This window comes from Vicugna pacos, chromosome 7 (assembly GCF_048564905.1).
Source record: "Vicugna pacos chromosome 7, VicPac4, whole genome shotgun sequence".
Classification (NCBI taxonomy): domain Eukaryota; kingdom Metazoa; phylum Chordata; class Mammalia; order Artiodactyla; family Camelidae; genus Vicugna; species Vicugna pacos.
The window spans coordinates 40,261,035-40,397,992 of NC_132993.1; the positions used below are offsets into that span (position 1 = coordinate 40,261,035).

The following is a 136,958-nucleotide window of genomic DNA, read 5'->3' on the forward strand; positions in this document are numbered from 1 at the left end:
ATGTTCAAGCACTGAGGATTAGAAATTTCCCTTTAAGTACTATTGTGCTACATCCTGAAAAGTTTAATGCATTATACAAATTTTAATGTATAATATTTTCATTGTCATTTAGCTCTAAGCATTTTAAAAATTTCTATTAGATTTTCTAATGTACTTGGAGTCAGAAAACAAAATCATATTGTTCAAATTTCTGTAAATTTTTAGACATGTTTCGTTGGGTTTGAGACAAAAGAATATTTTACTTGTCAGGTGCAGAATTGTTTAAAAGCTCCATTAGCTCAAACTTACCAGATTACACGTTTAAATTTTCTCAGGCTTTACTAACACTTAACTGCCTTTCTATAACTGGCAGAGCCGTGTTGAAATCGCCCATCAGGATGGAAACTTTGTCAATCTCTATTTATAATTTTACCAATCTGATGTATTACTCATGTATTTATATTTTTCTAGATTATTTTCTTAGATGCATAAAAACTTATGAAGATTGTGTTTTCCTGGTGGGTTAAAATTTTTCTATTATATAGTGACCTTCCTTGTCCTAAATTATTCTGTTGGACTTGAATTCTATTTCGTCTAAATTTAATGATGTTCTTCCAGCTTTCTTTTGGTTAGTGTTACAGGGTCTATACTTTTATATCCTCTCACTGTCAATCTTTCTAGATTCTTCTTTTTTTATATATATAAATAGTATAAACAGCTGTATTTTTCTTCTTTTAGTTCAATCTTACAGACTTCTTCTTGTAACTGATGCATGTAGTCTACTTTTAATGTGATTCTTGATATATTTTGACTGGTGCCTGCAACCTTAATAAATGATTCATCTTGGTCTCTCTCTTCCTATGCTGTTTTTGCTTCTCATTTTTCCCCCTTTTTATATTTGATAATCTTTTATTCATTCTTTTCTTCTTCTGTTTTTGCTCCTCTACTGGTTTGGGATTTTACACTCCTATTTATATTTTGCTTTTGCTTTTTTTAACTCCACAAATTAGACATTCATATTTATTTAAATAATAATTGTTTAGATTTATAAATTGAAGTATGTATGCATTTCTTACCTTTCCTTCTTGCATCTGAGATCAAATATCTTCTAGGATCATTTTCTTTCTACATGAACCAATGTTCCTTTAACGAATGTCTCTTAAAGGTAAATTACTTCTGTTTTGATTTGCCTGAAAATGCCTGGCAAGGCAATTTTCTCAGTTGATAATTATTTTCAATCAACCAACTGAAAATATTATTCCGTTGTCTTCTGCCTTCTATTATTGCTGCTAATACTTCCTGTCGATTAAATTGTCTCTCTTTTGTAAGCCATGTCTTCTCTTTCTAGCCGCTGTAACAGTAGCAGAAACAGACAAAGCGCCTGAACTCATACCAGTTACTGCCTAAGTCTACAGGAACACATTGGTAATAAGCAAACAAACATACATCACAAGATTTAAATGTTAGGAAAAAAGACAATAAAGCTGTGTAAAAAGGAAAAGGAAGTGACTGTGAATTTTATGTTATTCGTGATGGTCAGAAAAAATGACTTTGGCAAGGAGCTCTTTGAACAGAGACCTCGCAGAAGTGAGGGAGTTAGCTGTGTGGCTCTCTAAAGGCAAAGCATCCCAGGGACAGAGACTAGCCATTGCAAAGGCCTTGGCGTGGGAGTAAGCTTGGTGTCAGGGATACAGGAAGAAAATCAGTGTGGCTGGAGTGGAATATACAGAGGGCAAGAGTGTTAGGAGGAAACGTTGGAGAGGCAGCACTGAAGCAGATTTACGGGCCTTTTAGACCATTTTAAGGTCTTCGGAGAGTTTCAAAGAGAGGAGTGTTAGAAACTGAATTGTGTTCTCCCCAGATTCATATGTTGAAGCACTAAATGTGACTGTATTTGGAGACAGGGCCCTTTAAAGCAGTAATTATTATTGAATGAGATCATAAGAGTGGGATCCAAATCCAGTATGACCAGTGCCCTTAAAAGAAGAGGAAGAGACACCTGAGAGGCACACACATAGTGGAAAGGCCAGGTGAGGACACAGGCAGAGGCAGCCACCTGCAAGCCCACGGGAGACTGCAGGAGAAGTCTGCCCTGCTGGTACCTTAATCTCAGACTTTCAGCCTCCAGAACGCAGAGAAAGTGAATTTCTGTTGTTTGAGCCACCCAGTCTGTGGTATTTTGTTACGATAGCCCAAGCAAACGAACTTAGGGAGTGACATGACCTGACTTCCATGTTTCTTGCAGGCAGTCCTTTCTTCCCAGCCTCTCCGCGTCACCTTAGGATGTCTTACTATTACTCTGCCAGAATTTCATCTCTTACCTCCAGCAATCTTGGAATGGTCCAAACAGGGACTGATTCTTTGTTGTCTTTTTTCAATCTGCCATTTTAAATCTTGCATAAAGATTTTGTGTGTGTGTGTGTTAGGATAGTTACTTTAATCAGTAAACAAATTTTAGAAAACTCAAAAGAAGCAGAAAAGCCAATTGTATTTATCCATAATTTTGCTCACAGTATTCCTTTTAATTCTGATATTTTGTTTCCTTCTTTTATTATTTCTTTTCCTTTTGAGAAGTTCCTTTAGAGAAAGATTTAAAGATAAAAGATCCCTTCATGTTTTTGGCATGGGAAAGCATCTTCTCTAGTTTCCAAGACTGTCATATTTTAGCCCTGTTTTATATCCAAATAGCCATTTCACTGAGAACCTGCAAACATGGCATTATATGCAGATAACTTCTTCAGCTCTCCAGGAAGCCTGATGAACAGCCTACTTAAATGAATATTGGCTATAGTAACAGATTCGTTAAAGATTTCTTGATGTAGCAAGGTTATGAATTTAATAGTCTTTCTAGTTTATGAAAATCTTCTAACCTACCTGGTAATGAAGCAGCAGACAAACAACATCTGGGCAGATATTTATCTTGTTAAGTTAAACATGCACCTGGCCCCTTAATTATCAACTGTAATTGACAACTTCATCATCGCAGAACACTTTTCTGTCCATGCCACAGTGGTGCAAGTAATTAGGTAATAATTAATGATTCTTTAAGTGCATTATTTCCTATGAGTTCAGTTTTCACTGTATGTATATTTAAAGACTCTGTTTTACCCTTATAGACAATGTTAGAATGAATGAACATCGCCCTGCTTACCCTGGGTATCTCAGAGGGTCAGCTATAATCATTTCTGACCTTTTTTTCTATTCCATGTAGTGCTTATTTTATTTCATTCAGCCTTACCAAACAACCATAAAGCATTAGAGCTAATTATAGAGACCAAATGAATATACATTCACAAAGACACTCATTACCATGTTATGCATAATAAGGAAATATATAAATATATAAATGGCCAACACTGGAGAAAGGATAAGTAAATCATGGTACACGCGCTGAACAAAACAGCATGCAAAATTTAGAAGCAATTTTGAAGACTATAAAAATGTGAAAAAGTTATCTTAAAATAACAAATTATCTGATTATAATCATATAAAATACATATGATAACGGGAAAATCATGAAAAGAAATATGTAGTTCAGTAATGCCCACAAATAAAACTTCCTTCACGAAAGTATAGTAAAATGCATGTTTTCTTTTTAAAAAATACTTCACTTACATTTTTGAATAGGTAACACACGCCCACAGTACAACATCTAAAATATACAGAAGGACATGCATTGAAAACTTAATGTCCACCTTGAAACTGTCCCTCAATGACCTTGCCCCATTCCCTAGCAATAACTTTTGTGGAAAGTAGTAACTTTTACTAGAGTTTGTATATATTCTAGACAGTTCATGCATTTATAAGAAATACATATAGATTTTTTTTTCACACATATTATAGCAATAATATCATACACATTGTTTCACACTTTGATATTCTCACTCAATTCCTCTGGAATAGTTCCATGTCATTACATAGAAAGTTACCTAATTATTTTTAATGGCCATCATGTTTTATTATATGAATTCATCATAATTTATTTAACCATTTTGTATTCACGTGCATTTAGGTTTATTCCAATCTTTTGCTATTGGAAATCATGTTCTAGACAAAAGCCAGAGTGATTCATTTAAAATTAAAATGAGCTCAGACGTCTGATTTGAAACTAGCATTATAAAGTTAGAATTTTTCCCTTCATCTCGTAAGTCTTTGTAGAGTAAAAAGAAGAGCAGGAAATACAAACACAGAAACTATAAACATTTTTTGTGGCAGTGGGTAAAGAGAAAAATCCCACAGCTATCTATCCAGTTCATAGGGGAAAAAAAAGTGAAATGAATTTATACACCAAATCCTGGATCATAAGAAAAATTTTACCTTGATACAGAGTCCTTCCTATTCTTCTACAGAAATCTCTTATAAAAAGCTCATCCAGGAAAATTATGTACACTTCAAACATTAGTAATCAAAGAAGTATGCTTCTGATAATGACAGAGTTGCTGGTTTCAAACCAACTTTCCCACTAAAGGCAACTAGAAATATTTGGAAATTTTTTTTAAATATGTATTTGAAGTTCTTGGAGAGCTACAAAACAGTGAGGACTTGAGGAAACAAGATCTTGGCAAGGAGGGAAAGGTATAGTTCAAACGGTAGAGTGCATGTTTAGCAAGCACAAGGTCCTAGGTTCAATCCCCAGTACCTCCTCTAAGAAAACAAATAAATAGAACCTAATTACCTTCCCTCACTAAAAAAAAATTAAAAGAAGAAAAAGATCCTGGAGAGAAAAATTTTCAATGAGGTGAGCTTGGCATTAATTTCATACTGCTTTTCTGATCAAGGAATTTAATGACCCACAAGTAGTGGCTAAGAGTCACAGAGCCTGGGCAAGGATTTTCTCCACTTTCATAAGACTGAGGGAAAATGAGGGGTGGAGGGGTCCTAGAAAACATTCTGGGATTTCTGTTGAAAGCCCTAAAAGACCTATACTGTAGGAATAGAGATGAACCAGAAATAGACTATCCTTTTACAAAGACTGAAGCCCAGATTCAAGTTAATTTAATATCTAATTGGATTAAAATAATTGTATCCTACCCTAACTGCCTACAAGGGGCAAAATAAACCCTCTCTAGGCATAGACAGCACCATCCAGAGCATCTAGAATGTTTTCATATTCAATATAGGGATTTAGTTAAAACTTGTAGCTACATCAGAAAATAAAACCAGATGGTTTAAGTCATGAGGAAAGAAAACAGGCAATAGACCCAGAGTCACAGGTGATTCAAAATTGGTTTTATCAGACACTGCCTTTAAAATAAGTGATTATTGTTGTTCAAGAAACTAGGTGACAAGATGGTAGATTTCATTAGAGAACTGTAAATAGTACAATAGAAAAAATAGAATTTTAGTGGCAAAACTGAAATTAAAAACTCAAAAGATGTATCTGACAGCAATATATATATATATATATACACACATACATATATAATGTACATAGGTATATAGAGAGAGGTCTTTATCTATCAGTCTATTGAGAGAGAAAGAAAATCAGTTAACTAGGAAGAGATCTAATACTGAATCCTGTTTACTACTTTTCCCATCAATATTCAAAATAAAGATCAGTCCATAATTTTTTATTTTCTCATTTATCTTTGAGAATGCTTTTACCCTTACTTGCCTGGCTAACTTCAACCCGTCCTTAAGATGTTGGGTTAGATGTCACTGCTACGTCCCCAGTGTCAAACCCACTGCTATCTGCAAACACACAGGTGATCAGACAAACAGCAGCATCACTCAGTGCGAATGGAGAGCAATCGGAGGACCGAGGAGGCAGACACGAAGTGGAGCAGCGTTGATTGGCAGCAGGCTGCATAGGAGGGTGAGAGCTGGGTAAGAAAATAGGATGGCTTTGATGTTCCTGAAATGATTGTGTTGAGAGGGTACGATACAGACCAGGAGGAACTAGAAAGAGAAGATTAGGCTGGGAGAGGAGAGAAAGAAGGAAATACCGAATTAGGGTTTTAACATAATAGTTTGAGGTGCCTGTGGAACAGCCCAGTGGGGATGCTCAAAAGAGGCAAGGGCTCAAGATATGAGAACAGGGGCCCTTGCTGTAGCTTCTTTCTTGCCAGAGTTAAATCTGTGCCCTTAAAGGGGCCATCCAAAATTGTGTGGAACCCACGAATGCCCTCCTCCTCCCCACCACACCATTCTGTCACACACACACACACACACACACACACACACACACACACTCCTCTGCCTTCAAACTCACGCAAAAAATAGCTGCTGAAAGAAACCTAATTTTTAAATGGAGTTGGGATGAGGTGAGGAGGTGGAGAGAAAGTAGGAGAATGAGAATGACAGTAGCATAGCAAGGAAGCTACTTTCAGACCCTACCTTCACTCACTAAGGAAAGACCCACCGAGCTGGTGCAGTAAAGCATTTTAATCTGAACAGCTGGTGCCATCTAGTGGCTGATTCTTATAACTAGTGGGACTGATACCAGCTGTGCGGACCAAAGCAGGCAAAGGCAGCCAGAGGGGAAAAAACAGGGGAGTTAGGGAGTCAGGAAAGGAGGCGGGTCATGATTGGAAAGGCAGACGTGAGCTGTTCTTCTGGGATCCAAGATTCATACACCCAGCTTGAACAGGGTAACTGGACTACATCCAGGCTGCCCATTGGCGGCCTTCCATCTGCTTCAGCCCCTCTCCACGGAGGCTGGAGTCTCAGAGCCACCTCGTTGCCCTGTAATCCTCCCCTGGTCCCTTTTCCTTGCCCAATTAGAAGATTTCTCATGTGTGGTTGCTGTTGTGCCTTTCGGATGTTTTCCTCCTGATTATTAGTCTTTATTACTAGTGCCTGGATATAGTATTTCTTGTTTGGATATCCAACAACTTTTTAATTAGAGAAGCAACAGGAAGAGATATTAAGCTATATTAATACAACTGAAAACCCAGCACAGCTAAAAGAAAGATAATCTCATAGATAACAGCATTGTTGAAAATTACGGGAACAGCTTCCAGTAAATAACTAAATGGAAAATCCCAGAGAGGGTCAATTGTTGTTAGTTAATATTTGCAGCAAAGTACAGCACTTAATAATGCGGCTGTTTCTCATCCTTGTGGGAGGCAAGTAACAAGAGTTGGGATTTCCACTTTAGACCATAATTCTGGTTCATTTTTAAGGGCCCCAGATCCTGCAATAATGAACGTAATGAAAGTTTGTCTTAGAAGTAAAATAATCCTCTCACCATCCACTCCCAGAAAAAGGATCTCTGAGATGCTTCTCACCTCAAGGAATGTCACTAACATGACCTTATGTCAGGTCATGAGATAGACACTAAAATAGACTGTTTGCCAAAATGACCACAATTATTCCCCTCCCTAGATTTGTTCTTTGAGTCTGGGCTGGCTTTGACTTGTTTTGTCCCCCCCAAAATGCAGTGGAAGACACTTGCCAATTCTGAGCCTGAGCCTCACGAGGCCTTGCGTGCCTCAGCTCCATCCCCTGGAACCCTACCAGCTGCCAAGCAAACAACTCCGGGCAGCTGGTGGAGCTTGCAAGAACACACAGAGCAGAGACAGCCACCCTGCAAGGCACGGCACATGTGGGAGGGCCCGGCCAAGATGAGCAAAGCCACTCACAGATGCAGGGGAGGACCCAGCGAAACCAGAGGAACCACCCAGCTGATTCCAACCCAAATTGCCAGTCGTCAGAATCATGGGCTGAACAAATGGTGATTGTGTGAAAACTCTTTGGGGGTAATTTCCTGTCCAGTGATAGCTAAATGACATGATGGCTAAATGACATTTTGGAAAATTTATATTTCCTGACTGAATAGGAAACCCCAATGCCAAAGGAAAAAGGGAGGACATCTGAGGGCTGGGCCAGATGAGATGAAGGAGGCTGGGTCTTCTCACACTTGCCCCTTTCCCTCTGCAGTCATCCAACCCTGGCTGCCAGTAACCTTGTGTGATCTTCAGTACATTCTAGTGAAGCAGAGAGATGAAATTTTAATAAACTACAATTCCTATTGTTCCCACACTTACATAAGTTGTTATCTATTTTGTACCTAATTTATTGTAATAATTGATTTTCCTTACCTTAGAATTATTTCCATTTTCATTTATATCATTGTTTACAACCAGACCAATTTTCATCTTAATGTCTCTTTCAAAGATACTGCTCCCCTGCTCAAAATTCCTCAAAATCTATTTCCTACCACATAAAAATGCCTCTGAGAACAAAATTAGCAAAATAAATTTTTAAATTAATTAATTGGACTTTATGAAAATTTTAAATGATTGTTCTTCTAAAGATATTATTAAGGAAATAAGGACAAGCCGCAGACTAGGAAAAAATATTTGTAAATCACTTCTCTGATGAAGGACTTGTACGAAAAAATGCGTATTTTTTTAAACTCTCACAACTCAATAATAAGAAGACCCAGTTTTTAGATGAAAGGATGTAAACAGACATTTAATCAAAGGAAAGATGTCGGAGCCAGCCGACAATCGATCAGGTCCAGAAACCTGTGCTGCAGGACTGAGAAAAGGAAAGACGTAACAAAGAGACAGCAAGACAAGACTAAAAGGTGGGGCTGAGAGGGTCTCACTCTAGCCCGCAAGACGCTAGGTCAAGAGTGGACGACGAGTTTATTTCAGGTGGTTCTTTTATATGATTTTAACCCATTAGCTCATACATTCCTGCACGTAGGCAATAAAGCCTAACCTCGTGACTCGTATACATTCAACTCAGGTGATACATTCAACTCAGGTGATTGTTCTCTAAAAGGATCACTGATTTATGTGCCAATTGTATCTCTCCCTCCGAAGGTCTTTTGTAACTTAATAGCTCAAAGATGTTTCCTCAGGCATTAGCGCACCTGGTGCATTCTTTAGTAAAAGAGGTGGCGGGACAGAGATTGTTCTTACTCAATTGACCTTTGAGCCGGGCGCCCCGCACTGTGGGAGTTTAGGCCCAACCTTTGTGCTCGGCAGCCTCAATCTCAGAGCCTGGCGCCCTGCACTTTGGGGTTTTACGCCCAAGTTTTGTGCTCGGCAGCCCTCCGTCACGATCGGCTCCCCGCAGAAAGACATTGAGTAGCAAATAAACACGTAAAAAACTGTTCATCAGGATAACTCATTAGGAGTGATACAGAATAAAACTACCATGGCTATCACTACACATCTATTAGAATGACTTAAAAATAAAACTAACACTTGAAAAAATACATACACCCCAATGTTCATAGCAGTATTATTTACAGTTGCCAAGATGTGGAAGCAGCCTAAGTGTCCATCAACAGATGACTGGATAAAGAAGATGTGGTATATATATATATATATATATATATATATATATATATAAAATGAAATATTACTCAGCCATACAAAATAATGAAGTGTTGCCATTTGCAACAACAGGGATGAACTTGGAGGGTATTGTGCAAAGTAAAATTTGTCAGACACAGAAAGACAAATACTGTATCCTATTACTTATATATGAAATCTAAAATATATAGCAAACTAGCGAATATAACAAAAAAGAAACAGACTCACAGATATAGAGAACTAGTGGTTACCAGTGGGGAGAGAGCAGCAGGGGTGAAATATAGAAGTAAGGGATTAAGGGGTACAAACTATTATGTATAAAACGAATTACAATGATATATTGTTCAACTCAGGGAATATTGTCAATTTTTTGTAACACCTGTAAATAGAGCATAACCTTCAAAAATTGTGAACCATTATATTGTACACCTGTAACATATAATATTATATAATATTGTACATCAGCTATACCTCAATTAAAGAATAAAAAACAAAAAAAAATTTAATTTAAAAAATTAAGTGGGGTATTGTAGTCTCCAAATATTATTGTTGAATTGTCTATTTCTCCCCACGTTCTATCCATTTTGTTTCATGTACTTTGCTGTTCTGTTATTAGATGTGCATATATTTATCATTATTATATTTCTCTGATTGACTCTTTTATAATTATGAAATGTCCATCCTTCGGTCTATTTTGTCTAACATCAGTATAGCCACTCCAGGATTCTTGTGGTGGCTGTTTGCATGACATATCTTTTTTCATTCTTTTACTTTCAATCTGCTTATTTCTTAGAATCTAAACTATGTCTCCTATAGGCAGAATACAGTTGGATCATGTTTTTTAATCCAGCCTGGCAATCTCTGCATTTTAACTGGATTGTTTTATTTAACTTTTATTGTAAGATAAATATGGAAACTATACCCCACAAAAAGTAGAGCTTTAATAAATTATGATCAACTAAATACCTGGTAGCCAGTGCCCAGATCGATGAAGCTTTCCTAAACCATTTCAGAAGCCCACCCATGTGGTGTCACGGTCAGTCCTGTCCCGGATCCCAAAATGAATGATTATCCTGGCCTTTACAGTGATCATTTCCTTGGTTTCTTCGAAGTTTTATTACACAAGTGTATATCCCTAGATACTATAATTTAGCCTCTCTTATTTCTTTTTATTCTAGTAAGTTTCTCTGTGAAAGCCGCATGGTTTGATTCAAGCTGGCCTGTGTGAAATGAGAATAGACTAGAATTCAGTCTTGCTAAGAAGGTCTAGAACAAAAATGGTAGAATTTAACTCATATGTGGAATATTTTAAAAATAAATAAATAACCTAAGAAACAAAATAAAAACAAACACAGAGATACAGAAAACAGATGGGTGGTTACCGGTGGGGGAGTGGCGGGGGGTGTAATGTGGGTGACGGGGATCAACTTTAAGGTGATGGATGGAAACTCGAATTTTGGTGGTGACCATACTCTCCTGTATTCAGAAGTCAAATTATAATGTTGTGCCATGGAACTTATATGTTATAAACCAATGTTACCTTAATAAAAAATTAAACTGTTTAATTTTAATTAAAAAAGAAGAAGTTCTAGAAATTTAAGAATTAGAGAATCAAATGTCTTAAAAGAACTGCAGAAACTAAATCTCCGTGGTGTACTAAAGCCTGCGTGAACGGAGTCACAAAGTGAAAACACGGCAGGAAATGAGATGTGGGCCAGAGAGGAATCAATGAAACGAGGGGAGATGATTTCCCCAGTCCCTACACACTCCCTGCTCTCTGCCGGAGATAATGCCTGTTGTCACCATGGAGTGCCAGCCGGAAATGGTGTCTGAAGGCAGGGAACAGACGAGTTCTATCCTCCACTCACCAGACTCGGGTTTAACCATCAGAAGCAGAGGTAGAGAAAGTAGCCACCCAGCTGAAACCCAGGACCGAGCAAAAGCCTGCTGCTAAGAGACAGGAACCAGGTCAGGATGCCGATGTAAAGGCCACAGGGCAAGCTGATTTCTGAAGTTAGAGAGCAGAACAAGGTTTTCAAGAATCAAATTGTTAATCAGCCTTTTAGAGAATCCCAAAACTAGCCAATGGAGATCAGGGAATACCTATCCCCAAGAGCACCCCCTGGTTCCCAAAACAATGCCGTCAGGAAGTGAGCAGCGGCAGCCTAGCAGCACCTGGAGGAGGGGAGTCCTGACTCTTGCTCTCAGGTGCAGCGGTGGAAAACAAGGCATGAGGGACACCCCTCCAGGGTGAAGCTTGAGGTCAGCGGAGTATGGTGAGTGATGGGTTGGGGGCAGAGGAGGGTACAGAGGCCACAAGAATCTGGGAGCCCCATCCTTTCCAGAAGCAGCTAAGAGCATGCACTGCCTGCAACGTGCTCCTGTTCCCCACAGACAGCTGTTCTCAGCTGAGCCAGCCCAGCCCAAGGACTGCCGTCTCCTGAACCAAGTCTGGCCATCTGAAACTGGGAACAATGGGAAGGCACTGAGATGGGGTGGAAATCCCAGAAATTGTCATGGCAGTTGGAGAAAGCACTGATGTAAAGAGCTCTAACAACTAAAGGAGGAAAAGTTAATGGAAATGTCCATGGCACTGGAGGGTGTTGGCCTGGAAGGCACCTGCCTATCCAGCCCTCGAGGCACCACTGTGCTGCCCTATAATCACAGATCCTGGTGCCACTATCAGACATAGAGCCCGGGAGGGTCAGACCCTGGGGGCAATCATCCAGCCTGTGCTAAAAAGAAAAAAAATCAGCTTAGCAGAATCAGCCTTAAAAAATCAGCTCAACAGATTTTTTTAAAGAAAGCTACTTTTCTCTTTTACTTAATTTTATTTTTTTATTTTTATTTTTTATTGACGTATAATCAACTTACAATGTTGTGTCAAAAAGAATGCTACTTGTAACCCAATCAGTGCCGGGTGGTGTTAGGGATTCAGAAGAAGTTTGGAGCCACAACCTTCTTCAGAAACATGTCGGTGCTTCTCGAGGAGGGAAAAGCCAGCCTTTAGGGGCCACTTTGGAAATTCAGGGCCAGGGAATGTTTTGATCATCACAGCAATTAGAGTTGGGGTGCAACAGGCATTTACTGGGCAGAGGCCAAGAACTGTAGACGCCTTGCAATAATCAAGGCAAGTGCACATTGTAAGGAGTTGTCCCACATCATCCTGCACAACTTTCCCACACCCTCACACACCTTTTGCCTTTGCTTATGTAGGCAAAACCATCTAAGTTATTACTTAAAACGTGGGCCAACTGTAGTGACATTTAAACCTGGACCAGGAATACTCCTCTTCATAATTAAACACAAAGTATTTGGGGCATAGTTTCAAAACACGTTGCATTTTCCCAGGAAGGCAACTGCTTTGCCAATCAAGGGAGGATAACACTCTTATCAAAAACTTCACTGAGATTTCTTCCTCTGTTTAGAGAATCATGTCAGTGGCAACAGCACTGCGAGTGGTGTCTGAGTCACCGGCATGGCCCTGAGTCTGCATTTGCAGCTGCTCAGTTCCTCGTGCTGAGAGGTTCAGGGACAAGCACCGCCCTCTTTATGTCTGCCAGTGTCAGCTGAGAGCATTTCTTACTGAATATATGTCATTACAGTTTAACGCCCCTTTCTTTTTCCTTTCTATTGCAGTCAGACCATCATTAACACTTTTTAAATTAAGTAAATATATTAAGTGTATATGTACACATGTATATATGTATACATATATATGTCTACACATATAGACACACTAATACACATACACACACACACAAATACTATGAATTTCATTGTAGGAAATTAAAATGGGTGCATCCATCATAATGAGCTACATTCTGTCACAGAAATGAACAGCTCTGGGTGATCTCTGTGACTTAAAACAGCCCAAGTTTATTTCTGGCCGAAATTGCGAGCCCACACTGTGCTTTGCTCCAGCAGAGGGCATAAGGACGTGGCAAATCTCACAGGGCTCCTCACTGCTTCAGCGGCAAAGCGCCCCGGCTCCCTTCTGCTGCAGCAACTTGGCCAGTGTATGTCACATGCCTGTACTGACTTCAAGGACCTTGGGTGAAGGCTATCCAACTCTGTTCCCAGAAAGAGAAGGACCAGAATATTCAGAAAAGCCTGCATGATGACCTGAAGTGCTATGTAAAAGGAGAGTCAAATCAGGATCCTTTACGGCCGCACTAGGAAGATCTTACCCCACACAGACTGGAGAGAAATACCAGGTTCTAAGGTCAGCCTGCATCCCAGCGATCCTGGGAGCCTTTGTGGGGGAGGGGAGACATGGAAGGTGGATGCTGTTTGGTTACGAAAACAGGACATTTCAAACGCAGACTGGGTGGGAGACGAGAGAGCTGGAGCATGAACTATGTAAGGTGCCTACTACGTGCAGGAGCTGGACACTGTCTGCAAGATTTCTACATGGAAGCCATTTGCCTTAAGCCACACGCTTTGGGATTCCAGGGCAGGCTTGGCTATCCCCAAAGCGCAGGGCTTTCTTTCAATTACCCAGGCAGCCACTGAGCAGGAGAGCAGGCTGAGCAAAGGCACAGGGGCTGGAAAGGGCATGAGGCTTGACAAATGGAGAGAGGACTACAGCCTGGGCGTGGGGGACCATGAAGAGTAAGGCTGGCAAGTAGGGAGGGAAAAGGGGCCTGGAATCGCTTATTCTTGTGAGACAGGATTTGTTGTGTGCTGCTGGGGCACAGGAAGATGAATAAAACACTCTGCCTGGGAGAGTTCACAGGCCAGAAAGAGGAAGTGGTAGCTCCTATGTCTACAGGCCTTGGGAAGGCATATTGGATCAAAGGACAGTGTGGTTTTGGAATGTTGGCATTGAGGATAGGACAGATAGCTATGCCGGACAGGTCGTGTCTGAACCCCCAGGAAAGCCAACTTCTCCTTGTCCCCAGAACCCTCTAGCCGGCAGCCACAGGTATTCACTGCCAGCAATGGCCAGGACTTGCCACCTACCTGTTTATGGCATTCCTGGTCCTCTACAGGGGCCTGTCTCCTCTGAATCAAGAAACTCAATACAATTCTGCAATGGTTTAAATGTGGAAAGCCTAAAGAATGTTCCAAGATCCCAAATACAGGCGTTGGAAGTGTCTGAAAGACATCTGGTGGTCAATGCCATTGTTTAAAATAAACATCCAGTGCAGGAGTTCAGGGGGAGTGGACACTGACTAAAGTCTGAACCACTTCAGAATCACTGGACCTCTGGGAGAAAGGCTGGACCGAATCACTTCTCCGCACAGGGAAGTGTTTGTAGAATTGTGGCAAAGAAATCTGGTGACATTAACTAGTTACCATGTTTTATCTTCACTATAGAACTTATCTGAATTCCTCTGATCAGCCATTCTTTGTTTTCTTGTTTCTTTCCCTTCCCACCAGCCTGTAAGTGCCAGTGATAACAAGGCTGTCACATTTGCTGCTGTGTCCCCGAGGCCTGGAAGAGCGCCCGGATCAGAGAAGGCACTTGTCAATATGCGTTTGTGGAATGAGTGTCTGTCTCTAATGTGCTCAGATCTAAACTAATCTTCAAGGCACTTTTCCCCTGACCCTGAAACTAGACATCATCTTTCCTGGGCCTCTTGGAAAGCACATGTTTGTGCCTGGATTCCCTAGAAGTTGAGCCTGAAATGTAGTTTCTTGAGCAAATAATTTGCGAAGGGGCTGCCCTTGGGAAAAACTGTAGAGGAGTGAGGAAAGCAGGGAGGGAAAGAGGAAGGCGCGAGGCAAAGATAGCATTTCACGGAATCGGCCTCCTCCTGACCCTGCAGGGAGCTCTGGAGTGTACACTGCACCACAGAGGTTGTCCCACCCAGAAGCCAGGGGCTGGGCTGTGGGACCCCCACATTAGTCGGTCTCTGGCCACAGGCAACGCCAGGTGGGAAGTGTGGAGGGAAGGGTGGCGTTACCTGGTCGGCATCCCTCAGCAAGCGCCTGGAGAAGGGCAGGTGTGCCCACTAGCAGCCCACACCTGCAGCAGCTGGACTGGCGAGGGAGCCGTGGGCCGGCACCGACGGCATCTGGGCACATCTCCCTGTTTGCCTTCCTTTAGCAAAGGAGAGACCAGGATCCTTGGCTCTTTCACCTCTGTGTCCCCTAGAGCACGGGAGGGAGGACACGGCAAACAACTGAGATGAAAATCTGAGGAGGGAATGAACGGATAAACACAAACACTCATGTTGACAACTAAGTGTGAAAATTCTCAGACACATGTGCACTTTCTAAAAGACACCAAATATACGTTTCTTATATTTCTGTGACCTTCAGAAATAAATTTCCTCTATGATTGGGGAAAAAAAATGTAAGTGTATGCTTCATCAATAGGAAATGTGGAGAATTAAACCCCACTGCAAAACCCTCTCTAGGCCACTTTCTTCCCACAGTGATTAAAGATATAAGCTTTTCTACCTGATGTTAATGAGAGTAAATATTTTAACTTGCTCTTGCCCCTCATTATCTCATTTATGAGTCATTGTGTGGAAACAAGCCTGGTTGGCAGAAAACTGTTCACCAGGGAGTGCCGCTATGATTTCCAGGAGGGATGCCGGTGTAGATAACCAAGTGACCGGCAGAGGGCAGTGCAGACACTCGCACTGATTTTTTTTTTTTTTTTTTTTTTTTTTGCCTCGACAAATCCAGATGGGAGAATTTGCCCATAGACATTTTGGGCCAGGGGAAGAATTGACCTCCCTTTCCCAGGTTTTTTATATTTGCTGCTGCTTCACCTGCTTCAGGTTAAATGACTGGTTGTTTCAGGACGTGGTTTCAGTATTTCTCTGCTGGTGATGCAAATGAATGAGGAGGTAGGGCCACGACCCAGGCCTGTCTTCTGCCCTCCCTAAGCTTCCACGATGCCTGCCCACGGGCCAGGGCCCAACCTCAGGCGTGGGGGCTCGGGGAGGCTCAGTGCAGCCTGGGACTGCACCTCTCCTGGGAACTCAGTGTGTGGTTCCATTCATGGACAGGGCTCCATCCGGTCCTGGGGGTCCAGTCAGAGCTGAGGAGCGGACATTCTGGGGGCCAGGGCTGGGTCTGACATTTTGATCTTTTGATTGCACCATATGAAGGCAGTGTTTCCTTAAACTTGCCTAAAGATAGAACCCATTCCATCTTCAGCTCTTCTCTTCCCCTGCATCTCTTTCTCTCCAGTGGAAGGACTGCTTTCCAGCAAAGTTCCCTCCTGAATACAAATAAGGACTGAAAAAGGATGGGTCCCTTTCCACCACCATCCCCACTGTTTCCAGGGCCTGGCTCTCACACCTGGCAGTACCCCCACCTTCCTCCAAGAGGCAGGGATGTGGACTTGGTTCTCATGAGAGAACTCTCCACGGTTTCTACCAATAATAATCCTGACCCCACCCATCCTGGAGAGAGGGAGGACTCCCAACTCAACCCCCTCCCCAAGCCAGCTGCCTCTTCTTCCCACCTTGCGCTGTCTGGGTCTGGACTCAGCTCTGGAACCAGGGGTCAGGCTGGGACGGGGCCTGGATTTTGGTGAGAGAGGCCCGTGATTCCTGAAGGGGCTGGGGCCTGCCCCTAATACCTGGGTCAATAAGGACTGCAAAGTGACCAATCCCCTTTCGAGCCAGCTGTCTGTCCTGCCACCGTTGGGTGACTTCTAGGTCCCGAACCCCTGGGAGGCTGGGGTGAGTCCTGGGCTGTAATTGGGGAAAGGCCACTGTGGTTCCCACAAGCACTGTTTCCCACCCCTGTGGAGCCTGGGGCGAGGGGCGCCTCCTAACAGACCCCTCCTCTTCCCAGCCGGCCACTGGATTCTGTCCTAAACAGCATAAAGCAGTAACAGTTTAGGGATATATTCGTTTGCCTGCACATTTTCTGCTTTCTTGATTAGAATGTATTCTCTATAAGGAAAGAGAATTCTTAGCCTTAACTCATAGTTTTAGTCCCAGACACCTAAAGCACGTAGAACTAAATGGATGGGCCGTCAATGTTTCTTGTGTAAGTGCTCAGAATTCAGTGCGGCTTCAGTACAGAATTGTATAAGAAAGCGTCAGACAGGCATTTAACTAGCTTTGGGCTCTTGGAAAGCTTTTCAGAAGAAAGTGAAGAAGTCCTTGCTATACTTTTTCTGCTTCTAATTTTTTTTTCTTTCCCCGTTTCTTATTCTTTTTGCTCAGGCTCAAGAGCAAATTCTCATGGAAATGTTTACGTCCCAAAGCCCTCCCCAGCTGTATCAGATGACGCTAATAGTCAAGACACAACTTACAAGGGACTGAAGCCTGAACCCCACCTCACATGTGTTGAACTGACTGTGAGCATCTGGGGATCCAGCTCAGGGGATGTTAACTTAGAGACACATTCAATCTGGATTACGATGAAGTAATGTCGTGTGGCTTCTTCCTTCTTTTATAATACCAACAAACCCCACCTTCCTCCCTCCCTTTCCCCTGCTGTTTCTGGCCGGTTTCATGTTGGCTGCAGCAGGTGGGCTGTGGTTCTCTTTTACCATGACAGTTTCTGATTGCCATGTATGGTATGTTCAGAGTTAGATAGCTCCTCATTGTAAACAAACTGTGTTAACTGCCCGAAGTAGCTCTTATAAATCAACCTAACATTTATCAGAAAAAAAAGTTAGATTATTACTATCTATCAGGAACACCTCTGTATTCCACTTGGTATTACATATTGAGGTAGACGGCCAGAGAGCACATCATACATGGAAATATTCTCCAGTGTCTGGCACCATGAGTAACAGTGGAGGAACACATTTTGACATGTATGGAGCCAGAAACTCTGTGAAAAAAATCTTCCAATCATCAGATATGTAAAATTTTAAGGGGAGGATGCTGTTCTCACTGGTGCCGAGTCCAAACTATCAAAAATAAAACACATATTTGACTAATCAAGTGATTGAATTATATTTCAATTATATGTCTAGAAAATTATGTAAAAAGTGTTGTCCAATAAAGAGATGATCAAAGAATACACAACTATAGGTAAAAAATATCACAAATAATATAAATATTACATTATTTTTCTGGATATTTAAAATATTTATGATAGTTGTCAACTTTCCTCATTTAAAAATTAATTTTTACACTTAATTTTGAATTTAAATTTGTGCATTTTTAATAAAGGAGGTCCCCTCAAAATTATATGTTTCAGGTCCCATAAAACCAAGATCTGCCTTTGTTCAAGTGGAATAAATTGGCCACACAAAGATTCAGCTCTCAAGTAGATACAGTGTCTTGGAACTGTCTGTGGTGCTGGAGCCAAGTTCCCTTGGCTCTCTCCATGGTACTTACTGCACAGGTCCCTGCCTGTGCCAATAGATTGTTCCCAGAGATGAAGAGCTGGGATTATCCACTGAGATCATGGTTAATGCATAGGAATGGATGCTTCTGCTCATGGAGAGAGTGTCTAAGGAGTAGAGGGCTGACAATCCCAGATGTCTCCTTTCTGCCCTTGATCTAGACTCGGCATGGCTTGGAGCTCAATGTTTTTCTTGAGCTGATGCTCTTCTGGTGCCCCTGTCTTTTGAGTTCCCTGACTTAGGTAATTTGCCCCACATATCCATCATCGACCCCCATCTTTTCCAAATTACCTAATTCAAAGCAGTGTGCCAGCTCAGCCAGTGAAACTTCAGTCTTTCTTTCCCTTTGCTGTGCATTGAATTGTGTCCCTACCACACCCCACCTCCACTCCCACCAAAGACACATTGAGGTCCTAACTCCAGGTACCTGTAATGTGACCTTATTTGGAAATAGGGGTTTTGAAGATGCAATTAGTTAATATGAAGTCATATTGGATAAGGGAGGATCCCAAATCCAGTATGAGCTGTATTCTAATAAGAAGAGTAGAAGACAGAGAAACACATAGGGAGAAAGCCACGTGTGACTGAGGAAAAGACTGGGCTGATGCAGCTACAAGCCAAGGAGTGCCAGGAATTGCCAGCCACACTAGAAGCTAAGAGAAAAGCATGGAGCAGATTCTCTTTAGAGCCTTCAGAGAGCATTGTCCTGCTGGCACCTTAATTTCAGGCTTCTGGCCCCCAGAACTGTGCGAGAATTCAGTTCTGTTGTTTGAAGCCACATAGTCCATGGCAATTTGTTATGGCAGCCCTGGGAAAGCAGTGTGCCCATCCTGGAACATGTGCTTTATTTCAAACCTCGGTGCATTTACTCCTACTGGTCCCTCTACAGGGGATGCTCTTCCTGTAGGTGTCTGCAGGGATCCACAGGAGACGGGCTGATGAGGCCAGGAGGGGCAGGCTGTTCAGGTGCTTACATGAGCATTAAGCATCTTAGATAGGCCTTCCCTGGCTGTCGCGTCTACAGTAGCCCACCTCAACCCCAGTACTCTCTGCTGATCAACTGCTTTATTTCTCTCATAACATTTTCCTCCATCTGAAATCACCTCATTTCTTTCCTTCTTTACTTGCAATCTAAGCTCCTGAGATCAGGGCCCTTATCTGTGACACTCACCAGATTGATGCCCCTAAGCCCATCCTTTATAGAAATTTAGAAAACAGCTATTTCAGAGGACAAGAAAAACTATCTCCATGTGAGCATTTACAAGACCACATCCTAAAAGTTAGAAGAGCTCTTGGTGACTGAGTTTTACGTGTCAAATTCATAATCTTGCATCCAGAATGGAGGGGGGAAGCTGTATCTCTGTTCAGACCAGAAGAATGCCTGTGATGGGCATCCACCAGGGGGCAGTCTAAGGTAGTTGGGAGGCTCAGAGGCACCCAAGTTGGGTTCACTTAAGGACAATGGACAGAAATTTAAAGATCAGAGGAGAAAAAAAAAAAAAAAAAAGGTGAACTACATGATTATATCACCATTCTGATGATGCCCCAAATGAAAAAGATTAAATAATGTAAGAGTCACGCAGGAGCAGAATCCACTCGGGGAAATGCAGTCATGAGGGAGCAAAAATGATGGAAGACACCAGTAGTGATGCAAACATGCCCTCACACCTCACACCTCACACTTCACACCTCACACTTCACACCAGAGGAGGTTCCTGTGGGTGAGCATAAACGGTTCCCTCAATTCTGATTGGGGACCCTCTAGAGTCAGTCTTTGGTCCAGGTTGGAGACTGCACCCCCCAGTTTGTTCCCAATGTCATGCAGTGGGACATCAACAGGATCGCTCAGACTGGTTTTTCACAAGTGTGGACAAGCTCAGTGACCACCACCCAAGCCCCTAACAATGCAGGGAGTTTGAGACTATGGGACAAACTAGTATCTGCCAGCCTGTATTCATTCTCTCTTCCAGCTTTCCTCAGGGGTACATGACATCCCCAGCCTTGAAATGTGGCATGTGATTAACTGTTGCCCAGTGAGATATAGGTGGATGTGAGGCTTCTTCTTAAAAGAAAATAAACTAGGAGAAGGGATCTTCTGCCTTCTCTCACATCCTCCTACATCCGGTGACATCCAGACCTCCAAGAGCCATCTGGGACGGTGAGGTGACTTTGAGACTGAAAGTCACATGCTGAGGATGGAGGAGCTGAAAGGGAGAAGCATGAATCCTTACAGAGACTGTAAAGCCTCCATACCAGTTCTGGAGTGCCTGCCTCTGGCCTCCTTTAATGTGAGAAAAATTAACGTCTTATGTAAGTCACCTTTTATTGGGATTTCCCTCTTATAGCTCACTGAACTCGATCCTAGGTGATTCAGAGATGGTCTTATACTTACTTTGATTGAAAATAAATGGACTGTATGTTTATGGGATGACTTCCTCTTGGACATTCCTGCTTCCTGTCCTTAGACAGTGGTCTGGGAAGAAGCACCAATCCAAGCTCATGCTGCTGATGCTCCTGCTTGTCCTCGCCGCCCCCCTACTCCGGGCTGTTAGTTAATCATTGTCAAACCCCAAGGTTCACAAAAAGGAGTTGTGATGCCCGGCTGGTGTCCTCAGCTAGAATGTCTAGAGCAACGGCTCCTAAAATGTTGTCTGCAGATCCCCAGTAGCAGCACCTGGGAACTGTTTAGAGCCAAATGATCATGCCCTCCCTCAGACTTAGATCAGAAATTCTGGGGGTGGGCCAGCAATCTGTACTTTTACAACCCCTCAAGTGATTCTGATGCATCCTAAAGCTTGAGGACCAATGGGTACCCAAGAGGAATTGCTCACACTACCAGGACCCAAGAGCCTCATCAGAAAAGGTTGAAGGCATTCTTTTGTGAGGCTTGAGAGAAAAGAGGGCTGGAATCATTGGTGAGTTTGGAGGAATGGATAGAGGACACAGGATTTAATTAGTGTTCATAAGGACTAAGTCGTTAGATGCCAGGAAATCCAAGTCTAAAATGGAATTCAAGCCTCTCCATTTACTTTTGGTTCTTTATCTTTGCTTCGTGAGTGTGACCTCTCAGAATGAAATGTATGAAACCTCAATTTATCATGGTCACATCAATGAGATTATTTTTCTAAGCACAGGGAAGTCGTCTGTGTGAGCATAGTCTGACACCCAAGATTAATGTTCACCCTTTGAGAGTAGGTTCCATTTCGGAAAGACCTCAAGATACCGGCTAAATAAGTCATGTGACATAGCCTGATAATTCCCCTGCAGACTGAAAGCAGAGATGGGCCTGGAGAGGAAAGAGCCGGGGTGATCTCAGGAAGCAGAAGCAGGCAGTCTCCCAGCTGGGGAACAACCCCACGAGATATGCGGGAGCTTTCAGCGCCTGGTGTGTCTGGCTGTAGGGCTCACGTGCAGCTGGGCTGGGATTCATCAGAGTGGCGCCCCCTGGATCCCGGACAGAGCTGGCCCTGCAATCGTGGTGGCCCTCAGGCGTGCGGGGGCAGGCATTATTCTTTCAGTAGTTTTTAATACTGCTGTTAATTCTAGAAATTCTCCAGACACATGAACCTGACCTCCCAAAGGTAAAACCCAGGAAGGCCAAATTTCCAGCCTCACGGCAGCTAGAATACAACCAATTTGACAGACTCACGTGAGACTGATTCAGAGGTGAGCAACTAGAGGAAAGAGGCTGCACGTGGAGTCAGACTGCTGGAGACAATGACAGCAAAGCTCTCTGCTTTCAAAAATGGTAATTTTGAGGTGGAGTCTCTGGTACAGAAGAGACACTGCCCCAGTCAACAGCTTTGTCTTCAGTTCCATGGCATGATACGGCTTGAGACACCTTTTCTGGTTTCTCCAGCCTCAAGAGAATTCCGTGAGCTGCCCAACATCTTTTTTCCTAAACTCCTTTTCTGATTTATCAGTCCAAATGATCTTCTGTTGCTAGTAACAAAAAATTCTGAATAATCTAAAAATGGGCATTGGAAGTTGTAAAATCAATAGACCCTCAAGGAAATGGGTGTTACCTGGAATCGGTTATCTGGTCTGGCGGGGGCTGATGGCTCTGAGTATCCAGAAGCATCGGGGGATGGGATGCTGGCAGCCTGTCATTACCTGTGGAATGAAATGTTCACCGCAGGCAGGCTTTGGGGGTATCTGATGGCCACGCTCATAAAATAATCAAGTACTGTGAGGTGAGCTGCTGCCACTTCTAGGAACCCAAAACACCCAAGTGACCTTGATTCCACTGAGGCTGCATGATCCTTGAGGGTCCTTTTGAGGCCAGGACTTTGCTCTTCCAAGTCCATTCCAAGCTCACTCAGGCCCATTCTCATACTTCTCCATTGAACTCTAAAGGGCCACAGAGCCTTGTAGACTGGATTACTCTGGGGGATCAGATTTTCTCCCCATCCACCGCCTCTCCTCCCTGCCCTCCACTCCTGCCAAGTTACAGCCACCAGGGAAAACGGCAAGACATTTATTGAGTCATCTACAGCAGTTTCACACCTTTAAAATCCTGGACGAGGGAACAAGCACAGTGCTGACGGCCACAGCAGCAGCAGGAGCTCTGTGGGGCTTTTCTTTATCGTAGGAGATGAAGCCCAGGCGGGCCCGGCTCCCACAGCGAGCCTGGAGCCACATCTGGGATGCCAGGGGCCTTCCCACTCCAGCCCTCACAGGGGCAAAGCTACAGAAGACAGACGGGAGACAAGATGCACATGGCCAAGCAGACACACCCCAGGACGTCAAGTTCAGGGAAAGAACGACGGGTGCACAGCCCACTTGAGGGTGTCCCAGATCCTTGCAGGGTTCCCATGGGGGTAGCGTGGAAACACTGACATCGCCCACAAGGAAGCCGCCCCATTCTAACCCAAGAACAGTCAGTCAACTGATGGGAATAAACCTGGAATTCTGCGTCCATCAGAGCCCACTGGCCTTCCCCTTCCCCCTCAGTGCTGGTGGTTTTACAAATGGGGCAAAGGTTAACCCAAGAGGGCTCAAAGCAGTTGACAGCAGTTGACAGACCCCTTTCCAGGGTCCTCACCCCAGGAATCAGCTCATATCTATATCGTTTCCAAAGTTCTTTCCCATACAAGAGCATCTCACCTCACCCTCACCCCTGGCCTGTGGGCAGGCCTTAAACCATGTCCTCCCATTTCTCAGACTCGGAAGCGGAGGCCTGGAGAGGTTCAGCCGTGAGCACAGAGCAGGTGGTGAAGCCCAGGTGAGAACGCGGTTCTCCCACATCACACCGACGCCACTGTTCCTCCTGCAGCCTGCAGTCCTGACAACTTCCGTAGCCAGAGCCCCTCTTCTGCACAAAGCTGAAGGTTTTCTGTTCGGAAGTGTTAGTTGGGGTCTTGTTCTGGTTCATGTACGGGACTGGACGCTCATCGGCCCACCTCCTCCTTCAGGTTTGTAAAGATACTGGATTCCGACATGGCACAGCCACTGCGCTAAGCCCTCCTGTGAGCGCTTCCCCATTAGCCCAGCGGGGAGGTCTGACCTGCAGCTCTCCAAGCGTCCTCCCGGCTCTCGTACTCCGTGAGTCTCCCCAAAGATCGATGAAGAAGGGGTCCAAGCCAAACAGCATGTCAGTGGCCAAGCTGGGAGACGGCCAGGCCTCCCGCTCCCCGCTCAGGGCTCCTCCAGCAGGCGTCCACGGCCACTGCGGCCAAGAGGAGTTTATGATGACAAAGCATTCGCTGCTTTCACTGTGCAGTAGCCTTGAGGGGATCAAGGGCACTCACTGAATGACAAAGAAAGGCTCTTCTAGCTTTCCTTCTGGGAAGGGGGAGGGTCAGATGGAGGAGGTGAGTCATGCCCTTGGTGGGTGATGATGGACTTTGGGGTATTTCAAGCCTTGGGCTGGGCTCCAGGTCCCTGGCTGTAATCCCCAGAGAAGCCAGTTCAGGGAGGGGTAGGGTCAGAGAAAGAATCACTGCAGGCCACTGGATGTGCCAAGGACGGTCACGGAGCTGCCCACTGAGACAGAGAATGTCGCCTGGCCTCAGACAGGCTGGGGACCACCAGAGAACCCCTGAGCACCCCGACTCCCACACTCCCAGCCCTCACAGGCTTCCTGGAGGCCTCTGCACCCCTGACTTGGAGTTCCATTTTCCCAGGGGCTGGAGTCTCTCTCTTGACACTGCGTGTTCCATGTCATGACGGAGGATGAGAGATTTCTTCACCCCAAGGGAAACTCAGCCTCCCCTGGGTGAGTCTTATCCTTTAGGATTGCATGGAACAAAGACAAGCCCCTTTCAGAGACATGGAGTCTGAGAATTCTGCTCCTCTCCAGCCTCACCATTCCTCAGGCCCTCAACCCCTCCTCGCTCAATGTGATTTCTTACCCGTTCCTGGTCGGGGCAAACAGCGCAGTCCTTGCCTGGGGCCCATTCCCAGTGGATGGCTGGTGTTCAGATGAGAATTCCAGAGATACGATGGGCTATACAAACAATTTAGTCTTATTGCCCATTCTATAGATTTGAAAACAAAGGGTCAGAGAGGGAAGGGCTTCACCCAGATCCCATGCTATCCCCTCACTGCCTTTGATCCTGAAGGACAGCTGCCTAACCTCCTGGAACATTCAAAATACATTGGGAGTGTCTGCTCACAAGGCTGGTAACAGCTCGTTCAGAGAGAAAAGCAAATCCACAGGAACCTGGAACCTCTACGAGGACGCAGGCCCGGGGCTCAGGTGTCAGCATGGTGTGGGGGTTCAGGGTGGGTTTTGTTTTTTGCTATTTTGTGATGACACGGCTATAAAATCAAAGCCTCTCCTTCCATGGTGAAGCAGACCTGCTGGTGGGGGCAAGGATGAAAATTAAGGTCCATCCTCAGGGGACCACTCCTAGGCTCTGGGGGTGGCTGCTGCCCACCCTGCTCCGGCCGGGACATGGCTGGGTCTGCACATCGTGCCCAAGGCACCTGTCCAACTGTCCCTGGACTGATCCTTCCCTCCAGCTTCCACTGTAGCGTCCACATGGGAGAGACAGATGTTCTACTTCTGAGAAAGGGAACATGCATAGCGCTGCCTCCTTCTCCACACAAAAACAAACAAAGGCACTGCCGAACCTTAGATGACACATGTAATGATGATGCGTGCCCTTTTACCTGCCTTGGCTTTGAACTGGAGAACTCCCAAAGCACAGAGCTCGAGAAGCATCACAAATGGGGAAGCCGAGGCCCAGACTACAGAGCGCTATGACCAGTCTCAGCAGTCCAAGCTCCACTGGGGCAGATTCTGTCTCTAAATCCCAGCCCGTGGCTCCTTCCAAGCAGCTCAGGCCCCCCACCAGTGTCCAAAGTTCAGCAGACACCCCGTCAGGTAACACATATGGCTCCCAGCCGGAGGGGAGGGGAGCAGAGGCAGGCGCAGGACAGAAGGGCCACCACACGCCCCGTGGCCAGCGTGCCCGGGGAAGGGCAAGCAGGCCCTGTTCTCCCTGTGGCTCAGCTGAGCCCGGGGGTCCAAGCGCCTCACTGGGACATGGGGCTGGTCTCTAAACCGAGCACTGAGCCCTCCTCCCATCACTTCGAAGGCCTCTTCAAGAACAGGTCCCCACGTCCCCGGGGCCTCTTCCTTTTTATAAAACCAAGCAAAGCAACATTCTTCCTGCCCCCAAACTCTCCACGTGTTCCAGAACATGACCACAAAACAAGCCCACAAATATACATGGACAGGAACACCACACGCTGACACTGAATGAGGCAGGCCCCACACGCAGGCCGCGGCCCGCAAGCACTTTCCTCCACCTTCCCTGAACCTGGTTCTGTCCCATTTCAAATTCTTAGGCTATGGGCGAGCAACTTGTGGCTGGGTAGCCAGGACAGGAGTCGGGGTGCAGCCACTCCCCCATCAGCAGTTTCTGCTAACAAGCATGGCAGGTGTGGCTTCCCCTCCCAAATCCTAGGACATCCCGGCATCCATGCTGACTCAATGTCGAGCACACAGAGGACATTTTTGCAGAGGTCTCAGAGAGTTCTCAGTAGTTGAGCCCAAGGAGTTGGGGGCCAGGGCTCCTCATCGTCCATGGGAACAGGGGGTGAAGGGGAGCCCTGGGCCCTGGACTTGGGCACATGGAGGTGTAAGGTGCTTCAGGAGTCACTGATATCACAGGAAGGCGGCTGGTTCATCCAAGTCATGGCTTTGACTTCAGGGGAAATGGGAAGGGGGAGGGCTCCGGGGCTCTATGTGGTAGGTGTGGTTGGGGAGCAGTATCTCTGAGGCGTCCATCTCTCAACCTTCTGTAGCTGATGCCTCGGGGCCAGAGGGGCAGAAGGGAGGCTACCAGATGAACCCCGCCCACGTGGAGTCAGGGGTAACATAATGGAAATGGTGCAGGTCTTCTTCCATGGGTCCCTCCAAACTCTTTCCATCTCCATTCCAATCACATCCACATTTCTGGCTCTCGGCAATTTTTCTTGGGCCACATGAAAAGCACCGGAGCTTTCTCTGACCTTAGCCCCAGACCCAATCTGAGGTCTCTGATTGGAAGAGCCCTGGAGCTGTCCCACTGCCCCGATACCCAGGAGCTGGGCAACTGGACACCAACATGTTGGCGAGCATGGGTCTGGCCTCCACTGCAAACCTCTCTGGCTATCCAAGCTGGACCTCTGATGGCCTAAGGGACCAGGCCAGCCCTGCAAAGGGCCCCAGAGGGGAGAGCCAGCTCAAGGAGTCCACACTGAGAGTCAGACACTGCAAGGGGGTGCTGTCAGGCAGGCCCCACCCCAAATCCCCCAAAGCAAGGTCATCAGCCTCAGCTCACAAGGCCTCCCACCCAGGGTCAAGGGATCACTGAGGCTGGTGGACATGGGGCACGATGGCGCTGAGGATCTGCTTGAGGTGAGCAGGGACACTGGGTGAAGGGGTAGGGATGGGACAACTTTTCCAAAATTAAGGAGTATTTACATGTCTGGGGTCAGGGCCCAGGGGCCCATGGTGATGGCGCCAGTGCCAAAACGGGGAGGGGAGATACCCATCTGTGCCCTGCATCCTTCTCCCCCCTCGGGGGTCCCAATTCCAGTCCAGGGCCTGCCCGGAGGGAGAGAAGAGGCCCAACATGCGTGGGCCAGCGCCCGCCCGCAGCCCCGGCCTGTGCGCGGAGCAGAGGAGGGGGCAGGGGGCTCAGGTGGCCAGGTTGTCTGCCGGGAGGCCAGACATACGGATCTGGGAGCTGCTCTTGCTCAGGATGGAGAGCTGGGTGCCCCCGTTCACCCCGCTGCTGGCCAGAGATGGGTGCCGGTGCTTGAAGTCCATGGTGAAGTAGCGGTTCACCTTCCAGCTCCGCCACTTCCGCTTGATCTCCGCCTGCACCTGCGGGAGGGACGTGGGCGTCACTGCTGGATGGACGCCCTCTCACGCCTCACCCACCTGCCTGCGTGCCCTGGGGCTTTTTCCAGGTGGGCACTGCCACCTCCCACACCCCCTCTCCTGGGCTCTCCCGAAATTGCCTCTTGCAGCCCTGGAGGTCACCCGAGGGAAAGGCAGGCCCCTGAGGAGCTGATTGTGGCCCCGTCCCAAGTCACTGTCTGAGCAAGGCCTCTATTGGCATCTCGTGGCCCACGGGCCTCCGCTCCTGGCTCTCAGTGTCCCACAGGCAGAGACTAGCTCAGGCGGTGTTTCAGGGAACCTTTATGAAGCAGGCCCTTAGGGCACATAGGTCACGGCCAGAAGCCTGGCCCTTGCTGCCCACAAGAGTGGCTGCAGAAGACAATCACCTGGAGAGCTTTAACCCCCAGATGCCCAGACTGTACCCCAGAACCATTACATCCAAACCTCGGGGGTGACGCACCCATGTGTTTTAAAGCTTCCTGGGGATTCCAATATGCTGTTAAGGGTGAGAATCACTAAATAAAGCACTCTTCTGGGTGAACACACCCCCCCGTTGCCCACAGCAGTACGTGCGGGGCGTGCCCAGTTTCAGTGTCCACGCGCCCAGCCCCTCGTCCAGCACCTTTGTGCAGTGCCGGCAACCCTTCCCACCACAGGTCCTAATAAGCTCCTTGTACTCCCTCTCAGCTCTCCCAGCCGCTGCCTGCAGGGCTGTCTGCCTCTTCTTATCTATCCTCATCTGACCCTTGTGTAGGTTGTCTGAGCCAATCTTCTATTTCTCAGATGCAAAAAGGGGAGGAACCACAGGGTCAGGCAGCCACCACCCTAGCATTTGGTGCAGTGAGTTCTAAGCCATCCACCCATCCAGCCCTTGCTCCCATCTCAGCACCTCTGTTCTGTGCTCTGTTCAAAAGCACCACCTTAAAAGGCTAGCGCAGGAGACCCCAAGACCACAGCTCCAGAAATGGAGCATTACTAGAAGGTTCCACGCCTCTCCCCAGGGTCTCTCCAAATCTCCACAGTCCGCATTCTGCAAGGGATGGGCTTGGGCAGGCAGGCTGGCCTGCTGGGGGCGGTGCTGAACTTCGGGCAGCTCCCCACTCAGCATCCCCGCCCATCACAGCCTCAGGAACTGGAGGTGCCATTTCCTGTGCCCTGTCCTTCCTCATTTTCAATTCGTCTTTACTAAGGTGTGTCTTACGGAGAAACCCCCCCGCCCCAGGAGGGACTGCGCTCAGCAGTTGATGCCTTTACGGGTGGAGCCCCACGCTAATGGCCTCAGCTGCACAGCAGGCAAAGGGGGACAGATTCTGGCACAGGGGGAAGCTGTCAGGAGACCCCAGCACGGCTGCCGTCCTCCTTCTGTAGGTGCTGGGAGTCTGGCAGAGCCCTGGTCTGGAAGATAGACCTGAGTGGCCAGCAGGCCATGCCTCTATCTGTTTCCCAGTAAGCCACACCTCCACCATTACGGAGGCCAGGATCTTACCTCTCCATTCAGAAAACAGTACAGAACAGCCACCACAAAGCCCTAGGGAGAGAGAACAAACAAAACCTGAGAATGCTAGCAAGGAACCTCCCACGCGGGGTGTGTGGGAGGCAGCGGGAGCGGGGAGTGACACCAGGAAGCAGGGAAATAAGATGATCTGGATGTGGGCATCTGTCTGGGAACCTGGGGTAAGATGGGGAAGGTTCTGCTCCACCAAGATGGCCACATTCATGAAGTCAAGTGGCGGGTGGGGAGTTCCCTCCCAACCACAGCCCTGGCTTTGGATTGCACATTCCCTCAGTCAAATTCTTCTTGTCCACAAAGGTCAGCTCTATCCCACTTTCATGCCCCAGAATGTTCTCAGAGCTTCTCAAACAGCCTGCAGGGTAGCACTTCTCCAGGACAGAAGAGACCTGTCTTTGTCCACCACCACCTCCCCACTCCCGCCTCCCTCAGCCAGACACTCAGGCTCACAGGTCACACAAAACACCATGTAAGTGCCTGGCACGGAGTAGCTGTTTCTTCCACACATGTTCTTTACTTGTATTCTGTGCATTTAGAATTCCTGTGCTTAGACAGGAACCCCTTTGTCAATAAACCCTTTGCCTGAACAGGCAAAATGGCTTTGAATTAAAAAGGGGGGAGGGAGAGAGTCAACTCAGACACACAGTGTAACTTTCTGACCGTCAAGGTCAAATCCCCCTCCAAACAGCTGGGTTAGTGAGAGGCGCCCTATCCTGGGGACACTCAAGGGTCACCTCTGCCTTCACGGACCCACTCCTGCACCCATCTGTTCACTTAATCTCTATGCATCCCGGCACTGACTCACTCACTCCTTCACTCACGCCTTTACAGCCCCATCTACTTATTCCCTCATGCATGAGTCACTAGTCCTCCTGCTCGGCCACTCCCTCGATCATTTATCTACATATCTGTTTGTTCATGCCCCTGTTCAGCTCATTCAGCTCCCTGTGACCAGGTCCTGTGCTGGGGACCCCAGCTCGGGTAAGACAGAGCTCCCAGCACTCATGGGATGCGTGGTCTACAGGCTGAAGTCAGGATGTGCACAAAGAGGTCTCGTGAGGGTGATGATGGGGGCGGAGAGCTGCCGTCTCTGATCGCAGAAGGGAGGTCTGGCTCAGGACACCCAGACACGGTAACCAGAAGACATCAGTGTGTCTTCTCATTGGAGCCCAGAGGGTCGACAGCAGAAAGGGCTCTCCCAGCTCCCTTCTAGTCTCTACTATTATCCCAGAGACGGAAGCACGGAGTCTAGGTTAAAGATGTGTCTGGAACCACCAACAAGGTAGAGGCCAGGGCCTGGTTCCCCACGAGTTCTGCCCTCCACACGCACCACACCCACCTGGAAGGAGCCCAGCCCCAGCTCAAACACGAGTCTCTCCCTCTTGCTGACGTTCTCTGGGGAGAAGGCGAAGACCGTATAGTGGATTCCAAACAGTGGGATGAGCAGCAGAGTGGACCGGGCGAGCCGTCTGTTGGGAGAGAGTGAGACATCTGCTCTGGGGGCCGCCAGGGCTGGGGGCCAGAGCCATGGAGGGCAGAGAACTCCAGTCCCAGCCCCCTACTCTCCTCCAGAGCCGGGGCCCCTGTCCATGGACCCCCTCAGGGTTCTCTCCCAGTGCACGGGCCTGGGAGAGACGGTGGCTGACAGGGCCCAGGCTTCCAGAACTCCCAGGGAAGTTCTGGGGACACATTCCCCCAGGCTGCAGGTGCCCATCCCTCTAGGACACACAAAGCCTGTAGATGAGCACACGTGAGTAGGTGATTTACATGGGCCTCTTTTGGGAGGTGCGAAACTCGGGAAAAGTGAAGTCGGGGCAAAACACTGGGATAGGATTTGGAAGGACAACATAATGTGTCCTCAAACAAAACAAACATTCTTCTGCTCTGAGAGGAAGCTCTCTGTTCCTGGAAAGAGCAGCCCCTAGGGGGCCACAGAGACAGTCGGCTTTCCTAAGCCTGGGGCTAGCCAGGGGCCCTGGTGGAGAGTGATGGGGAGGTGCTGATGACAGGGAGGCAGGTGGGGTGCAGCAGGAAGATCACAGAAGGAGAGACTTGGGAGGGATCCCAGGAAGGACTGACTGACTCTGGGCATATAGTCACCATCGAGCAGAGGGACCTGCCACGTGGGAAACCATAAGAGGGAGAGAAGGCTGTCTGCTCGGGTCGGGGTGGAACGGGGAGGGGAGAAATGGCCCAAGGGACCTTGGCGTGCCCTGAGAGGCCAGCTCTTCAGGGGCTCCTCTGCTTGCTCCCACAGAAGCCACGGAAAGACACCAAGAGTAGGCACCACGGCACACGTTCTTCTAGGTCCTGCTCTGTTGGGGGCAGGGGGACTCCCCGAGGGTCTCCAAGAGTGGGGCCCCATCTTCGCCCACCCCTGCAGTCTGCCCCCTGGGCGCTCTGAGAGGGGAAGCAAGCAAGAGATTCAGCCTCACCCTCTCCCGGCAGAGCTCAGTCCACCGGGGTGGAGAGCTGGTGTCGGGGTGGCTGCTTGATTTGGGGCAGTTACAACATGTGCCCCTCCCTGTCCCCCATCCCAGCCTTTCTGGAAGAGAATGTTCTGTTGAATGTGGGGGCTCCAGGTTTCAGGAGAAGCAGAAGCCATAGAGGGCCTCAAATGAGTGAGGTCCTTGGCTTTCCGGTGTCTACTCAGAGGCATAGGACTTGGGGTGGCGGGAGGAGCAGGGGAGGGGACGTGGAGGACAGGGAAGGAATAGCCAGGGAGACCTTCAGGTGGACCAAGGCCAGCTCCGGAAGGAAGAAGCCTGTCGAGTGCCAGTGGCCCCTGATTCTCCCCCTGCTCACAGGCAGCCGGTTCTGCAGGACCCCAGGAGTCCCTGAACCAAAACTGGTGCCTAAAGGACCCAAGTGGGTCCCACTCAGAGCCCAGACACAGTCCTGGAGTGGTCCAGCCTCCCATCCTTCCTCTCATCTGTCTGTCCTCCCTCGGACGTGGCTCTGAAGGCAGGCGTGGTGCCTCATTTATCTCTGTTACCTGCCCTAGCCAGCACAGGCCAGGCCCAGGGCTCACACTCGGAAAGTGCATGTCCGCAAAGGGATAAACAGAGCATATGAGCTCGATACGAACGCCTTGGAGCCCTTAATGCTGAGTGTGACCTGGGAGCCCGGGTCCTGTTCACCTCCGGGCACCCAGAGCCACACGCCAGAGGGCAGCAGGGAGCGTTGGCAGAAGAATGAAAGTCTGAATAGAAAAGGAAAGTGGCCTGGAAATGCAGGCCCGTGGACATCGTGGGGGGCCCTCTGTGATCCTGCCGAAAAGGGGTTACTTTAAAAGAGCAGCTTAACTGAAGGAGCTGCAGATGGAAGGCAGCCCGGGGACGTGCCTGTGGTCCCTGCCCTCCTCCCTCTTTGCCTCATCTCTCCCAGATGGGCCTGTTTCCAGGGGCCTGTCCCTGCAATTGGAAAAGTACCCTGGAAACCAAAAGGCCGAACCTCTCCAGTGGCTGGGACAGGCTCAGTATGTAAGAAGCACAACCTTCCAGGCCCTTCCCAGCCCCAGGCAGATCATGGCAAATGCAGCAGCGCATCCTACAGGGCAGTCCTAGGCAATGCTTTCCCTCCCTGGCGGCCCTACAGCGGCCTGGGAATAACCAGGGTTTCCTGCTAGAGACCCAGGGCATCCCCATGACTACTTTTGGTAGGCAGGGCAGTGGAGGCAGATGAGGAAGTCACCAGGGCCCGGAGTTCTGGGACCTCTGTCCTTCAGAGCCGATGGGAAGCCTCGGACTGGGGACACACGGTGTGAGCCTTGGGATCCTTCTTTGAGGAATCACGGACTCGCCCTATGATCTGATGAACCCAGAGAGACAGTGACCCAGGGCCTTAGCCTCTGTCCTTCTGACCCGAGAAGACATCAATGGGCAGAAGAGGCCTAAAAAGTACCAAGAAGAGTTTCCAATGGTCAGAGCCGCCCAAATGACAGTGGGCTCCCCTACTTTAAACGGATGTCCAAATTGAGGCTGAGGCTCTAGTTAGAGATGCTCCAGGACCTAGTGCTTAGAACTGCCTGGGTTCAAATCTTCATCCTGCCAACTACGTGGCCTTGAGTGTCATTTCACCTCCCAGCGTTTCAGTTCTCTCACCTGTAAAATGAGGGTAATACAAGTACCCACCGCACAGGGTTCCCGAGGGGAGGAAGTCACTCAGCACGTGAAGGCGAGAGAGGTGCATGGGGTGAGGGTCCTGCCCCGGCAGGGGGACAGTCTAAATGAACTCAAGCTCCAGGCCCTTAAGCGGTAACAAAGACTGGAGCCCACAGAAGTGTGTGGGGGGGGGTTGGGGAGGACCACGCTTTGTGGCAGCAGCCCCAGAGGCTTCAAAACTGCTTTCTCCTCAGCTCCAGCCAAGCGCCAACTGCTCCCGCAACGGCCACAGCCCCATCCCCACAACCTCCCCTCCCGCCCCGGGCCATGAGCTTTCGGAGAACTCACAAGACACACAGATGTCAACATGCAACAGCCGGGGAAGGGCTGGGGGCTGGAGGCCCAGGCTCGCTCTCCGCTCTCCTGAAGCCTGGGCAGCGGTGGCAGCATGCGTCCCCCTCCCGTCCAGGTCACCCGGCCACAGCCACGCCACGCACACTTACAGAGTAATGGTGGACAGTTCTGACATCTTGCAAGAGTGCTGCTGAGCCCGCTGTGGCTGGCAGTAGCATTTCTGCACGCAGCTGCTGGGTGTGACAAGATCGGCACTTCTGTCAGCCGGGGGCATTGGGCAATGAAGAAACTGAGATGGGATGAGAGCAACGTGGCTCATGAGGAGGGCAGAGAGGCCGAGGGTGTGGAGGCAGGGCCAGGGGGTGAGGTAGAGGAGGAGGAGGAGGAAGTCGAGGGCCGAGACACAGTCAGCTCGGACACAGAAATGCACACCCCTTACATGTACACGTGTGTGCACAGGCACACATGCACACGAGCACTCACACTGGGAGACCGACAGGTAGGGGGGGTTCGGAGGGAACACTGGTGTTCAGAAGATGAGGACTGGCTGGTTCCCATGCAGGACCAGGAGCTGTCTCCAGGGTCAGCTCCAGGCTTAGAGCATGGCCTTGCCGGAGCTCGCTCAGTGAGATGGGCAGCTGGAAACTCATTTCATGGACCTCACACTGGCCCAGACCGGCCAGGCCAAACCCAGAATCAGGCCAGTTCTGGGTTTGCTTGAGAAAACCGGCTTGAGTGTCCACTGGTCCTCCCCCTCTACACCTCTCCCTCTTCCGCCTGGACCTTCCCCTGTCTGAGCCCCCAGGCACGTCCATGTGGGCCTAAGAGGGAGCAGAGATAGGGTGGAAGGAGCAAGTTGTTAATTAGTCTGACCTGTGCTATCCAATGTGACGGACACCACACATCTGCCACGTGAATTAAAATTAAATGAAAAATCCTCCTCCTTGGTTGCCCAAGCTACACTGCAAGGACTCAACATCCACAGACAGTTAGTGGGTCCCATGCTGGATGGCACAGATCTGGGGCACAGCCATCACTGCCGAGGGGTCTACTGCACAGCACTGGCGCGACTTCTAGATAAAAGTTCAACGGGCAGGGGCTGAGGGCTGAGAGGGCACCTTTTGAACCTGCCCCACTGCCTGAAGGAAACACGGCATCTTAAGGAGCCGTCCACAGCTGGGCCTGGGAAGCCCGTCCAGCTCTGCCTCCCGCCGCGTGAGGCACAGAGCGCCTGCCTCCTCAGAGAGGTCTCGGGCTGAATGTCCATCTCTTCTAGCCTCCCCTGGTCCTGCCTGTGCTTGGGCTGGCTCAACTCATTTCTTTTCCTTCTCTGACAAACACATAAGAGATGCATTAAGAGCTACGTCGTCTTGTCAAACTGCAAACGAGTCGCCCATTTCACACGCCCTCCTCAGGCACAGTGCAGTGCTGAGCTCCTGGTACCTGCTGGTGAACTGAGAGATCTAATGCCCATGAGAGCAGATACGCATGAAAAGGCCAGACCTTTGGGATTTATGGATCGTAATTTGTGATTCCAACTCTTTCAGAGTAAGCCTGAAGGTCATTTTGTTTAGGCAAACGTTTGAATCACACACTTTAAAGATGGGGCAAGTCGAGGCCCACCCAGTATCCTTGCCTCAGCCAGGTCTGTGGCTCTCACTTAATAAACAGCATCTTTCAATTAACACCAGGCTGTGAGATAAGCACTAATGGCCAGTTTTACAGAAAAGGGATGTGAGATATGTTATGATGCTCTGCTCCCCAGAGTAGGGTCCCTAGACCAGTAGCATCAGCACCACTTAGAAATGGAGACTCTCAGATACCACCCCAGACCTGCTAGTTCAGAATCTGCACTTTAACAAAATCCCTGGGTGATCCACATGCAAATCAAGTTTCCAGAAGCATTGTGGTGAGGAAGTCATGTATTTGAGAAGTTTCTTCATGTGCCTCAATGAACGTCAAACGTCTGTTTTAATATACATACAGAGAAATAGATGGACACATGTAAGTATGTTTTTCTCAATCATTAAAAGAGCTTAATCTGGTATTCAGGCACGAAAGTCATCCTAGTCTTCAAATTTATTCTCTGCCTTGCCCAGACTGAAATCTTGAATGCTCTCCCCTACAGCCAGTGGCCTGATCCCTCAACCTTGGCCTGGGTGACGCACAAAAACCAGGGTCCAGGTGCCTGAGCGCCCAAACCTCAGATGTCACCTCTTACACATCAAGCTTAAACCCTCATCCTGAATTCTAAAGCTTCAACTGTTGTCCTCTGAGGCCTCTCCTCCTTGAGCCCCCAGATTGTCCCTGCTTTTCCTGGGCTCTAGATACAGTGAATATAGACTCCTCCAATTTCTTCAAAGTATACTGAAGGCCATTTAGTGGCAAGTTAGCTGGGAAATCAGACCCTGGTAAAGATGTGTGCCTCTGAGGGGGATAGGGAGGGCAGATTAACAGGGGGACGTGATGCCTGGGATGGCTCTCAGGAGAAGGATCTGGGGACAAAGTTAAGGGCCCTTCTTCCCAAACACTCCCCTTCCCCCAAGCTTCCAACGCCTGTTCGAAAGAATCCAATGAAAAGAAATAAAAAGGATAGAGGATGTCAGAAAAGCCAGAGACGAGCATGAAAAGAAAGAGACATTGGGATCTTTTGAAAAGTCACTTATAACGAGTGAAAAAGAAAAGAAACTCAATCAAGAGAAAGAGATAAACTGAGGCTGGCTGATCAGCTCAGTCCTGACTGGACCCAAGGCAGGATAAGAGACTCAAACAAGGGAACTGGAGGAGGCCAGCTGGAGAGCACCATCAGCCGGAATCTGAAGGCTGGGGGCCCCCACAGCACATGCTGGGCTCACGCCCACATTTGGAGTCAGGGAGCCCAGGCTCCCAGGCCTGGTTCTGCCAAGGCTTTGCTGTGCTTCTATAGGAAGGTCGGGCTACCATCTATAACCCCAAGGAAAGGCAGGCTAGTCTTGACTCCAGAGTGGGGCTGAGCCCTCACCAGTTGCGCCAAACCAAGTCAAGCCTGAGTTCATGCTGAGCCCTGACCCAGGTGTACACTCTCTGCCCGGCACTGCCCAGGTCCTGAGCCTGGCCACTCACTCCACCATCAGGTGAGACAGTGTACGTGGCTCAGGGCCCCTGCCCCCTGCAGGAGCCCTAGCCCCTGGCAGGTCCTTCTGAGGCTGGGTTGGAGCACCGTCTTAGTCTACAAAGGAGGACAAACCCTTATCATCTGAGCAGCTGGAACCAACCTACAAGAAATGGAGTGAATGCTGGTCTGAGGGCACAGGCAGGGGGTCCTCTCAGGCTTTCTTGGGGACTCCCAGGCTTAAATTTGTTCTGAAAACAGAGGGGAAAACCAGATAGCTATTGTAGGCACATCTAGTTATGAACACATAACTAGTGGCCCAAGGGGACTCAGTATAGCCCTGAAATCTCTTGTTTCCCACCATGTCCTGATCTTTATAATGCCCCCCATAGCATCCCCTCCCCCACAGCAGACACCTCCTAGCTCACAGCACTCTAGGGTGAGACAGTTTTATGCAAGACTGGAACCCACTGGGGTCTCTTCTTCCAGGAAGCTTCGTTTATGTACCTGTTTAACACCATCTTCTTGCCTGTAAATTGCTGGAGGACAGGAATGATGGTGCGATCAAGCTTGGAGTCAAGGGCCTGCTGGCTATGGCTTCCCTCTTTCCCACTGGATTCATCTCACTTCACTGGTAACTAGCTCTCTCAGCTGTCAAATGGGGATTATATTTAATCCAGATTTGCTGGGGATCTGTGAGTATTACACGTGCACGGACTGAATGGCAAGTGTTTTTAAATGTTCTGCAGTTCTCAGCAGCTTTGTCTCTTTGATTATCCCTCACTTTCACTTTCTCCTTGACCCTGGAAACACTCAAATGTGTTGCTGAACTTAATGGGATCAAGCTGATCCCTTGTCCTGTGTCAGCCCGCCCACCTGGCTGGCAGACCACATGCATCTCAGGTTTAAACTTTGGGGCTTGAGATGAGCACAGGTTCAGCTTTCTCTTAAAAAAAAAAAATCTGCTGAGATTCCAAGGGGATTTTTTTTAATTTATTGTAGTATAGTCGGTTTACAATATTGTGTCAATTTCTGGTGTACAGCATAATGTTTCAGTCAAGGGGATTTTTTTTACAAAATAAAAGCATACCAACTATAGGCACACCTCTGAGATATTGTGGGTTCAGTTCCAGACCACAGCAATAAAAAAGATATTGCAGTAAAGTGAGTCATATAAATGTCGTGGTTTCCCAGCACATGTAAAGTTATGTTTTCACTATCCTTGTAGTCTGTTAAGTGTGCAATAGCATTATGTCTTAAAAAACCTGTGTGTATACCTTAACTAAAAAATACTTTATCGCTAAAAGAAGCGTTAATCATCTGAGCCTTCAGTGAGTCACACTAGTAACAAAGATCACTGATCACAGATTACTGATCACAGATCACCACAACAAATATGATAATAATAAAGAAGTTTGAAATAATGCAAGAATTACCAAAATGCTACACAGAGACATGAAGTGAGCAAATGCCCTTGGAAAAATGGGGCCGACAGACTTGCTCAGCACAGGGTTGCCACACATCTCTAATTTGTAATAAAGACAATGTCTACGAAGCACAGTAAAGGGAAGAGGAATAAAAGGAGGTGTGTCTGTAGCTGGGTCTTTAAACATTTGTACTTAAATGTATAGACCAGGTGCCAGTTACAGATGGTTCTCATCTACGTGTTAGGAAGGCCTAGCTGGACTTTCTACCTTGAAAACTCTGCCCCACACTCCCTCCCTCCAGACCCCGGGGTTCGCGCTGTCTGGGGCGGGGTGTCTGAGCCGGGAAAGCGTGTTCTGGGGTCAGTAAGTAGAGTGTCCCTGTTCAGGCTGCAGCTGAGCCCCTGTGACATGTCCCTGTAAAGGCAGAGTGAGGGGAAGCCAGGAGAGGCCCCAGAGGAGAGGCTCCAGGGGCCTCAGAAGGAAAAACAGATCCCAACAAAAAGCAAGCTGGAGGGCAGGGGGGTGGGGGCGTAAGTGTGTGGAACCAAGGCTGCTCAGAGCTCGAAGGCGAGACAAGGCTGACTTCTCCACCTGCGGGCTTCAGAGGCCCGAGATAACTGTTAGTGTGGGAGCCAAGCCACCCTCGAGCAGGCAAAACGGACCCCATTCAAGGACGGGTTTCTGACACTGGACAGGAAGGTGAGGGGTGCAGTGGGGCCCTGTTTTGCGGCTCCTGGAGACGAAGGCAGGAATAATCTCACCGGGGCAGTGAGTTAATTGCAGAGAGCCGGCCCCACTGGCTCCTCAGTGCAGGACCTCACAGACTACATAATGGATGAACGATCTTCCACTACAGAATATACACATATAAGCAAAGGTTGGCAAAAATTTGCAAAAATATGACAAAAATAAGACAGTAAGTGGACTGCCAAAAAAAGGGGGGCGGGGGCAGTCAATGTAGTCACCCTATACCCGGGGAAAACAGGCCTGACCCAGCCAGGCCCTGTGCCAGCCCGCTCCCAGGGGGAGGGCTTCCATGAGAAGAGATACCCAGGCTGAACCGAGGGACCAGAGGCAAGTTCTGCTTCCCTGGGGAAGCCTCAGGGAGCCTGAGGGAAGGATCTGGGACTGGTCTCTGAGCAGTTCCTGCCTCTCCCTCTCTCTCTGAGAATGGCTGGGTTGAGGCGCCCCCTGCTGGACACTCTCTGCTGCCCCACTTGTCCACTGGGAGCCATCAAGGTTCTGAGCCCCAGGTTGGGATCTCAGCCCCCACAGATGCCATGAGATACAAGAGTTCCTTCTAACCTCTCTTCTTAAACTGAGGATGCAGCACATATGGCTTCTACCCAGAGACTATCCTCAGATTCCCCATGCCTACCTGGCCCCTCCAGGAAACCACTGGGGACCAGACTTCCTCCCCAGCATCAGAAGTGAGCCCACACCCCACACACCCAGCTGGTCATGCTCCGGATCACGAGGCGAGAAGGGCGAGATGGGAGACGCTTGGTCTGATTCAGAATGGGTGGAAGGCGGGGAGACAGGGGGACAGAGTAAGCAGGGATAAGCCGTTAGGGACATGGCTGCAGGAACACTGGTAGGAAAGAAACCAAATGGCCGTGGAAGTGGAGAAACCCTACACTCAAGGGTGCGAGGTTGCCCATGGATCCCATCAACCCCAAACATAACAGATGCATCTCTGCTCAGGGAGGATAGAGTTGGAGGAAGAAGACCAGACCAAGAAGCAGAACTACCCCGAGGGAAGGCGGAGAAGAGAAAGAATCTCTCTTCCAGTACCCAGACCAGGGACACTGTCCACCTGACTCTCCAGCAGGAGTTCAGGAACTTGCACACACTGGGCTGGGGTGGGGACATCAGGCAACACTGTATCCAGCGGTGCGAGTGAGCTTCCCACAGAACCAAGATCCCCAAAGGAAATCCCACTTCTAAACAACCAAGACTCTAACTACCTTAAGGAATCTGGCATTTTCCATCTTGATTTTCCTAGTGAGACACATGATCTAGCTCTTCCTCTCTCTCTTTTTCCTTTCATGTAATCACTATGCAGATTAGGGGCTCCCGGGCTGGCTGAAGGATAGCAGGGCAACTACATTTTAAAGGTACTTTAATCCGAAAGAAGTCTTGCCAATGCCCAATGCTGGGGTACCCCGTCAGCAAAGCCTAGCCCTTCTCCTCCTGCGACCAGAGCGCAGGGCCCACACAGCGGGTGGAAGTGACCATGGCATTCACACAATGATACTTACAAGTAGATGCTGGACTCATTGCCTCCCATGTCTGGAGACTGAAGTTTCTGCACGAGGATGACAATGATGCCGATGAAGAGCACAAAGTTAACCTGAAAAGCAAAGGAAAAACAGATGGAAATGATTCTGAGCAAGGACTCTCCACATCCCTGACTCTGCATTGGCTGTTATTCCCCCCAACAGAGCCTTCCCCACATCCAGTCAAGATCTCATCTAGACAATACCCAACATGGTAGCGTGAGAACACTCGGGTATCTCCCCAGCTTCCCACAATATCACTGGAACGACAGAAGAGAGAGATGAAAAAGAATTCCATAAGAGCACTGAGAAATAGCAAAATAGATTATCACGAGCAAGCCAGAAAAGTGAGCAATTTCTGGAAAAGAACAAACAGGATCAGGGTGATGGAAAAACTACAATGCCAAACAGCTAGAGAAGAGGCTGTTGCAGTGGTGAGAGCCGTCCTTTGGAGAAACTCCAAGTTCAGAGTCACTGAATATGGAGAATCACAATGGATGACCGTAGGCATTATTAATTAAAGGACTGCCTGGGAACAGCAGTAGCATCTACCTTCAGACAAAGGTCAGGGACGGAAGCTCTCTAAACAAAGTGGGAAGCTGTGTGTATGGTGAGAAAGGAGGAGGAGGAGGAGCAAATACACAGAAAAGAGTCACACGAGGAGACTACATGGCAACGTCTTCTGGATGCAGCGAAGCAGCGCTCAAAAAGAAAGAAGGTAGAGCCTAACACGAACTTAATAAAAAGTAATTAATACTGAAAATGAAAAAATTAAGCACCCAAATCAAAATCTAGGGAAAGAGTACCACTAATTTAACTTACATAAGAAGAGAATTAAAGATAAAAATTCATTAAAGAAATACAAAAGTAGACATGATCAATAATAATAAAAATTTTTGTTTTGTTTTGTTTATTTTCACAGATCAAGCAGAATGATAAAGCATCCTCCCGGAGGACAGTCTTGCTTTCTCCTACACACCCAGTGTCTAATCAGTACCTGGAATTTAGCACAGTATATACTGTTAACTGCATATATTAGTCAGTCCAAAAGGAGAATATGCAAAATTTAACAAATTTAGGGATGAGAAAGTGGATAAGATAAGAGATGCATAGAATATTTTAAATCACAAGGAAAAAAATATAACAAAATGGGAAAATACAAATTAACAAATTTAAATCAAGAAGATGTATAAGATCAGAATAGAGCAGTGACCTCAAGAGAAATTTAAAAAGTAATCAAAGATGCGTGCATGAATGGGTACCAGTCCCGATAATATTACAGGCCAGTTTCACAGTATCTTTAGAGGAAGATGTAATTTACATACTACTTCATTATTTAAAAGCAAATAGAAAGAAAACCTCCCAAATCACCTATAAGGCTAATGAAACACTGCTACAAAACCCAAACAAGAACAGAAAGCACGTGCTTGTGCAAACACACACACGAGCACAGGTACATACCTAAAACCAGAGAACTTACAATGAACAGTGCAAAAACTACATACAGAATATTAACAAACAGAATATAGCAGTGCATTAAAGGAACAGACCATGGCCATAAAGGTTTAATCCAGGAATGAAAAAAAATCTAGTAATTTTTATTTAACAGATTTTAAACAAGGAGCTACCTCTACCCACCTCCATAAGATTGGTGAATAGTTCAGTAATCAAAACATCAACAAAGACATGAGAAATGAGCCCTTTTGTACTCTGCATGCAGAGGGCAATTTGATATGTGTGAAAATGTTAAAAAGTACACACCCTTTGTCCTAGAAATTCCACTCCTGGAGATTTACTCTTAAGATATATTCACATGTAATCAAAGACATGCACAGATCTATTCATTGCAGCATTGCTCATCATAAAGGTGAACTGTAATATAATAAATGCCCACCACTAAGGGAATGATCACTTCAATTAATGTCTCCAAAACACATCTGATAAAATTCGACACCAATTCCTGATTTTTAAAAAGTACATACTGAAACAAGCCAGGAATAGAAACTTTCCTAATTCAGTGAAGGACAAGGGCCCAAAACTACAATAAACATCATTCTCAATAAAACCAAGAAATAAACAATATAAATATTGGAAATGAAGAATATAATGTATTTTCATATACAGATTATGTAATTTTCTGTGAGAACCAACTGAAAAGAAGTAGGAATCAATAAAAGAGCTTTGAAAGGTAACCAAGAAAAGAAAAAAAAAAAACAAAACAAACTAATAGTTCCCGAAACACCAGCACAAATACACCCACTAGAAAACACAACGGAAGAATAGTTCCTAGCCACAACGCGAGCATAAACTGAGAGACACCATGAAGGTAAATTTAGCAAGACAACTTAAAAAAAACTGTACAGAATGACTCTGTGAGAAGAACTGAATAAATGGAGAACTATGCCATGTTCTTGGAAGGGAAAGCTTAGTATTTTAAGAAATCACTTCTCCAAATTGGTTCATAAATTCACAGAGTTCCTATAAAAATCTCAACCAGGCTTTTTTTGCAACTAGACAAATTTGCAACTTGACAAATTTGAAAAACCATCTGAAAAAGTCATGTGCAAGCAAATTTTGAAGGAAGTAAAATAAAGGGATATTAGCACACCGGATATCAAAACACGCTACCAGGTTACCGTAACTAGCACAATGGAGTGTTCACTGCAGAAATAGCCAAACAGATTAGAATTGTGGAGTAGGAAGTCTGGAACTAAACGCAAGTAGAGTGCATTGAATGTTTATGATAAAGTGACATTTCTACACAATGGGAAAATAATGACCTATTCAATAAAAAGAATTGAGAGGGTGGAATGTCTATCCATTGGAAAAACTAGATAAGATTAGATATTTCAGATCAGCCAGAGAAATAAAATTTCAGCTGGGTTAAAAACACATATGTAATAATCCAACCTATAAAATCATTACGAAACAAGTAAGAATATTTTTATATCTTAAGGTTAGGAAAGGCCTCCATAAACAAAGAATAAGGCTCAGAATTCACGATGAGAAAGTCTGACAGTTTAACTGTATAAAATTTAGGTAGTCTTTGGAAACACACTTACAACACATATTACAGATGAAGCACTACTCTCTATCAAACAGTAAGAAAGATAACAACTGGGCCAGAAAAATGTGCAAAGAAATAAACAGGTAATAACCAGAATAAAAACAAATTGTCAATAAATGTTAGAGAACAATCGCTCTGCTACACTAGAAATTTGGAGAAATGCACATTAAAACAATGAGCTGCCATTATTCCTCGCAAAGCTGTGCAAAAATTCAAATGATTGACATCACAAGTGCAGAAAATGATATGGGATACCCTTTTTGACCCAGCAATTCCAACTCTAGGGATTAAGTCTACAGAAATAGTCACATGTGCTCAAAACTATGCACAGAATGGTTCTTAGTAGCATCTTTCACAAAGAGGGAAAATGGGATAAGATAAGTGTCCAACACTAGCCAAGAGCAAAATAACTTGTGCATCCATGTTGTGGAATATAATGCAGCCACAGAAAGGGAGGAGGCTGGTTAGTATGGTGATTTCTTTATTTCTCCTCCTCCCCTGCCTTTCAGCTCAGGCCCCTGTCCCTTCCCTGCTCCTTGTCCCAAGGACACTCACCATTATGGAGCCAACCACAGGGCCTTTGATCACCCACCACAGAGCCGTGTTGTCATTCATATCCCAGCAGCTGTAGGACAGAGAGAAAGAAGAGAGATTATGCTTGGGCCCTGGGACCCCTGCAGGACCGGGTCCCTGGCTCCATGGGTGGTGCTTCCTCCCCTGCCACACCGAGGGGCTGGCTGGAAGGAGAGCTCTCGGGCAGGCTGCACACCCAAGCCCAGCCCTGGTTCGAGTGCCTTGGTCCTTCCCGCTGCTCCCCTGTCAAGACAGGGATTGGAGCCGAAGAGTCAGGGTCACCACTGGGCTCCTAGGCAAGGACCATGTTCCCCCTTCAGACTTAGAGCTCTTGGGGACACTACCTCACCCTTGACACTTCTCCCCTCCCTTACAGGAAAACAGACATTCAGAGCCGGGCCCAGAAGAAAAGCAGGGCTCTGAAAGCTTGCACATTCTCTGGCTGGGTCCCGGCTGAGATGTGGCTGGGTGGGCCCACCTGTAGTGGGCCTAGGGCTAGAGGTGCAGCCAGGCCTGCCAATGGATGCTTTGTCTGGGACAGTTCACAGGAGGTCAGGGCAGACACTGAGAACCACCCGTAAGAGCCTACTCGGGGCTCTGGCCCCGGCTCTCGGGCATGTACTCACCCTGTGTCATCGAAGTAGAGCCTCAGCACAGCCCACACAGACACACACACAGTTGGGGTCCCTGGAGGCAAACAAAGCAGCCCCATGATAATAGGAAAACCAGTGTCCCTCTCAGATTTGAGGCTTCTGAGGGCCACTGTCCCCCCTCAGATATGGGGTTCCGACCCATGGGACATGTCTCCCTCTCAGACCTGGAGCCCTGGGGACCCTAACTGTCCCTCCCTCAGGCCTCCGGGGGGGGGGGGTCCATGTCTCCCCTAGACCCTGGGCTACTTCGCCTCTCAGAAGGACTCCTGCACATGTCACCTCCCTCAGGCGGCGGGCTTTCTACAAGAAGAGCAAGAAAGGGTCCAAGAACCAGGAGTGTGCAGTCAGCCCCGGGGCAGGGCGGTGCCTCCCTTATCTGACCCACCTCTCCCTGATGGGGACCAAGGACATACCTGGCCATGAGGCCTGAGACCTACCCCAGCCAATGATGATGTACCAGTAGAAGTATCTCCTCTCCGGGAAGAAGGTCTCCACCAGCAGGGTGAAGAGGTACAGGCCCTCGATGAACAGCCAGAAGTAATTGGACACGACGCAGTAGTGGAAGAAAACCATCACAGCCTTGCATTCCACCTGCAGGGAGAGCGGGGAGGGCGAGGGGGAGGGAGGCGTGAGCCCCCACCGAACCCTGAAACCCAGCCCCACAGGACCGGTGAAAATCCTGAGGGCTCTTCAGCCCTGGCGTGCTCGGGCTTAAACACCCCATGGTTCTGAAAGACTCAACATTCTTGGAATAAGAGTTCAAAATTTGCGGTGTCCTGTGAGTGTGAGTGGAAGTTGCCCATGGAGGCAGCTCTGCACATGTCAGAAAAGGACAAGGTGGGAGGTGGGCACAGAAACCCCTCTTCTCTCCAGGCTCATGCTCCCCAACTTTCCTGCCCCTTCCCCGGCCCCCACAGGAGAGGTGAATAAGAAGGACCCTGCAGGAGGTTCCTTGGTAAAACAAAGGTCTTCATTTCAGCTATCACACAGGGGAAGGGGATACCTCTGGGTCCCCTTGAAATCTCATAGAGACCCCCCTCCAAGAGTGCCCTCTCAGGTCAGGGCCCTGTGCTCTGTCTGGGCTGTTCTTTCCATCAAAGCCTATCTTTTCTGCTTGCCTCCAAAGGTATGAGACCTGGGGAGGTGGTCTGGAGAGAAACCCAGCCAGTCAGCCCCTTGGCACCATCTTCAGCCCTCTCTCTGAGCCCAGTTTCCTCCTCAGTCTAGTAGGACTTGACATTTCCACCCGAACCCCCTCAACTGCTCTGCCAAGGACATGCACAGGCTGGGGGACAGGAAGTGACGTGGCACTGAGGGTCTCCCTGGCTACTAGTAACCTCGTGGTCATTCCTGCACTTCCATGTTCACTGAGGACAGAGCCTTAACCTGCAGGAAAACACCTGGACGGTGGGGCGTTGCAGGGAGGGCCCGCCCCGGCAGGGCCCGCGCACTCACGGTGGAGATGAAGCAGTGGTTGCTGTCCTGCTCGGCATAGAGGATCCAGTCCTTGATGAAGACGGAGATGGCCCTCAGCATGAACGACACGAACAGGTTCATGTGGATGAAGTTGCGGGTGCAGTGCAGCTTCCTATACCAGCGGGCCAGGGGAGCAGAAGCCTTGATGTGCGGAGCCCCATGGCCTTCCACCCTCCACCCCGGGGTCCACTCTGGGCCGACTCCACAGCTTCATCTCAGTGGGGTCCTCCACCTAGACCACAGCTTCTTCCCACCTCTCTAAACCCTCACTCTCTTCCAGGCCCCTGCCACCTGGCCCCACTATTCCATGAGGCCAGACTCCTCCCTCCTGTGACCTCTCTTCACCTAGACCAGGAAGGTAAACTGAGGAACGGAGGTCTCCTGCCTAGGGTCTGCCTTTCTGTGTGCCTTCTCTGGGGTCAGATTTCTCATCTCTTATCCCAGGGCTGGGGGAAACGCTTTCCCAAGGGTCCTCCCAAGGGCTGACATCTGGGGAGGGAGTGGGGATGGGAGGGATGGAGCAAAGGCTCTGAGCTGGGGTGGGCCACACTTGCTCGATCGCTGCTGGGGGGTCTCACCGGAAACGACACAGGATGACCATGGCAGTAGTGAGGGTGACAAGGGATGTGCTGTAGCCAACCGTGTACAAGGCCTTCACCGACAGGTAGTAATAATCCTGGAGCAGAGCACAGGACATGCAGGGCTCCACGTGGGGCCGGCCCCCCGTCCACACCTCTGGGCCTGCTGCCCAGCTCCTCTTTCCTCTCTTTTCTTGCTGATCATCTCCTCCACTGTCCATCAGCGCCTCCACTGACCCCCCCAACCCCCTACCCACAATTCCCCACTGAGCTGCTTCCCCTCCTCTGCAGCGTCTACACTGTGCAGCAGCCCAGTAAGTGCTTGGTGAGTGCAGGACCACGGACCAGTCAGAAAGGGCACCAGCCTCAGCCTGAGGATGGGTCCAGGAGGCCCCCTGTGGGGCCCGGCATTAACCCTTCAATTGCTGGGCCACAGAAAAGCTGAGTGTCTTGGAAGAAAGAGTAGCCAGGGAGGTAGGGGACACATGGTGGGGGATGGAGGAGCTCAGGCAGCAAACTAATTGTTCCTCAGCCCAGAATGAGTGCATGAAAGTCTGGCGTGGATATACAGCAGGCACTCCTGAATGCTGCCTCTGGACCCGAGCTTCCTGTAGTTCTATCAGGAGTCAAGGCCCCTGGTGGAAACATCCTTCCACCCGCCTCCTCAGCCTCACCTTCTCTGCCTCTTGGTTGGGGGCAGACACTCACCTGGTCCCCAGTCTCAGATTCATACTCATCAAACCCACAGGCATCAAAATAGTGAGGGAATGGCTCTGACCATCCATCCTCCGTGCAATTCCGGCTCACCACCCTCATGTCTGTTGCAGAACAAAAACTCAGTGAGGCACAGAAATGATTTCAGAGGGCACTGAAATTCTTTTTTTTCGGGGGAGGGGGGTAATTAGGTTTATTTATTTATTTTTAGGTTTTTTTTTTTAATGTTGGTACCGGGGATTGAACCCAGGACCTCATGCACGCTAAGCACACACTCTAATACTGAGTTATACCCTCCCCTTAAAGGGGCCACGAAATTCTTATTAGAAAATTACGTCTTAAGTGGAAATTCCTGTTAATCCACGTGCCCATCTGAGAAGCATGGCACCAGAAGGTTTATGAGGTCCTCTACTGTCTGAGGGAGGAGAGTGATTGCTCAGCCTTTACACAAAGGATGTGGGGGGGGGGGCAAGGTGCAAAAGATCTCTTAACAAGGGGTGAGGGGACTGAGCCGGGCTCAATCCAGCCTCCTTCCCAGAAAGACCTGAACCCCTCCCCTCAGCCCTGGGTCAGCTCTTGTCAAACTTCAGTGAGCAGCAGAATAACCTGGGATCACAAATGCAGATTCCAGACCCCAAGACTCTTGCCCAGGAATTATCTTAGATGGTAGACGGGCAGGAGTTCGTCACATCCTCAGAGAGTCAGTTCTGGGTGATGCTTGGAGCTCTGGGCCTTCCAGCAGCTGCAATATTCCGCACCAAGGGGGGACACAGCTTGCTTTATTAACAAGGACCAGACCGCCATTAACCTAGCACCAGATCTTATTAAGATATACATTTCAGTTTGAAAAAAAAAAAACCCTTTTGCTTTCCCAGGTTTAGAGATCTGTTTCCTATCACTAAGGTCAATTAATTTTCTTTTGCTTGACTTTAAAGGCCATTTTGTAGGATACCAGAGGGGACAGGAGTCATCTGCTGGCTGTAGAGTGGAGTCCAGTCTGGTTTTCACCCCACTTGGGGCCTTTTAGCCTTTCATGATTGCTCACTTCAACCTCCCCACTCCTGACTGTCTAAGGGTAAACCATGGGTGTCTAGGGGAGGGGAGAAGGCAGCAGCCCCCTCTGCCTCCATCCCAGCCCCAGAATGTGGCCCCAGACTGACACTTCTTCCCAGACGGATGGTGTGTTAGGACACATGAGGATGGCTACTTTCACAGGATTCAGGGGCCAAGAAATTGTATACAAGAGACACCTGCAGAAAAGGGGCTCCAGCACCCATGTGACCAAGGCCACCTCTGGGGAGATCAGGAAGAAGGCAAGGGCAGAGGCCAAGACAGGAGACCCCTCCACTTTTCCAACCTCACGTCTCTGCTGATTGAGTTGGAAGATCTAAAGGCAGTTCTTTTTAGCCAAGAGTCAGAAAAGCACTTCCTGGGACTCTGAGAAGCAGCAGAGGGTGGGTGACCCCGCCATAAAGAGAGCCGTGCCCAGAGTGGGGAGAATGGCGGCTATCACTTCTCAGATTCTGAGTCCTATGACACAGGACAAGGAGGACGTCTGGCAGGCCCAGGGAGAGAAGGGGTTACTTCTGTTTCTCAGTTTGATGCCAAACAATTCCTTCTTCCAGCAAATCTGTTTCGGGCTGCTACTGGCAACCTCCTTGCAAGTCCCTCTGAACATTTCTTTCAGAAAGTCTGCACGTCCTAGGGGATCAGAGCCTTGGCCAAGCCTCTTCCCCTCCCTGGGTCTCCTCTCTGCTTTGCCCATATCAGGATGGTGGGAAGAGGAAAGGAAAATTGCTTTAAAAAACACTTTTTTTAAAGTATTCTAGAGAAACAAGCCATTTCCTTTCTTTTATTTTCCTTTTTTTTCTCTTTTCCTTTTTACAATACACTGTGGGCTCAGAGAAGTATAAACCTGTTTGTTCAGAACTAGTCCATGAATCTCCCACTCGATTGTTCTGTAGAAATTTCCGGAAGATGGAGTACTCTCCAGATTGTCAAAACCCCACAGTGCACCTACTTCACTAGGCTGTTTTGCCCCAGCAACTTTGTAGGAGCACAGAATCTTAGGGCAGTGGTTCTCAAAGTGGGTGCCCGCCCCAGACCAGCCTAGCAACATCACCTGGGAGACTGAATAGGAACGCTCATGCTTGGGTCCCAAACCAGGCTGACTAAAACAGAGACTCTGAGAGTGGGGTCCAGGAATTCTGTTTTTAAAAGCTCACTAGGTGACTGTGGTCACAATTAAAGTTTGAGAACCACTATTCTCCATGTGGGAACGAAAGCTATCAGGGGCCATTTAATCTAGGAGTCCTTCGCTGAGCTCTGTGCTCCCCTGAAATTGGATGCGCACTGTTCTGTATGAGCACTTGAGTGCAAGTTTCCATGGAGAAAATCTACAACTTTATCAGAGAAGGAAAGCAGTCTGCCAAAGATCACACAGCCACAGAGAGGCATAGCCCAGCCTAGCATAACGTGTAAGTCCCCAAGCTCACACATTAGCAGATAACCTCCCTCCAGCCAGTCCACAGTCAACCCCAGCTCATCCCCTTCCTTACCTGAGAGATCCAAGGAGTTACTGTCAGCGAAACCAAATTCTCCTGCAAAACGGATGTGGGCATGAGTCACAACACCCAACCATCAGCTTGCCAGGGCCACGCACTGTTGGCTTTGCACCCTGGAAAGCCAAAGCTGCCCCTGGTCTGGAGGACGGGGGTTGGGGGAAGGTGGAGTCTCAGCTAAGATGCAGCATCTCACTCAGTAGCTGTACACACCTATCTGACACACTGCACCATCCAGTACCAAACTCACTGGCTTTGTATTCTGTGATGATAATGTTGGCCCATGACTCAGTTCTCCCTGCTGGACCACAGGAAGTGGAAATGAAACACAGAGGATGGGAGGACCTCTGGAGTGGGAGAGGAATGGAAAAGGGTAACTGGGCCTTTCCAAGAAAACGGCAAAGAATAGCAATATGGGTCCTGGGCTTGGATTTCTTCCTTGGTGCTCAACCCTTGATCTCAGCCCCCAAAACACTCTCATTAAAGGGAACCTAGGACTCCAAAGACTTCTTCCTCAGACATTTTTTTTCTCTTTCTATACTGACTCTTTATTCCTATTTCCACCCTTTTCTTAGGTTGATTCCTCTGCTAGCAGTGAACTCCCATTTCCCCTCTGCTTCTCAAAATCCTGTTTCCAAGGTCCAGCCACCTCCTCCAGGAAGCCTCCTCTGATCTCTTCATTATTCTGCCTGCATGCTACCTGGTTAGGTCTCTTCTACTCTTGAGCTTGGCAAACATTCCAACTCCAAGGCCACTGGAGATGTCAGTATCCACGTGGGCTCATGCACACAGTCAGGCCTGCATGTGTACACATGCACGTGCCTGTGCACGCAGGTGGGCTTCTTTCCAAACCCCTCCCATTGGCAAGTCTCATCCTCCCAAGCAAGCCCATGAGCAACCTGAGGCCAAGGGCTGTGCATTCCCTCTTCCTGTGTCCCCCATCTCCAGATGGCCAAGAGGGAAGGGGGAGAGGGAGAGAAGAACCTGGTCCCTAATGAGCCTCTCATCCCACCCCCACCCATTCCCAGCAGTCAGAGCTGGGCTCCTGCTGGATGGACAGATGGACAGATGATCAGCAGTCTGTCCTCTCCAAGGTTCCTCTTACCGATGGTTTCTGGCTCCCAGACTGAAACAGAAAGAGAGAACACAGAGGTAAGCAAGGAGGCTAAAGTCAGATTTCTCCTCTCTGGGTCCTGCCAATGATTTCTCCTCCCTCCCATTCCCAGACTCTGGAGAGAGGCTCTGCGGGGGGCCCAGAGGCATAGGACCCCAAGCTGGGGATGGGCCAGACACTGGAGACTTCTACTATTCCCCAAACAGAACACAGTTCAAGAGAAATATCAGAGGCATTTGTAAGGAGAAAGATCGGAGCTCCTATATCCCCAGTAGCCTGCAAAGCAGCAACTATTACAATGAGCACGAGATTCAGCCCTGGGAACTAAGAAATTAGATGACAATTGCCATTCTCAACTTTCTAAGTATTTAAGGCAAGTCTCACTAATCCAGCTTTGTGAATGGAGATGCTAAAAGGCCCTGCCTTAATGAACCATTAAGAAGCAGGTGTAAGTAACACATTCATTGTGCAATTGCCAGAGGGTGGGATAGAGTCTGCAGGAAACTTTATCTTAAGGAAATCTTATTTTACTGTTGATTCATTTTGCCTTTTTCATGTGGTTGAAAAGAAGTAGTCTTGCCATGGTACCTGACCCAGAGTAGATCTAGTTCCATAAACTTTAAATAAATGACTGAGCGAAAGGAGTACGTGAATAAAGGAAGTGATTAAGCTGGTTTCTATAGGAATGAATTAGAAATTGGGCTGAATCACCGGGCTGCCACGGCCCACCATTCACACTGTGTCTCTCACTTCGGCACTTCCCATCCTGCCCTGGGTCACACCTAGTCCCCACGTTGTCGTCTGGATGGGAGAGTTTGCCACCCTCCTGCTGGGCTGGCGGGAGATCCGGAGGTGGGAGGAGAAGTGGGGGGAGGCATGGTGGGGTGTATCCCAGGGAAGCCCTGCTTCCTCTGGTCTTGGGAGGGGAGCCAGAGACAGATGCCTGGTACCCCAGCAGACTGCCACTCCCTGCCACCTCCTGCAAGAACCTTCCCCTCCAGGCAGAGTCCAGGTTGTTGCACTTCCAGGTGTGAAAGAATTTGCCTCTGCCTCTGGCAGACAGGCGAGGGGACTGAGGCAGGCAGGATTCTGTAGCGGAGTGGAGCTTGGAAACTCTGCTTCTCGAAGGACACTAGCTAAAGCCTTAGGCAGGGGAAGGAGGAAACCAAGGCCCAGGTCTCGAGGAATCTGTCCATGGCCACACACTTGCCTCAGACCTCCTAATCCCCTCAGGAGCCCTCGCCCTCTGTCCTTCTCAAACCAAGGCCCCAACCAGGGCTCAGCAGTCCCCATGTGGGTGGTTCTCAGCACATCACCTGCTTGGAGCCCAGCCCCGCCCTCTCTCCCCAGGCAGCCTAATTCAGTGCCCTCACCTAGCCACCCTGCTTCCCATGACACCCACAGGGGTGAGCTGGAGGGCCAGAGTCTGCCTCCAGGCCCCGCGCAGTGTCAGTGTGGACTGGCTGGATACCAACCTTCTTTGGGAGTCCACGAGGTCTCCACGGAAGGCAGGGACAGGACTGGAGAGCCCACCAGACTCATAAAAAGGAGAGATCCGCCAGAACCCTTTCCCCTCAGGCCCCCCACCACGGAGAGGTGGTCATTCAGACCTTGTGCTTATCGGCAGAGCACTGCCCTCTCTCCCCTGCCCCAATTCCCGTAACCTGAGTCACAAAGCTTAGCTGCTGCCCGCCCAAGGACTCCCAAGTAGGTGTGGAGCCCCTGAATATCTCTAGGACACTTCAATAGGCATGCTCCAAACTTCCCTCCTGACGACCCACACCCACCCAGCCCTCCCGTGTAGGCACGGTGCCCTCACACACTCATCCAAGCTAGCACCCGCAAGTCACTGACCACCCCACTCCCACGTGTGCCGTGTCCTCTCTGAGGGCAGCCCACGGGCCCCTGGGGAGACCCCCAGCTCCTCCTCACAGCTGTATAAGGGCAGCGAGGACCAAGAACACACCTTGTTTAACAACCACGAGTGTGTGCTGAGCCACTGTGAGGGTCTGGGGCCCTGCGCCCACACCTCGGTGGGACATGGCGAGTGTCTTGTGTTTTGTGGCCGGCCACTTGAGGGCATTTTGCTGTGTGTCTGTGTGTCTCTCTTGGCCTCTGAGCATCTCTGTGCGCATGATAATGATAATAACATCAGCTAACACACACCGCTGATCACTAAGGCATGCCCAGTTCCACTAAGTAACTTCCACTTGCGTCTTCCATTTTTCTTCAAATGACCCAACTTTTTATTTCACTGGCCAGCTAGTTCAACCCAGTCACCATGCCACATTCCCATCTGACAGACTACAGACAGGGAATAGGGGTACAGAGGGGTGAAGGCCCTGCTCAGGGTCCCCAGCTGGGTAAGTGAGGGAGTCCACATCCGAGAGCCCAGCCTGGCCCCACCCGTGATAATGCATATCCACGTGGACTCGCCACGTCTGAGGGGGTTTCTATGTCCCTGTGTGCACAAGGCTCTGTGATTTTATCTCCCCACCAGCACATAAGCTCTGGAATGGGAAATATCTGTCTGCAGAGCACCCCATGTCTCCCAGGAAGGCCTGGGGTCCAAGTGTGGGGAGCAGACTGGACTGAGCGTGGCCTGAAGAGCCCCCAGAGGGAACCCACCTTGGTCTGGGTTGAAGATTCGGAAGAGTTCCGGGCAAGTGACGAGGACCATCTCACCCACGTGGGCAGGCTTCCAGCAGGTAATGTTGTCCCACATCCCAGGGCAGCCTGTGGGGAAAGGAGCCATGGTGAGAAGGCGTCCAGCCCCGCACATACACACACATCACCCTGCACCAGCTCTCCCACATCCCCAGGCTCTATCACTGTGGGGTCCAGCTTTAGACTGACCTTGGTGGGCCCCCCTCTCCCTTGGGGAAGGGGCAGGAACCGGCTGGCCCAAGGATGCTGCTCCACAAAGGTGGCGTGGAGCTGGGACCCAAAGGAGGAGCACAAATTGGCTGGGTGGGGAGGAGGGGGGAGTCAGCTAAGTAGAGGTCTACACGGCCAAGTCCCAGAACCATGAAAGGAGCATGAAGAGACAGGAGGCAGGGACCACCCCAGAGGCCACTGTGGTGGGGGGCACAGCCCAGATCCGGCGAGTGCCAAGGGACGGAGAGGGGCAGTGACGCACTGACAGGTATCTGAGAATCATTAAGGCTGGTGACTCGCTGGACGTGAGCTGTGAGGAAGAGACAAAGCCAAGCTTGACGACCAGATTTTCAGATTTAGGGGGCTCAGTGGACCCTCCGACTTCTCTGCCCGCTCTCCTTCCAGCTCTGCCAGCCTCTCTGTGGAGTTCTGTGTGCTCCCCATCACCACCTCCTCACCTCCCCTTCACGCTTCACCCCTTGTCTGACTCCATCCTTCCTCTCCGCTGAAATGCCTTTCACCTCACCACCAGCCACCTCTTTGCCTGTACGGCCTGGGCCCCGCCCGGCCCCCAACCCTGACTGAACGCAGGCACTCACATCTGCCCTATCCTCAGCCCCTTGCCCACTCACCTTACACGAGATCACTGAGCTCATGGCCTTAAGGACAGAATTATACAGACCGCTCCCAACCCCAACTCCTGCACATCCGGAGGGCTGTCTCCCGTGGCCAGTGGCCTGCTGGATATGTCTTACTTGAAAGGCCCAAGACAATCCACAGGCAGCACGTCCAAGATGCAACCCAGCATCTCCTCTGAAATCTGATTTCCTGTCTCAGCCCCAGCTGGCACCCTGATGTCACCCTTGCTCTGCCTCCTTCTTCATGCTTCATAGCCAACTGGTCACCAAGTGCTCCTGGTTTGACCTCCAAATATTTGTGGAATCCATGCCCTACTCTCTCCATCCAAGGGCCAACCACCTTTCACTGGGAGTATGATGTCAGCCTCCCCAGTGCTCTCCTCACTCGACCCCACACAGCTGACCGTGATCTTTTCCAAAGGAAGACCTGGCCGGGACATACAGCCCCCACCACCAGTAAACACCTTCCAGTGGTCCCATCACCTCAGTACCTTAACAAGGTCCCCAAAGCCAGGCCCTTGCTTTTCCCTCAGGCACATGGGTGTGGGTGAGGCCGTGGGATGAGAGTTCACCCAGGGAAAGGACAGGACGTGAGAGGAGCATGGAGGAGGGAGCCCCACATTTTTCAGGTGGACAGAGGAAGTGCACGGAGTGGTGAGATCATGACAGACGAGCAGGGCAGGGAAGGCAGGCGGCAGGCAGGGTAGCATGTCTGACAGCAGAGGACAGGGCTTCAGGAACGGGACCACATCCTGCTAAGTGGTCTATAAATAAGGGCTTTAGAGAAGGCTTCTCTGTCAGGTAAGGGACCGCCAGCGCGCATCCCACCCCACAAGGCTGCTGGGGGATTCATGAGATCATACATTTAAAGCTCTCAAAAGAAAGGCGGCATGTTCGCCATTGTTATTACCATTAATTTCCTTACTTCAATTAGGTGTCCATGGGAATCATTCCTCTGAAAGTGGCCCAGGCAGAGAGATGAAACAGAGCCCCACCAGGTGAGAAGACAGGCCAGCGGAGGGCCACTGACAGACACAGAGGAAGTCAGGGCATGTGCTGGGCAAGGGTGGGGGCCTCAGGAGCTCACAGTCTCTCTGTTGGTATCCATGACTGACTTTGGGGTCCTGTTTGGACCAGAAGCCACCCAAAGCTGCCAAGTGCAGAAAACCCTATCTCTCAGAATTCAGACCTGGCTATTTTCGAGTTCACACCCTGTTTCATTAACCTGTGGTGTCTGCTCCCAGAATGACTGACTTTGAGAGCCAGGGGCACCACAGAAAGCTCTGAGGACAACAAACTAAGACCACAAGGACACTGGGGACCACAAGAAGGGAGATGGGTCCCAGGCCAGTCACCGATGATTCCTGTCCATCCACCACAGCAAGACTCCATGATAACATGTCCTTGAAAGAGACCTAACGGTACATCTCCGGCCACAATGGCCTGTGTTGACCACAGAACAGCCGTGGAGCATGGCCGTGTCTGGCCCACGACCTGGGAGCCCCAGCCAACAGATGTTCCCTTAGTGGGGAACATTAGGCCCTGGCACAGCCAGCTGCTACTGCCAGCTGACGTTCCAGAGGCCCAGGACACATCAGATTGAGCAAGCACAGTCACCAGGGTGGAGGGGCAGGAGGTACACAGGGCTCCAGTGAGGATGGTACAGTCAGGGAAGGGGCTCCCAGGCTGGAGGCAGAGCAGGGATCCATCCTCTTAACCATTTACTGAGCACCTACCATGTGCCAGGGCCCATCAGGCCCTGGGCCACAGTGGTGGGAAGACAACTCTGAGAAGCTGCATTTGCAGCAGGGTGTCCCCTCCACACTTGCATGGCAGCCGCAGACGAGTTTTGCCAGGGGCTCACTGCATGATTCTGGCATGTCTCTACCCACCTCCAGCCTGACTCAGTTTCCCTTTGTGCACAGCAAAGGTTGGGTGTCTCGGAGGGTCCTCCCAACTCTGAGTGACTAGAGTTCAAATCTAGAAGAGATTCACTCAAGACCTGCTGGGGTCCCAGAAGGATGGCTAGGAGGCTGGGGCTGCCTCCCTGGCCCCACTGCCAGAACAAACATCCCCCAAGGGAAATCCGCCAAGGTCCCCTCACCCCACCCCTTGGCCTGCCACACTCTGGAAGCCGTCCTGGTTCCTAGTTTGGGTCCCCTCCAGAGACAAAGGGTCCTACGGGCAATTCCTGTAGCACCAGGGCAGGTAGGAAGCCTAAAACTAGAACCTATAACTCCAGGGCCCAATCCCAGGGTCTGGGTTTAGGGGACTGTGATATTGTGACACAACAAGAATTATACATTTGATCTTCGTCCCAGATTCCTGGCAGAGAGCTCCTAAAACCCCAGGAATATCCTGCATGGTGGGGTCAGAGGAGCAGCTTTTGCTGTTTATCAGCCCCTCTTAGCCTTATCTGAGTACATGCTAATCAAATGACTCTTGGAAGATGCGAGCTGGTCCCCAGAGGACGCAACGATGTGATGAGAGAACTGGCACTTTCAGCTCCACCCCTCAAACTCAAGGAGTGGAGAGGGCCCCCCCAGAAACTGAGTTCATCACCACTGGCCAATGATTTAAGTGATCATGTCCACACAATGGAATGTCCATAGAACCCCTAAACAATGGGGTTTGGAGAACTTTCGGATTGGCAGTCATAGCTATGTGCCAGGAGGGTGGCACACTCCAAACCCCCTGGAGACAGAAGCTCTGGCACTTGGGGTCCTTCCGGACCTCACCCTATGTACCTCTTCATCTGGCTGGTCATTTATATCCTTTACAAAACCTTTTACAGTACTGGTAAGTGTGTTCCCCTGAGGTCCGTGAGCCATTATAGCACATTCTCGAGCCTGAGGAGGAGGCTGTGGGAAGCCTCATGTTTAGCCAAGGCAGACTGACGTGTGAGTAACCTGGGGACCCACAGCTTGCACTTGGGATCTGAACTGGGGGAACAGTTCTCATGAAACTGACCCTCAGCCTGTAGCGTCTGAGCTAACTCCACGTAGTTATTGTCAGGTTTGAATTAAATTATAGGGACATCCAGTGGGTGTCCATGGAAAACTGGAGAATTGCTGGGTACGGAAAACTCACACACTTGGTGTCAGAAATGTTGCAAATAGAGAAACAGTTTTGCTTTAGGGGACAATGTCCCTGACCCCTTGGGGAGCTCTCACCACCCACCCATCCCTTTGGCCCGCATCACTGGGGCCACAGGAGATTCAGGTCACCTCCTCGGGGCTTCCCAGGATGTCCTGGGCACATTTCTCCTACAGTTATTGCCTCCTGGCCCAACCCAGACAGGAAGAGAGGTGAGGTCTGTCGCTCTCCCGTTCTTGACAGGACTTGCTCCAGCCTCAGGAGCCTTGCAGCCGAAGCCTCCCAGGAGAGCTTTCCAGGGAGATGAGGGCAGGAGTGGGGCTCCTGAGAACGCCTTGGGTTTTTCCAACTAAAGACAATCATTTTCCCTTCACGCCCACAGAACACGTCCAGCTTCCCTCTCCCCATCTGTTTCAGACTCTAGTCCCAACAAAGCCTAGTTCTGTTGGGGCTGGAAGGTGGAGATGCCTTTTCTCCTCCTCCCTCTCCTCCTTTTACCTTTTTTTCTTCTTCTCACTTCCGCCTTCCCCTCCCTCTTCTTTCTCCATTTATTCAAGAAATATTAAGTGCCTACTATGAGTCAGACACCGAAGAGCAATACTGGAGTGAATAAACCACTCTGGTCTCTCCCTGAACAGGGCTTATAGTCAGGTGCTCATGTGAATGAGTTTGGATTTAATGAAAATGCTAAGAGAAGACCTTGGACGGTATATTACTCTCCTACTGCTGCTATAACAGAGCAAACTTAGTGGCTTAAGATGACATGATTTCTTACCTTTCAGTTCTGGAGGTCAGAAGTCTAAAATGGGTCTCACTGGGCCAAAATCAAGGTGTCAGCATTTCTTCCAGAACCTCTAGGGGAGAATCTGTTTCCTTGTCTTTTCCAGACCCAAGAGGCCACCCACATCCCTTGCTCTGTGGCCCCTTTCTCCATCTTCCAAGCCAGTAGCACAGCATCCTCAAATCTTTCTCCTTCCCTAACCCTCCTGCTGCCTCCTTTCACTTGTAAGGACACTTGTGGTTATATTGGATCTACCTGAATAATCCAGGCTACTCTCCCCATCTTAAGATCCTTAACTATTCCTGCCAAGTCCCTTTTGCCATTTAGGGCAACACACTCCCAGCTTTGGGGATTAGGACGTGGGCATCTTTGATGGGGGCATTATTCTGCCTCCCATGGATGGGTTTGAAGACAAGAGTCACATGATCTGATTCAGTTGTGTGGAAAGGTAATAGATTTCAAGAGCAGGAAAGTAAACGTGGAGACATGTCTGTTGGGATATGGCAGCCATCCAGGGGGAGGTTGGGGAGCTCAATTTGGAGCCATGGCAGCCGAGATGGAAAGGAGGTCTGTGTAGGGGAGTCTGGAGGCAGGACTCACAGGGCTTGGTGAGCCAGGCACTGTCGGAGCTCGCCCATCTCATGTGACTGAGTGCTCACCCGTGGTAAGTGGAGGAAGTGACAAACAGGTCTCAAGAACATTCCTCACAGACTCCACACCCCTTCTCTCTCTTCCTTCTCTACAGCATCGCTGGAGGCCACATGTCGAGCGTGGCAATGTTCCCAGACGGAAGGAGCCTGGATCTCTGAAGGACCAGGCAGAGTCAAACTCCACCTCCCACCTCTGACGACTACGCGGGCCTGTGACACGTGCAAGCCATAAATGTTATGGCCGTAAGTCTCTGAGATGGTAAGATTCATTTGTTACTGCAGCATGGTCTAGGCTACCCTGACTAACGCAGTGGAGGGGAGAGAGGCATCAAGTATGGCACCTGGGTTTGAGTGTTTGGATGGCAGGCTGGACAAGCCATTCACCACAGTGGGGAGGCCAGCTGGAACTCGAGTGTCACCTGGGGTGTGTTTAGCCTGAGACAACATGAAGAGCCAAGTGGAGCTAGATTTCAAGTAGGCAGTTAGATAAAAGGCTGGCTTTCAGGGCAGAAGTGAGAACTAGAGACAGAGCATGGGGCGTGGTTAGCCCAGGGATGCTAGGTAGGGCAGTGAACCCAGATGATGTGTCCAGTGAGAGGGTGCAGATCTGAGAAGAAAAAAAGAGAAGAGCCTAGGACCTGGCCCCAACAGAACAAGGGATGCCACCATTAGAAGAGGAGCCGGCAGAGAAAACTGAGGAGGGTGGCCAGAGATACAAGGAAAAGCACAAGAGGCTGCTGACACAGCAGCCAGGAGAGCCTGCCTCAAGGAGGAGATGGTCCAGTGCACCAGCCACTGTTAGGAGGTCGAGAAAGTTCCTCCCCTCTTCTTCCTCATGCAGAGGAGGTCGGAAGTCCGAACCGGTCCTCTTCCCTGGGAGAACTCTCCACTCGGACACCCCCAAGCCTCCTGATTCACTTTCTCTTGGGCCCCAATTCTACACAAAGCCTGCCTCCGCCCTCCTGGCTCCGTCCGTCCCACCAAAAGCTTCTATGGAAGTTGGTGGGAGGAATTCAGGCATCGGGGGACTCCTGCTCAGGGCGGAGGAGTGGGGAGAATGCTGGACGCAGGGCTGCTCCCACTAAGACGCTTATACACAAAGCCAGGAGAGGCAGTGCCTTTTGGCGGCAGGGGAGGAAGAGACTACTTGGGCAGGTTGAATGGAGAGAGAATGCAAGAGCCATTAGCCTCGACTGGAGCAAAATAAGGAGCTAATCTCAGGTTGTCATGGTGATGATTCTGTCCAGTTCCACACAGTGTTCAAAACCCGTGAGACCAGGGACACCAAGGGAACTCAGACAAAGGCAGAGTCCTCCCTACGAGAAGCTGCCCGAGGTGCCTGGGTATTGTTAGGACAAGTCCCTCATTTCAGCGTGCAATCCAAGGGTGAAAAATGACTCCATTTACTGAAATTTACTTTACAGCCAATGTTTCTGATCCATAAAATGAGGACCAGCTGTGAATTCAGTGCTGGGAGCAGGAGGGTGGGCTGTGGAGAGAGGAGTGAAAATACAGCCCTCCCCTCGGGAAGTCAGTGGTTCTCAAAGTGTGGACCCCAGAGCAGGAGCAGCCCTGGGAGTCTGCCAGAGATACAAATGCTCAGGCCTTGCCGGACCCACTGATCAGAAATTCTGGGGCTGAGCCCAGCAATCTGTGCTTTAACAAGTATTCCAGGAGGTTCCAATGCAGGGTCAAGTCTGAGACTTGACTAAAGGAAAACAGATTTGGAGAGAAATGGAACCCTCTGTCAGATCTGGAAATGCGTTCCTCAGAGAGAGGGTCCCTGCGGACCTCACCCCTTTCCCATGCTGGGTGCCTGTTCAGTCTCAGAGCAGCTGGGAGGTGCAGATAAGAAGCTGATCTTGCTCCAAGGATGGGGAGCCTGGACCCAGCCTTGCTGTGGTTCCCCCTCCCTCCTCCAGGCCTCTTTTCTGGTAAGGGTGGAGAGAGGTGCTGGGACATGTACTCTGCACCCTGGACAGGCCTCAGAGGCTGGGTCAGAATAGCAATGAGCAGGCTTTCTTGTCTTCCCTCCAAGCCTCTTCCCTCCTGCCCCTGCCAAGGCTGCCGCGGGCTCCCTCTTCCATCTTCTGCAGAGTATGGGGCGGGGGACCCCCACGGAGGACCACACCTGACCAGCCCACTTAAATGCAGGGAAGGCCCCCAGGCTGACGAAAGCCCGCAACCCCACAAAGAGGAGATGTTGGCTAGACTCACCCCGGGCAGGCAGGCCGCCTGGGCTGAGCCAAGAGAACAAAGCGACCGGCCCAGCAGGCAGTGCCTGTGAGCTGCGTGGGCCTGGGGATGTTCAAGAGCGGAGACGCTGGTTCCCACGCACAGGAGTCCTTTCTTCTCTCTGGGCACAAAAGCACTGCAGCACAAAGGGCCTTCCCTGGAGGGGACGGCAGACCTGGGTCCTGTCCCAGAGCTGGCTCTGGCCCTCAGCTGACTTGGCCAGTGACGGCCACCTCTGGTCTCAACCTCTCTGGGTGTCACATGACAGAGCCGGACTTGACGTTGTCTCGAGTCCCATTTAGCCGTCAGGGGTTTGGAATGAGGGATGAAACTGCTAAATATACCCACCCTCTCCACAACGGTCCCAATAAAAATCTTTAAAACACACCAAGGATGTTGTGGACAAAACCACCCAGTCAGAAATCTTGCTTTCATCTCCATTACCTTACCTGTATTTTCTACCCGCTTCAGCTGCCTGCTGAGCTCCGGTGTCTCCTCCAGCATATCTCTGAACATCGGCTTCCACTCTGAAGGCCACTATATGCATTACCCTCCCATGTTCTCTTTGGGATGGAGGTCCCAGGACCAGTGAGGGATAAGGACTTGAGGGGATGCAGGAGCGCTCCTATCGTCCCCCCAACTACACACACATGCCACAGACACACGTCACCTCTAACACGTCAGTGTCCTCATTCCAATACTCACTTAGTTGGATTTAAAAGATTGTGGAAACACACAGGTAATATACATAAATATATATATATATACACACACACATATATATATATATTTAATATATAAAAGCATTACTGTGAATTCACAGTCACAGTCACTGAAACAAGCTGGCAGATTTTCCTTTTCATTTTCAAGTGTGTTGCAGGGACATCGGCTGACCCCTGGCCAGCATTCTGTGCATGGCACATGTGCTTAGGGACAGGCGGGGCGGGGCAGAAGCCGTGCAAGGAAGGGGCTGGCCTCTCTCAGTTCACATCAAGCACAGATACAGACAACACATCGCACAACTGTGGTTCTTCATTACAGTCTGACTCTTGGTTCCCGGCTAGGTTGGCCTGGACCCTGGGGGCTGCTCTCTGGCTCGGGTTGACATGAGCGTCCTAGGGGATTCTGTTCTCTAGCCAAGCCAGTGGTTCTCAAACTTGGATACATTTTAGAATCATCTGGAGGCTTTAACACACACTCTCAGTAAGCCTCTCACCCAAAGGCCAACCACGCTGGTATGCGGAGGGCCTGGCCATCAGCATCTTTAAATGATCCCGGAGGCTCTAAGGCTCTACACAGCACGATGGGATGGACCACTCCCCATACTTTACAAGCAGGTTGAATCAGAAGCCAAGGATGCTCTGAGGACCCCGCCTGAGACTTGTGTCGGGCCTAGCAAACCACCCCCCTGGCAGCTGACAGTATGGCCAGCATCTCCCAGAATTTCTGCACTGGAAGGTGCCCAGAGGCCACCTACTCTGAAGTCCCCTCACGGTGGGGCTCCTCCAACCTCAGCCTGCAGAGAAGGGCTACTGCGCCCGCAGGCCTGATGCCAGAGGAGTGGACACTTCACGCCCTCCCGTGGCCCAGCCCCTCTCTGTCCACAGTGCTGGAGCCGGAGCCTGGGCCACCAGGCAAGCAGGTCACTAGAGGCTGAGGCCTCAGGCTGCCCTGGCCCTTAGAAATAAAAACACCCTCTGGCCTTTCGTAGCCAAGAAGAGTGCAGGCCTCTGGAGGACACGTGTAAGGCCTCCTCTCCCAACTCCTCTCTCTAGCTTCATTTCAATTTCCTCTGCCGTGTGACCTTTCAGTGCAGCCAGGGAAAATCGGGGGTGGAGCTGTCTCCTCCCTCCTCTCCTGAGCCGCAAAGCAGTCCAGTGGTTAAGAGCAAGAACTCTGGAACTGTCGAACACACATCCTGACTCCACCCTTCCTGGCTGTGTGACTTACTAGGTAACAGCTAATAACCTAACTTCTCTGAGGCTGCATAGCCTCATCGGCAAAACAGGAGGGAAAACTCTCCCCAGCCCATAGGCTGGCGAGGTTGAGCTCTGTCGTGCAGTTGCGAGTGTGTCAGGGTTTAGAACCTGCTCCCTGGTACCTGAGTGCTAGCTGTTACAATTCCGCCCACCATACTCACTGCCCACTTCCTTCCTTTACTGGGGTCATCCCCCACCTGTAACATCCCTTGCTGCTCCACCTGCGCTCTGAAGCCTGGATCTGGTCCCCAACGCCAGAAAGCCCTTCCAGATTGTTCTAAACTGCACTGTTTCCTAGAGATGTCTCCCCACTCCCCAGGAGAACTCTGCAGTCCGGGCTGTCAGGGTGCAAACCTCTCTCTCTGCAGCCCCTACCCCAAGCCTCGCCCTCATTCTATCCAGGCCCTAAGATTCAAGGTCATCATGTGAGTTGAATGAGTGAGAGGATGAGGGGATAACTGAGTGAATGAATGAGTGAGTCAGTGAATTTCTTCCACAGGCTTGGAGGCCCTTGCCCAAGTTCAGGCTTGGGGGTGACCTGACTCACGGGGCCTCTGAGACAGGGCTAGAGGAGGGAGGGCCAGGTAGGGTCCCGGGTTAAGCTGGAGGGATGCTAGCCCTGCTATGCCCTCTGACCTCCAACCCCAGTGGACGGGAACATGGAACATACAGATACCTGCTCTTGGGACCCTCAGCCAGACCCTGCCTCTAGCCCACCCCTCTCCCCCAACTCCAGTTCAAGGTTCCAGACGCAGGGAGCTACTCACTCTCCTCCCCCACCTGCCTCTTGCTGCTGTGGTTCCCTCAACCTAGAATGTTCTCTCTAGTCATCCATCCCTCGGCTCTCACCTGCCATCAAGTGCCTACGTCTCCCTAGGGCCCAACTCAGGGGCTCTCAGCCTAGTTTCTCATAAGAATTGCCCAGGGAGCCTTTAAAAATCATGGTGACTACAGTGGACTAAGGTTCTGGTTTAATCGGTTTGGATTCTGTCTTGGGTACATTTTCCTAAAACCTCTCTGGCGTTTCTGATGTGCAGCCAGGCTTGAGGACCAAGGATCTAGTTTATACACCACCTTCTCCGTGAACCTTCCCCACAGAGAATTCTTCTCGGCCTCATCCTCTCCTGAGCACACCTGGGGGCGAGAGCCCCTCTAGGCGCTGGCCTGCCCCTCCCAGGGTGGTGTCCATCCTTACGGCTGCCTGGTTCCTGCCCAGCTTCCGCCAGGACACCCCTGTGGGTGGGGCCTCTTGTCCTCTCCCAGCCCAGGGCTCCACAGGGGCAATTCACCTGCACACAGCTCACCTGCTGTGTCCAGTCCTCCCCCACCTCCCACCTCACCCCCTCCTCACCAGATGCTTCCTACTGCTTATCCCAAGTGTATCTGAGACCTGTGACGCAGGAACAGTAACCCTGGGCTGGGAGGCAGGAGACATCTGGGTTCCAGGCCCACCTGAGCCCGACACTCCCCCCCGCAACAGTTCTAAAGAGGAGTCACTGCCCCCAGGTTTCCACTGCACTACCCCACCCCCTAGACAAGAGGTCTGGACCAGATAGTCTTTGAGTCTCCTGCAACTGTGTGCCCATCTAGGCCCCCTGTCTCAGTTTCCCTAAAATCCACCTTTGGCCTCAGTTACAGCTGAGCAAGATCTTGGCTGGAGGGAAAGGCCAGCAGGACTGGGAAGGACTCCATTACCAGTTAATGTTCGTTGAGCAGACTGGCTGGGGAGCCCGGCTCAGAGGGACCATTACATTTAACTCGGCTGCTGACTAGTCAAGTGTTTAAACAGCCTGTGCTCTGAAGAGCTCCCTGTAAGCAGTGAGGATCCAAGGGGAGCGTGGATCCCTCTAGGGTGGGCAGAGAGCCCCACCCTCCAGCGACTGAAGCATGAGTGAGTCTGGCAAGTTCTCCAGTGACGCCTCCACCTCCAGATCCCCTACTTCCCATGCAGACCCTCTCCCTGGCCCTGCTGGGAGCCAGGAAGCTGAGGGCACCCCTGCCCTACGGCCCTCAGCATCTCGCTGCACAGAAGGGGGAGCTGGGAGGAAGGGCTTATGTAGGACAACAGGTTCTCAGCCAGGGGTGTGTCACTTCCTTGGGACATCTGGAAATGCTGTGAGGCACTGTGAGCTGTCATTGGGATCAGGAGGCATTATGGGCATCTAATGGGAGACTTAAGGCCACTAAATGTCTTACAGTCCATGGCACCATCCAGCACAAGGAAGCAGCACCCCTTCCGCATTAACAGCCCCAGGAGAAGCCCCGCACTACACAGGCCCAGGACTGGGGTTCCTGCTGCTGCCTCGCTCCCTGCCTTCTGATGGAGTGAGCAGAGGAGATGGGAACTGATCCCATACCTTATGCCCTGGGTTGACCAGATGTTCTTTAGCTTAGTCACCAGCAACAGCTGTGTTCCTGCTGCCACCAGGCCCAGGTTGCCTGCTAAGGAGCTCTCTGACAGCTGCTGCCCAGCCCAGACACCAGCTGTATCCCAACCCCCGTGGGAGTGAAGACAGCCACATCCAGCCACCCAGAACAGCCCCTTCCAGCAGGTGGCATCCAGGGCAGGCCGTCCCCAAGGAGGGCAAGCCCAGCGTCACTGCGCAGAGCAGATCCAGGACTCTACTGCCCCAAAGGGCCTTCTGAAGGCCCCGGGGACGTGTCACTCTACCGCTTTCTACACGGTGGCCAGAGGCTGGCACATCAGTTCTAAAGGCTGACCCGGATGTGCCCTCCCTGTCACCCTCCTCACCTGGGAAGGAGTCATTCAAGCCCATCAGGTCATTCGCTCTCTGGATCTTCTCCAGGCACATGGCTTGCTCCTTCTTGAAGATGCAGTCGGAGTGCATGGCGGTGGCCTGCAGGGATGGATAGTGGTCAAGCCCTGCTGCTTAAGCCCCAGGGGCAACGGGGGAGGGGAGCAACAGGAGTGGGAAGAGGATAGCGACAGAGATTTCAGAGCAGCAGGGGTCCATGAGGGTTCCTCCCCTTCACCAGTTCAACGTGTGGCCTGGGCAGAGCCCACCCCCTCCCTGGGTCTCAGTTCCCACGTCCTGTAACAACATTAGCAAACACACAAATAGCACTGTACTAAGTGCGTGCAGCACTCTGTCACATGCGTGCACGCATGTCTCAAGAGAGCTACAAAGTAGACACTGTTTTTACCATTTTGCATTCAACAGATGTGAGACTTTGGCAAGGAGACCTTGCTCAGAGTCACATTTCTAGTAGACTGTATAGTCAGGATTCAAACCCAGGCAGCCCAGAGACCACGAGGCTATGACTGCACTTTAGGAGAGCAAGCAGGGGGTGAGAAAGAGAGGGAGCTGAGAGAGCTCATCCCCTCTTTCCTCTGGGGGCTCAGGAGCTGCAGGCGAAGGAGCAGTGGTAACATTCGGTGGGGCCTGCTAGTTGCTCTCATTTGCTGCTGCCCTCTTTTACGAAAAAGGAAGCAGGGTCAGAGAAGTTAAGAAACTCCTGCCCAAGTTCAGGTAGCTGGTTAGTGACAGAAACTGGATTTAAGTGTAGGACCAAGTAATTTCAAAGCCCACGCATGCTGTCATGACAGCTGCATCCTAATGCTGTCACCTCAGCTCAAAACTCCAGGGCAGGGATGGTTCCATAAGAGGATGCTGGTGAGTACAGAGGCAGGCACAAAGCATCTGAACTACTGAGAGCAGTGCTCAGGGATCCAGTCTAGCTCTGACTGTTCACATGTGCAGGCAGCTTCCAGGGAAGGGGATGAGTTTGTCTGTGGGTACACAGTACGGCAAGGCAGAGGCAGGACTGGCATCCGGGGCTCCGAAGACAGGTGCAGCTACTGCTCCTTGGAGTTCCCAGGTTGAGGGGCAGGGGCCACTGCCTGGGAATCCCTCACCCCCAACCCCCTCCCTGCTCAGGGATAGGTTTGAGCAGAGAGCAGGCTTCTGCGCTCTAACCTGGCAGAGACTACTGGGCTGGGGACCAGGATCAAAAGAGCCTTCTACAGCCCTGACCAGGACCCCTGCATACAGTTGAGCAGACTGTGCACTGCACAACTCTAAAGGCTGCTACATGTGTTACCATCACAATAGATGTGTAAATTGGGTAACAATTTCTGGTCAAATTGGGGTCAAGTACAGGGTCTTGAGGAAGGAGCACCCTTTCTAATTCACACAAAGGTGCTGGATGGTCCAGTGGTGGTGCCGGCATGTGAACTGAGCTTGGCTGAGAGCACACAGAAGACTGGGTTGTCTGGATGGGAGCTCAGGTGAGCCTGGGGAGGGTCCTGGGACCTTACCATAGGCAGCAGGAGGAGTGCAGCCAGGGAGGCCTGCACGATGCTGGCCATGACACTTCTCAGCCCGGAAGAAGGCTCCGGCCAGGGCCACTCAGAGCAGCCGCTGCTCAGCCACAGGTGTCTGCCTACCTGCTAGAAAGAAAGGAAAGGCATGAAGCCTGCGGGTCTGGTGGCAGAGGAGGGGCAGGGACAGCCCCCCTCCCCTACCTGAAGTAAAGCTCTTAGCCTTTGTGGGTAACCCCCCCTTCATGCCTTCATCCATGCTGTTTTTTATTCTTCTACAACCACAAATACCGGCTGAGCACCTCCTCAGTGCCAGGTCCTGGGGATACAGCAGGGAACTCGCTGGCTCAGGCCCCCAGTGGATTCTAAGAATGGTCTGCCTCCACAGCGACAGAGTTTTAGCTGGCACAAGCATGCCCACCTGGATAGAACACTTCCGGGTCCCTCCTGCTCTCAGGTGTGGGCATGTGATGACGTTCCCACCATGGAACGTGGGTGGCAGTGACACGTGCCACCTCTGCACCACTTGTCCATAAGGCATTGCGTGCTCACCACTGCTGCTCTACCCGCCCACCCCCACCCCCCAGCCCAATGCCGGATCCAGCTTGGATGGTGCAGCCAAGAAAACACCTGAGAAGTGGGGAGCGACACTCTGAAAAGGAGCCGGGATGACTAAGTGGGCCCGTGGAGCTGAGCCACCCCACCAGCCTGACGGTCTACCTAGCTGCAGGCGGCTACGTGATGAGGAGCTGCGCTTCCCTCTAACTTGCTCGCTCACACAGGGCTGTTTTATTCCAGCAGCCCAGCCTGGTCCCCTAGCAAACATAGACGCCTTTCACTCCGCCTCAGCCCACTTGGCCTCCAGGATAAAGCCTTTACCAACAAGACAAACAAGAAAAGTGACTGCTAGAGAGGATGCGCTCAGGCCTCAGAGCCTGAGGGGGGCGGTCCTCCAGGACTGGGGTGGCTACTGGGGAGACTAGGCAGGGCAGGGCACTGGGCGTTGAGTGACGAGGCTGTGGGAGCCCCGTCCCATGCCCAGAGCAAGAGTCTGGTCTGCTTCTAAAATTGATCATTAATGCACATTCCCTTCCAGGCAGCAGTTCTGCATCTGGGTATCTATCCTAGAGAGATAGCTGCACTTGTACAAAAAGAAGCATATGCAGGGATATTCACTACAGCATCATCCAAAATAGCATCTACAGCAAAAAAAAAGGGGCAGCCAACCATCCATCAGGCAGGCACTGTTAATAGGCCCCTGCATAGCTGTACTTGAAGTATTATACAGTAATTAAAAAGTTATTATTACTATTAAATCATTATTAAAAAGATTGAGTAGGCCCGAGTCAGGGCCACCACTAACCCATAGGTTCCTGGTTCAAGAGGCCCATGGGGGCTGCATTCCACCCACGGTCCCTGCACAACCCCACCACCGGGCAGAGCTGCCTTTACCCCATGGCCTCCCCATGCCTCCCTCCCTCCCTTTCTCCTTGTTTCTCCAAGCTCTCCTTGGCCTCCCCAAGCTCAATCTGGTGACAATCGAGGACCCAAAAAGGAGAGAGAAAATCAGCCACAGGAAGGCAAGGAAAGGGGCCCGTTTTATCTACCCACTGTTTTGCTTGCTCAGGGCCCACTTGGAGATGCTGAGGGAGGCCTCTGTATCCTTGAGAGATGCTCTCAGAAGCTCAGGGGGCCACAGGGATTCTGGCCCAGTCTCTCCCCTGCAGGTCAGGAAGGACTGAGCAGCCGGAAGAGCACAGGCCACAGCATCCCTGGGCACCCCAAGCACAGCCTTCCACCTCTGTACCCCCGCCCAGGACCCTCCACACCCCTGGTGGCCACAGACTGCCTCTGGTATGACCTGGCACTGATGGTCCCCAGAGGGGTCGGTCATCTCCACTATCCCTGAGGGGCCCAAGGCCCTCCCTGCAGAGAGCTGGCACTCCCCACCCACGCAGCTGGAAGAGAGGAATGCCTGGCCCACTGCCCCTCAGCAGGTGCTGGAGGCTGAGGGCTTGGAGAAGCTACTACAAGGCAGAAGGTCTCTGAGATCTGGGCTGACCTCTCCTGCACATAGGACAGTGTCAAGCCAAAGGCTGGTGGGTCTGAGGTCAGGGAGGCTCCCACCCAGGACAACACCGGATGCCTCCAGCACCGCCAACAACCCTCCCGGCAGGGCCGCAAGCAGCCGCAGCCTGCGGCCTGGGCCTCGGTTCTGGCCCCAGCTCTCGATCAGAGTCAAGACCTTTGCTTCTGCGGGTCTCAGCTTTCTTAGCTGAGAGGAAGGTGACTCCTCATCTTGGCTGCCTCCTAGGCCTGCCTCACAACCAGCTGGGCCCAGACAAAGCCAGAGGAAGGAAATGGGTACACAGCCTGTGCCACCAAGTGGACACACGATGCTCATTTCTGGGAGGCCATCTCTCTTGGATTCCAGGCAACATAACACCAGAAACCCCAGCCACTGTTTGTATCTCTTGGGAGAGATCTCTGCCTCGGGGCAGGAAGCAAGCTTCCTGGAGGAGGAGGCCTGGGAAGAGGGCTCAGACAGGACATTGGTCTCAGGGCACCCTGACACCCTGAGATGCCTTCAGGACAGGGCCCCCACAAATGGAGACTCACGACCTCCTCCCCTGAGCCCTGGCCCAGGACCCAAGATGCACTTTGACCTCTTAGCCCAGTCCTCAACTTGGGCTGCCCGGCAGAATCACTGAGGAGCATTTAAAAACACCCCTGCCCAACCGAGTCAGAACCCCTCGGGCTGGGACCCAGACATCAGTGTTGTTTAAAGCTCTTTAGGTGATTCTCATGTCATAGGATTATAATCATGTCTCATGATTCTCATAAGATAGCATTATAAAGCCTCTGTTTTAACTTTAACTTTTTAGAAGCAAGAGAGTTGGCCACACACACGGACACAGAAACAGGTCGATGGAGAAGAGCATGAAGACACATCAGCTCCACGAAGACAGACATTTATCCCCAGGGCACCCACCTCAAGGTATCAATAGAAACACACACGTGAGGAATACACAAAGGTGGAGATTCTTTCAGGGACCCACAGACAACTCCACACACACTCCTTCACAGAAATGCACAGCACACACACAGAGCACAGAACAAAGATATGTGCAGATGCATCACACAGCAATTTCGATCTTCTGGTATGTTTGTCAGATTACAGATGCATATAATAATACCCACACTCATTCTGCAAAGGCATTCAGCTATTTAGACGCAGTTAGATTTATTTGGATTCAGATGCAGTACAGATAGACACACACACACACACACACACACACACACACACACACACACACACACACGGGAGGCCCAGACCTGCAGGATGCTTATCCCTGCAGCGGATTACAAACAAGTTGGAGTAGAGGCCCCAGCCCAACCATCCCTCAGCTCTCGGCTTTGTCACCAAGCTGCTCAAGCAATGATGTGAGCCAGCAGAGAGGTGTTCCCAGCCCAGTACCGCAGGGCAGAGGGGCTGGGGAACTCTCAACATGGGGCCTCCTCTGGAACTAGACCCAGGTTCCTGATTCCCACTTCTGCGCTCTCTTGTTCACCTTCCCCCACCACAGTCCACCCTCCGTCCAACAGGACACAGACACTCACTAGTCCAGAGGTGGAGACAGGGAACTTGGGAGCTCCCTGGACTTGACCTTCCCACTCCCCCACCTCATCTGGGAACCTCAGGGACCACCTCCTGCAGCCTCTCCAGGATGGTGATCTCAGCACCCCTGCCCTAGTCCTCTCCCCCCTCCTCCTGCCCTGAGGCCACCCTGCACCACCCCTGCTGGACAATGTTCAGAGGTTAGTCTGAGGTCACCTGCCCCAAACCTCATATTCCTCTGGACCACATGCATGGCTCTTCTGTCCCAGGACAGCCCTCCAAGACGTGTCCCCTGGGTCTGCCACTCCCAGCCCTGTCACTGCTCCCTGTCCTAGCTGCTTCCCTCCTCTGGACTCCCCCAAGCGGCCAGTGACCCCCTTAAGGGCCAGGGCCAGGCCTGGCCACTGGGCCACTGCAGCCTAGGGTTGGTCTCTCCCCTCCCCATGGACGGACGTAGGCTCTTTTGACCCAGATACACCTGTGGCTCAGGATAGCCTGGCCACTGACATTCCCGGGCTCCCACTCTTGGGTCTGAGCTCTGCTGGGTTGAATCGGCTTTTGCAACTGATCTGAGGACAATTATACTCTACCTCCTGATATTTAGTGTGGTGGGCTCAGGGACCACTTAGCTAGAGTTTAAAGCCTAAGGCTCTCTGGCAAATCACTTAACTTTTCTGTGCCTCAATTTGACTATATGTAAAACGGAAATACCAGTAATACCTACTTCATTGCTCTGAAGCATCAACCAATTTACGTAAGTATAGAGTACAGCCTGGCTCTCAGCAAGGGCTATACATGTGTTAACTATTATTATTACCTTATCACTTTGTGTTCTGCTTCTTTCACCTTCCCACTGTCCCCTCCAGCCCCAGAAGCCCTCTGTCATATTCCAAATGGGAACATCAGGCCTGCTGAGCTTTTATTTGCTAATGGCTAACATTTATTAAACATCCGGTATGTGCCAGGCACTCTTCCAAGCAATAAATATGCATTGACTCAGTTCACCTGCCCCAAACCTATGAAGTCGTTATTAGCAGTGTCCTCATTCTATAGCTGAGGTGACTGAGGCACAGAGAGGCTAAGCAACTTTTCCAAGGTCACACAGCAAGCATGTGGTAGAGCTGGAAAGTGAACCCAAATGGCCTGGCTCCAAACTTGTGCACCTATCCATATGCTCCTGCACTCTCTGTTACTGGCAGAAGGAAGATCAGTTTAGAGCCCACCGGTATCCATTAGTAATCCTGCTCATATCCCTTGGGGACTGGTCAGGCTCTCTGCTACCTACCCCAACCCCCGCCCCACCCACGTTTCTATGTCGGAAGCACCCTCCTTAGGAAGAGTTAATTATAGACACAGCATTTCAAACCTGAAATGGACTTTAAAGGCCATCTCCCCATGGTCCTGAGTAGGGAAACTGAGGCCAGAATGTGGAAGACACTTCCCAAGGTCACACAGGGGTAAGTCCTAGAGCCCTTGCTGTCAAGAATGGATGTGTGACAGATACCTGGGCTGGAGGAGAGTCCACTCCCCCTTCCAGACATGGGAGGACCTGCCCTCCGCAGGCCCCATAAGCCCAGAGACTGGCCTAGAGCAGGAACTGAGAGAGCAGCCGTGTCCTCCAGTGAGCCCCTGCGCCAGGCACACAGGAAGACGGCATCGTCAGTCAGTGCACCGGAGCCAGCAGTGACTCACTGGGCTCCAGCTTCCCGCATGGAGGTGGAGGGGACTCGGAGACCCTGCAGCCACCCCCACGCTGCCCCACACCCTGCAGGACCCTTTCTGCAGCACCCCAGCTGAGACTGGTCCAGCACCAGGGCTGGGGCACTCACCTCTCTCCAGCAGCTGGTCCAGGGCCCTCGGGGATAAGCTTTGATGTCTTTCCACTTCGTTCTTCCAGGCCAGCCCTGAGCAAAACAGGCTCCTTTGCCTCCTGGAAGCCCCCAAGGTGCGAGGGCAGACCCTCACCTTTCCTCTCCATGGAGCCACATAGCCCTGGGTCCTTATTCTGCCCTCATGGAGCAGAGGGCATCTCCTACTGGGATCCTCTGACTACTTAGCATCCATCCCCATCATGGGGCAGTGCCAAGCCTGGACACCAGACCAAAGATGACCAGGGAAAGTGGATCATTCACCTCCCTTGCTCTACACATGCTTCCTTTATTAATAAAACCTGAGCAGCAACACCCCCCCCCAACACACACACGCTTCCTCCTCTCCCTCCTAGTACAGGGGTCCAGAGAGAGAAGGCTGAAAAAGGTCAGAGCCTGATGCCAGAGTGAGGGGTGTCCTGGCAATCAATGGATTAATCTTTAATGCTGATGCTCCTTTGGCGTTCAGACTTTCCCCTTTCAGAGCCTGGCCACGGAGTCCTGTGCATAGCAGATGGCAGAAGCCAGGTCCCTGGCAGAGTATGCCCACAATGATTCTACCAAGGCCCTGCATTTTACATATAGGGACCTCGGGCTCAGGGCAGGGAAAGGCTGGGTGGGAGTGCACACACGCACATTGATGGTAAAATCTCATTTCACAGGTGAAAGTTTGAGGCCAAAAGAGACCAGGAGCCTTTCCCAAGGTCATGCTGCAAAGCCTTTCCATGCTGGCTAGTCTAGGCACATCTCCTGTCCCACGGGGGTCCTGGGAGTCCTCCCCCAGGGCCAGGAATAGGGAGAGGGTAGAAGAACAAGGAGGAAACAGAAGATTAAAAAGAGGGAAGGAGTGAGGAGGGAAGGGAAGTGATGGGAGGCAGTGGGAAGTGTGGGGGGAGAGGGCAGGAGGGAGGGGAACAGGAAGCAGGCTGGGGTTGTGGAGGGGGCTGAGGCTCAGGGAGCCGTAGGATGGAGAGCATCTCGCCATCTGTGCAGACCCTTGTTAACCAACAGTTCCTCCAGAGGGGGTGTGAGCCCCTGGAAGGGTGGGCCAGCTCTGATTCTCAGGTACCCCAGCATCTGGCAAGGCAGGGCATGCGGTGGGGGCCTAAAAAACTCTAAGGGGTGCCTGGTGGTTGGGTTTGGGAAGGTGACTCAGTGGTGTCCAAGGCCCAGCAAGATGTCAGGAGGTGGGGGAGGATGAGAGTGTAGAAGGCAGGTCCCAGTCTGTGGATGCTGGGGACACTGCAGCCTAGTTCCACGAGAGAGGGCTGGGAGCACTGAGGAGTTTTAAGCAGGGGAGTGAAGTTAGAAGCTTTCCGTTTAGGGAATATTCCTCAGAAGGCTGGTGAGCTGACTGGAAGGAGAAAAGTGCAGGCAGAAAACCCATGCTGAGGCCGTTTTCTGGATTCAGAGTAGAGGTGATGGGGGCCTGGGCTGGAGAGGGGAGGGTAGCTGGAACGGAAAGAGGGTCGTCAGAATCCAGAGACTTGGGTAAGTGGGAAAGGAAAGTGTCCCTCGCCCAGTCCTCCAGGGAAAAGGCAGGAAGGAAATGTCAGAAGGGGACAAGAGAGATAGGAAGAAACCAAGGCAGGACCCGGTTCACTACATAGCCTTAAATAGGAAGCTGGGAAATTCAGGGGTGCCTACAAAGGAGCTGGGTTTTTTTTTTTCAGCCACCCCTCTGTAGTACCCATTTGTCACCGGGGAAAGGTGAGGACAGCTAAGGCAATGCATGGAGCTAGGATGAGAGTGTCCAGGTATTCCTCAAAACCAACCCAGCTTCCTACCACCACCTCCAGGAAGTCCACCCTGGCTGCACCCACATCCATTGGCCTCACCCTTCTCTGAGAACTACCAGCCCTAGAAGAGGAGCCCCTCACTCCTGCCTGGGCTGTTTCAGGTCTCATCCTGCTTTTCATGAGTTTGAATCTTGTCTGGAAATAAGAGGTGGGTCCCTGCGGTCTTCCTCCTGGTGGAGGTGGGCATGGACCTGGGCAAGCAGGCTGAACGGGAATGGGGGCTCAGGACCTTTTTGGTGAGCTTAAGTGACATGATGCCCTTTTATTTTCAGGCATGAATGTTGTCTCCAGGTGTCCTTAGTGTGGGAGATTTATCACATAGACACTGCAGTAAGGTGCTGGGACCAGGCACGAAATAGATGGGCACCATGAGCTCCAGGCAGGGTGGAGGGAAGCATCCAAGGGCAGCTTGGGCTCCCAGAACTAAGTTCCTCTCTTTTTCCATCTCTTATGTTCCTTCTCTTCTTCTCTTCACTCATCTACAGCCCAGGGGTTGGCAAACGCTTCCGGCAGGTCAGATCTAGCCTGTCACCTATTTTTGTACAGGCAGGAGCCAAAAATGGTTTTTACACTTATAAATCATCAGAAAAAAATTAAAAGACTCATATTTCATGACACAGGAAAACTACAAAATTCAAATTTATGTCCATAAATAAAGTTGATCAGAGAACATTGCCCTACTCATTTGCGTAAGTATCATCTGCAGCTGCTTTTACGCTACGACAGCAGAATGAAGCAGTTGCAACCCAGCGGATGGCCAGCAAAGCCTAAAATACTTACTATCTAGCCTTCTTTTACAGAAAAAGGCTGCCAACTCTCGTTCCAGCCTCACGCAACACACACACACTTTCTCCATTCAATGCAATGTGCATCTGAACGCTCATTAAGAAAGACTTTGTGATCTTCGTTGGGCAGACATCTGAATCCCCAAGTGTGTCCAGATCTGTGTGAGAGGGTGTGTCCCACTGTCCGACTGTCTCTCTGCTGTTGCCTGTTTGCCCCAGCTCTCTGGCAAGGTGTCATGGGAAGCATTTATGCCTCCCCAGCAGTGTGTCACTCCCTCACTGTGTGTCACTGTGGGGGTGGCTGTCACCATGTGCCTCTGATGGCATCTAGGGCTTGGTACAAACACACCACAGCTGAAGAGTTTCCATCCTGCAGGTTGCCAGGCAGCCGGACCACTAGGCCCAGCCCATTCAGACCCTGAAATCTTAGATTCCTACATTCAGAGGCAGCTGAGGCTGCCAGGGCCTCGAGCCCCACCAGCACAGAAGCCCCCAGGCAGTGCTGCCGGAGGTCCTCTGCTCACATACCTCCCCAGCAGGAAACCCACTGTCCCCCCAGGTGTCAGCTCTATGCTGGGTGGCTCTCAGGGAAGCAAGGCCTTCCTGGCACCGAGGGGAGCTCGTGCTCTGCGCTCGGCACACCTTGCTTCTGCCCTCTGGCAGACAGTACAAGGTGTTCTCTGCTTAACAGTGCCAGCCCCAAGTTAATGAAATCTTCATCCTTGGGTGTGGGAGACCTGGGACACTGAATCTGAGGCCACGTCTCCAGGAAGAAAGCCACCTTGTGGCCTCAGCTCTTGTCTTTCTTAGCCTCTTAGGTGTATATAATGATCTGTAAACATCCATTTTGTGTGTTTGTTTATTCAACACAAATTGAGGGAATGTTCCAAAGTAAGATCATGTCAGGAAGGGGTGGCCACATGAAAAAGGATGGATTCCAAAGTGTTTCTCCAATCAACCCCCTGCCAGCCTGAACCTTATACAAAAAAAAAGGACCTTAATGAATTCTTTAGCCTAATTAGTCCTTAGAATGCAGGAAAGAGGCCTTCAAGAGGCTCCCCACAGATACCTGCTCTCATTGCACATAGGGGCAAACAGAATCATAGGGTCTTGTCCCAGACACAGAATCATGGCAAGGGAGGGAAGGCACCAGGTCTGCCTCTCTGGTCCCCCCGCCCCTCACCCACACACACACACTTGTTGATGGGTTGGTTGGAAGATCTGGCCAGGGCCTAGCCCAATGTGTTCTGGCTCTAATTTGTATGTTCAAATTTTGACTTGTGTCCAGACTGGCAGCTCTGCCCGCCCTCGCCAAGGTCAGTGGAGTCTCAGATTCATCTGGGACTGGGGCTTCTACCAAACCCACCTTCACCTAGTACCAACTCAGACTGGACCCCTGAGAAAATCTGGGTGCTGTTGCCCCCCACCAAGGCTCACGCATAGTTTTTCATCCCCTTCAGAAGCCCACAGCCACTCAGAAGCCTCTAGCCTGACCTTCAGGATGCTTGTCTGCCTCTGCCCAAGAGTGATTCCAAGGCAGGCTGCCCTCCACAGACTGTATGGCCCCCTCTCAACCCCTAGCCACCCCCAACGCAGGGCTGCTCACCAGAAAAACCAAACACTGTGTCTTTTCTCTTAGGGAGGCTTGGGGAGGTAAAGAAAAGGAGACTGCTGCATCCGTACTAAAGACATGGAAGTAATCTGGAGGACTGACAGGGGTCCACCATTCCTCAGCCAGCACCTTTCAAAAGGGGTCTGAGCACCTTCCAGAGGTGATCTTCCACCCCTAGCTCCAAGTGAAATGCTTCTGGCTGGGCTCCCTCCTGAGCATCTAGCTCTATCCCTTGGCACCCTGGCCCTTCTGACACTACTCTGCTCCGCACCCCCATCCCCACCCCCAATCTGCAAAGGTCCTTCCTGACCAAGATGTGGGCCCCTGTCTCTCAGGGTTGCAGCAGGAGCCTGTACCTTTAAGACGGCGAGCAGGGGTCCCGAGCAGGCCCACTTCAGCCAGGGGAGGCCGGTGAGTTTCTCCCACAGGCCCCCTGGGGCGTTTCCTTGCAGGACCCCTGAAGCCCAGGCATCCCGACCCCAGCCCCTCTGCGCGGCGGGAAACCGAGAGATAACGCTCTTTTGAACGATCCCCAAGGTGTCACTACAGGGAGCCATTCTACGCTGGCCCATACCCCACCCTCTACCCAGCACATCGCTTGCCCACCCCCTCAGATCCCACAAGGACTGCGGTACCCAGGCCCCTGAAGACCCTCCAGCGTCGCCTTCCCGATCAGGATCCGCGTAGGCGCGTCTGGATTCCTTGGGAGTAGGGAGACAGGTCTCTTTGTATGCCTCTGGCCGCAGTGCTTTCCCTGCCCCTGGTACTCGCTTCTGGCACCGGGAGGAGTGAAAGGTATAGCCAGGCCGACCCCAGCCTCTGTGGGCTGCAAAGATCTGTCGTCCCGAGCTTGATCCCAGACATTGGGAGGGCTGTGGGGAGGGGGGGTGGCGGGGGGCGGGAGGGAGGATGTCAGGCTGTCGCGCTGTAAGGAAGCAGTGGCGGGAGAGGGCTTCATTTCGGATTCGGAGGTGGCCCCGCTCTGGCCCTGGCCGGCTCTACGTCGGTGGAGGACCAGGCTTGCGGGGACCGCCGCGCTGGAGGAGGGGTTCCGCGGTCCCCGAGGGGCGAAGGTTCTGGAGTTGGGGGAGGACGGACGGGGAGAAGAGGAACAGGGGCAGCCGGGCGGCCCTTACCTGCTGCCAGCGGGGCCTCACCGCGGGGCCGCGGGCTGCGGGTCGGCCCGGGGCAGACTCCTCGGGGAGGGCGCGCAGCGGCGAGTCCGCGCCCCGCGCCGCCCGGGGATGGGGAGCGTGCGCGCCGAACAGCGCGCTCCAAGCCCGGGTCTCCGAGCCCGGGTCCCCGCGTCCGGGTGTCCGCCAGCTGCTGGTGTCCGTGGGTCCCTGCGCGGCGGCGTGTGCGTGTGCGCACGCGGGGACCGCGCTCTCCTGGAGCCGCCGCCGCCGCCGTCAGTCGCCGCCCGGGGCCGGGGCGCGGCGCCCCCAGCCTGCCCTCGCCCGCCTCGCCCCGCGAGCCCGCCCAGCCGTGTCTGCTCTGCGGGAGAGGCGCCGCCTCCGCCGCGAAGCCAGGCCTGGGGCAGGAGGCGACCGACCACCGCCTCCCCCCACCTCCCCGCGCACTTCGTTGGCTGCGGGGTGCAGGCCAATGGGCGCCCGGGGGAGGGGTTAGGTGGGGGGCGGGGTGGGGGGAGCAGGACCCCGCCCGCTGCAGACAGGAGCTTCGCGCGGAGACCTGGGGGCAAGGATGCGGATGCGGAGGTGGCGACAATCCCCCTTTGTCGCCTGGCTTCTGGGGCTCAGAGTCGGGCCTTCCCCGGGGCTCACCTCCCTCCTTTCAGCCCTCCCCAACATGCCCAGAGTGAGAAACTCTCTTCCTTCGCTCTCCCACGTCCTCCTGATTCTGTCAGAGCCTGGTCTTCCTGATTCCTTGTCTGTCAGAGCCAGTGCCTCCTCCTCCTGGAAGCCTTCCTTACAGGGCAAGTCCCAGACTCTCCTTGAGATTCTCTTTGCACCCCACCCCACCCCCAGCCCCCAGCCCCGGCTTGGGAAGGTCAGCTAGCTTTGGGGTGCCTGCCTGGATGTCCTCAAATGTGATCCCCTAGAAAACGGCGCCTCTGTGGCCAGAAAAGGGAGGGTGGGGCCTTAGAGGGGGTCTACAGCAACTTAAAATGATGGTGATCTGGGGTCAGACTGCATAGGCTCCAGCCCCTGCTGTATCAGGGCCAGCTCTGTGAGGGGCAGGTGACTTCTCCCAGCCTCGGCTTCTTCACCTATACATGGGAAACTTAGTACCTAACCCACACCTCTTGACAACAGCATTAAATAAAAATGGTTCACACATCCCGTAGTATGTTTTCAGCGATTTTATCTCATCACCAATGAATTACTTACTGTTGCTACTGTTACTGTGGTGCTGCTCAACCTCCTCCTAGTACAGCTGGTTAAATTGAGGCTTAATAAGGGGAACTAAACAGGTTAAGGTCACATAGCCAGTCGGTGGTGGAGCCAAAGCCCAACTGAGAACAGTTACCCACTCCCAGGCCAAGAACTTACCTTCTGCCCACCCCCACTGGCCAACCCACCGCTTCCGCCTGCCCCTGCTTGCAGTTTCTGGTCACTGCCCCACGTGTCAGCATACCAAGAGCTCTCTCCATACCCCCATCTGCAGTTCTGCAACCAGGCTCTGTCTTTCCTTAGTCAAGTAAGTTATCTTCCAGTCTTCCTGTGGGCCCAGGTTTTGGGTGTGGCCACCTTGTTGAGGAAGCCTCAGGAAGAAGGAGGGAGGGAAAAGAGACTGGAGTCTTTCCTTCGGAATTCTAGTCCAGCTGAGAAGGAGACACTGGTTGATGGAGCAGGAGTCCATAATGGAAACTATAAAGGAAGTATCTGAGGACCCAGGGAGATGCAAGGAGTTCCCAAGGTCCACTCATCCAGTTGATGGTTTCCTTCTACTGCACGGTGAACACTGGCTCCCTCTGCTACACCATGGTCTGCATGTCTTCTGTTTCTTTCAGTCCAGGAAAGCTTCCTGGAGGAGGAGTATATCAGTCCTTCTCTATATCAGTAAAGAGTGAGACCACTCTGGAGAGAAGAGGGCCTGGTGCCAAGCTAGAGTCCTTTTGGACCTGGATACACCCCTTTCTAGATGGTCCCCATGACCCCTGAGAGCCTACTTTCTCCATCTGCTTCCATCTCCAGTGTTGTGATGATCAAATGAGATGCTGTGTGCGAAAGTGCTCTGTAAACTGTGAAATGTCGTGAGGGGGGAAGGAAAGGCTGCCAGGAGTCTCGGAGTCAGGAGGTAAACCTGGAGCATGGGATGTCGGAGGCATAAAGTAAGGAAGGGTGGAAATCAGCATCAGCTATAGCAGGCAAGCCAGCTCTCCCTGGAAATGTCAGTGGTCCCCTTGGCTCTGAGTCTGCATTCAGTGCCAGCTTTATCCCCTTTTCCATACTGTTAGTTCTCCAGGTCCCTCTCTGGGTCTCGGTCCCCTGTTCTCTGTTCTGTGTCCCAGATGTATGTCTTGATGCGGGCAGTGAACAGGTTGGACACCCATTCCTTTCTGCCTGAGCAGACAGTGGATGGCGGGTAACCCGCGGTCCTCTGCTCACACCCATTCTCTTCACCTGTTCTCCCTTTGCTTCAAGGCCCCTAGCCAGATGGTAGACTCCTAGATGACCACAGCTAGGAGGTCAGTCAGGGCTCCAGGTACCAGTGTGCAATCCGTGCCCTGCATGGGGCAGGTAGGGGTGGAAATCCAGCCCACTGCCCACCAAGCCAGGCATGCAGAGTCCACCCAAAAAGGGCACCTTTTCTAGTTGGTCCTGGAGGGAACAACTCTAATTTTCTCCAAGGCGGTGCGTGGGCCAGCAGCCCTTGTAGATGGCTTCTAATCCCAGCCCTAGCCGGCAGCGTCAGCCTGGGTAAGGCCTGGAAATGAACATCAGGGCTGGGATCCAGGAAGCCTGGCTAGTCTCCTTCTCTATGAATGAAGTGCCCGAGCCTAGAGGGGCTACAGGACTGGCCGGAGGACACACTTATCAGACTGGAGACTAAAGCCTGTGTCCAGATGCCCAGTTCAGTATTGTCCTACCTGGTGGGTGCCCCTATCACACTGGAGCAGGCTGTGCTTTCACGCCCAGGACTGTCCCCTGCCTGTCCTCTGCCTGTGCGGGCGTATGGCTCTGGTCTCTTCGGTCTTGGTTCTCCTAGAGCAGGAGCTATGCCAGGTCTGAACCCCCAGACTGGGTCTCCCCAAGGACAGGGTCAGAATCACCTTCTTCCAAGACAGCCAGCTCCACTCACCCTTTCGGGGAGACTGGAGGCCGAGGGACCCCTGGGAATGGTCTCCCCTCAGAGGAACCCTTGAGTTGCCTTCTCTCCCCTAACGTGGGAGGCTGGAGATCTCCTCAACAGCTTTTCCCTACCCTGAGGTGCTCATGGCCTCAGCTCCCTTCCCCAAGCCAGCCAGCCAGGCGGGCAGCAGCTGAAAAAGATGGGTTTTAATTCAATTTTCTGAGATGTGGCTGAGGGAGATGGATGCCAGGCTGCCCTACCCAGCATTCATCTCTCCTGAGCAGCCATTCCCTCCCTGTCTCCCGGCTCCCACCCCACCTACCCCACCCGGCTCCAGCCACCCCAGCCCTCATGCTGGGGAGAGCAGCACATTCAAAGACACGGAGGCATTTTTATTGTAAATAGCTGACATTTGCTGAACGCTCACCTTGTCCTGAGCCAGTGCTTCTCAACCCTCCTGGTGCTACAGAATCCTTGGGGAGCTTTAGAAGTGTACCCATGCCTGCTCCTCACCAGCACGATCATTAGACAGTTGGTATGCGGTGAGATCTGGGCAAAAGTGTTTTTTTAAAGCTCCTTGGGGGATTGTGATGTGCAGCCCAGGCTCAGAGCCACCGTCACAGGCCCTCTGCTAAATGCTTTACCTGCACGCGTCCCAAAGTGACGTGCTCGTCTGTCCGGAACCCATGACGGGTGTGCCCAAGTTCTGTCCCTCAGACCCCTGGGCAACATAAGCAGCCTCTTCCACTTTCCCCAGGAGCTGTATAAATGTTTTTATTCTCTGCATGTTCCAGGATACAAAAAGGATGGGAAATAGCTGTCTTACATGCATTTGCCCATTTAATTCATATATGGGGAATGTCTTGGCCTTGAATGGCAGGCTATGGAGTATGGGTTTCTCTCTATGGAGGAGCAAAATGCTGACCTTGGGTCACTTCTCGCTCAAGCCAGTAGGAGCCAGATTGTACAAACTGGGGAAAGTTTGATTCTGAAGGCCCTCTGGTCACCTCCTGCTTCTGTGCTGGAGTCAGACAGCCAGGAAGGCTCTGAGAAGCCCCAGGCACATCTCATTGGAAGCCTGGGAGACACCACAGGATGAGCAGCAGGGAGGCTTTGGAAGGCTCAGTCCCACGAAGGTGCATAAGCCGAGCCCATTACCTCATAAAGGTCCCCTCTCCTGCAGGTACGCAGGCTGCAGGGACGTTCCAGGTGGCAAGGCCTGGGCTCCCCTGGGAGAGCACCATTCTGGAAGCAGGCCTCCGCAGGTCCGGTGCAGGCTTTCCTCTGCCGTCTCACCCAGGAGGCAGCATCCTCATCAGATAAACCAATATCCTCTAGGACCTTTTCAGTTACCCTACAGTCCACTGGAATTTTCTAAGAAACCAAGGCAATGAACACCAAGCTACTTAGAGCCATGGTTTTCAAACTGCATTCCAGGAGCGCTAGAATCCTTGGAGCTGCCTTATCCGAAGCCTAGAGTACAAAAGGAAGGGAGACTTGTCTTCAGAGCTGCCTGGAGGCTCCTCAGAGCTGAGTTCTCTCGGTTCCGTCCCCCACAGGCAGATAAGGAGGAGCAAAGGGAGGACTATGGGAGTAAGGGAAGAGGGGACCAGGCGACCAGAGATTTGGAATCCCAAATTCTAAGTGCAGAATTGACTGAGCACCCCATTTCACAGATGAACGGGAATGACTGGCTCAAGGTTATAAGGCTAACTCGTGGCAGAGATGGGGCAACGTACCTGGCTCTGGACTCCAAGTCCTGAGAGCTCTCCCCTGAACCATGATAACTCTTAGAAGGGAAGACGCACTTCCTGGGAAGTGTGGGTGTATTGGGAATAGGTGTCGAAAGAGGTGAGCCCTTGATGCCTGGAGCAAAAGTGAGAAATAACTTGTGATGAACCAAATGTCCTGTCTCCTTCCGCCAAGTACATACTCAAGTGCAGCGTCCGGCCCGGATAAGCATACACGCAAATACGCATTTTTATTGCTGCACGTGAGTATACTCTGCGCACACGCGCACACGCACATGAGCATTGCTGGCCATTATGTTTGCCCGGAGGTGAGGTCACATAGGGTCCAAGCATGTGCACACACGAAGGCGCCATCCACAGATCTGCCAGGTGAAAGTAGGTCTCTAAGCAAATGGGTTCTCTCTCCTGCATAACTAAACGCAGGCAGTGGGCCACTCTGCAGAGGTTCATCACTGTCAGGCAGCTCTCCTCAGAGGGCGGCATTTCCCATTCACCTGCCCTAGTCCACTCCCCAAGGACTCAGCTGTTTTCTCTTGGGAGCTGAATACCCTGCAGGGAACTCTGGTTGAAGCAGGATGCATTATTTCCATTCTGTCTCCACAGGGCTTTCTTTTCTTGCCTGCACCCCATCCCCTCCATCCCCTTCTGCACACTCTGGAGTCGGTGTATAATATTCTGCTGCTGCTGCAAGAAACGCCCCCTCCTGGGCGTCCTACAAACGGGCCACATTGTGGGTGTTCAAGAGCCGTATTGCTCATGCCCTGCCCTCGGACTGCGGAGCGCTGGCTCACAGCCCTCAGTCGGGTTCCGGCTCCTGTTGGGGTGGGCGCCCACACCCCTCTGCCTGCCCTCCCCTCTCCCCTGCAGGTCCCACAGTCAGGGTCAGGTTCCACTTGCTGTTGCTCCAGTTTCCTCAGAGCCTGACTTGGCTGCCTTGAAGATAACAGTGCTCCCGGCCCAGCACAGGGCCTGGCTTTTACACAGGGCCTCGGCAAGCACGGAGGTGTGGAAATTACAGATAATTCATGTGGGAGGAGGCAGCAAGCGTGAGGCATGGAGACAGCCGTTCCCAGAAAAGCAGCTCAGGATAATAGGGGGCCTGTGACAGGCTGAGCCCTGACTCGGTGTCGTGCAAATGATGCTGATAATTATATTAAAAGTAGGGCAAATAGAACATTCTTTGACGACCAACTTTGGGAACAGGTTGGCAGCTGATGAAACAATACTTTGCCATGGCTGATGGGAGCATTGTCTACAGGGAATTTACTGGGGCCCTGGGGGCTCTAGACCCTGAGTGGGGTGGGGTGGGCTGGGAAGACAGTTGGAACTGGCAGGATGGGGTCGACCCAAACAAAGCCTTGCGTGCACTCAGGGGCAGGGTTTGTATAGCAGGTTTCTACTGCTGGATGACAAGTTACTGCAAATTTAGCAGCTTAAAACAACACAAACTGATTATGTCACAGTCAGAGTTTCCCTAGGGCCCGAGTGCAGGTAGGGTCTCCTGCTCAGGGGGTCATAAGACTGCAATCAAAGTGTTAGCCAGAACTGGGGTCTCATTTGAGGCTTGGGTTCCAAGATTATTGGCAGGATGTGTTCCCCATGAGCGTGGGGCTGGTGCCCTCAGCTTCTAGGGTCCCATGTGGCCCTCTCTACAACATGCTGATTGCGTCTTCAAGGCGAACAGGAGAGAAACTGATGCCTCTGTCTTTGACTTTTAGACCCTCTTTTAAAGGGCTCATCTGATTATCTCAAGCCCTCTCAGGATAATCTCCCTTCTGACAAATTTAAGGTCAACTCATTAGGGACTTTAACAACCTCGGCAAAATCCCTTCCCCTTTGTCAAATAGCTGCCCTAAGAAGGAAGGTAAAATCCCATTGTGCTTCTAGGTCCTGCCCACATCCAAGAGGAGAGGCTTGTCTGTAGGGGGCAGGGATCCTGGGGACCTTACTGTCCTGTCCACCATAGTCCCTGTCACCTAGAGTCTATGTGTGAGGGATGGGGTGGAAACACCTATTGACCAAAGCTCTCTGAGGTCAGAGCCCGTGTCAGTCTTGTTGCATCCAAGTGCTTGACATGAAGTCAGTGCTCAGGAAATCTTTTTTGATTGAATAAGTGAGTCGCCAACTCCTACCCCCATGGCACAGCTGAGGAAGCCAAGGCCAGAGAAAGGAAAGTACTTTTTCTAATCATCCAAGGCAACAGATGATGCAGTTGAAACCACAACAAGCACTACCACTGACAGAGCACTCACTATGTACCAGGCGCCGTTTGGTTACTTTACTAGCTTCATGAATCATCGTAAAGCTGTATGATTAGGGATGATGAGTACCCCAGGTTTACAGATGAAGGGACCAAGTCTCAGGGAGGTGAAGTAACCTGTCCAGAGATGCTGCTGGCACCATCACAAAGCCAGGACTCAAGCTCATTCAGCTCGATCCCAATGTCCCCGGTGCCCCCTTTTCTATGCTGCATTGCCTATGTTTGCAGGCAGGACAGACTGAGAGCAGCATCAGGAGGATGGGTATGTGGGGATGGTCGGGCACGCTTGATCACCTTCCCCTGCGCCTCTGCCCACCACACCCCGTTCCTTCCCAGGGGGATGAAGTCATCACTCTTTTGCAAACTGGGCCACCCAGGGCTTGACAAGGTGGAGAGGTGCTGCTAATTACTCATAATTAGTCAGCCTGATTAGTCCTGTCACATGGAATTGTCTCTTTCAGCTCTTTCCTTTGTGTTCTGAGGACACTTCTCTGGAAAGAAGGGGACCCATCTGCCTGACCAGGGAGGAGAGGACATAGGAGAATCTGACCGGGGTGGGCAATCAGGATGTTGATGAGCACAGAGACAAGCATCTTTCTGAGCCTACCCCCACCCACCAGATCCCCCTGGGAAGCCTTTTTCCAGCCCTAAACACAGAGAACACGTGTCCTCCATGTTGGAAGACAGGGCATGGCTCTCTCCCCAGGGGAGCTCCTTCCCCAGAGATGCACATACATCACCATCTCGCCTTCTGTACGTCTCTGGTCAGATGTCCCTGCCCTCCCCGTGTGATAGTGTCCTCATTCCATCACTGTCCACCCCTTGTCCACATTATAACACAGTGGTCAAGTGCAGACTTTGAAGCCAGGCTACTGGGTTCAAATCCTGGCTCTACCATTTGAACAAACTATGAAGCTTCTGCACCTCAATTCCCTCATCTATAAAATGGGACTAAATAGTAACATCTGCTTTTTAACATTATTATAAATAAGTTGATAGATGTAAAGCATTAAAACGTATCTAGCACAGAATAAGGACCATAAAGTATTAAAATTCCTTTGTTTCTTCTTTTTCTTTATGGCACTTATTACTATCTGACATGTTGCATACGAATATGTCTATTTGTTTACTACTTGTCTCCCCTAAAAGAATGGAAGCTGCTTGAGGGCAGGGTCTTTCTTTGTTCATTGCTTTGTTTCCAGCACCTAAAGGGGCTGGATGGTGTTTGTTGAATCAGTGAGTGGATCCCACCTTCCCTCTTCCCAGGCGGTGGTTTCATTTCTGTCTGTACTCTTCAGAAGCTCTCATTTAAAGAGAATAAAAATGCAACTTGCATGCCCTCATTGTCTTCTAACCTCTGTCACCCTGATTCATGACACAGGCTCCACTTCTGGAACCACAGACCCCTCTGTACTACAATAACCAAATTCTAGAGTACAGTGAAATGGTCTGAAAGCCTCGTCATAAAATCCTAGAACTCTGGAATTCATGGATTCCCAGCATGGACTCCAGGCCTTGGAGAATTCCAGAATGGAACTCTGGGATCTCAGAATGTAATCTGAGCATTGCTGATTGGACCGAGGGATCCGGGAGAGGAGGCCCAGAATTTCAGAAGAGACTCTTGGAACCAGGTCATTGGGAGAACCTGGTGAGACCAGCTGGCTCTGCTGTGCTGGCTTCTTTGCAGTGATAAAAACACGAGGGGTGCTGGTGTTCAGAGCTGAGGGGCAGGGAGAGGGGCCAGGACAGTGGTGGGAAAGGGCTCCCCTGTGAGGGTTGCTAGGTGCTGGCACTGGCAGAGACAATGAGGCTGGCTGAGTAGGTGGAGCTGAGGGCTGCATCTTAATCAGGATGCAGGAGGGGAAGCGGCATGCAGAGGGCGGGCATGGCCAGCCCTAATCCCATTACAGCTGGCCATCCAGCTGCCAGGGCTGACTGGGCACCAGGCCTGGCTCTGCCCTCCCCTCCAATGGCAGGCTCAGACTGCAGAGTGCTTGGGATTCAGAAGGTTCTCCATTGTTTTCTGAAGTCTATACCCCAGAGAGGGGGTGCAGTTGGGTCCTGAGCCCTAGGAGACTCAGGGCTAAAAGGAGGATGTGGCAAGAGATCAGAGGATGGAGGAATCCCTCAAGAAAATGGACTGACCCAGAGTAAAATGGTGGTACTTTGTGAGGAATTCTGGATATGAGACAGAGGTTCAATTAATGGACAACTGACATTACTTCTATACTGAAAATTGACTCAACTCCAGCCAGCCCTTTGACCCAGTCTGAATGCTGAACCCTGAACTTGTCTCAAATTAGGCCCCAATCCCAATCCCAGAGGAAGACCCTGCTCTGGCCACAGACTGACCTCTAGAAACTGAGCCTTGATCTCAGCTACAGATTTTTCCAAACAGTGTCTCATGAGCCCACAGATCTCTGAAAATAGGCTTCACCTCAAAGAATCCAAAAGATCAGTAGGATTCCTTAAAATGATAAAATAGTCCCATACCTCTGAGACACGCTGGCTTCTGGAAACAGCTACAAAGACCTGGGCTGAACTCCCTCTCCAAGCCCAGAGCAAATGGACTCTCCTTTTGCTGCTGGGGGAGTGGTAGTTGGTGGGGGGGCTGTCTTCTGTCCAGAGGTAGTCCTGTTCCACCCTGAGCTCTTTTCATCATGAGAAAGAGAGTCAGAAAGGAGGTCGGTGGACCAGGGGTTAACCTGACCCAGAGTCAAGACTCTTTCAGAGGCAGAGACAGCCATGGGGATGCCCGCCTTGGTGGTTTGACCAATGGAGATGCTGATACAGATGAATATTCTTAAGCCTGGTAGTAGCCACATACACGGCGCAGGTCTCCCAACTTTTCTGCTCTTCCCTCACCTGCGCTGCTTCCTACTCTTCTGCTGTAGCTTGGCTGGTTTTAGTGTCTTGGAATAGGTCACTGTTTTTCCCTGGTGAGCCTAGAGCTTTTGGAGGAGGAACTCTGTAACCATCCAGATAACACATAGGTCAGAATCTTTGTGTGTTCCCTGCTTCTCTTTTTAGCATCTCCCAGATGGAGGGGCAGCTGCCTTCTTCCCATCAATACGGTGCACAGCAGAACGAGAGGCTTCCCCCGTAGGCACTTAAAGACATCTGACACATGCTGCTCACTCACAGGAAGATAAGGAAGTCCTGTCCGGACTGCCCCTTCGTAGTGCAGCTGGCCCAGCACCTGGAATATGAGCTACACACTCTCACTTCTTCGGCCAGGTGATTGCAGCTCTGAGAAGTCTATAGGTTCATCTGTCCTTTCCAAACAGGCCCCCCTTTTCCTTGAGCCTTCCTGTGGCTGATCTTCTCTTCTATAAAATAGAATAGCTCTTCTCAACCCCGCCAAGACCATAAGTTTTTTGGTGAGCATTAAAGCGGTCACTAATGAAACTATAAGAATTTATGAAACACCTTTTATCTGCCCTACCTCTGCTGTTCTCCAGGTCGGGTGGGAGGAAGAGGAAGAGAGGGAGGCAGAGAGACGAAGGGGACCTCTGAGTCCTGGCTGCCCCTGGGCACTTAGAGAAGAACAAACCTGACTTCAGTGAATGCCTAGAACAGAAAAAGCCCAAAGCTTCTGGGTCAGGAGGAGCCTGTGATTCAGGAAGGAAGAGGTCAGGGCAGGAGGTCCCCCAGCAGGGTGTCTCAGCCCAGCATTTCCTTGAAAGCAAACATTTTCCTCCTCCAACTGGGTCCCCATAGCACATGGCCAGTGTCTGTTCTGGGAGGTCAAAGTGGAAGGTGGCGAGGGTCACCAGGCCTGGTTTGACCGCCAGCTGTGCCACCTTCTGATTATGTGACACCAGGCAAGCTAACAAAGCACTTATCCCTTCTGAGCTTATTTCTTCATCTACAAATTACTTCACATTTGCTTAAAGCCTAGACCACAGCAGTAGTCAATAATAAATTAGCTACATTTGCTCTCAACAGGATTATACCAACTTCCCGTGACTGTGAGCTAATCAGGAGAAGGCCCTGACTTAGGACAGGCCTTCCGTGTATATTGGTTCCCTTTTTCCCTGTAAGTTTAATCAAGTAACCCTTCAGTGTGGCACAAGTGCAAGGTCTGAGGACTGTCAATTCTCTGTCACCATGAGGTTTCTGGCAATGTTGCGGGCTGGTGAGGAGAAGACTCTGACCCAGAGCCTGAAATGCCCATCTAGCAGGTGGAAAGTCAGTTCCTCTGCCTGGGCTGCCAGGAGCAGGTGTGAAAGGTCAGACGCTGGGCCAGGGTGAATCGTCTGACCCAGGGGATGCTCCCCAGGGAATAGTACCTACAGCCTGTGGGTGGGGGGAGCCCCCCCAGGCACAAGTCAGTGGGAAAGGTGTCCGGGGAGAGGGAGGGAGGCCTACTAGAAAATGTTTCCTGGATGGGTAGGTAGACAAATGGCTGACTCCCGGAGCCCAGGTGTGACTGGGACAGAAGACCTGGCGGACTCGGGTAGTTGGATGCCGAGCCCCCACCCTGATGTCAGCAGTTTCTCCAGCCGCCATCTTTGACTGTGGCTGCGCCCCTGAGGCTGGCCTGTTCTCCCCTGTGGAAGCTGCTCTCCCTGTGCCACCCCCAGAGCCCCGAGTTGCAAGTTTTCCAGGGCCGGCTGCCACCTCAGCCCACGGGCCCCTCTGCGCATCCTACTCCAAACTCTGCTCTTCCCGCCCTCTCCTTTCATTCCTCCTCTTTCTGCTCCCCCAGATGATAAGGTAGGGTCGCAAATGGAGGCTGTGTCTCCTTGCACTGTGCCACCTCCCTGTGGGGTGTTCCCTGCCTTCCATCGCCCGGCAGCTGGCCTGCCTTCTCAGTGGCCCAGTCTCCTCCTCTGTGGGCAGTGCCCAGCCACAGTGAAGTGACTTGGCGGAGACTTGCAGTTCTCAGAGAAGGTACTTGCCTGAGCCCAGTGTCCCTGAGGCCCCCTAGTGATGCAGGGGCTTCCAAAGATCTGGGCCACTGGGTTTATGAGATGGGCGGCAGGCTGAGTCTGATCTCCGCAGTGGCCAGACTCAGGAGATAAGGGGAGGCAGCTACTGCCTGGTTGATTTGGAGCTCTGGGCACTGTTAATTGAGGCTCCTGAAAGTTCTGGCACATGGATGGAGCTCTACTAACATTTGTTACATAAATTATACCCAAAGGGACCTTAAACACCATCGATCCAACCTCCTTCACGTTGCAGACTGAGCAATGAAGTCACCGAGAGCAGCACTAGCTGCTGGGACTAGAAGGTGGGACCATGGTTCCCTCACGTCCCTGCAGAAGGCTCTTCCTGTCACGCGTTACGCTCAGAGTCACAAAGCTCAGCTGGCCTTGCCAGCTTCTTTTCTGGCAGGACACGCTCTTTCCCAGCTGGCCGTGGATAGATCCACTCTAGGTGTGAGCTCTGACAGTGCCCTGAAGGCTCCTTCCTGCCAAGGACACCCTGCTGGCCGGGTGGCCAGCCTCACTGTCCAAGGCACACATGTGGATGACGGAATCTCAGACAGAGCCCTCCTTGTGACATCACCCCCACTGGCCAGCCCCCCGCGGGTGTGAGCTCCGACCAGGAGATCCCAGCCACTCAGCAGAAGCCAAAGCAATCAGATTGCAGAAATCCGTGAAAAAGAATGGATTTTCTTACTGCACTCGGAATCTTTAATTTCCTGTGTTTGCCCCCAAAGGGCTTTTTCATCGACAAAGTACTTGGTTCTGTGGGCAGTGCGGTTGAAGAGAAGCTGCTGATGGAGAGATTAGTGATCGGGGACATGGAGGGGCTGATGCGCTGGGGCGACGATGCCAATGAAGCAGCAGGAGAGCCCAAATCAGGCGTGGGCTGGGGCCAGGGGCGCCCAAAACGCCAAGGGTGGGCACGCTGAGAATAGAAGCCAAGTCGGGCTGTGGTCAGGAGCCAGGTGGAGCGAGGAGGCTGCCAAAGCAGAAACAAGTGCTCTCACGAACAGATTCCTGGACACACAGACCTTTCAAATCAGCTGAGAGAAACAGTGGGAATCAGGGATGGGGCCAGTTGTAAGCTTCTAGAAGCAGAGGTAGGATACAAGAAGCTCAGAGCAGTGTCTCTCCCCATCTCTCCTCACGTGTCCTGAACTCCAAACTCTGAGCCTTGAGCTGAATGTATGGGATATTGCAAGGAGGAAAAATGTCTTAACCTAGGTGAGGGGAGAAGGCATAGCCTGAGGGAGACGGGGCCAATCGGTTTATGGGAGGCAGGGGACAGCGAGAAAGAAGCGTTTTCTGTCTCCAACCATAAAAAGGGTGTGTATGCGGGGGGGTCTGCTCAGCTTAGCTACAAAGAACTGTGGGCTAACTTTGAAGCAGTTGGGATTACAGTCAGACATAAGGAAGGACTTCCTGGCTGCCAAACAAAACGAGCTGTCTGGTTGTTTCCTCTCACTTTCACTAGGGGCTCTTGGGCTGGCCCCTCTCTGCTCTTTTCGGGAACCAGGGATGCCCAGTTCTGGGTACGCAGCATGAATCTGGCCAGCCTGCAGAGCTCCAGCCCACAGTGAGCCCAGCCCGAGACGTCCTACATTGGGCCAGCGAGTTCTCCTGCTATCTTGCTCCAACCAGCCAGAGGCTCACAGGCTCACAGGTCGGCCTGAAAACTGACCACACCCTCCTTCTGGAGATACCTTCCTTCTCTCCCTAGTTTCCCTCTTGCCTCACTAGCTTCTCTCTCTCAGCCTCCCATTCCGCCTCCTTCTCCACGGCTCACCCTCTAAAACTCCAGGCTCCATCCTGAGCAACCTTCTCTCCAACGTCCACACTCTTTCTAGGTGATCACATTGCCCCTCATGGCTTTAAATTCCATCTATCTACTGCTGACCCCCCTAGTTGTCTGTCTCTACCCCCAAACTTCTCCCTGCAAACCTAGTTGCCTTCTTGATGTCTCCAGCTGGATGTCCACAGTCGTCTCAAACTTAGCAGGACCAACCCAGAACACTTGAATCCCCTTCTGAGCCCGCATCCCCCTGCCTGCCACTTCCCCATCTCCGAGAACGGCATCACCCTCCACCTGCTGTTCAAAGCGAACCCTAGTGAACCAGCTCTACACTTACTTCCCGTGTGGCCTTGGGCAAGTTACCTAACCTCCCTGGGCCACAGCTTTCTCACATGGAAAGTGAGAATAAGAACAATATCTCCTTTATGAAGTGGTTATGAAAATTAAGTCAAATCGTATATGTAAGAAAGAACAGTGCTTGGCACACAGGAAGCAGTTTAATCAATACTGTCGCTGTCTAACACAGCACCAGTCAATAGTAACTAGTCTGAGCTACAAGCGGAAGTCATACAGATGATTTAAAATTTCCTACTAGCCATATTATTTAACTCAATATACCTAAAATATTGTGATTTCAATATGTAATCAATATAAAATATGAAAAATTACATGTACATTATTTTTATTATCCTAAGACTGAATTCCTGTGTGTGCTTTACACTCACAGCACACCTCAGCTGGGACTGTCACAACTGTCACATTTCCGTGCTCAGCCCCATATGGCCAGCGGCTGCTGCATGGGCCAGCGTGGGTCTGAGCAGCCTCCACACTTCCATTCTTCCCCTGCAGCAGTTTCTCCACTCCCACACTGTTGACATTTTGAGCAAGTGGTGAGACAATATTTGAATCCATAATATATGTAGAGAGTGCTAGAAATGTGAATTCAGTGACCCTGGGTTATTCAAAAAGAACAGCAGCCCCGGGGAACACCACGATTCAGATCAGAGTTTCACAGATTCAGCACTGTTGACATTTGGGGCAGGTGATTCGTGGTTGTGGGGCCGCGCTGTGCATTGTGGGGTGTAGCAGCCTCCCCGACCTCTACCCACTGGAGGCCAGTAGCACCCCCACTCCTACCCCGAGTCAGACATTGCTACATACCCTGGGAAAAGCGGGGCAGGGGGTCAGTCCTGGTTAAGAATCATTGTTCTTGAGTCTCTTCCATTTAAATTCCTCAAATGACTTCTTACCAAGGGTAAAGTCCAAAGTCTATCCAGTGGGTGGCTGAGTCCGGAGACCGGGCCCCAGTCTCTGAGAGCATCTCCTCCCCACTCCTTGATGCCCACCACACTCAGTCTTTCCAGCCTCCTTGCAGTTCCTGAACAGGAGAAGTCCATTCCCTCCGTGGGATCTTCACACAGTGGTTCCCTCTACTTGCCAGGATTTTCCCCTTGACCTTCACTCTGAGGATCCTTTGTTATCGTTCAGACCTCAGCGTAAGGCTCAGTAAGGCGCACCGGGCATCTCTGCCCGCCTCCCGTCTACCATTGCTCTTCACCCACCCCCATCCCCATAGTACAAGTCCCTGCACACCACCTGATAGCTTTCTAGGTTGCTATTGTCTGTTTCTTCACCCTGAAACATGAGCTCCAAGATCCCAGGGACCTTGTCCATCTTGATTACGGCTGTCCTCCCAGTGTCCGGAAGAGCACCAGGCAGAGCAGGTGCTCTCAATCCGTACTGAAAGGACCAATGCCCTTTCTGCCCTGGCCTCAGCTCAAAGTCACCAACGCTGCCCCATGCAGCTGCGCCAGGAACCTCCCTTAATTCTCCAGTGGGTTGGTCCAAGAGTCTCTCCAATTTTTTCTTGGCAGCCTGCTGCGGATGGTAATTCAGGTGCTTCTCCAAGCAATGGCAACCTGTGTAGGTGGTCAGGGACTGAGATCCACGCACTGCTGGGCTATGTTGGCCAAGAGAGGGTGTCTTTTTCTAATTCACACAAAGGGTCACAGGAGCTGGCAGAATCCTTGCCTATCTGGCTGCCTGATGCTGCCAGCTGCCCAGCCCAGCTGCCCACTCCTCATCACAGCAGTGGTTCCCCTTCTGGTACCCCAAGTCTGCCCTGCATCCATGGGACACAGCCAGGATGAGGAATGCCTGCCTTTCTGCTCTAGACCTGGGAATATGCTGGAGGTGGGATGGCACCTCTTTCCCTGTCCTTGCCCTTGAGTGCTGGGAGGTCTCCCCTCCCCGTACCCCCAGCTATTCATGTGCAGAAGCAGCTGTCCTGGCCTCTCTCCTCTCTGCACATCCGCCCTCAGCCCCATCCCCCTGGACCACGCATGCTTCCGCTCCTGCATCTCTCAGGACAGGGATGGAACAGTGGCCTCACTGCAGGAGCAACTCTAATCTAAGGAAAGAACTGCCCAGCCTCCAGAGCCCTCGAATCCTGGGTTTCAGAGGGAGAGGCCAGCAGAGCAAAGGCAGCCAGGAAAAGGATGGTGCGGAGTGAGGGGCAGAGGGTGGCTTCTGTATCTTGGAGCAAATGGTCCTGGAGACTTTGCCTTGTAAATGTCCTGAAGAGACACATTCTCTGACGTCCTGTAGAGGCAGCTTTCCAAAGACTGTTCAGGACCCATTCCGCAGGCCTCTGACAACCTGGCTGGGTGCTTGTCTCAGGCCGTTAGAGTCTGGAGGGCTAGAGATGGGCCACCACCTCTCTGATAGAGGGGGAAACTGAGGCCCAGGGTTGTGAGATTCCAAATGGAGTGTTCTAGAAAGCAGGGGTCACTGAGAGGGCAATGTTAGGGGGAAGGGGAGGGTAGCCAGGCCTCTCAGCTACTTTCCCAGGACCCCTGCCCCAGCACCTTCCCTCTCGACCCCACTCAGCCTTTGTCTGATTTGCTCCCTGCGACAGCTGGGGAGGCTGGGCCTCGCCCTGACTCCTGCCATCAGCCGTCTCTGCGTGGCACTAAAGATGTGTGCGGGAGCCAGGCCTCGGCAGCAAGCTTGGCAGGCAGCTCGGCGTTGCCTGGGAGACCACGGAGGAGGAAAACTGCTCCACCATGCTACTGAGGGCCAGATGGCTGGTGGTCCTAGAGGTACCTCTCCAGGGGCCTCAAGTACACCTTGCAGGAGTCTCCTCTACACCCAGGTGGCAGATGGGGAAACTGAGGTGCCAAGGGTAGAGGGCCTGACTGGTTGACACACTGAAGGTCAGAGGTGAGGAACCCAGGAGACAGCCAGGGGCCCTGCCTCCCAGACCTCCAGAAGCTGCAACCCAGGGACGCACAACCAGGGGGTGTTGGTCTCCATGGCCAGGTCTCCCTTCCGTGCCCCTCTGAAAAGATGTCAGGCTTGGTTAAACAACCCTACTAAACTTTGTTCCCTGGAACAGCCAGAATGTGTAACCACAGAGTCTGAGGGACACTCCCAGCTCTGGATGCACTGGAAGTGGGTGAGCAAACACCAAGAGATGGAAGGTCGGCCCCAGCCGGGAAGCCAGAACAGGAGTGCTGAGTAGAGGGTGGCGGGACCTTGGAGCTTGGGACATTCACCCCTTCCCTCCACACAGGAGGAAATCAAAGTGCGTGTTGGGTCCAGCGGGGATCGTACAAGTGGCTGAGAAAGGCTATCTGGCTTGGTCACCTCGTTTAGCTGGCAAAGCAACCATGGGGTTCCCTTAGCCCTCCTGAGACACTGTGGGGCTAGGTCATTATCTTCAGGGTGGATATGGCTGTTTTGCTAAAGGTGATTCTAAAATAGCCATTCTTCAGCCCTGCTGTGTTCAGTATTCAAGTCTTCCAGCCAAGTGCTTAGATCTGCTGAGCAGGACAAGGTCCTGGGGCCATTAGAGTCTGAGGGCTAGAGATGGACCCTCATCAGCAGAAGAGGGGCTTACCTACAACCTGCCCATGGAGACCCCAAGGCTGGGGGGTACCCCCTTGTCCTCCAGTTCCTGAGCCAGTGAAGAGTGCATCCCCGGGGCTGAAAGCTGAGGCTGTGGGGGCAGGTGGGGTGGGGCCCCCAGCTCCCCCTGGGGAGCCAAGGACGTCTTCCCAGAGAAGGGGAGGGAGATGGGTGAGTCAAGTCCCCTTTTGCAGGAGGTTTGGAAAGACCCAGCACAGCCCCAAGCACAGATCTTGATGGGTTTTTTTCTTGGAGCCGCAGGACGGCTGGATTCAGGCAGGAGACTGCCAGGCAGGCTCTCGGCATTCACATAACTGAGCTAATTGCCCCGCAGCCCTCTCCTCCGTGGGACAGCCAGAAATCCCACCTGCTCGAGGTTGTCACCCAGGCAGTGTCTGCTCTCTGAGAGCTGCCTGCAGCCCAGGGCCTCCTCCCCCAGCCCCCGCCGCTGCCTGAGCTGTCAGCCCAACTCCCAAACAGGCTGATTATCCCCATCTGGGGAAAACAAAACTGTCGTGCCTGGAAAGAGGCCTGTCTTCTTAGTGAGAAGTAATCTGAGGAAAACTCCCAGCTCTGATCTGCTATAGGAAGTGAATGAGCACAGGCACGTAGCTGTCTTAGCCTGGCTTTCTCCTGACACGGGGCAGGCCTCCGCCAACATCACCTCCTCCGGGAAGCCTTCCAGACCTAGGCTGACCCTGCCCAGGCTTCACTGGACCCTCCCAAGGTCAGCGGTGAGTTTTTAGTCAATATTCCCCTGTGCAGTCCTATAGCTTTGGTCTGTGTTTCAAAAGACTCCTCCAGGAAAAATTCTATTCCTGGTTGAATGAGGTGACCAAGGAAAGAGTTAGGGATGGAATAGTTTCAGATCCAGCTTGCCTCCTTTGGGGAAGAAAGATTCACAACTTAGACCTTCACTCAGTCTACTGAACACCTGTCATGATTTCCTCCACCTGGGGTGCCCTTCAACCTATCTGATGTGCTGACATTTCTTCTGCTGTAGCCATGCTTCAAACCCCAGCCAAACAAAACAAAGCAGAACCCCAGCCCTCCCCGGCTTAAAGGGCCCTCAGCCCCAAGGCCAGCCGTTGTAGCTCCACCTGGCAAGGTATTCATTTGGGGGGACTCACTGCCCCGCTCTCTCCAGCCTGGGACCTCCTGTGGGCAGGGATTAGATCAGCCATGTCTGTCTGCCCAGGACCCAGCCTGGGGACCAGACACAGTTCATGTCCAGGAAAAGTGCTGAGCGAACAAAAATGAAAGTTTCCTTGGTCTCAGCCTGACCCCTCTACCTGCTTCCATCTCTGTTAGCTCCTGGTGCTGCCACTTTCAGCTTCTTCCCAGACTCTAAGGTGGATCCTTAGAGTGATACATTTTCCAGGGTCTTCCTTTCCATCCTCTTTGGGAGGGGAACTAACATTCTCCAAATGTCTCCTCCAACATGCCAGGTAATGTGATAAGCATTTTACATACTGATCTGATCTCATACTCACAGCACCATGGTATGTTTGGCGTAACACTCCCCACTTTACAGATGCAAAAACTGAGGCTCATGGAAGAAATAGACCTGCCTCAGTATTCCTCAAGTGGCAGAGCAAGGATCTGAGTTCCAAGCCTCTTGCTTCCTGGGCAGCACTCTTTCCCCTCCATTCAATCAAGATTTCAATGACCAAGCCTCAGGCAAGAAGCACTGCCCCTGGGAGAGCTCCCTTTGCAGCTCCTCCTCCAGGGTAGGCCCCCCGCCTGAGCCTGCTGCAACCCAGTTTCAGTCATACCATTATCATCGGCTAACTGTTACTGTTACTGACATTTACTATATGCCAGGTGCAGTGCTAAGTGTTTTGCATGAATTGATACATAATAAAATTCACAATAACTCCTTGAGGTTTGTACAGTTTATAATCTCTACACTGCAGATGAGGAAACTGAGGCACAAAAAGGTTAGCAAGCATGCCTAAGGGCATAACTATTAAGTGGCAGAGTCCATATTCTTAACAGCATTCAGGCCAGAGAAGCAGGAACTGTGGATGCGCCTCTGCCCTGCAGCAAGCCAGAATGATACCCTGGGGGCATCTGCTGTGCCGCCCCACCCTCCACCAACATGGCACACTACGGGAATACCAGCTCTCCTTCCCAGCCTGTCAGTGTCTCCTGAGGGTGGACCCAAAGTCTGCCCCCCTCTCTCCCCAACTCCCCACCTCAACTGCGTGCTTACCAAGGGCAGGGACCAGATTCATCCTTTATTTCCTCCCACAGGGAAGCAGAGACCAGAGCTACACAGAAAGGGAGCATAATGATTTTACATATGTGTTTACAACATTCACTCTGCCTGCTTCCAAAGCAGATGTAAGGTGGTTTAGAATATTGAGATGCCTAATTAAGACAATAAAATTATTCTTTAAAACAGAGCTGTTGGAATCCAATCAACAGTCAGGAAGATGGAGTTCTCTTGGGCAGCTGGGAGGCCCTAGGCTGGGATGCAGAAACCTGGGTTCATGTCCCTGGCTTTGCCACAAACGACCTCATGTAAGTCGCTCCTCCTTAAGTCTCAGTGTGCCTATCTGTAAACCAAGTAGGCTGAATATATCATGCAGAGATGTTAGCTGATTTATGGTTTTTCAAACTGCTACCCGGAGCCCTAGGGGTTCATCACAGAGACTCCGGTGGCTGATGTGGGTGGACATGGAGGATAGTCAACAGGGGGGCCCCAGCCCTGCACCCCCACTGCAATTAGTGTGACTACTTTCATGTTCTTTGGCCATTTAGCTGCTGCTAAAAACGTCTGAAAACCCAGACAGGGCAAGACAGTCTCTAAAAGTCTTTGCATATTTAAAGCCCTCGACCTCTCTCCATGTTGCTTGCCCACCTCCCCACACCAAGTCTCCATTCTGGGCATCGCTGGGTGTTTCTGATCTTGTTGAGCCCAGGTGGTGAGGTAAGGGGGCCCTTAGGGAAGGGGCTGCAATTCAGGGCTCCCATCTGGCAGGGGTTGCTAAAATAGAAACGAAGCTCCCTTCTGTCTCTGGACAGGAACTCACCCTGTGCCTCTAAGACCCAAGTCTTGTTGTGCTGGTCCTGGAGCCGTGGATTTCAGGGGCCTGCCTCTCCCCTCCTCAGCACAGCCCTGCGGAGCCTCCGTGCTGCAGGCAAGTGCTGGGGACACAGTCTCCTCCCAGAGATCACATCACATGCAGGCTGGCAGGCAGATGGCCCAGATAAGCTCCTGTCCACCAGCAGGGACTGGATGTTCTGGCCACTGTGGCTTTAGAGATGACTCAGCCACCGTCCAGACCTCCAGGTGCCCCCTGTGTGGACCTCAGAGGCTGTGCTCTCCGCTCCCTAACAGCCAGGTGCTGGCTGCCTCCCCTGTCATCAGGAAGGGTGGCACAGAGCCATCCACTCTCTCAGCCAGGGTCCCTATGGCCAACTTACTGGTGCACTTTGTCACTTGAGTGTGGTCCCAGCCTGAGCCTTCCCCCAAAGCCTAACTAAATCCCCAAGCCCAGGAATGGGTTATTCATGCAGTAGGAGATCTAAACTGCAGCATAAAATTCAGGCTCCATGTGCGTGGTACTCCTGCACCCCTGGAAACGGGGAGATCTGGGTCCTGGGAGTGGGGTGCAGGGACTGGTAACACACTCAGGCCTGGGGTGGCCTAGTCCTCTGGCTCTGAAGGTGAGAGGAAGAGAGGAAAGGGGCTAAGAGGGATAAAAGGACAGATGGCCAGGACCCAGGACAAATGGGCTGGGAGAGGGTTGAGATGTGGGGCAGTCAGCCTCCTCTTCCATGAGCACAAGATGGAGGGCCTCCCTGGGGCTTTGGAGACCCGGAGAACTGCACCCCCAGGAGAACTTAAAGACCCAGTGGGTACCAGCAGTGACAGGCATGACTTGGCTTCTGGGACCTAAGCTTTCCCATCAGCTGACCCCAGGCTGTGACTCAGAGGTCCCATGACCTCCCGCCAGCCTCGTGCCTCACCGTGCACCCTCTCTGCAATGCTGGACACCTATGACCATACCCCTGGTCGTCCTTGACCCCACTCATTGCCGCTCCTCCTCTGCCCTCCATTAAATGATGATGGTCCCCAGAGCTTATGTCCTCACCCTCTTCTCACTCCGAGGCAGCACTTAGACCGGGGTTGTAACACAATCTCTGCAGGAGTGGGCAGAGGTGTCCCCCAGACTCTGACACTCCCACCATCCCCCAGGCCCACCCCATGGAGCACCACTCTCTGTCCACCATCTGTTTGCCAGGGAGCCCAGATATGTCATTTGGGCCGCACTGTCTATCCAACTCTCCATTGGACGTCTCCTTGCTGACACCTGCACAGATGTTGGCAGCCAGTCCAAAATCAAGCTCATCATTGTGTTCCTTGTCCTTGTAAATGACACCACTATCCATACAATTGCCCAAATCCAAAACCTAGGTAGGAATTAGCCTCTTCTACAGAGATCACTCCCACCCTAATCTAATCCACCACAGCCTCGCCCTCATACATTAGAGAGGTATTTAGCCCCTCCTTTCCAACCACGAGGAATTGTCCAAGCCAGGGACTATTGCCTTTTACCAGTTGCAGTATCCTCCCTGCTGGTCACCAAGCCTCTACTCTCACCCACTCTCCAGCCAGGGATTGAATGAGTTTTGCTACCTGTTAATCTGACCAAGCCATTCCCTCGCTCTAAAGTCCTCAGTGGCTCTCTGTTTCCCATCGCATCACATGTAACACCCTCAGCCTACCTCTCTCTGCAATCAGGCTCCAGGTCTGTTTCCTCTCTTCCAGCTTACTCTCCACTCCAACCTTCCCTGATCCAACTAGGTGGAGTTTTTCTTCACCTCCCCCCGGTCCTTTCTCAGTTCCTTTCAACTCTGCCCCAGCTAGGGCAAGATTATACCACCTGAGGGCTCTTCTGCCTCAATCCCCACGTGCAAGTCCTGAAAGACCAGCTCTAGCCACCCTCCTACAGGAGTCTCCCCAACTGCCTCGACACCCTCATGGACCTCCCTTCTCTGAGCTCTCCTGTCCCAGAGGCCTGAGCCTTACCCTCCAGCCCAGCTCTCCCCTCAGTCTGGGCTCTTCTCTGGCTGAGCAAGTAGGGCTGGTCTCCCCAACAGCCAGGGCTTCCTGAGGGCAGGACTCAGGTCTCGATCCCAGTCTTCCCAGGAGGCCAAGCAAGTGAAGACCAGGGTGTAGGGGAAGGAGGGCAGAGCAGGGGCTCCTTCAATACCTGGAGGGGCCACTCAGGCCCTCCACACTTATCTGGCCTGAACAACTACTCATTTTTCTCAGGGAAAAACTCTGGGATTCCAGTGGTCCTGGGTGGTTTTGCCTCATGTCTTCTTAGGGGGAAGGATTTAGGAGACTGCATCTTGCAGCGGGGAGCCAGGGTCTAGGTCTCTCGACCCCTGGCATTTACCCACTCCCAGGCATCGACCTGAGCCTGGGACGGCTGCTTTCTGAGGTCCTGGCAGTGTAAACACCCTTGGATTCAGAAGCTGCTCTCTTCCTCCCTGACCACTGGGCTGCTCCTCACCCTCCCTCCTCCTAAACTGTATGCTGAAAGCTCCAGGCCATTTTAGTCCAATTTTCTCCTCAAATAGACAGGTGATTGTGGCAGAAAGATCTGGTTCCTGCTGTTCAGAACCAGCAAGGAGCAGTACATGGGACAAATAATGAGGGTTGTTGGCCTGGGGTTAAGCAGGAGCGCCTCCTCCTCCTGCCCCCACTTCTGACCCTCCCAGTCCCCCTTCCCAGAGCCTGATTCCCGGGGAGCCCTCACTGCTTCCCCCGTGGGGCGTGTGACCCTGAACCGACCACCTATCGTCCCCAAGCCTGGATCTCCACCTCTGTGAATGGGCATGGACATCTTCCTCAAAGGATTGGATGAAGATTTGAAATATAAAAGGCTAAAGAGGAGGCCAGTGGAATTATTGGAAACAATGGCTGTTCCCGTCCATCTTCAGCTTGGAGCCGCTCACCATCCTTGGCAGATTGCCTGAGCCAGGATCATTCTCCCCTCTCAGTGGATAAGAACACAAGGATGCAGAAGTTAGGTGTTTGCCCGTTGTCCCTCATCCATTCAGAGAGCCTCAAATGGCAGCAGCACGTATTTATGGAGACCTTATTATGTCCCAGGCTCTGGCTCTAACTGGGTGATCTCATTCAAGCCTCATAACACCACCATGAAGTGGTCCTATTATCATCCCCAGTTTACAGATGGGTGAACTGAGGCAGAGAGCGTTTAAGCAACCAGCCCATGGAAGCAAGTAGTGGGCAGCTATCCTGAACCCAGGACCTTGATCCCTCACCACCAAGTCCCCACAAGTCTAAGGCCTGAGGGAGTGAGCCTGGACGGCTCTGATCAGCTATGTACCAGGCTTTGGATCCGAGCACCCCTGGGAGCTTACAGCCTAAGGACTGCACTGAGATGGTCCTCACCTATTTTCAGAGGAGGTAGCCAGAACCGGTGAACCAGGAAGTGGTTCCTGAAGGAGATTCACAAACAGATATATTCTGCTCTGTCAGGTGGAGGGATGAGTGGTGGGGAGAGATTCCCCATCCCTGCTCCAGTCTCCCTCCCTCCTGGTCTCTCTCTTCTTCAGGTCTCCACACCCACCTTCCTCCCCTATCCTCTTCCACCTGGTCCTGGCTCTGGCTCCCTCCAAACCTCTGCGAGTCCACCTGCCCCTCCCTCCCCAGAGCAGCTCCCCCTCCCAGACAAGGGCAGGCTGAGAGGAGTGGAGGGCTGAGCTCTGGCCCCAGTCCTAGCTGCAGAGCCTGCAGGCGGGGGTGCGCCCCACACGGTACAGCCACAGCAAAGATCCTTATCCTGCCTGGCACCCACTCGGCCCCGGTATTTCCTGCCCAGGCCGAAATGAACCCAGCTGGTCACACCCAGCCTGTCCTCCAGCACCTCTGCCCCATCTCTCCTTCCTGCTTCCTCCCAGGTACCTTCACTCAGCAAACGTTGTTCGAAGGTCTATTCTGTGCCAGGTATGAGACTCCGCGCTGAAGTCCAGAGGTGAAAAGGACACAGCCCAGCCCTGGGCCTCAAAGAAGGGGGTGGCACAGTGACCATTCCCCCACAGTACACGCAGGTCTGTACCAGGGGCATCGGCAGGGAGGCCTGTGGGAGCCTAGGTAACAGGGCTGTTCTCTGGGAGTCAGGGCAAAGGAGTCAAGAGGGGATTTCTACACACTTCCTGGTTAACCTGACCCACCCCATCTCATTGAAAATCCGTGTGACTTCCCACCCTCAATGACACAGGTGCTGAGTCCTGGAGGGAGAGCAGGGGCTCCTGATGATGAGCCCATCCCCTGCCCTGTCTCTGCCCACGCCCCCACCCTGTCCCCAGCCAGCAGGGCTCACCCCCAGGAGGTCAGGGGCATAGATGCCTCCCCAGCTCTCTGACAAGGGCAGAAAGGAGGCACAGGGTGCTTGGGACCTGATCCCCTTTCCAGCTGGGAAGACTCCACCCATCCGCTCCCTCCCATTGCAAATTTCCCCCCACCCAAGACCAGCCCTAGGCTCCAGCTTGCACCCCCGCATTCTACATCCAAGCACTGACTTGGCCCTTTGGGGCCCTCACCCTCCTCCACGGCCGGTTTCTCACTAGCAGGGCCTGGTACCACGTGACAGGGTTGGGTCAGGAGGTGTAGGACAAGGAGGAGGAGAAAGTCCAGAGAGAGACCCACCAGGCTTCAGCTCCTGCCCCTTCCTTCCCCTACAGTCACCGGCTCCTCTTGCTCTACTGTTGGTGCTGGGGAGGAGGTGCGGGTGAGAACAGGATCTGGGCCATTCTGACTGCCCTCCAGTGCAGGGAGGGACAGGGGGACACCTCAGAGATTAGGAGGGTACCTCCCACTGGCAGACAGCAAGGGCTCTAAAGGCTGTGATGGGGACATGAACTCAGAGTCCTTGAGTAGGGAGTGCTTTGCTCTTCTGACGGGGACCTGGGTGGGAGCCAGGAGAAAAGGTTTCCCCTCTTACCTGTTGGCAAGGAGCAGCAGGAAGGCAGCATATGCAAGATACGTAACCTTTTTATTTTTCAGATGAGGACAGTTAAGACCAAGAGAGGTTACCCAAGGCCTTTAACAAGGTTACATGACAGGGAAGTGGTCCTGGCATAAGGCATCTGGCACAGATAGGATGGTCCAGTCGATGGGGGACCACTGTGGCTGGGTGGCGGGCTGGGGGCTGGGCCTTGCTACCCACGGTGGGTGCCAAATCCCTCCCCAGACCACCAGGATAGAGATGGCCACCCAGGCTCAGAGAGCGCAAAGCCAGTTCATGATGGTGCCAGCTCTGGCATGACTTTTCCTCCCCTTGCCTGCCCTCCCTCTCTACCTCCCTCCTGGCCTCCTACACCCAGGAGGGGTCAGAAACTGGTGAGACCTGAGTCTGGCAAACGGAAAAGTGCTGTTAAATCAATTTCAAAGTTTTAACCAATGTCTTCCCTGCAGCCTAAGAGCAAGCAGAAAAGACATGAGAGTGTTCATCTGAGCAAGAGAAGACTTCCCCGGTAGTACATTTTAAAGGGGCTGTGAGATCCAAAAATAAAATTGTTTTCAATAGACACCCCCTGCTTCTTGAGCGTTTACATGTAAAGAACCGAGACAGATGCCTGCCCCGATGAATGTGAGCTAAAATGATGATGATCCCCAGGCCTTCTCAGTCCCATGTGACCTTGATGGGCAAGGTGCTCGCTTGTCTTGTGGTCCCAGCAGCACCTGCTCTCCTGGGTTGTCTTTCTGTTTATCTGCCCTGGGACCTCCAGCTGCAGCCCTGCCACTATCCCATTCAGTGCCTTTAGCCAGGCAGGTCTCTGCCCTATCTAGGCCCCAGTTTCTCTATCTGTAGCAGGATAAGGCAAATGAGATCATTTCTAGAGGCTTGGCCCATTTTAACTGTTTAAGTGATAGCAGGGGCCCCTTGTCTGTGATCTTGAGAAGTTCTGGGTGAGGAAAAAGGTAACATTCAGGAAATTTCACGTACAATGGATTTCTGATTTCTCCTGAGCAACTGAGCCAGCATATCCACGTGGCAACCATCAACTGGAGTAGCAGGAACAGTGCCCATCGTCCAGAAAAAAGCCTCGCATTTGGCCACAACCCCCTCCCTTCCCCATTGCCCCTCATCCCTAATGCCAGCTGCCATTTATCACCGGACATGTGCTGTTGTTTTAGTAGAAGACTCTTTCTTTGTTACTGGGTCACTTTCTAAAGTGGACAATTGAACTGGCGGGACATATGGTTTAAGAAGAAAAGAGCAAAAGGATTGCCAGCAACATGGATGGACCTGGAAATTGTTATTCTAAGTGAAGTAAGCCATAAAGAGAAAGAAAAATACCATATGATATCACTCATATGTGGAATCTAAATAAAGAAAAAAGAAAACACTAGTGAACTCATCTACGAAACAGAAACAGACTTGCAGACATAGGAAACAATCTTATGGTTACCAGGGGGAAAGGGGTGGGAAAAGATACATTTGGGATTCAAGATTTGCAAATATTAACTACTGTATATAAAAATAAATCTTAGAAATTGTTCTGCATAGCACAGGGAACTATATTCAATATCATGTAATAACATTTAATGAAAAAGAATATGAAAATGAATATATGTATGTATATGCATAACTGGGACATCGTGCTGTACACCAGAAACTGATACATTGTAACTGACTAAACTTCAATTTAAAAAAAAAAAAACAAAGGGAGACTACTCCCTTATAAAGATGTTATCAAACGCATCAAACGCATGACTCTGTGCTCTTCTTTGACTTCCTAATTGAAGACTTACAGCAGTTGAGTTCATGTTCTCAGGCCACCCAGAGGACTCCCTGGCCTTGCCCCACTCCCTGGCCACTGCCCCAACAGGATTAAGGGGTCAGCACAGGTCCTAGGCCCTGGATGTTTCTCGGGGGTGCTCCCTCTCCTTTCTTCACCCACATTAAAACAGCCTTCTCTAGACCCAGAACTTCATGTGGCAGCAGGGAATGCTCACATCTCCCTCCCAAAAGAAGCCATGCATGGTGTGGAAGCCAGCTGGGAGCCAGGCTGGGCAGGGGGACGTAGGGGCCCCCAGAGCCTTCCTCTAGCCCCTCATCTACATCCTCTGCAGATCCCCACTTGGAGAACTGGCTGACAGTGGAATAAATTCAGCCCCCTTAGGCCCTCTCCCTCCTTCCCTCTGCTGCAGTTGCCATGACAACCAGAGTTCACCCTGGATGCCAAAAACACTGCAAAAACAACAACAAAATCTTCACCCTCAGCTCAGAGGAAAGGGGGCAATGGCCAGGCTTTGAGGTGACAGCAAGGAAGACACGTGGTCCAGTGTTCTACCCTTCTCCGCATCCCCCAGGAGAGTGGGAACTGGGGGATCCGCAACCAGCCTGAGGCAGAGTGGGTGGAGCAGTAATGGTCTGAGGGTTTTTTTCATTTTCTTCCATTTCCCGCATCCTTCCTGCAACTTACATCTGTCCCAGCAATTTCTCCACAGTAGCCATCTAGTCGGCCTCCATCCTGGGGCAGCAAGCTGAGGACAGAGTGAGTGGTGCAGGGGCCCGGAGGACCAGCTGTAGGTTCAGAAGAGCCCAGGCTCCCTATGTCTGCCTGGCTCATGCTGCGTGACCTCAGATGGAAGCATTTTCCTCTCTGGTGCCATGAATCCTCGCGCTCCATCCCCAACATTCTCACCCCCATCATTAAAATTCAAGCTCAGGAAAGAGTCAGGATCTCATTCACACTGTGGAATACATGACTGATAAGCTTTCAAGCAGGTCTTCCCAGGGAGTGAAGCATTTTAGCACGGACCTACCCTGAGAAGTGGACCCCTGAGAGGGGCTTTCAGGTCTCAAAGAGCCAGCTGGGTGTTGGGGAGCCTTTTCTATGCCTCTGAGTTCCCACAAGATGAGGGAGGAAGTGGGCGCTGACTCCTTGACAGACCCTGGGCACCAACCGTGCACTCCCTCCAGGGGAGACTCAAGACAGCTGTGTTGTGTTAACCCTATAGCGCTCTCCCATAGTGTGGTCAGATGGAGTAAGCTTATGGCATCTGCCCTCCGGACCATCCCTTTAGGGTGGACCTGGTTGTGATAAGCAATGTTCGGCCACAGGAGTGCCCTGAATATGTGTGGAGGGAGGAGATGCTCAGGGAGGAAGGTCGGGACTCAGTGGGTGATGGGAAAAGGCCAGAGGCCTGGAATGCGTCCTTGTGTTCTTTAGCAAATAGTTTCCCCTCCCTCGGCTCCACCTCCTGGTTCTGAACAAGGCGGGGACTGGACAGGACGGTCATGGAGAGCATAGCCTATGTGATGTTCCAGCAGCCTGGGAGCTTGATAGGGGTGGGACATCTCCCCTTCACCTCTGCCCCCTAAGCCCTCAATTTGGGGGCATGGAAGGAAGGGCTAGGAGGATGATGGGAGTGGAGGAGGTGAGCAGAAATAAGAATATTCCTGAAGATGGCCAGGGCCCCAGGCACCTGGAGCTGGTGAAGCAGTTGCTCTGCCTGGGACCTGGCAGCAGCTGGGGCAGAAGGAAGTCAATGTCCTGGGAATAGAAACCAGAAACCTCCCTTCCTCATCTATTGAATGTGTGAGAAAATGATACTAGCACATTGGATTGTAAGGACTAAGCCAGTTAACGAGTGCGCTTGGAACTGTCCCTGGTGCACATGAGCCATACCCCAGTGTTGCCCATTATCGCTGAGCAGATGCTCAGGAAAGTTTGCCGAGTGGAATTGTATTGGGAGGGCTGGAGAATGGACTGTCCTCTTCTTTCCAGCCAACCACAGGCTCCTTGCTGGACTCCCTGTCTCCAGGTTGACCCCTTCCCCTCTGCCCTATGCACTGTGAGATGGCCAAGACTGGGCCCTGCCTGCTTCTCTGCCTCCTCCAACTACATGTACACGCACTCTCACACACACACACACACACACACACACTGCCTTCCCATGGGCTCCCCTATGGACCAGGCTGCAGATATAAATTATTAATGAATTATAACATTGATTTATTACTGATTTATTAATATAAACAGTTCAGCACCTGCTTTATGCCAGGCACCAGCTGAGCTCTGGAGATAAGGTGGACGGGTATGCCCCCAGACAGGTCAGCCATGACCCAACTTTCACAGAGCTTACAGCCTAGTAGGAAGACAGGGCAGGTGGCCAGGTAAGGAAGGACTTTGCAAGATTAAGAGCATAGAATGGGCACCTAATCAGTCTCAGTGAGGTGGGGTGGGGTGCAGAGTCGTGGAGGGCTTCCTGGAGGCAATGACATTTAAGCTGAAGCCTGACAAGAGAGATCAGGGGAAGAGGCACAGAGAAGGCAGAAGAGACAGGAGAAGAAAGGGAAGAGACAGGTCTAACTCCAGGGCCTAGAGGGAGAAAGAACAGTGTGCAGTGCTTGGAGTACAGAATACTCAGGGTAAGAAACAAGGCATGGGGCTGAAGAGGTCGGCAGGGGCAGTCACCAAGTCTCATGGGCCAAGTAACAGGGTTACTCTTTATCTCAAGGACAATGAGAAACCATTGGACATGACCAGCTTGAGAGAGGCCTCTCTGGGCCAGACTAGGGAAAGGAGAGCAATTAGGGGCTGTTGCAGTCCAGGTGAGAAATGACGCTGGACTAGACTGGTCAAGGTGGTGATGGAGACATGTGGGTAGACTCAAGAGGTGAGTGGGAAGTGGAATTCACAATGCACGATGGTTGACTATCTTGGTGGGATGCTGAGAGACCTGCTCCCTGGACCACAGGATGAAGGGTAGGGGGACTCACTACTGCAGAATGCAGGAGGAAGAGCAGGTTTGGAGGAAGCAGTGTTGAGTTCAGCTTAAGGTATGCTGAATTTGAGGGGCCTGTGGTCCACATAAGGGGATGCGTCCTGGACACAGCTGAACGTATGGCCTGGGCTCAGAGAAGAGAGCTGGGCTGGAGAGTAGAATCAGGATCATCAGCACGTAGATGAGCCAGGAGGTCAATGCAGCCCTGTCACTAGGTCTTCCAAAATAAGCCCTGGGGATTGACCACACCTACCACATTCCCATCCCCCACCCCTCAAAGCCTCCACTACAATGACAGAAAAAGACAAAGGCAACCAGAGAGAAGATAATAAGACCCAGAAAAATTTAGGAAAAGGGAAAATAAGTGGCAGAGCAGTAACTGCCTTGGCAGAGTTCAGGCAGTGGAAACCGAAATGCCAGTGGCGATGGAAGACAGCAAGAAGCAAGCCGATTCTGCCTCGATGCCTGGAAAGGCTCAGGATGGAGAGCAGCCAGATTCCTCTGAAAGCAGGGGCGAGGCTGAAAAGAGGAGCAGCGAAAGTGTCTTTTAAAAAGGAGTTAGACCCATCCTCCCCACTCCCCTATTCTCCCTGCAAACTCCCTCCCCACCTAGCTGAGGATGGAAAGATTACTCTCAGGAAAGATTAAAACCAGGGAATTTCTTAGTGACACTGGGTCTGTGTAGTGGGGGTAGGTGATGAGGCAGCATATTGAAAACGCAGATCACATCCAGAATGGTGGACCTCCAGTCTCCATCAGCTACTTCACGTGGAGACGGCTAAAGACTCCCAGGGGGATGTTAGAGAACCTCTCTTGGGAGAAACCTACCAGCTCAAGAGGAAAAGCCTAGAGATAGGAGCATGTGCACTCACCACCCGATCACCTCCAGGGGAGCCCCTCTGAGGACAAGCCCTGTCCACACAGAGTTTGCGATCAGACTGCGGGTACCTCTGTCTTAAATGAACTCCTGCCAAGGATCCCCAGACATATTAGAAATGCCTCCAACATGAAAGACCCTGGATAAGGAGGGAGAAGCAAGAAAGGCATCAGGGAAATAAAGAAAGAGACTTAGTAAAACAGGAACAAGAAGGAAGGAAAAAACTAAAAGTATAGTTAATGTACTCAGAAAAGCAATAAAATATATTGCATCCATGGGGAAAGAGAATAGAATGCTACGTTTTCAAAGGAACATTCAGAGAATAAACAAAAGCTCATAGAAAGTAAAAAAAGAAAAATATTAGAACTGAAGTCAGTGGAAGAGCTGAAAGAATAAGTTTGAAAACATCTTTTCAAAAAACAGAGCAAAATGACGTTAGAAAGTAAGAGACAAAATATAAGAAATTGGAAGTTTAAACCGTAAGTTCTGACATCATAGTGATAGGAATTCCAGAAAATGAGAACAGAGAGGACAAAGTGGGAGAAATTTTTCAAAGAGATAATGCAAGAAGATTTCCTAGAACTAAAGGACACGAGTCTCTACATTGAAAACATTCATGAGGACCCATGATCTGTACCACGGCACAAAGCATGAGAGACTAGGAGAAAAATCCTGAAAAATTCAGAGGAAAGGAGGAAGACAGGTCACTTACAAAGGATGAAGACTTCGAACGGCATCGGACTTCTCAATAACAAAACAGGAAACTAGAAAACAAGGGAGCCGTGGGTTTCAAATCTTAGAGAAAAATGAATTTGCAGCCTATTTCCCACACCAAGCCAAATGATCCACCAGGTAGGTAAAATAGAGTAAATAAAAAGTAAAATAAATACTTATTCAGACACACAAGGATTCACAAAATTTACCTCCTGCGTACATTTCTTTCATTCTGGAGAATATGCGGCACCAAAACCAGGAAGTTGGCCAAGAAATAGGAAAGCGTTGGATCCAGGACCTAGTGGAGTCACCTTATGAGAGAGAGAGAGAGAACAAATCCTCAGGAAGACAATGAAAGTTCTAGAATGACTGACCTGCGCTGAGGAAGAGAGGTGGAGAGCCACCCCTCCAGGTGGGAAGAGAAGGTTCTAAGGGGCATGTCTCCAAAAAAGGAAAAAAAAATTCAACTTGCAGATGATCTGCGGAGGTTGACAGAATTGAGAACAGTTTGGGGTTTTGTTGGAGATTTGGGGAAGAATTCATGGAAGGTACATGAAAACTAAGTAAGCAACAAACAAACGTCAAATTAATAACTTTAGGAAAAACAAGTCCTGTGGATTCTGCTTCTGAAATATCTCTCAGATGTATCCCCTCCACTCCTCCCGGATTCCAGGAGGCCAGCAGCCCACAGAGGATATTGGATTCTACTCAGGAGAGCTAAACAAGACTGTATTTAAAAAAAAAAAAAAAAGATAAACGAAATCTGACATTTAAGTATTCCCCAAAAAAGAGCAGGCTTACCGTCTGACCACCTTCAGTGGAGCCTGGCAGTGGTGGATCCTGGCCCAGGCATGCAGGGTTTCTAAACAGTGTCTAAGGGGTTCTCTTAGTATGAACAGGCAGCCAAGGATCACCAGATAATTGAGAAAAACCTCTGACCTGAAGGACCAAGGTCCAAAGACAAGGTCCAAACTGAAAAAGAAGAAAGAAAGAAAGAAAGAAAGAAAGAAAGAAAGAAAGAAAGAAAGAAAGAAAGAAAGAAAGAAAGAAAGAAAGAAAGAAAGAAAGAAAGAAAGAAAGAAAGAAAGAAAGAAAGAAAGAAAGAAAGAAAGAAAGAAAGAAAGAAAGAAAGAAAGGAAGGAAGGAAGGAAGGAAGAAAGGAAGGAAGGAAGGAAGGAAGGAAGGAAGAAAGGAAGGAAGAAAGGAAGGAAGAAAGGAAAGAAAGGAAGGAAGAAAGGAAAGAAGAAAGAAAGAAAGAAGAAAAGAAAGAAAGAAAGAAAGAAAGAAAGAAAGAAAGAAAGAAAGAAAGAAAGAAAGAAAGAAAGAAAGAAAGAAAGGGAGGGAGGGAGGAAGGAAGGAAGGGAGAAAGAAAGAGAGAAAGAGAGAAAGAGAGAAAGAGAGAAAGAAAGAAAGAGGGAAAGAAAGAAAGAAAGAAAGAAAGAAAGAAAGAAAGAAAGAAAGAAAGAAAGAAAGAAAGAAAGAAAAGAAACAGAAAATAGAGACTATGCAGGGAACAGAAGAAAACTTCAACAATTCTAATGATAACATTCTTAATGAAAAAAAATCACATCCAGACACAAGAGTTTTGAAAAAGGGACAGAGAACAAAAATGAGCTCTCAGAGATTAAAATTCAAAGAGTGATAAATATAAAAATCCATAGAAGGATTCAAAGAGTGATAAATATAAAAATCCATAGAAGGGTGGAAGATGAAATACTAGGAATCTATCAGAAAAAAAAAGAAAAATTTTTAAAAAGAATATGGGGGAAATATGACAACAAAGAACTAGAGGTCTGTTTTAGGAAGTCTAACATTTGGCCAAAGGGAATTTGAGAAATCCAAGACGGAGAAAACGGAGAAGGAATTACGAGGGAAATTACATACAAACACTCACCAGAGTTGAGGGACATGAACAAAAGGGCCCACCCAGTTCCCAGCATAGCAGATGCAAAAAGAGTCACAAACAAGGTTCTTGGAGGTTATGAAGAGATCTTAGGAGCTTCCAAGTGACAGAGCTGGTCACACACAGGTGACCAGGAATGGCAATGGGTTACTAGCAACTCTGGAAGTTTAAAGTCAACGGGCAATGCTTTACAAGGGAAAGTATTTCCAACCTAGAAATTCATGCTCTGGGCAATCTTCAACCAAGTGTGAGGCTAGATTAAAGACATTTTTCAACATAGAAGGACAGAAAAATTTATCTCCTGTATCCCCTTTCTCAGGAAGCTATTGGAGAACGTACATGACCAAAACAAGGAAACAAACCCAGGAAAAGAAAGAGATTCCAGAAATGAGGACTTAACACAGAAGTGCAGTGAAGAGATGTCTCGGCGTGAAGATGAAAATCAGGTGTGTGCTAAGAAGACAGACAGTTTGAGTCCCAGGCCCAGCGAGCGACAAGTCCAGCTTAAAACAAGAAAATAGAGGGGAAAATAAAACTTATGTGTCTGACTGAATGGAGATACTATTGACAGCAGTGGCAGAGACGTTGAAAAAATTAACAATAGATTCTAGACATCAGACAAATTTAAAAAGGTGGTTACTAGCTCTAGAAAAAAGAAGGGTTGTATAAAAAAAAGATTACAGTTATATACAGTGGGCTCAGTGTTGCTTTTGTTCAACAAAAAATTCAAAAATAACCACGTTGGGAGGATGGAGGGAAAGGAAGCCGGAGGGAGATGGGAGATTTAAGTCTTCATTTACCATGGCAAGAATTCAAAAGCTAATGCCCCAAACAGATAAATCAAAAAAACTGTGTATGCATATATTTAGAAAAATCGAGCTAAACACTAGATGAAACACCCAAAAGAATCAAGGGTGATTAGAGCCTAGAGGTGATAGTGAACTTGGAAAAAAGTGGACCAGAGATTGCTGCTTTTCACTCCAAACCTTTACTATAATTTAATTTAAATTATATACTGGTATTATTTTGAGTTTCCCAAGTACCATTTTTTCAATTTAATTTTTGTATCTCCATAAGCCAGCCTGGCACATAGCAGGTTCTCAAATGTGTGCTTACGGAATGAATAGAGGGGAGAGATTCCGGAACTGGAAGGGTTGAGAAGAGCTTCCTGGGAGAGGGAGATGAACTGGGGCTGGAAATCTGGGTAGGATCTAAATAAGCAGAGAGAAGGACCCCGGTTATCTGGAGTGGAAACAGTGGAGCAAGGGTCCTCAAAGACTGAATGAGTTAATTGATTGTATTGCTTAATTATTCTACAAGTTCCTGAATTCTAAAAGAGAGAGCCCACAGAGAAAGCCCCAAAGGAATGAAGGTGAAAAGGCAGAATATCAGTGTCCTTGGTGAATGGGACACTGTCAATTTGTCTACTTGCACAGAATCTTTAAACAGCCGCAGTCCTTTGTGAAGGGGTCACATAGCATCTTCTCCCTTCCCTTCTGCAAACCTCAGACCTGCCTACATTTTTTGCTTCTTTCGGGAGGTACTCAGATCTCTACACAGCAGGATTACTGCCGAGCTTTCCCCAAGTGGGACCTCTGTTTGGACCCCGCTTCCAGAGAGTCTGGCTCTACTGGCCTGGGAAGGGACTTGAGCTTCAGGGCTGGGACCAGGGCGAGGCAGGTGAGACACTCACTCTCAGGGTTCTGCAGGGGCAAGGGCAGATCCTGTCTTTATTTAGAAGTGTGAGATATTTGTTCATCGTGGATTTTTTAAATTGATTTTAATGTTTCAAAATACCACTTATCTTGGCTACTGAGTTTTGGGGTGCCTCTTAAATTTTGCACCTCAGGTGAGTGCCTCACCCTCTTCACCCTAGATCTGGTCCTGGTGAGTATCAGCCTTTTTGCTTAACGCTTTGCCAGGGACTGAGCAATGGGGCGGAATCATGGCTCTGAAGCCTCCTTTGACGGGGAGCAGGGCTGAGGGCTGCAGGTCAGCGCAGTCCTGGGTTTCTGGAGAACTTTCAGAGGAGAACCAGCAGCAACCTGACTTTGGTGGCTTCCTCTGCTTCCTGGGGGCAGCCTCAGGATGAGCAGAATGACTCTGCTGCCTCTGCTCTGTGCTGGGAAACGGGGTGGGGGAGGGAAGCAACATCTGTGCAACTTTCTCTTTCTGGAAAAGCCAGCTAAACAGTCTCCTGACAAAGAATCCCTCAATTTTCTGAGGGAGTAAATTAAATGCCTGCTTGTTGCTTGAATAGCGAATGCTCGTTACGGTTCACACTGGTTTTAGGGACGTTTTCAATCCAGTGGGACCGAATCTCACATGCTAGCTAATTATCACTCACCACGTGCCAGATGCTGGGCTGGGGCTTTGGGAGAATTATCTCAGTGCGCTCTCATGCCACATATACAGTAGGCACCATTGTCATCCCCACTTTACAGACCAGGAAACTAATGCCCAGAGAGATCAGGTAACCTGCTGAAGGTCACACAGCAGCAGAAGGTGAAGCTGGAATTGGCACTATGTCATCCTGACCCCCATGCTTGGAAGCACCCCATCATTCTGACTCTACTGGCAGAAACATGCAGAGTGTAGACTGGAGTCAGGAAGCCAGTATCTCAGGATGGAGTCATAGCATGAGTCTGGGCAAACATGCCCTCCCGTGTCCTGTATCTGAGCCTCAGTTTCCTCATTTGAATAGAGGGGCTGGGCAGCAGTGCTAGCCGTTACGGCCCCGGCATGCAGAGGTCCTGTGATTAGACCATCTGGGCCTTTGTCCCCAGAAGTCACATGTCCTGCCAGTGTTTGCTCTGAAAATGCCAGGGAGGAGAGTGATCCACGGGTCAGCAGGTCGGCAGGCCCCAAATTCTGAAGGAAAGGACAGTGGTGGTGTTCTGGGCCAGAGTCTTGGACACAACCTTGGTCACCTTCTCCAGGGCCTTCCAGTCAGACAATTCTGCAGCTACCCCATGCCCCAGGGGTGCCCTCCCCTTGCCCAAGGATCTCCTAGCTCAGCAGGTGAAGAAGGAAGGGGTAAGGGCAGAGCCCAGGCTTGAGGTGGGAAGGGAGGAGGCGGTCTTGGGGAGTTGAGCTGGGGTGGAATCAGAGAGGCCTGGGGTGGCCAGGCCAGGAGTAGATGGCGCTCCAAGAATCCCCCAGTGTCCAGGAGAGAGGAGCCCTCAGGATATGCTGAATGTGTACCTTGTTCTTAGACAGGCAGGGAAAGAGGAAAAGAAAGGGCCATCTGAGGTCCCCACCAGCCCATGATGAGGGGTGATGGAAGGGGGCTTCAGGAAGCCAAGGTGCAGTGAAGCATCTTACATAGGAAGCAGGGCTGGTCCAGGAAGAGCAGGCCCAGCAATGGTCATGTGTGAGGAGCGCCAAGGTGCTGGGAGGTGAGCAGTGGCCAAGAGGAAGCAGCAGCCATCCCCCAGGAGATGGAGTGGGTGCCATGTCCTCCAGAGTCTGAGGGGAGCCCCCAGAAGCCCCAGCTGGGACTGGGCCACCAGAGAAGTCAGTATCTGGTGACCAGTGGTTCTTCCTAGGATGCTCTCTGTTTCCTTGTGGCCAGGTGTGAGGTCAGTGACAGGCCAGCGCCCTGCCCGTGACCCTCTGCCTGGGTCTCCTGGCCTCTATGTCTGCCCTACCTCTCCCTGCACATGTGGCAGGGAGGCAGGAGAATAGGCAGCAGACGGCAGGAGTGACTTCAGGTGGCCTCTTCTGGGTGGATGAGCCCACTAACTGCTGCTGCTGGTGTCTCACTGTGATGCTCTGCCCCTCCCCTCTTGGGGACACAAGGTGGCCACCACGTTCCACACTGGACTGGAAATCAACAGACCTGCCTTCTGTCACCAACTCTTCACTGTAGTGCTTGTGGTCACCAAACAAAGGGGCTGCGGTCAGTGTCTCAAAGGGTCTTGGGGTATCCAAACCCCTGACTCTGGGGGTGCCCCTGGGTGACCCTGCAGAGAATGGAACAGCCCTCTCTGTGATGAGGTCAAGGGAGTTTATCCAGGCCGCACTTCCCTGCCTCCAACTCTCGGGGGTCTCATGACCCCTCGTACTCTTTACAGTGGAACAGCCCCCTTCGGTCACCTTTGGTTCAGAAACACTTGTCTCTTTCACAGCATCTCAGGATGCCACTCACGTGGGAGATTCGGGAGGAAGTAACCATCCCTGTGAAACAGAGCCACTGGCCGGGTCAGGAACACACTGACCAGGCCCAACTCTTTCTGATTGGTGACCTCCGGGCCATGGTAACATCGCAACCCCCTGCCCACCCCGCTTTTCCCCCCTTCCTGGCCCCTTCCTCCCAGAGCGTCTTGGTCCCCAATTACTCAGAGCCACGGGAGGCCTGCCAGGGAAGAAATCAGAGCTACACATCAGCTCTTCTATATTTACCACCTGACGGCTGAGGAGGATCTATCTTCTGCACAATTAAATGAAAAGAGTTTTAATATCGGCAGGCAAAGGACTCGAGCATCAATGGGGAATTAGGTTAGAGCCAGCAATTGGATTAGTGCCCAGCTGCAAGTGAAATGAGGACTCGGACACGGGAGGGTTATCCTTCTCCTGGCGGCAGGCCCTTCCTTGTTGAGGGGCGGGGAGGCTGGATTCCTGAGACTGGCGGGACCCCCAACCCTGTGGACCCAAGACAGGGATGGACGATCTTTCCCAGAATCCTCTGCATAAAGGAAACCTTGGGCCACGTGTGGCAGATGAGGGAACACAGGGGTCCCTGCAGCCAGTCGGCCGCCACACCCTCTGCTGAGAATTAGACCTCACCATGTCCCCTCCTCCACCCCCTCCTCGCTCCTGCATCGTCCCTTCCTTGCCCAGTTCAGGCCCTCATTCTCTTTCTCTAGAGCTGCTGCAGTCACCCCACTGCCTCGTCTCTCCCCTTCCAGTCTCACCTGCACACACACACACAAATCTGACTTCCCTAAGCCAGCCTCCTTGCCTGAAGTGTAGGAAAGAGATGCCGGGGCACATGTGTCCCCTGGTGACAACTGTTGAAGGCACAGCAAAGATGCTAGTCAAGTAATTGTCCCTTCCTTTTTTTCTCTTCCAATTTCACACTGAGTTAGTTTCTTCAGATTTATTAAATGTGAAATGCACAAACACACCCTAACATTGCCAGGTGTTTATTTGGGGGCAAATGCCAGCGCAGCCTGGAGAGCGACCACACAGGCCCTTCCTGTCATCTCTGACCCCCATCGGTCTACCTTTGCTAGGCCACCACGGCTGCCTTGACGAAGCAACCCCCAGTCTTTGGCTGGGAACTAAGGCAAGTCCTTCCCGTCAGCGCCCCGGAGGTGGGCGTCACGTCTCTCATTCCAAAAAGAGCCCCAGGAGACATGCACTCCAGCCCTGCCTTGTGAAAACGCCAAGCCCCTGTCCTGCTTGCGCAGCCCTCCAGAAAGAGCGACTCCCCGGCCAACTGTGTCCCTGCTGGCTGCGTTCCTCCTCTCTCACTCACAGCAAGTGCTTCCTTCCGCTTTCCTAAGTCTGTCTGGGAGGAGTCCAAGTGTGCTGGCATCACCTCAAAGGAAGACAGAAACCAGCTGACGATTACCAGAGAGGGCCAGTCATCTTCCCCCAAACCCCAAAGCTAACAGCCCTGAGCATGAACTGGGGGTCTTGGGTTGTTGTATGCACGGCAGAGGGGAAAGCTGAGGCTCCAGAAGAAAAATGGCCCCAGAAAATCAGGCATAGAATGAGACTGTCCTGAGACTCCCCAGTCCCGAGGTCAGGGAAGAATACACATGCTTACTGCCCGTCGGCTCACAGCCTGCCCAGTCCTGGGCAGAACTGGAGTTGGGGGTGTTGAGAGCAGTGCAGGACTGAGACTTTACCTTGTTTACAAGCTCACAAGCTAGCCTGCTACTGCTCCACAGATGCCAGCCAAAGATTCCCAGATGAAGGACTCTATTACTCGTGCGAAAGTAGTAACCAGGACTTCACGATGGTTTGCTCTGGTTGCTGGCCACCCACGTCCCACAAAGGCAACGTGAGGGGCCCACGATGGATGGGGCACTAAGTTGGTGGCTGGTGTCACAGGACGGGAGCACTGAACTTGGGACATTCCCCACTTACAGAGAAAGTAGAAGGAAGCCTGCTCTTTGCCTGGTGGGAGATGTCACGTCTGCTCTCAACATGGCTTGTGGCAAACGTGATTCTGAGGAGTGGTCCAGGCAGAGTGGTCGGGGCCTTGCATTGGTGGAGTACCCAGCAAGGATGTTGAGGGAAGCCCACGGCCCATGACGAATTGTCTCTTTCAGCAGGAGGGAAATGTAGACGGGGTAGGCATGGTGCCCGCCCACAGGGTGCCCCTGATGGCCACACTTGACGTGCTGCCTTGCGCGTGCCCAGGGGCCTCTCCTTGGAGTTCTGTACTTTAATCAGAGAAGCAACCTCATGAATGAGGGCTGGGTTCCCTGGGTATCCTACAGTAAAAGCAAATAGCTAAAAAGAATTGTTGTGAAATGAGGTCTAAGACCGTACTAAATTACTGGAGAAAGAGAAAAAGATAAATCTAAATGCCCACTAAGAAGGGTGGGTAGAGCTCACTGGTAGAGCGCATGCTTAGCGTGCATGGAGTCCTGGGTTCAGTCACCAGTACCTTCATTTATAAACAGACAAACAAACAAGCAGTGGAAAATTCAGAAAAATAAACAAACGAACGCCCCCTAAGACTGGACTTACAGAGCTTGATGAGCGTACAGTTACTAGGCTACAGCAACAACCCCAAACCTCAGCAGTTACACCACGCAGCTTTTCTTCTTAGTCAGGTTACACATTTGTCACAGTGAGCAGGGGCGCTGCTTCAGGCCTCAGACTGATGGTTCAGCCGATAATCTGGGTCCTTGCCAAGGACTGAGGCGGAAGGAAAAGACCACGCGGGGAAGCAAGTGCTGGCTCTGAAAGCTTCTGCCCAGAAGTGACAGCCACCACTTCCACCTACATCCTGCGGGCGGAGGGAAGTCACATGGCCGTACCTAGCTTCGGGTCGGCATGCAAGGGCTGTCCCATCCGCGCACTGGAGGAAAGAGAGTCAGAGAGTGTGTACCCAGCCCTCGTGACACCCTCACTACTCTAGAAAGAAACCAGAACGGGAAGTCAGAGATGAGGCATCCTGGGTGTGGTTTATGGAAAGAAAAAAAAAAGAGGAAGAGAGAGACAAACTGGAGCTCCAGTCAGCAGACTTCTGCTCAAAGCACGGGCCTTGGCCGTACATCAGGAGAGGTTCATGGACATACACACTTTTTAAGTTGCCCACAAACGTGTAAGATACGTGTGCCATTGTCTATGATTCTCCACCTTCACTGACATTTTTGTTATCTCAGTAATAGTCTTGTAGGACTTATCTTCAGAGTAAATACTTCCTAGACCCCAGTGGAGAGTTAAGTAGTTCTTTACTGAAGGATTCCAATAAGTGTCCCAAAGTCACTCCGAACAGGGGAAGAGATTTGGAGGGCAGCCCAGGTGGCTGCTCCCTTGTGCCCTGACCTTTCCTTTCTCTTCTCTTCAAGTCTCTCTTCCATCTAACATTATTACTCTTCCCTCCTACCAACTGTGCAATCTTTGCCAAGTCATGCAAGCTCTTTGTGCCTCAGTCTTCTTATATGTAAAATGGGAGTGCCAATCTCATAGGGTTTTCTGAGGGTTAATTAAGACGACTTGTATAACACACTCAGAATGTACTCTGTCGCTAATGTCTGAGATAGAAGTGTTAGCTATTGTTGTAATCGTTCTGTGGACACACACCCTGCCCCCAGATTAAGAAGCGTCCCCCCCACCACAACCTAGAGTTTTGTACCTTGTGCTGCCTCAGGCACTTGCTAGGTTTATGAATTCCACTTTTTGGTAGCCTTTCTGCTGATCTGCAGTGGGAAGAAGTCACCTTTATCCCTTAAATGTCCAGAAGGGTCCCCTTCTGGTTGATCTCTGTACTGGTGATGTTGTGTCTGATTTTCATCTCCGTTGCTAAAAGCAGATACAACTCAGCAATGAGAACTGATTTCCTGTCCAGTCCCCATGAGGAGTCTCAGCCTCTCCAGCTGCCCCAGTTTTGACCCTAACCCGTGGGAACTAATAAGCCAGCAGTATGATCCTAAAGGTGTACTTGTCTCTTTCCTGGCAGATCATCTGGACAATGGGATCTCCACGGGAACTGACGGTGACCTTGCGTAAGGCGCGGTGCCGTACTCAGATAGCTTTCCACCTGCACTGGCTTGCTAGGGCTGCTGTTGCAAATGTCACAGGCTGGATGGCTTACGGAACAGAAATGTATTTCCTCACAGTTCTGCAGGTCTGAGACCCAGGCGTTGGCCAGGTCGGATTCTTCTGCGGCCTCTCTGCTTGGTTAGCAGACGGCCATCTCCTCCCTGCGTCTTCACGTGGTCTTCCCTGTGCGTGTGCCTGTGTCCTGATCGCCTCTTCTTTAAACGACACCAGGCACACTGGACTACAGCCCAACCGCATGACCTTATTTTAACTTAATCACCTCTTCAAAGGCCCTGTCCCCAGACACAGGCACATTCTGAGGTGCTGGGGGTTAGAACTTCAGCATATGAATTAGGGAGGGAGGGATTCAATTAAGCCCATAATACCTCTCATGCTCGAATTTCAACCCCAGTAGCAGGTGGGGGACTTATCTTCATCCAGTTCAGCCTGTGGTATGAGTGGCCCACCCTGTTATCCCCACCCCACGTGTCTCCTCCACTGCCCCTGACTCTTCAGCTGACCTTCCCTGCAGGAGGCCTCCTTCCCACCCCAGCCCACACTGAGCTCCCATGGGCTCGGCTCCTGCTCCTGCCCCTGCCCCGCCTCCCAGGCTGATGTTCCTTCAGGGGAGCCGACATCCCCATGGGGCCCTGCAGAGGCTGTGCCCAGGGTGGCCTCGGCCCACTCTCAGAGGCCAGAGGCAGCAGGCAGGACGAAAAGGGTCTAGCGGTGGGGCTGGGGAGGCTGCCAGGCCACTCTGGCTGTGGAAGTGAAATTAGGGATTTGGAGGTGAGAAGAGGCCTCTCCAGCCCCACCCCCAGCCCAGTCAGCCCCTGGCCCAGTGTCCTTGGGTAGGAGAGGATGGTTAACAGATGTTCCAGATGTTCCCAAGGGCTTCTCAGCTTCCAAGTCTAGAAGAGGGTCAAAGGGCAGCCTTGTGATTTCCTGGCAGAGGAGCAGTACTAACCATGGGGGCCAGTGGTTTGTAAAGTTTCCATGTGCCTCGTCCCACTTTTGTTCTAAATACTTCTTTTCCACGTGTCTGTATCTCTCTAGCCTTGGTCATCTGCCCTTCTGGCTCTCGGTCTCACGGCTGCATGAGGCTCTGTGATGGGGAGGGAGGGTCTCTGTCAGGGGCAGTTCAAGTCTGTTTGGTTGGAGATTTATGTTTGTTTTCATTAGTGTAGCCCCAGTGTCTGGGACAGTAGCTGGTACATAGCAGAACACATGTTCCATAAAAATTTTTAAAGAAATAAATGACAAGGATGAGCAATCTTTATCTCAGGCCCCTAGTGTACTGTTTAGAGCACAGAAGTGGTGGCCAGAGGACAGAAGTTCCTCTGTAAACATGGACAGCCAACGGGCAGGTTAGGGTCCATGGGAGCATCAGTGGGAAGGCAGGAAGGGTCAGAAGCAGGAACCTGAGCTCTTAAGGTCTGGGTCCAGAGATCAGGAGAACAGGAATGGAGACAGAGCAAGAGAAACACAGACTGGTAGTGAGTCTGTTTTCTGTCATCACTGGAGGTAAGCAAGATTAGCTGTACACCGAGTCCAGGAAGCTGCCCAGAGGAAACATGCCAGAAACCCTGAAACAGTAAATATTCTCATACTCTATGGTGATGCAGAACTCTGACTCTAGACCTGGCCCTGCCTCTGGCCCCTGGGACCTGGGCAGGCCTCTTGCCTGGTCTGGGCCTCAGTTCCCTCCTCTATATTGTGGCAGGAAGAGGGATGACCTTGAATCTCATGACAGGCCTGAAAATCTATATTCTTGAGCCTTGGGACAGTCTGCCCCAAAAGGGTGGGCCATGGTCCCCCTCAGAGCTGCTCTCCTGAGGAAGAAGAGGAGGACAGAGGACAGTGCGGAACCCTGGTGGAGAAATGCAAAGGCCTCAGTGAGAACTGGCTTTGCCCTGACTCCCACGCCTGCAGCCAGCCCCCATAGGCCCTCAGCCCCGAATTTGTTGGCTCCAGGGGTGCAGGAGAAGTGGATGAGGGCTTAGCAGGGTCAGAGGCCATGGCATCCTCCGGGGAGCCCAAGCTGGAGGAAGGGGCTCCAAAGAACGCATGTTTGGCAGTGGAAGGGCCTCAAGCTAGGAGGCAGGAGTCCTGGATCCCTGCCTTACCCAAACTAATTTTCTGTGTGACCATGGGCAAGTCACTCTCCCTCTCTGAGTCCCAATGTCCTAATTAACCAAGGTTAGGTCTAGGCTCTGCTGAGATGAGGGCAGGAAAGAGGCAAAAGGAAGCAGACTGGGTCCCGGCCTTCAGGGGCTCTAGATATGATTGAAATTTGGGAAGGAGGAGGAAGTGCCACGCAGGAAAGGAAAACCATGGCAAAATCTGTAAAGCCAATCAGGGCAATGACAGTTTACTAATCTTTGCCCTGCCTCCCTGCCTCTTTGTGAACCATGAAAAATAAAAACCTCTATCTGCATGTCACTTTTCAGGACTGGATTGCCCTCCAGTTCATCATCTCATTCGATCTGCAAGTTGACTTCAAAGCTCAGCATCACTGAGAGGAAACAGGCGCTAAGGAGGTAGGTAACCCACACAAGCCATCTCTCTCGTTCCGTGGGTGCCCACAGCCCCTGGGGCTTCCCCGTCTCACTCGTGTCATTGCCACCTGTCCCCTGGCTGGCCTCCCCACCAGCTGTGACTCCAGGAGGAAAGGATAGGGGCTCTCTGATCCGCATCTGTATCTACAGTGCCCGGCGCAGGGCCTGGCACCCAGGAGGCCGATACTGGGGCTGAATCAGAGCTGGATCCACCCAAAGAAAGGCCTAGAGCAAAACAGGAATGTCAAAGAAAGATTTCTTTAGATGATTTTAGTTTCAAAGAATTTGATATGGACGCTTCAGGGAACTCATGGGAGAAATCCAAATCCTAGACCTCCCTACGCATATTTTAATTCTCTTCCCATTTTAATTCTTTTTTTTTTACTCTCATTTCTGCATTTTTTAATGCCTACTTGGCGTTAGGCCCTATTGAACAAACTAATCAAAACACTCTACCCTCGTGGAGCTTACATTCTAATGGAGAGAGAGAGATGATTAACAAGGTAGGTAAATAAGTCATACAGTATTTTAGTTGGAGGCGCCAGAGTAGGAAGATAAAGTGAGAAATTGGCATTAGACATACCGCCGGCCACAATTAGGGTTGAAGAGTGCCATTTGGTCAGAAACCATTAACGAGGTGAAGGAATGAGCCAAGCGGGTATCTATGGGCAGGTTGCTCCAGGCAGAGGGAACCACAGGCGCAAAGGTCCTGGGGCAGGAACAGCAAGATATCATTGTGGCTGGAGCCAAGTAAGTACAGGAAAGAAGAAAGGAGATGAGTCCAGAAAGGCAGACATGTAGGCTTTTTAGCCCTCTGTAGTCCATTGTAAGGCCTTTGGTGTTTTGCGTTGAGGAAAACAGGGAACTACTGGAGAATCTGGCAAATAACAAGGTTTATTTTGAATTAGTGTTGGGAGCGGGGCAGAGGATTCATATTCTTCTCTGAATCCAGCTTAGGCATGATCCCATGTCTGACTAACTCCAAACTGAGTGCTCACTCTGGCACCCATGCCACTAAGAAGGGAGAGCCTAGGAGTGGAAGGGTCCTGTTAGCTTTGAGGGCAGAGCCCTGGGCTGAGGCCTTGGGCCAGGGTGAGGGAGGGAAGCCAGAGGCCCATGGGGCAGCCTTGCTGGGCTCTCAGCAGCTCTGGGAAGGAGTGTGGCTCCCGTGATAATTCACCGTCTGCTACACAAGGAGTGTGGCGCTGCCCTCGGGTGCCAGCTGTGGGCTGCAAGAGGAAAGGAGAAGCCTGCGCTGGGCAGAGATGCCCGCCCCAGGATGGCTCCGTAGACTCAGCTGGAGTCAGGGCTGTGCTCTCCTCGGGCGGGTCCCCTCCCCATGCCCCCAGCAGACCTCTCAGTCACTCTGCCCTGAGGTCACAGAATGAGAAACTGCTTCAAATTAGACCTACAGAATCCACAGGCCCTCAGGGAGGGGGCCTCAGAGGAGCTCAGTGGCAGCCACCACTTGGGGTACAGGAGGGAGGAGGAGGTGTCCCCAAGGTGAGATGAGAGGGGTACATTCCGATCACCGCCTGCCTAATTGGACTTATGTGCCTGCCATCCAGACCCAGGTTCGAACCCAGTTATGATGTGTATGAGCTGCATGACTTTGAGTGAGCAGATATCACATGCTGAGCCTGGTTTCCTTATCTGCAGAGTAGAGAGAATACACCACGTAAACCATGAGGCTTAAAAGGTGATGCACATAAAGCTCTCCGCACAGAGCCCGGTACCTGGTGAGCATACACCACTCACTGGTCCCTTTGATCAGGGCTCCAGCAGTAAGGAGACTTCTCTCCCTGCCAGTCCCCGAGCTGGGCTTGGCTCTGCAGTCGGGGGGGCAGGGGGGGCTTCTGGGCTCAGCCTGATGGGAGACCCTGGGCTGTCTACAGTGGACCCAGGAACTTAAATGGGACACAAGAAGTGACCTTTGGGACTGTTCCTCAAACTTGGGTTTTTACCTCATTTTCACTGTGACTCAGCATAAACATGCATATATATGTAACACAGAAATAAAGGTTTCATGACACAGTACTTACCCTCCCCAGGCGTGATGCACTCTGTTTTTACTCTTTTCCGTTTCATTAAAAAGATGAAATGCTAGTCACAACCCAAACACAAAACAGAGCGCACGTGAAGCGGGGCCCTGGGTCTGGCAGGCAGTCGGGCTCCCAGAGGGCTCTGGGAGGGCTGTGAGGGCTGGTGGCTGGGCATGTCCACTGCCACGTGACTGTCTTCTTCAGGTCCCGCAGGGCGACCAGAGGCCTAGTGAGCAGACCAAGGAGGCAGACACTCCTGAGAGGCAGCTTCAGCCCCTCTTAAGGAGGGCCCTTCTGCCCAGCAGAGCCACCTCAGGGGACCGTTGCAGGGCATACTCAGGCAGAGACTAGATGGTCACTCCTGGGACAGCCTGCGCAGTGTGTATCTGTCCTGGGAAAGACCAAGGGACCGGGACCCGAGAGAGGCAATATAGCACGGTGGTTAGCACAGACCTTTTGCTGACAGATTGCCTGGGTCCAAATCCTGCATCCATGACCTCCCAGATCTACGGCCGCAGGCAATCCACTTAACCTCTCTGTGCCTCAGTCTTCTCGTCTGTAAAAAGGGGATGATGATAATTTCTCAAAGGATTCTCTGAGTGTGCGCGCGCGTGCATGCGTGCGTGTGTGTGTGTGACCTAGGACAGTCCCTGGCACTATTAACGTTTTTATTGCTGAGTCAGATGAAAGTGCTTACTGGCTGAAGGCCAGTGCAGTTGTGTGCTGACATGTGTCATATGGGGCCTCTGGGTTGACCCTTCTCTCTCCACGGCCCTCTGGCCAGTGAGCCAGGTTCTCTTGAGACAGTGGGGGGCAGGGCTGCTGCCCACCCAGAGGACCTAGCCCAGGCAGCATGGGGGGCCATCTGCCCAATCCAGCCCCTGCCTTCTGCAGAGGAAGCTCCTGCCATAGAACCTCAGCCGCCCCCACCTGACACCCCACCACAAACACCCCCCATCACCCATCGTTCACTGGTAGTCTGCTCGGTGAGGGGGAAGAGGGGAGGGTCATCCTCAGGATCACATTTAGGTCCTTCTGGGGCCAGGGGTCTGTGTAGGGCCACAGAAAAGAAAAAAAAAAAAAACCGGGAAAGGTCCTCGGTTCGAAATCCAGATCCTGGTGTTGGTGCAGCTTTACACCGTCCCTCTCAGGTCCATCCACATGAACACTGGGAAGACCTGCACCCATGATGCGGGATGCTGGGGGAACTGTGCCTGGGGGAGGGGCCACCTTGCACTGGAACAGGGTCCCCTGGACTTGACGCCAGTGTGCTGGATCCATCTGTGTTTCTCCCCTGGAGGGAAGTGTGGGCTCCCACAGGGCGCCTTCCCCCAGGTATTAAGGGGTATGCCACAGACCACGTGACAGGCAGGAGGGGCAGTACTACAGAAGCAGGGGATTCTTTCCAGCGTTCCTTACACCAAGTACCAATTACTGAAAACCAGAGACTCACACCTCTCGTGGGCCCTGTTCCCACTTCGCCCACAGGGCTCCCCTCTCCCCACCCCACAGCCCTGGCCCCGGAGTCAGACAGCCTGCATTCAAACCCCAGCTCTGCTGGTTACAAGCTCCACGACCTGAAGCTTGTTACTTGACCTCTGAGACCAGGTCTGGCATCAGCACCACTGGGACTGTCCCCACCTTGCGGGGTTGCTGTGAGGATCAAATCAACTGAAGCATCAAGTTAACCAGCCCAGTGCTTGACACTTCATAGGTGCATGACAAACACAAGAGGCTTTCTTCCTCTCTGTGATCTCTCTGCCCAGTCCCCACGCCTGTCCTCCCCCGAAGTCGCAGCTCCCAGCAGAGCCTCCGTAGGCCTCTTCCGGGCACTTGGCTTTGTAAACAGGTCTTGTGGCAGCAGCAGCAGCCTTAATTTTAGTTCTGGGCTCGGTAATTTCCCGTGATTACAGGCCCTGTCAGTGCAGCAAGCTCCGCAGCTGCTAGGAAGCCGGCGGGCCTCGTCGGGGCGGGCTGGAGCCCGTGCCCACACACGTGCCTCCGCGCGCGGGGGCCCGGGACGCACACGCGCACACGCGCTCCCCAGCCTTCCAGGATCGGGACCCCGGGGCCGTCAGCCAGGCCGCACCCGTGCTGCACGGGCCGGAGTCGGTCCCTGCAGGAGCGGGGTTAAACGGCACAGGTACACACACCGCTTTCCCTGGGACGCGTAAGGACGGAGAGGAGGACAGAAATACGGAAGGTTTTAGGGCAAGAACTCTCACCTACCCCTTGCTTCCAGAATCTTCCTCTCTTCCTTGCCCGTGGTGCCCAGAAAAAGAGATGCCCCATCTTCTCGGCTCTGAGACCTGACAAGGACTGTGTGGGATTGGGGGGGGGGGGGGCAGGAGGGTATATGTGAGAGTTCCAACACGGTGACACCCTACCTTCTTGTCTCAGCTTAGACTGTAAACCAGGGTCTTTTTGAAGTCTACTTAGGCCACATTTTTCACATTTTTGTGCATTTTGCCATTTTAAATGGCCCCCAGCGTAGTGCAGAAGAGCTGTCTAGCGTTCCTCAGTGCAAGGAGGCTGTGAAGTGTCGTACAGAGAAAATACATGTGTAACTTGGCTTCCCTCAATCATGAGTGATAGTGCTGTTGGCCATGAGTTCAATGTTAATGAATCAACGATATATATTAAATAAGGTGTCTATAAACAGAAACACACAGAAAACAAGGTTATGTATTGATCTGTGGACAGAATGTTGTGACTAGAGGCTCACAGGATCTAACCCTGTATCTCTCCTGGGAGCGATGGTTTTGTATTTGCTATCTCAGTGTTCACGGCGACTTTCTAGGACATAACCACCACGAATAATAAGACTCAGATGTAATGACTTCCAAGCACCATGAAGAAAATAAAGCATGGAAATGCAACCTGGCCATGAGTGACATCCCTAGGTGGTAGGGACGAACTCTCTGAGGAGGTGGCACTGGCACTGAATGGGGGCTCAGCGGAGACAGCAGCCAGGGGAGATGCTGGATGTGGAGTGGCCCAGGCAGCCATTGGGCTGAAATGAGCTCAGGCCCAGGAGTTCCAGGGACCATGAGATGCCAGTGTGGCCAGAGCAGAGCACAGGGTTGAGGGGCGAAGCTAAGGCGAGGCTGCAGAGGAGGGCAGTCCTGGCCACACAGGGTTCAAAGGCTACAGAAAGGAACTTACGTTCTTCTTTCTGAATCAGATGGGACAGTGGGGATGCTGAGCTGGCCTGATTCCTTCCTTATGGGCCACATCCTGTAAGGCCCCAGAGGCTGCCAGAGAGGGGTCTGTGGCAGGAGCTCTGGGGTTGTAACAGGGGAATTGATGACAAGAGGATGGATGTGGGACACAGGACTGAGGCTTGAGGACCTCCTAATGGAGATTCAGGAATTACTCCCAGAATCCGTGTGGGAACTGCTGGACAGGTGGGGTTGACACTCAGAGCTGAGAGCAGCAGGAGGAGCTGGCCTGTGGCCTGCTGAGCAGAGATGCCGTCAGACGCCCACACGGAGCCGGGGGAGGAGCTGGAAGGGTTGGGTGGGGCTCAGGCGTGGGAGCCTCATGAGTGACCTCGGAGATCTTCCCACTGAGGCTGTTTGACGGGCCTCCGCAGGGCTCCCTCTAAGAGGATTTCCTGCTAACCTTGCCCCACCTCACCCTGCAGGACACTTCCTGTGCCCTAGCAACCCAGAGCTAAACCCAGAGAGCCTGCACGCGCGCGCACACACACACACACACAGGCATTCTCCTTTTGAAAGACCGCATCTGATCAAGCAGGTCATGTGCTCTGGGCCTCCCTCCCCACCTTCACGTCAGCTGCTCCTCCTCCCAGGATCTCTCCTTTCTTCAATTCTTACTCATCCCAACACACCACTGCCTGCAGGAGGACTTCTCTGACTACTCTGACCCCTAGTGACCTCTGACACTTGGATCCCTGCTGGCCTGAGTCCCACACACCTCTGTTCTCCAGATGCATACCCGCCCCCCAAAAGCAGGGCTTAGGTCTCCACTGTGAGGTCCCCAGTGCACAGGCCTAGCAGGAGGGACATGTAAGGCTGAAGCCAGGGTCGAGGTCAAGATTCGTGCGGGGCCCAGGCTGAGGGCTGAGGCTGTGTTCAGGGCTTCAACTGGGCCCAAGTTCAGAGTGAGGAAGAGGCTGTAGAAGGGCTCAGACTGTGCGCAGGCCAGGCCTACCTGTGCTGGGCCACTATGTGGGCAGCATTTACTCCCACGGCCACCCCACATCCACAGAGCTACGGCTGCTGGGTTGAGAGGCTGAGGGGGCCCAGTGACCTTCCCCTGGAGCCGGCCTCAGGCAGTTTGCCTCCTCCCTGACTCCGTAGGCTGCTGGATGCCTGGGAAGGGCCCTGCCAGGCAGAGATCTCTCCAGTGAGAACCCAGAGCTGCTCTGTGCCAGCATTACGCCGGCTGCGCCTGGGGCCGCGCCGGTGCCATGGTGATGCCACCACTGCCAGCCTTCCCCAGCCCCGTAACCATGGGAATGTGCTCAGGGCTGTGGCTGCTTATGCAATGCCTCCGAGGCTGGGAAACTGCCCATCAGCTCCGTCCTGCCTCCCCGCCTGACCTGCTCCCAGAGACGCTGGCAGGGTGGCTCCATGAACTTGGGTTTTGTTGCCCCATCTGTCATCCCCCAGACCCTCCATACACATACACTCACAGTCACAGCCCCCTGTCTGTGGAAGGGGCACATGGGGTAGAACGGTCTGGAGGGAAGATGGGGAGGAAGGAGAAAGAGATGTGGGTGTGGGGGATGGTCAGAGGGAAGCACAGAGGATTCTGACAGATGGGGGAGCTGGCCATCTGGATGCAGGTGAAAAGCCACAGCCACCTCCAGCCAGCCCAGGCCCCGGATGTCCAGTATCATAGAGACAGGCCAGCTGCCTGATGGCCTGTTCTGACACTTCCCACAGCTGCAAGCCGGGGACCTGTAAAGACAGGGACAGAAACAGAAACAGAGAGAAACAGATGGACAGGGCAGAGAGACAGAGGGAGACAAAGACAGAAAGAAACAGAGGGACAGAGAGAGGGAGAGAAAGGGAGAGTCGGAGAGGGAGAGACACACACAGAGAGACAGGCTGGGAGAGAGGCAGAAGGGAAATAGCCACACAGAAAGATTCACGTAGTTGAGAGCGACAGAACAGACTGTCAGAAAAGGAGTCCCAAACCTCTGCAGTGTAGGGTTTCCTGCTGGTTTCCGAAGCCTGGCTCTACCTCTGACGGCTGCCCTGTTCCTAGTGGTTCCAGGGCCAGGCCTCCAGCAGCCCCAAAGTTTGGAGAGCAAGGCCATCCCAGGATTGCTGGCCAAGATACACGAGGCTTGCAGAGGGAGGGGACAAGTGCCGAGGTCTTTTCCTGCCCCCTGCGCCCAGTCCTCGCCACCTGTGACCTTGTCTTGTGTCTCCCTCCAGCTCACCCTGTCCCCCTCACTCAGGGTCACCCTTCCTGCCTGAGTCTCTCTCTGCAATCACCGGCCTTCCCTCATCACTGGAGACTCTGGCTCCAAGTCCTCCCTCCCCTCCATCCCAGCCATCACCCTGGGTGACCACGACGCCCAGGCCCACTGGCCAAGCAGCCCCTCCCCCTCCAGTGTGGAGCCCTGGTCCTGGCTACAAACTGCACCAGCAGCTGCTCTCGTCCCGTCTGGCCTGCTCGTCTGTCCTTCCAGGTCTTTCCTCAATGCCCCTACCCACACGGCTGACACCTCCGTACCCTGGCCCGGCCCACCCATCAGCCCCTCTGGCCTAGATCCCCGGGGTCATCAGCACAAGCCTGTATTTGCAAATCTGGCCTAGAGGTCTCTAAGGCCTCTGTCTTCTGGGCAAAACCGCATCCTGAATAGGCTCAATGTGGCCTTTCTGTGCCAGACACTGCCCCCAGGGATGGTGCTGGCACTCCAAGTTCACCTGCCCAACTCGCCACGTTCCTCCCTAGCTGCTTCCCACCTTCTGCTCAAGACCCCACCCACTCTCCACTCTCACCGCCCCGCCCCACCCCGAAGACAGCTTCACTGTCAGGGTGAGTGCAGGAGCCAAACTCCGACGCCCCCAGGCCTCGCCCGTCACCGGCATCCACCGCATCCCCTGGTCTGGGATCCCCTTCCCCAGACAAAGTGCCCCAGCTGGGTTCTGGGACCACCTTCTCAGTGACGTCACTCCATGACTTGCCCTCCCCCATCCTTCAGTGACTCTCACATCCAGCTCATTAGCATTTATCCAGACTGCGTTACAACAAACCACCACCACATGGATCCCACATTCCCCTCTCAATACCCTCTCCACCCCTCCCCCTCCCCCTCCCCCTCCCAGGCCACCCTGGGGGAAAGGGCACGTCTACAAGTCCTGCCTCCGCTTTCCCACAGCCCACCCACTTTGCAGCACCCTCAAGTCTGGCTTATGAGTCCATCTTCTGCTACAAACGCTCCCGCCGTGAACTGTGCGGCCAAGTCCAGGGCCCACTCTGCAAGCCTCATCTCAGGGCCGCGCAGCCGCACTCACACTGGCCCTGGTCTCAGTCCATCTGGATTTCCCCCCGCTCTCTGGCTGCTCCATCCAGCTCCCCTTCTCCATGGGGTCTGTGGATGTCCCAGTCCCTCCAGCCCCCTTCCAGTCTCACTCCTAACTCTCACCCCGGGAGGGAGTCAAGCACCACCACCGATATTCCCACAGCTCACGGGTCCCACTTCCCCACCAGGCCTCTCTTCTCAGCTCCAGCCTCCCCCTTGGCATCCAACTCAACACTTCCCATGCACCCCAAACCCATCATGCTCACACCTCTAAAACATGCTCTTCCCCCAAAACATGCTCCTCTCCACCGCACCCGTTCCAGGAATAGTCCTAGAAATTTCCCTTCACGTCACCTCACACATTAACTCATCACCCAGGGAGACATCTTCTGAATCTGGCCTGATCTTCCTTCCACCATCCCCTCTGCCAAGCCTCCCTTTTCAGCCTCCTTGCAACTGAGGTCTCCACCCAAATTTCAGTCTTCCTCTCCATACCAGTCAGAAGGATCACTGCAAAAACAGAAGCCTCATTATATCACACACTTGCAACAGCTCTTGGGATGAAAAACCCTCCACATGACTTTGCTGACCCTGCATGGTGTGCTGCCGACCCCACCTCATCTCAGGCCACCCTCCTCTTTCCTCTCTATGGTCCAGCCACAGTAGGTACTTTCATTTCCCCTAAATGACAAGCTCCTTCTCACCTCAGGGCCTTTGCACATGCTATTTCTCCTAGCTGAGTTTTATTTTTTTAGTTTCAGGTTTTTTTTAATGGAAGTATAGTTGACATATAATATTGTATGTTACAGGTGTACAATACAGTGATTCACAATATTTAAAGGGTTATACTCCATTTATGGCTATTATAAAATGTTGGCTATACCCCTCATGTTGTACAATATATTCTTGTAGCTTATTTTATACCTAATAGTTTGTATCTCTTAATCCCCTATCCCTAAATTGCCCCTCTCTGCTTCCCTCTCACCCTCTTCCCTCTCCCTGCTGGTAACCACTAGTTTGTTCTCTACATCTGCGAGTCGGCTTCTTTTCTGTCATATTCACTAGTCTGTTGATTATTTGGACTTCACATACAAGTGATAACATACAGCATTTGTCTTTCTCTGTCTGACTGATTTCACTCCACACAGTACCCGCCGGGTCCATCCATGTGGCTGTGCTCTACCTGAGATTTTTATCCTTCTTTACTTTACCAACTCATACTCATGGCTCTAATCTCAGGTTAGCTATCACTTCCTCTAAGGAGCCTTCTTTTTTTTTTAATCCACTCCTGACTAGGTTTGGTCCTCCAGATGTCCATTCTTTTGGCACTCTGTTTCTCCTCTGTTCACCTATCGCCATTATCACACAATTGTTGGAGCTGCATGATTGTCTCCCGGTGTTGGACATCTGTCACGTTCATGGCCAGCCAGCATATTCTGAATGCCCTTCCTATGTCTGAGGAACTTGCAATGTGATATGCAGACCCTCTCCAGGTAGAAGTCAGCAGGCTCTCCAGCGCCCCCTGCAGCTAGCAGGCAGGGTCAGGAGGAAGGCCGTGCTGTCAGTGATAGCTCCGTGAGCCTGGGGTTTGGAAGAGAACACCAAGAGAAAGCCAGAGCCAGGTGGAATCGAGTTTTTGGCAAGCACGGCAGTGGAGGAGTTTGGCTTTCCAGGACAGACATGTGGGGTGTCTGGCATTCCATCCCCTGTGTTACTGGTATGAGCAGCTGTGTCTGCAACCAAGTGGTAGAATGGGGGATTGGCCACAGTGTTCCCCTGATGTGGGCAGGTAAGGGGTGGTCGCTGCCTCCAACTGTTCTCCAGGAGACCAGTGAGCTCCCTAACATCCTTGACTACATTATTTCTGCCTAACCCAGCCTGAGGGGTCCTGTGGTCTCAAAGAGAGTGCTGACTCATATCCTCCCTAACCAGACCCTAAGCCCCTTGAGTAGGAATGTTCTGGAACTGTTTGCTGCTGTGTTTCTGGGCTCTAGCAAGGTGCCTGCCACCTAAACAAGTACTTAGCAAATGGGTAGCTGTAAGAGGAATGCCCGTGAACAGCCATGGACAGAGCAAAGCCTGGGTCTGATGCCCATCATCCTGTCCTGCAGACCCTTCCCTCCAAGCATTGCTCCCCAAGTTGACATCAGCCACATTCTTGCTTCTTGCCCAAAAGATGGTGACACTTGGCTTGGCCTAGGTTATATATAATCAACCTGAGTCCCCCTCCTCCAGGAAGCCTTCCTTGATTGCTCCCGCCCTTACCCATACTCTGTTCTCTGAATTCCCAGGGCCCAGAGAATCAGCCCCAAGCACCTATTCTTACACATACCCAGGTTCAGGTTCATCCCTGGGGATCTCTTCAACATTCCTGGAGGCTCCCCGGGACAGGGAATGGACCCCTCACTGGACAGGAGAGACTGGCTGGAAGGAAAATGTCACAGTGGATGATGGGAAATTCTTTCTCTCCACAAAACCAAGGGTCCAAGGAAACCTCCATCTGGTCTGAACCCTCTAAGGAGACTCCAGTGAGCATGGGTTCTCCAGTCCCTTCAGCTCTCATTCTTCCATTGGAAGGGCTTGGGGTGCCCCATTCCTCCTCTCCTCCAGAAACCTCCTGCCCTCCTATGCTGGCCGGACCAGGACCCCCTTCTTCCACCAGCCCTGTAGGCTCACTGTGCTCCAGGCCAGGCCCTGGGAGTCCTGTGTTCACCTCCAGTTGGGGTCCCCTCCAGGGAGCAGGGTCAGCCCAGCCAGGGTTCTTGGATGCAATTGTTCTGCCACCTGGTGGCCAAGTTGAGCATTGCTCTTCCCAACTCAATCTTGTTGCCTACAAGTCAATGTCCCTTTTGAAGAGGCCTCAGAAGTCACCTACTGATCAACTCCTTCCTGCTACAGATGGGGATGCTGAAGCCCCAAGAAGCGAAGGGTTTGCCAGTCAAAGGATAGGCCCAGGAACCCTCAGTGTACCCCAGTTCAGGGATCCTCGTAGTGGAAGAGGCTAGCAAAGTGGTGGGAATTTGAGGCTCCAGTTGAAACCAGAAGGGAGCAAGGCGTAGACTTCCAGCCATAGATGAAGCCTCTAGAGAAGGGATGGACGGTTCACAAAGTGAGCTGCTTCAACCACTGCTACCACCACGAACTAACTGCTAGCAATAACCACTAAGTAACCACTAACACTAGCCCCCAGCTAACTGGTAACACTAACTGCTAACACCACTACTGAAACCACTTACACTCTGGGAGTCCGCTCCTTGACTATCAGACTGACTAAGATATTAGTGATGATAATGATGCAGAGAAACCACCACACGCACACTGCTTGTGCAGGAACACACTGGGCCAGTGTTCTGGGAGGCAATTTGCTAGTAAGGTTTAAAACACTTACGTGCCTGCGTTGGCTCAAAAATTCTAGGTCTAGGAGTTTATTCTGAAGTCTTTATCTTTTTGAGATGTACGTGAATAATTGTCTGTAAGGAAGTTTGTCATCATAACCATTTATTTAAAAAAATTGAGTGTAACCTCCACCAATTGAAAATGTGTTAAACAATTATCAGCTAAATAAAGACTATTAGATTTTACAAATTATGTAGCAGAAGAAAGGTTTGCAAGTGTTCTGCAGCAACCGTCCATTTATCTTTTCTTTGGTAACAAGTTTATTGAGATATAATTCACATGTCATAAAGTTTACCCTTCTAAAGTGCACAATTCAGTGGTTTTTAGTATGTTCGCAGGTTGAACAACCATCACCACTAATTTCAGAACATTTAATCACTCCTAAAGGAAACACCATAACCATCAATAATCACTTTCCATTTCTCCCTCCCCCAAGGCCCTGAAAGCCTATAATCTGCTCTCTGTCTCTATGAATTTGCCTATTCTGGATATTTCCTGAAAATGGAATCGTACAATATATGGTCTTTTGTGACTGAGCTCTTTCACTTAGCATAGTGTTTTTAGGGGTCATCCATGTTGAATCATGGTGTTAGTATTTCATTCCTTTTTATTACAGAATAATATTCCATTGTATGGGTGTATCTCATTTAGTTTATCCATTCCCTAATTGATGGACATTTGGTTGTTTCCATCTTCTGGCAATTATGAATAATGCTGCTATGAATATTCATGTACAAGTTTTTGTACAGACATAGGTCTTACATATTTTTGCCAATATATCCAGGAGTGGATTTTCTGGGTCATATGATAAATGAATGTTAGACTTTGAGGAACTGCCAGACTTTTGCCCAAGCAATTGCACTATTTTACATTCCCACCAGCACTGCGTGAGAGTTCCAATTTTTCCTCATCAACACTTGTAATTGCTGATTTTTGTTTTTGTTTTTGTTTTCACCATCCTGGTTGGTGTGAAACTGCATCTCACTGTAGTTTCGATTTGTATTTTCCCAGTGATTAATGATACTGAGCATCTTCATGTGCTTATTGGCCATTTTCCTATCATGTGTGTTAATTTTCAGCATAAGAAACAAGATACAAATTTCTAAACATCGTATGATCTCAAGATGTTTCAAAAATGCCGAGGAAAATAATCTTACTGGAAACATTGAAAAGTATCGGTGGTGATTGTCTTTGGGTAATGAGATTATGGCTGATCTTAATTTTCATTTTTAATCCCTTCTTTATCTCCCAAATGCCCTGCAATGAGAATGAATTACTTTTACCATCTAAGACTAAAGGAAGGAATGCATGATAGGATTTTTAGACTCAGGCCCCACCTCGACGTTTGTCTGACCAGGAAGGCGCTGGACAGACGGGTGTCATGGCTGACTGGGAACTTGGGTTTCATACGGCTGTGTCTCCTGTCACTGGAACCCCTGTGGCTGTAAGGGAGGAGGA

At 51.2% G+C, this 136,958-nt stretch overlaps 1 protein-coding gene and 2 long non-coding RNA genes across 6 annotated transcripts; 2 read left to right on the forward strand and 1 right to left on the reverse strand.

Moving 5' to 3' along the window:
• Positions 1–22,992: 22,992 nt before the first annotated feature.
• ADCYAP1R1 (ADCYAP receptor type I) lies at positions 22,993–78,984 on the reverse strand. 4 transcript variants are annotated; one of them, XM_072964721.1, is made up of 17 exons: positions 78,726–78,984; positions 67,904–68,035; positions 66,377–66,482; positions 53,997–54,104; positions 51,360–51,380; positions 50,252–50,293; positions 47,688–47,797; positions 46,980–47,077; positions 46,381–46,513; positions 45,363–45,516; positions 44,899–44,959; positions 44,255–44,324; positions 40,615–40,706; positions 33,985–34,068; positions 30,718–30,847; positions 29,355–29,396; positions 22,993–27,850 (listed from the first exon to the last, which is right to left on the reverse strand). In XM_072964721.1, exons 2-17 carry the CDS (start codon positions 67,952–67,954, stop codon positions 27,662–27,664), a joined length of 1,491 nt encoding a protein of 496 aa, XP_072820822.1. In that variant the 5' UTR covers positions 67,955–68,035; positions 78,726–78,984; the 3' UTR covers positions 22,993–27,661. The 4 variants fall into 4 exon arrangements, with proteins under 4 accessions (XP_072820822.1, XP_072820821.1, XP_072820820.1 ...); XM_072964720.1 differs by having other exon boundaries at positions 33,985–34,065; positions 78,726–78,858; XM_072964719.1 differs by having other exon boundaries at positions 67,904–68,032; positions 78,726–78,845.
• Positions 57,551–59,657, forward strand: LOC140697386 (uncharacterized). Its single transcript, XR_012074371.1, has 2 exons — positions 57,551–57,682; positions 59,506–59,657. It is a non-coding gene; the product is annotated as an uncharacterized lncRNA (long non-coding RNA).
• An 8,431-nt stretch (positions 78,985–87,415) lies between the features above and the next one.
• LOC140697558 (uncharacterized) lies at positions 87,416–89,216 on the forward strand. Its single transcript, XR_012074707.1, has 2 exons — positions 87,416–87,505; positions 88,888–89,216. It is a non-coding gene; the product is annotated as an uncharacterized lncRNA (long non-coding RNA).
• Positions 89,217–136,958: the final 47,742 nt, after the last annotated feature.

What these genes read in the sequence shown, in the direction of transcription:
- ADCYAP1R1 (XM_072964721.1), bottom strand. Translation starts at nt 67,954, where the DNA reads ATGGCCAGCATCGTGCAGGCCTCCCTGGCTGCACTCCTCCTGCTGCCT. An exon ending in CTGGGAGCCAGAAACCATCG is followed by an intron (nt 50,294 to 51,359) that starts GTAAGAGGAACC and finishes TCCGTTTTGCAG; the next exon opens with GAGAATTTGGTTTCGCTGAC. An exon ending in ACTGTTTTCTGAATGGAGAG is followed by an intron (nt 27,851 to 29,354) that starts GTAAGATCCTGG and finishes TCCCTCCCGCAG; the next exon opens with GTGCAGGCGGAGATCAAGCG.